Raw genomic sequence first — 144179 nt, 5'->3', positions numbered from 1 at the left:
CTGTTATCAGTTAGTAAACTGGGTTGACTTAACTTAAATCACACCATGCACAAAATAGGCAAATATAATAAATGAATAGATAGTTAAATAGTGGCAACTAAAATAGTAGAACAAATAGTGCACAAACTACTTTTAACATCAGTTGCACTGCCCCATAGGCTTAGGCCGTATAAAATTATGCTTTGAAAAAATGCAACATAGGCTATTGCAACTCGTCGGAGCCATTCTACATGTCCCTTTGTATTAGAAAATTTAATATTTAATTTACTTTGGATTTATATAAAGGTTTGAGATGGGCCAAATACGAATTTTACGAAATATGAGTATGAATGAAATCTAAGAATTTAATTAAAATACAAATATGTTTACAGTGTAAAAGCTATGGATTTGGTTTCGTAAAAGTTTAACTTAGTCATGTGTAACAAAGATGTTTTTTATGCAATTGTATTCTTCAGATATTGAGTACATAAAAAAACATTTTAGTCAGAAAAGCATCAATAAACATGCCTGTTAACAAGACAGTTTTTAGTATTTCCCAATAAATTTTTCACACAAATAATGTGAGATGTTTATAGGATAAAGTCCCTCGGATGCTGCGAACTTAGTTAGTTTGGTAGAGGATCCAAGAACACATCACACTTCCGCCTCTTTATCTTCTTACATTATTCATTGCAACTGGAGGTAAGTGAATCGACTTTCTTGTAGCGTTCAACTTAGTACGTGTTCTTCCGTTTTATGGACATAAATATTTGAAATATAACGTTTATCGTGACACAAATGCTTTGTATTTTCTTTGACGAAATTGCGGCATTTCATAAAGATTGTCTTGCATTGACGATTTGTGATTTGTGATGAAGATTAAATATTTTTGTGTATGACAAATGTGTGTTTGTTTTAGGGTGTTAATTTTCATGCATATTAATTATTTCTAAGACGGTAATTTTTATTTACATAGTTTTCTCATGAGAGAAACTTTGGGTGTTATGTTTTCACAGTTACATAATAATCGACAGATCATGTTTTAATTCATAATAACTTCTTAGAGTTAAGGATATTTCCTTAAATTTAAATATAACATATCATTTATATATAAATCTTACTTCTTTTTTACAATAAATATTTGTAATGTAGTTCGAGTTTAAATTATAATTCTTAAATTTTCTCTGTATTTAAATTCAAATAACATTTAATTTGACACTTATTAAACTATGGAATATACATTGTAATCTTATTAGACTTATATCTTCAGCGTGCGGCGTGCAAAATGTACCATAATAACTGTAAAATCATTCACTTAAGAAATTTTATCGTGCTATAGGCTATCAGTAGTCATACATAGTAATTACTAATTCATATATATTTATGTATAGGTTTCCGAGTTTGTGTTTGCAGGAATGATAGTTATAATCACCTGTATTTTTTTATAAAATTAGGATTGAACGCGTAACCCAACGTACCATTTTAATGAGCTCACGAACCACCATGGCCAACCAAGAGGGAAAAGAGGGTCCGAAAAAGTGTTGAATGACGAAATAAACTGTTTTGACTTTATTTTTAAATTTTATGTTAATTATTACAAACAAGTGACTAATGAATAAGTTGCAAGTAATGTAATAGCCCTAAACGTTTTCCGAACTTTTCAAAAACACATTTTTTGGCTGATTTTCAAAAGTATTCGACAAATTTTTAATATACATTACACAAATGTCGCAACGGAATGGAATGTAACAGTAAGCAACATCGAAAGTTTGTTTTTGGCCGAGTTGACTGGGATGAAAGTGTTGAAAAAGTTTTAAGGACTAGCTGACAGGCGGCGCGGAACCCGTCGTTGATGGCGTCAACTTATAGCAACTTTGTTGTTTATGACTTCGCCAATTAAAACTTGGCTAAATTAGAGCAAATGAATGCGGTATAGAATTACGAATTTACTTTACTAAATATGAATTTTAATTTTAAAACTTTGTGGTGAGGTTTTTCACCCCAAGTGTGTACTTAATTTAGTTTTTAAAAACTAGCTTGATTAGGCCTACGTAATTGATTAAATTATTGATTTGTTTTGTGACAAAACTATACAGTATATGGAAAATGGGGATGTAAATATAAAAAATAGCAACATGTAGTAGGTGGCTACGGCAAATGTTTATTACAATTCATTAATTGGCTTGTTTCATATCCATAAGGTATTTATTTGTACAGGTTGATTCAGTTAAGAGTTACAATTTTAAGTTGCTAGCATTGTTTCTATATGAAAAGTAAATACCTGTTGTTTTGTAATTGGACATTATTATGTAATGAGATCTATTATTATTGAGTAGTTTTGGATTGAGGATTCAGAGAGGTGGAAATTTGTCCAACTTAGCGAACGTAGCCCAATAGCCCAATGCATTCGCCTATTGGGTCTGATGATGATTGGAGTGTCCAATCGCTATTGTTCAGCATAAGAAAGTAGCTCAAAATGATGGGTCACAACCACCGAGTAGATAAGAGATTTGGGATAAAAAGCGCGCCGTTTCAGCAACCTTGCCCCACCACAAAGGGGGACTCGACGCAGATATGTCAGTTCCTTAAGCCGTGCACGCGGTTGTTAATTCGCTCCTGGTCGTGCATACAATAGGTTGACTGCAATGAAAGTTATATATTCGGAATCTGCATTAACTGCAGAATCTGACAGTATAAATATAATCTTATTTAAATCGTAATTCGAATTTTAACAACTAAAAATGTTAAACAAATATCACACCTTGACATGAAAAAGTTACTAAGCGAGGATTTTTTTTTATTTTTTGGTCAGAAGCAAACTTCAAGCGACAAAATTGTAGCTAATGAGATGATCTTCAACATGTAACCAAGCAATTTCATATAAAATTTTCTAGTCGTGTGTAATGGAGTAATTAGTAAGCAAAGAGGTTCTTTATAAATCGCGCAGCGGGCCGTTCTCCCTGGTTCCGCTGATCCTTTCGTTTACGGTACTCCCAGAAACGTTTTGAGTACAATCAATAGTTATACTAAATACATTTTTATTACAGGTAACACATAAGTACATATGTGTTACATCTGTGAACTGTGTTACAACTAAACTGTGTTAAAACTAAACTGTTTTACAACTAACCCCCTTTGTTTAGTTGTAACAAGGGATCTTTTAATATCTGCTTTGTTGGGTAATTAATGAGAAATTTCAAATATTAAGGTTCAGAGCAAGTAATAAATAAGGTCATAAATATTAAACCTAGAAAGTATTTAATGTAAAGGCAATAACAACTATTGAATAGTAAATTTACAAATCGATTTGTTGGCCTCGTTCCTTTGACATTAGGAGTATTTGTATAATATTGCAAAGACACGATTAGTAAAAAAAGCTTTTGCGTTATTGCTATTTTGTATATGTTTTAAAATTCATATCATCACACATAAGAGGAAAGGGGTTGGTTAATAATACTAAACGGAATTTCTAAGAATATGTATTAATGTCCACAACAGTGCTTAAATACATTACATGTTGTTAAAAAAAAACCAATTTCTTAAATTTCTGTCTTACACCTAATTTATTTTTACGATTTTTTATTATTATTAATTATTTACTTTTGCAATTATTATAAAATATAGGAATTAGTACACAATTGTAAATTGTATTACATTGAGTATTTCATTCAACGGAGTGGAAAACCCGGTTTCATAGGGTTTCTTCAACTCAGCGGCAGCCCATTACCGGTATTGATATTTATCTTCTGCAAGTAAATAAAATATATGATCACATCCATAGAATAGTTGTATTCTTTAACTTATATCAAATATTAATAAGGTTAACATTTATTTAGCTTTACAATGATCGAGTAGCAAAAACATAAAGAGTTGCTGGAGTGAGGCGGTTGGTGCGACATAAAATCGACCTCGTCGCGCTATTAATCACTATACTACAAACAAACTACACACTTAATTGAAAATTACTTGATCACATGTTAAAAATCATCTCTTAAACTACAACTTTGTCGCTTACAGTTTTCTTCTGGCTCAAAAATAAAATACTTCCTCGCATACTAACTTTTTCATGTCACAATGAAGAAATTTTTGACTCTTTTTAACCATAGTAATTATATTTCAAATTAAAAGTAAAAATACCATTACATTAATTATTTATACCATTACATTCTGCATTTGATGCAGATTACAAATATATAAACATCATTGTACTTAATCTTTGTTATTGAAGGCTAGGAGCGAGTTAACAACTCGCGCACTATTCGATGAATTGGCTAAAATCTGCTGGGTCCCCCATGGTGGTGCGGGAAGGCTGCTACAACGGCGCGCTTTCGTGAACACGTACCTAGCATTCCAGTTGTGTTATATAATTCGATGGTCACAACACCACCTTCATATTTAAAATATTTTATCACATTTCAAAATGGCCGATCCAAGATGGCAGCCGAAAAAATACATCAAGTGAAAATAGGTTGACAATGAATGGTGGTGTATATGGTATATCGTGGTAGTATATAGTTTATCTAGCACTATTTTCAGATCATGGTCTTAGTTTGTAATTGCACATTTGCACAATGTTAAAATGGGCTTAAAATATAGTCATAAAAAGTTCTCATAACTTTAGAATTGATCAAGGTTTTTTTAAACGGGTTGCAGCATCGTATTCAGCGTAAAAATCTAGTTTGCAACGATGGATCACAACCCTACCTTTACATTTGAAAAAAAACTTTGTGTCCAATATGGTGGATCCAAGATGGCGGCCAAATATTTATACCCAGTCAAAATTAAGTTCTTACTACTCTACAATGATCTGTCGTGGTCCGAAGTTTAAATCTCCAGAAAAATGTAGAAAAAAGTAGGGGGGGAACTAATTTAAAACTCACCCTGTATAGATCAGCAGTCACTAATTTTCTTTAAAGAACATCATTGAATTAAATTATATTTTCTACCTCTTTTTGTTACTAAAATAGTTGACGTGACTTAAAAGAGCTTACAGTAAGACGTACTATCTGTTTCACATAGTAAAATAGTCCACGTATTCGACGTAACACAAATTGTAGCTTACACCAGTGCAGTCTGTTGCTGACTCAATTCAACTACGTCCATTTTGAGAAAAAAAAACTGGTGCAACTCAACACGGGGAAGGAAGTTATCAATAAAATTCCAGAAGAATGGAAAAAGAAAGTGAATAATGGTTTTAACGAAAATGTGGAAGTACGCTTTGCTGACCATGGAGGTAATTTTACAGATATCATTATCATGTTTAATTTTAGTTTATAAATACAAATATATGCAAATACAATGCGTACTATTTAGTGTTTAAATTGTTTCATCTAATTAAATTACCCGATAAAAACTGCAATTTAATAATGGGTGTATACGGTATTTTTGGTTATATAAAATAGGTTCAAGACAACCATTATTTGTCTGTACAACCATTGTTACTGTAATGATAACTGATTGTATTAGACCTATAATCTACTAATGTTTAGCTTTAAATGTGATAAATCAATGTGAGTATTTTTTTTCAATTTTGTCGAAATATAAAATACCCCCGCCGCACCAAACCTGCAGACTAAGCGAATTTCCATTTGCCTGATTTGATTTACACTAAAATGTCCTCCTTAAAAATATCACATTTATTGCCTATTTAAATAGAATTAGTTTAAGGAGTACTTAGGTTTGCTGCGACAGCAAGGGTAAAAACGTGGTTTTTTATAAAATTTTAAAAGTTCAGTAAGAAATAAATGCATTTTCCAAATTTGATCAAGATATGTTCAAAAACAAGCAAACTACAACAGTTTACTTGTTCTCCATAAGAATAACTTGGAAATTTTAAATATACAATATTTTGGAATTTTCTCCGTAACCATTAGGCGCATAGTATCGCTTCAATATACTAAATTATTTGTTTCTTTAAGCTCTACAATATGGTTTGGAAAGAGTTTCCTAAATGTTTTGTTTTAAGGGTTAAAAATGGGAAAACCCAATTTTTACCCCATAAAACCCACCTTAAACACCCATTCCCATAGTCCGATCATGCTGGTTCACGAACTCGTTCGAATAAACGTAGGTTTACACGTTTGTACCAAATTCCATCAAAATCGGATCATTTTTGCTTGAGTTATCACGCTCACGGGGGAGCGAGCTGGTCTAGTGGTCTAGCGCGGGACTCCGGTTCCTGGGGTCCTGGGTTCAAACCCCACCAAATCACCAATGGAATTTATATAAGTGATATTGCTCTAACCCCTAGGTCTAGCCTGAAGTAATGTGAAAAACAATACCGGGCTCGTGCCTAGCGTCCTAGGACAAAAAAAAAAAAAATCACGCTAACGTACACATATGTATTTTATTGTATTTGTTAGATGTAAAAACAACATGACTATGGCATGATTGTCAAAACTTAGTCGTTGTTCAATAAAATGATTTTTCTAAAGGGTACTTAGTTTCAAATAATGTATTTTTATATCAAAATAGTAGTAGAATGGTGTTTTGGCCTCTAGGGACCTCAAAACGAAAAAGTAAATCCGTCCCGGGTCCAGGTCTTACCATGAGTACTACGGTAATAGCTTATTCCCTATGTGGGAAATTCGCTAAAAAAGGGAAGCAATATATAGAAAAGAGATGGATTCAATAAAATTAAGTGGAGGGTTGTGCGGAATGTCGATGGAGGTTGAGGAATTTGCAGATCATAACCTACCTGCGATCTAGCTCACATTAAACACATTGGAAATATTTAGCAAACGCTTGAATTTCTTGTTTTAAACTTTAAATATTCGCGATGGAATAGGTATATTCTTTGTCTATTAGTTTAATTATTTCACTTTAAAATTCTGTATATAACATGAGCTGTCATTATTACAAAGCGTAAATGTTTTTATACACCAGAGTGGTGTAAAATTAATAATACATCTTTTCGTACTTATTTATTTTTAGAAGAAAATGTGAATCACAAGCTTCGACCGTTACCGTACGACAAATCACACTAATAATGTTATTAAGTGCTGTTTGCACAAAGTGTTTGCAGAGTGTTATGCCAGAGTAGGTTCATCTCGACAACTCTGAGAGCCCATAACTCAGGGAGTAGTTTGAATATTATAGGACGGTACGGGCTGGGGCTGGCCTTTGCTGTCGCATCTATTATGGACGGATCTAAATTAGGGTTCATAACTCAGTGTTGTGTTGCTCTTATTCTATCTTAACCTCAATTGTGCCTTGCCTCGAGATCTTATAACAGACCAGTCAATGTTCTTGAAACACTGATTAGGCTATATAATATATATTATAATTATCCTGACTTGTTTTCACTAGATAGATCATTAAAACACCTTTCACTTAACAGTGTATATATTTTATAAACTACAGGAGGAAATAGTTGGGAGAAATCTAGACTAAATCTAGATTTAAAAGAGGTGAAGTTACCTATTTATGTACAAGAAATCATTGAGTCTTCTAAATGGCGGCCCGTTTCCACTCTTATGGTATTATTTTCAAGCAAGAGGACTTAAAGTTGTTCACTTGTAAGAGGTCGTCATAAATCTTAAAAAAAAAAAAAAAAAAAACCATGTAACACATCACATATAGTCACACACGAACACATACAAAACAAGTAAAATGCGTGGCTGTACAAAATGTAGGGTTACGTCACAGGGCGGATAAGGGTGAAGGGCTAGACTCGCCAACACAATATAAGATTATACCATGTTTACAAATTGTACTAGCAAATGCCGACCGAAAGTTCCACGCCGGCCAGGAATCCATAGAGAGCCAAGTTGCGTGCAGAGCTGACGAAGATCTAAAGGTGGAAAGGCTCACACTAAAATTATAAGATCACCATCTAGGCCGCGTTCGCACGTACTAAGTGCTCGAAAATGGTGTCGGTAATTTGACTTTTATTTCAGTTCCCTTGCAGTCAAAGGATCATTTAAAACAAATCTCTCATATCTTCACGTAGTTTCTACACAGTCCTGCAAGTACCTACCTGATACTAGGGTGGTCTTTGGGTGCTCCAAGGGTATTTTTAAAAAAGGCTATTCACAGACTGTCACTTTGTACACTTCCAAGAGCTTTCTCCGATGGACCAGATTAATTTATCCTAGTACTCTTATAAATTAAACAATGGAACTGTTGCGACTCTCTGACGCAACTGACTAACAACCAGCCAGATTTTGAATTGACCTTTCAGGAGAACGGGAAGTGCATCCATTCTACAAATCGATCTCTGGAACTATTTAATCAAGAACAGCGTCATACTCAGCTGCTAAGTACTGTACTGTACTATACTGTGGTGATGACTGTGAGTTTAGATAAAGGCTAGTGAAAATGGTATACACATAAATGAGGAGGGATACGTACTTATCAATGGCTATGCACATATATCTCACTTATGTGAAAACAAGGTCATATTATGTTGCGTAGTTCGAAATATACTTAAAAATATATGGTATATCAAAAACGTTTGAAATCTGATTCAATAAAACAAAATTATTTTTAACATATGTTCTCATTAGTTGTTAATAGGTTGACAAACGATCTTTTAGATAATAGAGTTGTAGCTCTATTATTTATAGAAGGGGGAATTAGGCCTAGTAGTGGCGAACTACCGGTTTAAAGGCACTTGGGGCACGTTTTCCCATAAGAAATAACATGGGATCATTTTTTGGCCACCAAATCCAAAAATCCTGATCTTTGCCTAAATATCCCTATATAATTGTTAAACCTTATTTCTTACTTATTCCCCATAAATATATTCGATATTAAGCTAAAAAAGCTATTTCTTATATTTATTGACCCTTACAAGTGTAAATGTAGAGTAGAGGCAATAGGGCAATATGACATCACTTTAGGCACGTTTTCCCCATAAGAATAATATGGTGAGCTTTTTTTGACCACTTTTTTAAAAATCCAGCTCTCGGCCTATACAAGCCTATATAAATGTTCAATACCATTGTACAACTTCATTACAATTTCAAATCCACATGCATTCACATGTATATTCTCAAAATCATCAACTTGACAGTGCGAGGTTTGTATGTGAACTCGGCTCATGGCGTGTGCGCGCTCCCGACCCATGGTCCTGCTCTCACTTCTTGTCTCTAGTGGTCTAGTCCTAGTTGGGAGACCTCATGTTGAAGTAATTTTTAGTTAAATTGTTTGAAATTTTATAATTTCTAGTAAAAAATTTAGAAAATTTCACAATTTCTGGTAAAAAATTTTGAAAATTTCAAAAAGTCTATAAATAGAGGTGGCATCGGCCCAAGACCTCATTCTCGTGCGTGATGCCGACCTGTCAACACTGCTCCGTGTCGCTCTCCACCAAAAGTAACCTGATTCGCCACTACAAGGTAATTCATCAAATGAAGGTGAAACTGTGCAAAGTTTGCAATTTAATCTGTGATAATAACGTGGCTCTAAAATCACATATATTACAAAGTCACAAGACTTGTAATTTATGTAAAATGAATGTTGTTGGACATTTTAGAAGACATGTCAATTCCTGTAACAAATGTCCATACACAATGATTAAATTTGTTGGTGAATCGATTAGAGCTGAACTTGAAAATACTCTTAAGTCTTGTCCTATGCCAATAAAATGGACTTTAGTTAGGAGAATTAAATTTATAAAATATTCAATGGATAAAAATGGAAAATTAGTTAATGAAAAAGAATGTATAGCGGATTTTAGAAGTCTTACTACCTTAACTATTGAGAAGCGAGATTTAAAGCCTCAAATTAAAAATGCACTTTTAAAGATTGATGCATCCATTCACAAATATCAAGCCCAAGGCAGTGGTTGGATATATGACCATACTAAGTATTGGCAGCTGCATGTTTACAAGTATAAGCCCCTAACTCCAAAGTCATATATCCCCACACCAAAAAGTATTCAATCAAAACATGCAGTTTTAAATATAAAAAATTCAGATAATAAATGCTTCCTTTGGTCAATTTTAGCAGCTTTATATCCAAGGAACTCTAATGAAAGTGCTAATAGGGTATCTAACTATACACCCTATGAAACACAGTTAAATATGACAAATATAAAATATCCCGTAAAAATATCTGATATAGATAAATTTGAAAGACAAAATAATATAAGTGTTAATGTTTTTGGAGTTGAAGACCAGAAATTAATATATCCATTAAGAACAACTAAACTGAATAGTAATACTCATGTAGATTTATTATTATTACAAGAAGGTCGTAAATCACATTATTGTTTAATTCGTGATTTTGATAAGTTAATGTTCCACTGTACAAAGGATGACCATAAGAAGCATTTTTGCAAGCTTTGTTTGCAACATTTTTACACTAATGATATATTAGAACGTCACACAACATATTGTAAAAACTTTGATGCTCAACGAGTGGAAATGTCTAAACAAGATATATTACAATTTAAAAATTTTAAATATCAAATTAAAGCCCCATATGTAATTTATGCTGATTTTGAATGCTTTATAAACTCCAATTTACATACTCCATCGGGTTTTGCATTTGTCGTAGTAAAAGATTCAAAAATTATTTCTGAAGAGTTGTACAGTGACACAAATGTTATGGATGTGTTTTTTGAAAGATTATTTCAGACTTATGATTATATTAAAAATCAAATGGCAATATATATTCCCCTGGTAATGACTCCTGAGCAAGAGGTATCTTTCAAAAACTCAACACATTGTCATATTTGTGAAAAGCCCCTATATTTTGATAGGGTGCGAGATCATTGTCATTCATCTGGCCGATACCGTGGAGCTGCCCACAATGATTGTAATTTAAACTATAAAGTAACAAAGAAAATCCCAGTATTCTTCCATAACTTGAAAAATTACGATGGACATTTAATAATGCAACATTTGGGAAAGTTTAATAAACGTAAATTAAATTGCATAGCTAAAGATATGGAAAAATATATATCATTCTCTGTAGATGATTTAGTATTTTTAGATTCATACAACTTTCTGTCCCTTCCATTATATAAATTAGCTTCCAATTTAAACACATTTAGATTTATACAAAATCCACTACTACAACGTAAAGGTGTATATCCCTATGAATATATGACGGGACCAGATAAGTTTGCAGAGTCTCTACCTCCAAAAGAAGCATTTTACAGTACTCTTACTAAAGAACACATCTCTTCCATTGAATACGAACATGCTAAAAATGTCTGGACCCATTTTAATATAAATAATTTACAAGAATATCATGATTTATATCTTAAAACAGATGTATTGCTACTGGCTGATGTCTTTGAGACATTTAGAGACCTGTGTTTAAAGGATTACAAACTTGACCCCGTACATATGTATTCACTCCCTGGACTAACATGGGAGGCCTGTCTTAAAATGACTGGTATAAAATTACAATTATTTCAAGATATTGACATGCATTTGTTCATAGAAAGTGCAATCAGAGGAGGAGTCAGTATGATTTCTACACGTTACGCTAAAGCCAATAATAGATATATGGGCAAACATTATGATCCCAATCAAGAGAGTGTGTATTTAATATATTTAGATTGTAACTCGCTATACTCCACAGCTATGTGCGAGCCACTGCCTGTGGATGAATTCCGTTGGACTAATGAGATAGACTACAAATATAATCAAAATGATGAGATTGGATACATTTTAGAAGTTGATTTAAAATATGATAAAAGCTTACATGATTTACATAATGACTATCCATTAGCACCTGAGAAAATGAATGGCAAATTAATACCTAATTTAAATGACAAAACTAAATATATTTTACATTATAAAGCATTACAAAAATATGAGGAATTAGGTTTGGTTGTTACAAAATACCATAGAATTTTAAAATTTAGACAATCAAAATGGCTTGCACCCTATATTAATTTTAATATTGAAAAACGAAAATGGGCTAAAAATGATTTTGAAAAAGACTTTTACAAATTGCTAAATAATAGTCTCTTTGGTCGAACAATTATGAATCAACGAAAGTTTCGTGATATATATCTCAAGGATGAGTCACTATTAACAAAATATGTCACTAATCCAAGGTTTGACTGTAGCAAAAAGTTCGATAACAATTTACATGCTATACATTTAAATAAATTAGTTGTAAAGTTTAATAAGCCAATATATTTGGGAATGACCATTTTGGATATTAGTAAAGTAATAATGTATGATTTCCACTATAATTATATGTCAAAATTTAAGAACAAAAGATTTCTTATGACTGATACAGATTCTTTAATGTATTCTATAGTTACAGAGGACTTTTACAAGGAAATAGAATGTGACTTGCACTATTTTGATACCTCTGGATATAGTAAAGACCATTTCTTATACTCTGATAAAAATAAAAAAGTCACAGGCAAGTTCAAAGACGAATTAGATGGTCATATTATGTATGAATATTGTGGTTTAAGACCAAAGTTATATTCTTATATTCCTCTAAAATGGTTATATGAAGAAGACAAGCAAGCTTTAGAGGTGAAGAAAGCTAAAGGAGCTGATGGTGCTACAGTTAAACATCTCCTTAGACATCAACATTATTTGAACTGTCTTGCAACTGGGCAAGATTACTATGAGAATGTGACAAGAATTAAATCTACAAATCATCATCTTCAAACCTTAACCATGAACAAGAAAGTACTATCATTTGACGATGACAAGAGGTTTATTCTAGAAGATGGCATCAATACGCTCGCACTTGGTCACTATAAAATTGATCAAACATGAATTGTATGTGTAGATATATAATAAATGTAAATGTTAAAAAAACTACAGTCTTTTATTTATTTACCCTTACCATCCTCTTGATAGAATTGGTCAAACATAAATCTATATTTACCATTATTCTTTGACCTTTCTTTGTCTATTACGAAAAAGCCATATTTAGTTTTATCCCAACATTGATGACAGAGATTTTTAAATTGGTCAAATGAAAAGTCATTACCAACATGATTGTGATATACATGTTTTAAATTTAAATCATCTTGTTTAAATAATATTAGGAAATTTACATTATCATGTAAATGTTTTTGTACTTTGCTGTAAGATTGACACAAGTAAAAACAGTTAATATTTTTATGTCGACCCATTGAGAAAAATTGTGTAATATTTGGACTATTTATATCATCAAATACAACAACTGACTGTGATTTTACATCATTTGGTGTGATTTCACAGTCAGTAAACGTGTGTAATTTCACTTCATCACACAAACTAAATATTTCAATTATTTTTTTATATTTTTCTTGTTCTAAAGATTTAGATATTAAATATAAGTTTGTAAATTTTAATCCTTCCTTTCTTACAATTAAGTTATAAATTACAACCGTCTTCCCACTTCCACTTGGACCACAAATAACGCATCGAATATTGGTAGGAAATAGACCCAACTTCTTTGGTATATTTTCCTTAGTATGTACTATTTTAAATTTGTGTTTTTGTTGAATAAAAGACATTTTTTATATAATAAAAATGGTAAAAAATGTTAATAAGAAAACATTTAAAAAGGGCAAAGGTTTATTCCTAAAGCCTTACAGGGGTCGAGGGTTATTGAATACTCTTATAAATAACCTTCCATTCCCACTTCACATACCATCATATCGGTACTGTGGACCTGGAACGAATATACGTGAGAATCTAGCCAAAAATGTACCTCCAAAAAATAAACTAGACTCTTATTGTAAAGAGCATGACATATTCTACATGAATAATCCTGATACTGCTGCTCGGAACAAAGCAGACATGAGATTAGCAGACTTAGCTTGGACTAGAGTAATGGCCAAGGACGCAAATCTTGCTGAAAGAGCAGCTGCTTATGCCGTGACAAATTTGATGAAGGCAAAAGCAAAAATGGGAATGGGATTAAAATTTAATAAAAAAGATGGACAACTACCAGCTGTTAGAGGCCGCAAAAGACGTGCCTCACTTCAGGGGGGTATACCTAAAAAGCGAGCTAAAAAATCTAACACCGAGAGTAAAAGAGTGCGGAATAGTTAATTTAGACAGTTCATCTGGCACACATTGGACAGCATATCGTAAAAATAAAGATATTGTAATTTATTTTGACCCATTTGGAATCCAACCTCCAAAAGAAGTAATTAAATATTTTGAGGGATATAAAATCTACTATACAACCGATCAAATACAAGATTTAAATAGTTCCATTTGTGGAATTTTATGTTTATCATTCATAAAAAATATTTCTTTATAAAAATGGATTCATTTACTATAACATTTTCGGGTACAGAGCCAGAGCTAAAGTCAGTATTCTTTCCTCCCATAGAATTAAATGATGATTATGTTATTGGATTGGTAGATTTTCAAAGTTATAATTCTATATTTAATGTTAAAAAAACCTCTAAATACTTTAACATATTACAAAGTAGAGAAAATGACATTACCAAAAGGAGAGATCTCAGTTGATGATTTAAACCAGTTATTAAATGGCAAACTTAAAGTTATAATAGATAAAAATGGAGAAGCATTAATTAATACTAAATCCAAACTTTTATTCAAAGGGCTTATTCCAAAATTAAATCAACTTAAAGGCAACAAATTAACCATTAGTGAAGGTGATGATGTTTTCTATTATGACCACAATGCTCCAGTTACAATAGAAATTTCTGAAGGAACATATGAGGTGGTTGAGCTTGCAAAGGAAATTCAAAAGCAAGTCCCAGACTTTTTCCTTACAGCTAATAATAAAACTATGAAAGCTACACTACTTTCTAGCCACGTGTTTGATTTTACAAAACCATGTTTAGGGTCTGTTTTATTGGGATTTAAAGGTGTTTCTACTCCTGGTGTTCAGTTTGAATCTACAAATAAAATAAACATTAATAATGTAAATGTGATTAGAGTAAAATGTAATATTGCAAACGGGTCCTATTTAAACGGCAACAAATCACACACCATTCATAGCTTTTATCCAGAAGCTCCTCCTGGCTACAAAATTATTGAAGTTCCAAGAAATATTATATATTTTCCTGTAAATAAGAGAAGTTTAGATGTTGTCAGTATTACATTTGCCGATCAGCATGACAAGGCAATTGACTTTAACAGAGAAGAAACTACAATTACTTGTCATATAAAAAAGATATGAGAATTTATAAGAATTTATCTATAAGTGTACAAAATGCTAGGTTCCTAAAATCAATAGGACTAAAGTTAAAATTTTCTATTAATAAAAATGGAAGATTTTCTAGACGTTACAGGGAAATCCCAATTCGACGATAGTGTGGTTAAAATTACAAATCACTCCTATGTTCCCCACAACACTTTAGCAATAAATAATTCTGATGAAATTCGAATATGTATTAATAATCAAGATTTGCTAACTCTCCCATGTAGAAGTTATCTGTATATTAAGGGAGAAATTGAGAATCATGATAAAGGTCATTTTATAAATAATGCATTTGCGTTCTTATTTGATGAAATTAGATACGAAGTCGCAGGTAAAGAAATAGACATTGTAAGAAACCCAGGAATTTCTAGTCTTATGAAAATATTGAGCTCTTACAATAAAACAACTAAATTGTCAAATGTAGCATTTGATTCTGACACAAATTTAAAAGAGTTCCATAAAGGTGGCAAGTTTAGTACATGTTTGCCATTAGAGCTGTTAATGGGTGTATTCGAGGATTTTAATAAGGTATTAGTAAATGTCAAACAAGAATTGGTATTGAAAAGATCCAAAAATGATTTAAATTGTATATTAACAACCACTAGTGCTCCAGCCAGTGGCACTGCTGATATGATTCCCAAAATTACACTTAACTCAATTCAATGGGTGATGCCACATGTAATACCATCAGATGGGGAGAAGTTACAATTACAAAAGATGTTATTGCAAAATAAAAATTTGCAAATTGCATTTAGAAGTTTAGAGCTGCATGAACTTCCATCATATCCCAATACCACAAGACATACATGGTCAGTAAAGACATCTTCAAGTTTAGAGAAGCCTAGGTATATTATATTTGGTTTCCAAACAGCTAGGGATAATAGTGCACGAAAAAGAACTGATGAATTTGATCACTGTAAATTAAAAAATCTCAAAGTATTTCTAAACTCTGAATATTATCCTTATAGTGATTTAAATCTCGACTTTGAAAATGGAGATGTCTCTAAAGCTTATGAGATGTTTATGAGGTTTAGAGAGACTTACTATAATACTATCCCAGATCCTATGATTAGTAGGGCTGAGTTTATGAAGAAATATCCACTAACTGTAATAGACTGTTCTAGACAGAACGAAACAGTGAAGGAAGGAATTGTTGATATTAAATTAGAGATTGAAACTGCAGAAAATGTACCAGCAAATACATCTGCATATTGTTTGATAATACATGATAAAGTGTTTGAGTACAATCCTTTGTCAAATGAGATAAATAAAATGTAAATAAAAGATGAAAAACATTCAACAAGAATTGGTTGACTCTGCAAATCAAATACGAGAGAAATATAGAGCTTTAAAACGTGGCAAGTTTCTAGAGGCTGAAGAGAGGTTCCAAACATTCCAACCTTTAATAGAGCCATTACAAGAATTAAAGAAAATCACATCTATTGGCAAAACAGAGAGTCCTCGAATGGAGATACTCCCAATGACTCCATCTAGAATATCAATGATACCAAGATTACAACCATTACAACCATCCACCCCACAGAAATTAGATTTTGGTCTTTTAGCATCAGACTATTTAGGAAATTACCTCAGTAAAAGTAGTATGACAGACACTACATATAGTATTAGACGAGAAGCAAATAAATTTTTTATTGGAAATAAGGAAGTTGATATTGCCAATGATGATGTTACAGTTGCAAATAAAACTTACAAGGGGACAAAAGGCTTGTGGCAGTTGTTAACTTTAAAAGAACCTGAGGATTATACTCCGGCTGATTTGCAAAATTATAAAGAAATTTTGGAAGCTACAAATGGGCATTTAAAGAGTTACAAAGACGGTGCACCAATTTCAAGTAATAGACATACTAAATATCTTAATATAATTAAACCTCTATTTAAATCTGTTGGTGAAGGTTTGAGACAAGTGACTGGTAATAAAATAGACTATATTTATTGGGATGATCCTAATGAGCTTGTAGATAGGTTAAGACTTCTTTGGCTAAGTCGCCAAGCCGGTAACTCAGGAGTGGATAATGAAATAGATTCCATTATTGAGGAATTGAGAGAAAGTGGAATTATTTATTAAATAAAAATATGTTTATAGATAAATTTTATCGTTTATATAATCCATATAATAAGCCTGCAGAACCCAGGGCTAGTAGTGAACCTACTTTAAATTTAAAAGACGATAGTTGGAATGATTTAAACCGTAAAATTGGTAATGTTAAAGATGGAGAGTTTGTAGATGATGTATCAACTTTGGGACAGACATTAACTAGAAAAGGTGATGTATTTTTACAAGGTAAAACTAAATATGAGTTTTTAGAATCTAAGAATAAAAATTGGAATGCTAAAAAACAGAAAATTAGTAATGTGGAAAAGGGTGAAAGTTTAGATGATGTGCCCACTTTACAACAGACTTTAATACGTAAAGATGGTGGTACATTTGTACAAGACAATAAAAATTATGAATTTTTAGAATCAGAAAATGGTGTTTGGAATGCTAAGAAACAGAAAATTACTAATGTGGAAAAGGGTGAAAGTTTAAATGATGTGCCCACTTTACAACAGACTTTAATACGAAAAGAAGATGGTAAATTTATACAAGACGATAATAATTATGAATTTTTAGAATCAGAGAATGGTGTTTGGAATGCTAAGAAACAGAAACTTAGCAATTTGATGGAAGGTACAGATAGTAAAGATGCTGTGAATGTTTCACAAGTTCCAAAAATGGAAGCAGGCTATTGGGATTTTAATAATAAAAGGTTAGTACGTGTTAAACCTGCCGTTGATGACACTGACTGTGTTACAAAAGAACAGACTATAACTTTTGATACAAAAGAAAAATGTTGGGATGCCAAAAAACAATATATAAGAAATCTACCAATGGGGGAATATTTAGATGATATTTGTTTAATGTCACAAGCTATGTATTATGATGGATCAAAATTTGTATATGCAGGAAGAAAATTTAATTTGATGGAATACAATCCTGATTTATTAGTTGCCGACCCTACATCTTTGAGTGGATTTAAGTATATAGATAATAGACCATATATACCAGAAAACTATGTATTTAAAAGAATGGAAGATAATCTATTGATTGGGGCTAATGGTAATATATTTACAGTACAAGGAAAGAATGATGTTATAAAAAATGAATGAAATTGCATACGAACTTCATAAGCCTGCAAGAAAGAATTTCATTAGAAGGTCTTTTAAAGTATTGGGTATAAACGAAACCATACAAATAGATTTAATTGATATGCAAAACTATGCTAGAGAAAATTCTGGCAATAAATATATTTTAACTTTAATAGATACATTTTCTAAAAAAGCTTATGCTGCCCCACTAAAGAATAAGACAGGGTTAGTGGTTACAGAAGCCATTAAAACCATTCTACCAAAGGGGGTTAAAAACATTCAATCTGACAATGGAAAAGAATTTTTTAATCAATATTTTAGCAAACTAATGAAAAACTTAAATATTAATCACTATCACACTTTTTCTACAACTAAGGCTGCAATTGTGGAGAGGTTTCAGAGAACTTTAAAAAATTGGTTATATAGGGAATTTAGTGCTCAGGGAAGTTATAAATGGTTGGATTTACTTCCAAAGTTAATTCGAAAATATAATAATAAGGTGCATAGATCTATAGGTATGAAGCCTAACCAAGTGAATATTAAGAATAGTAAATATGTGCATGAGAGGTTGACTTCTAAAGTAGTGCAAGTTAAAAAGCCAAGATATAAGGTAGGTGATAGTGTGAGGATTTCCAAGTATAAACATGTTTTTAGTAAAGGTTATACTCCGAATTGGACGGGGGAACTATTTACAATAGCAGAAGTAAAGAATACAAAGCCTGTGACTTATATCTTGAAAGATGAAAATGGTAATATAATCCGGGGAGGCTTCTATACAGAGGAGTTGTTAAAGACCAAGTATAAAGACATGTATTTGATAGAAAAGGTTATTAGGAGAAAAGGTGATTTATTATATGTCAAATGGCTTGGGTTCCCAAGTAGCCAGAATTCATGGATTTCCACTAAGGATGTCCAAGGGAGCGCGCCATGAGTCGGGAGCGCGCACGAGTTCGCGTGCAAACCTCACACTGTCAAGTTGATGATTTTGAGAATATACATGTGAATGCATGTGGATTTGAAATAGTAATGGAGTTGTACAATGGTATTGAACATTTATATAGGCTTGTATAGGCCGAGAGCTGGATTTTTAAAAAAGTGGTCAAAAAAAGCTCACCATGTTATTCTTATGGGGAAAACGTGCCTAAAGTGATGTCATATTGCCCTATTGCCTCTACTCTACATTTACACTTGTAAGGGTCAATAAATACAAGAAATAGCTTTTTTAGCTTAATATCGAATATATTTATGGGGAATAAGTAAGAAATAAGGTTTAACAATTATATAGGGATATTTAGGCAAAGATCAGGATTTTTGGATTTGGTGGCCAAAAAATGATCCCATGTTATTTCTTATGGGAAAACGTGCCCCAAGTGCCTTTAAACCGGTAGTTCGCCACTACTAGGCCTTTATTTCACTAAAAATACTCGTTTGGTTAATATAATTAATATGTTTTATTTATCAGCAAAATTTTGTTATTCTTCGGTCAATGTTTGTAAGACGACTCAGGTTGGAAGTTTTAACAAAAATATTGTATTCATTGTCTCTGTTCCTTGTAGAATGTTCATCAATATCAATAAGATGAAAGGATTGGAAAACCTACAAACAAATTATATAAATCCTGAATTCTGAAATAAAAAAATGTTAAATTTTGAAAGCTTATAAATAATTGCTTTTTTAAATAGGTAGTTTGTTCATAAACCGCTTAATGCACTTTTAGCGAATTTCCCTATAGGGAATAAGCTATTACCGTAGGTGGCACGGTAAGACCAAGACCCGGGACTGATTTACTTTTTCATGTTGATGTCCCCAGAGGCCAAAAACACCATTCGTTCAAATTTGTATATATATATATATATATATAGATTTATATATATATATATATATACGTCCGTGAACGCGATAACTTAAGTAATTTTTGTCCAATTTTGATGAAATTTGGTTTAAAGGTGTAAAGTGGGATAAACTTGAATTAATTCGCGAACCAGCACGATCGGACCATGGGAACGGGGCTTTACGGGTTGTTTTATGGGGTAAAAATTGGTTTTTCTCACTTTTGACCCTCAAAACACAAAATTTCCCAATTTCTCTTTAGACCTTTTTAAAGAGCTTAAAAAACCAATAATTTAGTATATAAAAGTATTCTTGTTCGATTATTAGTAACCGAGAAAATTAAAAAAATTGAAAATTTAAAATTCCCATGTTATTCTTATGGAGAATATTGTCAAATGTTGTAGTTTGCTTGTTTATGGATATATTTTGATCAAATTTAGCAAATTTATTTATTTTGTACTAAGCTTTCAATATTTTACTCAAAAACACACTTTATTAGTTTCCTTGTAGCAGCAAACCTAGGTACTCGTTAAACCTAATGTTATTAAAATAAAATATATTTAACAGGATTGCTGCGGCGGGGGTATTTTAAGATCTGAGCTCGAAAATGGGGTTCAAATTTTGTTGCTTAATCAAGCAAGATAAGCAATAAACAGACGAAAAATACCAGTTTTATAATATTATAACTTCTTTACTTAAGATTGAGACAACTTTAAAATTAAATTGAATAAACCTCTAATTTGATACCAAACTCGACCTATGCAATGGTGACATATAAATGGAGGGTCTTACCTAAAGAGAGAATGATGTACAGTACAATTAATTAGATTTTGGTTAAAGGATACAGAGATTTGATAAATATATGTATTCTCTGTGTAATCTTGATCCAAATTTTGATGATTTTATCCATCCAAATTATAGTTTTCCTTTATAAGTTTATTGATTATTGATTATAAGTTTATTTTATAAGTTTTTTGATAATTTATTAGTATCATTTGCTCATATAAAGGGACTAGTGTTTACTGTTGCTCACTGGAATGTTCAAGGTGTTACCGGCACTAGTAAAATTGATGAATTGATAAACTTGGATGAGAAATACAATTTAAGTGTTCTATGTATATGTGAACATTGGATTGGGAACCTTGATAACCTTTCTAACTTAATCATACCTGGTTTTTCACTTGCCAGTTCCTATGTTAGACCATTAGAAAATAGGGGTGGAACTGCTATTTTTGTTAAGTCGCATATTATTTCTGAAGAATTAACTTATGGTAGATGAGTTAACATCGTTGTAGAAAATTCTGTACTTCTGTTCTTCGTTGTAGAAAAATAGAAAATAATCTTGTGGACCTATCAATAAAAAATGTCTGTGAGGTTGCGGCAATTTTTATTAAGGATATGAACATTATCTGCATTGAGATCTACCGAGTACCTGATGCTGATGAGACGAACTTCGAAAGTTTCTTGGAATGTATGTACAGAATTTTAAGTCTTTTAAGTAGTAGAAATAAGTCCAATGCTTCAATAATTTTGTGTTCCGATTATAATGTAGATATATTGTCAAGTAGTGTTAAAAAATATGTTGTTGATAACCTCTTAATCAGTTTTAATTTGAGGAATACTATATTTGAGGTTACCAGACCAAGTTTTGGCGGTGAAATCGGGGAACTTGCATTGATAACATATCAGTATCGGTGCATCCTTAAAGGATTGATAAGGCTTTTGTTGAGCCTATGGTTGTGTCAGATCATCATGCTCTAATTCTTAGGGCTAAGTTGGATGTCACTGAAAGCAGTAATTTAGATAGAAAAGCACAATGTGCTCCCTCAATTACTAGACCTATACCTGATTTAAATGTATTTTATTTTAGTACCTTATTAAGTAAGGTTAATTGGTTATTTTTGTACAGTTTGAGTAGCTTAGATGAAAAGTTTGAATATTTTTTCGAGACATTTATGAACATTGTTATTGTTGATATAGCTTTCCCAGTCAAGCTTAAAAAGCTGTTAGTAAAAGGTCAAAAAATAAATTTAAGTGGTTCAATAATGATTTAGCTGTGTTAAAAGAAAAGTGTCTTTTGATGTATCACCGTTTTAAAACAACTGGGTGCATAGAGTATAGAGATAATTATAATAGGCTTAAGCGTGATTATAAAAAAGCAGTTAGAAAGGCAAAATTAGCCTATAATTCCAATAGAGTGCAAAATGCCTGAAATAAACCCAAGGAAATTTGGTCTATTGTAAATGAGGGCCTGAACAAAAATGAGAAACCAATAGCTGATGGTAACCATTTGAACTTAGATTGTTCAAAGTTTAATGACAATTTTATGAACTCCGTAAAAGCTACTGTCCTAAGTGTTCCTAAGTCAAATAAAGGTGTACAATTTTATCTGGATAAACTCAATATAAATGGGGTACAGAATAAGTTTACCTTTTGTAATGTGTCAGTTGAACATGTATATAGTGCAATTAACTCGTTAAGCGATAGTCTCTGTCTAGATGTATATTTTATTAATTCTTTAATTTTAAAACTTGCTGCACCATACATTGTAGAAGTGCTTTCATATTTGTTTAATTCATGTATTGATGAGGGTGTTGTTCCACAATGTTTAAAGTTTGTAAAAGTGATACCTGTGTTTAAGAAAGGCTGTAAAGAAAATTACGACAGCTACCGCCCTATATCAATTATCCCAGCTTTATCTAAGGTTTTTGAGTTCTTGTTAAATGTTCAAGTCAAAGCTTATTTTGAGGGTAATAAGTTATTTTCTGACATGCAGTATGGTTTTAGGGCGAAGAGAGGAAAAAGTAATGCTATCGTTAATTTTACGAAAGATTGTATATCTGGTTTAGATGCTAGAGAAATTGTGCGTGGACATTTCTATGACATGTCAAAAGCTTTTGACACCATAGACCATGATGTTATATTGAATAAGCTTTATTTTTATGGTTTTGACACTCTCTCTGTAAAATTGATACACTCATACTTGTCACAGCGATATCTTTCAGTCCTCTACAATGGCTGTTTTTCACCTTACCTGCCAGTCCCGACGGGTGTGCCACAAGGGTCTATTTTAGGCCCTACTATCTTCATTATTTATGTAAATGACTTACCTGCTGCTCTGTTAAATGATCATGTAACACCTTATATGTATGCAGATGACCTGGCCTTGCAAACTCAGTGTAAGGATAAAAATTTTGCTGATCAACTGTTTCTTAGTTCAAATAGGCTAATTGAAGATTGGGCTGCTGCAAATATGTTATGTTTAAATAAAGAGAAAACGCAGAGTCTTGAATTTTTTCTTGGAAATAGTAATGATGAATTGTCTGTTGTAAAGTTTTTAGATGTGTTTTTACAGTCTAATGTAAAATGGGACAATCACATAAGTTACCTGTGCAATAAAATTTCCAAAGCTACTTTTTTTATTAGAAGACTTAAGTCAATTGTTTGTTAGTTTAGATGTTTTATCTGCTATATATACTTTGCACATATACAGAGTCATTTGTCATATGGCATATTGGCTTGGGGCTGTGATAGTGACATAAGAAAGCTGTTATTGTTGCAGAAGAGAACATTAAGATTGATTTTAAATGTTAACCGTAGATCTCATTGTAAACCACTTTTTAGGAAACTTAAGATATTGACTGCTCCATCTTTGTATGTTTTTGAATGTTTAGTATATATTTTAATTAATTTAGATCAGTTTAAAACTAATAGTTCTGTTCATAACTATGAAACAAGACAAAAAAATCATTTAAGAATCAACCAATGTAATTTTCAAAGAACTATTAATTCAACTTTAGAGGTTAGTAAAAGAATGTTTAACAGATTGCCTGAACATGTAAAAAATCTCAACTTAACTAATTTTAGAAGGTTTTTAAAACAGTTTTTGATAGATTTGTCCATGTACAAAGTTTCAGAATTTAATGAATACTGGGATTCTGCAGGTAGACACCATCTTGACTAAAATATCATTTGTTTCATTTAGTATTGAATGAGTATTGTCTCTATGTGATAATTAAAAAAATATTGTATTGACGATGCACCTATTTAAGGTTACAATGTGTAATCATGTAAATGTTTTGTGCAAATAAAGATTTGATTTGACTTGATTTGATTTGTTAACTCATAAAGTTCAAAGTACATTGTTCTTGAATTGTTCTTATTGATTTTTGCTAATTCTCTTTGTTGTTAAAAGCGTTTTTGAATAAGAAGTTATTTAAAATTAATTTGATGTTATGGATAAAGAAAACAATTAAAATCTAAATATGACGCTTATTACAGGTCAATTTATATTTTGTAGAGTATTTTTCTATAAAATCAGCAATCAACTGGTCAATATATATTTTCTAGAGTATTTTTTTAAATAGAATTTTAACCTTTTACAACTAGTAAAATTACTATATTTCAGTTATGTTTTTGATTTTTTTTTTATATATTCTTTATGAATTTTACTTTCTAAATGTCTTGAATAGTTGTTAACCCATTTAATATTTCTTCCAAACTGTGGTTTTAAAAACATATTTTTTCCTTTTATTCATAGGTTTTCATAATGTTCACACAAAAGTGGCAAAATGTTCATAATGTGGTAAAAGTGGTGGGGTATTTTTACTTTCTGGCCATTCGGGGAAGTGATTGCTCTTTTCTTCTCTCTCTTCCTTTTTGGGCGGGCTGTAGCCGGGTTGTTTCGGTAGCTGGGGGGAGGTTTTCAGAAGTGGTTTCGCTTGTCGAGTACTCTATCAGAAGTTCCTCAGTGATAGTTTGCAGCCATTCTTCGTCTGCCTGCCACTAGGGAAAAGACTGGAGAAGGGCAGCTCTCCGATTCCATGGTGATCTCATTGTCGTTGGAGGGAATAGTTGGAAGAAGTTCGTCGACCCTGGGTATCCTTTCTGTCACCCCGTCATTGAGACAATCCAAAAGAGACGTTAACGAGATCGCAGATTCCATGACAGCATCCTGGCTGTTGGTAAAAAGAGTCGGAAGAAGTTCCTCGGAGGTGGGTATCTCCTCTGTCGCCGCATAATTAAGAAAATCCAAAAGAGAAGTTAATGATATAGCTGATTCCATCTTGGGTGCCTCCGGGAGCTCCAGGACCTTTTCAATAAGTTAAAACTCTTCGTCCAGGGTTAGCGGTGGGAGTTTGTTGACTGGAGGGTCGTGTTCGCTGTCTGCCCCCTCACGAAACAGGAGCCTGCTGTTTTCCAAGCTATGCATTAAGTGTTCTCGCCACCTTTGTAGAGAGAAAGAAGGGTCGATGTTTCAGATCTCGACGCCACGTGATCATCGCTTGGCGAACCACAGTATGTAGACTCCACAGTCTAAATTAATAATTATTTGCTTGTACTGGACAGTACTCTGGTGTGTCCACCAATTTCCATTGATCGGGTGTCCAATGGATCCTTCCTTTTGTGCCACGCGGCCCATTGCTGAAAATACTAATTTTATGTCGTCCATGTGCTTCAATCGCAGGGAATCATAAGAACACACTGATTTTTTACTAAGGTTCACTTCAATTAGTGTCCTGTGTCCAATCGGTGCCAGCTCCAGGTGTAGGGGTACCAAAATGGAATCAAAGTATATTTTTCTATTTATTATTCTGAACTGTCGAACTGCGATTCCAGGTCGATTTCTTTTAAGGTTTAGACAAAAGAAGATATCAAGACAGAGAATCTTCCTCAATCTAGGATTGCCTTCTTGACCCCTCCGCTCAATGAGTATCATGTAACTCTCAATGACAAGGTCGTTCAACAGTCCGTTGGACTTTCACCCCTAATGCTGTTTGGGAAGCTTCAAACAGCTTAATTCCTTCTAGGAAACTTTGATCAACGGCCTCATCTGGAACAGAAAGCATTCAACCGAGCCAACATGCAAAAAGAAAAGCGGAGAGCAAGCCTAGTGATTAGGGGATAATGGATATGCTGAGGAATTGGGGTTCAGCCTGTCTCCAAGGAAGTTGAGGTTCAGAGAGAAGAGTTCTAAGTTGGTTGGGAATAAGTATGCTTAGTGCTTAGTGGCGTGGTACAGTTTGAGGTCCTTGGCGTGCACACTACCTATAATCTGGCCTTTATTATCTTTGAGCCAGAACATATTGGCTCCAATACTATCGTCAATTTGGAATGGCCCCACAAATTTTGGTGCGAGCTTTGCAGCGACAAAGTCTGGTGCGGATGACAGTATGTGGTTACATTTTAGAACTACTTGACCCACTTAGAATGGATTATCTCTAGGGCACAAGTTATAGCTCGCAGTTGTTCCATGTCCATGACCTTAATCCAACTGAGGTGAGTGTCGGCAATCGGCATCAGAATCACCAATGTCTAGCTGGGGTTTATGATCCAGAGATGGGCCATATACCAGGTTGGGTGCTTTTAGCTCTCGGCAGAAATTTAGCATTGCAGGAGTAAACCCCGTAGACTCATGTTTTGCTGAGTGATGTGACAACAGGACTGAATTTTAAGCGAAAATAGGACTGAGGGAAACCTCCCTCGCAACGATGGTTTATTCCCGTTCTCCCGCGGCCAACTCCGGCCCTTCTTCCTATCTACATACATACAGGCAAGAGAACTGATCACCTAATGGAATCGTTCCCCGAATTGATGCGTCGTGTTTTTAAAGAGGTCAAACATAACTGTGTGGCATAGTTTTTTAAATCAAGACAGGAATGTCCTATCCTAACTATCCTAACCTAACCTAACCTCAACCCATTTTTTTTTTTTTTTTCAAGGGAGAGGAGGGAAAATGCTTTTACGCACACAGGTAGCCAGCCTGTAGTGTGAGACTCCTGAATCTATCACAGACTACTCACTAAAAAACCCCCTCAACTCTGTTGGACACAGACCTGGAATTGTTTGGAACCTCTACCCATAACAATATTTACTACAATATTATTATTATACAGGGTTAGGCAAAAGTCTGGAACCCCCCAGTTAACTTTTTAACGCGTTGCAGTAGGAAAACCAAACTTGGCACATATTTACAACATAAGAGATTGCACTTTTTCATCAAAGTGACAACTTTGCCCCAGCCCCCAAAATGGGGTATTTTGGGGTCAGCCCCAAATTTTCAAATGTAACACCTATCATGTGACCCCTCATTTTAAAGGGTTTATCAAGAGAAATTGAATGGTGCAAACTACAGGTTAATATCGCACCCCTAATCAAAATAGCAGCCATTTTAATTATTTCAGATGAGCAAGCAAGATAAAGTCTAGATATCCCCAGTAAACTTTAAAAAATTAATATTTTAATACTGACCAAAAGGTGAATTCTCCTTTTTTATAAAGGTATGCTAAGTTTAGTTTTCCTGCTATAACCTGTTAAAAAGTTAATAGGTGATATTTAAAAATGACTGCCATTTTGATTAGGGGTGCGATATAGACCTCTGGTTTGCGCCATTTAATTTGTCTTAAGAATCCCTTTAATATGAGGGGTCATATGATAGGTGTTGACTTTTGAAAATTTGGGGCTGCCCCCAAAATACCCCATTTTCGGGGCCGAGTACAAGATCTAACTTTAATGAAAAAGTGCATTTAAAAAAAAGTAAACATGTGCCGAGTTTGGTTTCCCACTGCCACACGTTAAAAAGTTAACTGGGGTTGTCAAGACTTTATCTTGCTTGCTCATCTTAAATTAAAGTGGCTGCCATTTTGATTAGGGATGCAATATTGACCTCTGGTTTGCGCCATTCAATTTCTCTTGATAAACCCTTTAAAATGAGGGGTCACATGATAGGTGATTACATTTGAAAATTTGGGGCTGCCCCCAAAATACCCCATTTTGGGGGCTGGGGCAAAGTTGTAACTTTGATGAATAAGTGACATTTCTTATGTTGTCAATATGTGCCGAGTTTCCTGGCCCCAGTAAGTTAACTGGGGCGTTCCAGACTTTTGCCTAACCCTGTATAAAAAGGCAATTTACATGTTTAAATTATTTTAATAAAGACAAATTTACACGGAGTAAATATTTTCGTGAACGATTCCATGAGCCGAACCCACTAGTTCATTATGTGTCCGGGGGTAGGGTGATGGGAATTAGGCAGGGAGAACAGGGAGATTCCATTCAGTCCTCATGTCGCACCCTCGGAAAATGCTGCATGACTGCCCCAGGGGGCTCAGGCTAGCCCAGGTCAGATTCAGTCCTGTTGTCGCTTTACCGTTTTGCGGTATTCATAGCAAATCTAAACTCATCTAATTTTAAGTCCCAATCATGGTGGTATTTTTTAACATACTGTGCTATGACAGTCTTAAGCACTCGGTTAGCCCGTTCTGTGGGATTGGCTTGTGGGCTGTATGGTGTGGTGAAAATATGTTTAATTTCCCACTCTTTAGTCAACTTCAAAAATGTTTTTGACGTGTACTGGGTTCCATTATCTGCCTCCCCTTAACCCATTAACAGAACCTCTGGTGCACCGTGTCTAAACAGAATTAAATCGGTGAACTTTTTTCTGACTTGTTGAGCAGTGGCATTTTTCAACGGGGCAATCTCGATCCACTTTGAAAACGTGTCCTGGAAAACCACTAGATATTTTTTGCCTTTCTTTGATTGTGGATCGTTATAGGCCCCTTATAATATCACTGGTAACTTGGTACCACATAACCACGGTCCTCTGATAGGTCTAAAATACATTTTACCAACGGTTTGTCGTTGCTCAACTTTGTATCGCTGACAAATTGTCAGTTTCGTACGTGTGATTTGACATCTCTTCTTCATCCTGACCAGTAATGTCTATCTCCCACTCTAGTGATGGTTTTGTTATTGCCTAAGTGCCCAGCGGTGCACTCATTATGACTTTCGGTTAAAACTTTGTTAATTTTGTTATCCGATACACACAGTTTCCACTCAAGATTTGGACATTTCTCAAGATTTGGGTCCTGAATACCTTGTTTTTTCGGAAACTTGCGAAAAAGTTTTCCATTCTCGATTCTATAGTTTTTTAACTTGCCTGGGTTTGCATTAGTTCGAGAGATTTTCTTTGTTACCCAGTCGATCTTTTTGTTTTCGTTGGTTTCTTGTACCGTTAGAATATTCTGGTTATCGTCTACGATATCCTTGGTTTCTGTCGTTTTATATTGGTTGGCCGCACTCAACCTCGTTTGTCAGTTGTCTTGATAGCACATCGGCTACTTTATTTAGCGAACCTTTCCGATATTGTATGTTTAAGTCAAATTGCTGTAAGAGTCCAGCATGCTAGACGGCCGGAAGGCTTTTCGAGACTCATTAGCCAGCGAAGGGTTTGATGATCGGTAATAGTGGTAAATTTGTATCCCTCCAGATACGGTCTAAACTTTCTGACAGCCCATACTTTTTTTGTCCTAGGACGCTAGGCACGAGCCCGGGATTGTTTTTCACATTACTTCAGGCTAGAGGGGTTTCGGCATTATCACTTAGATAAAATCCATTGGTGACTTGGCGGGATTTGCTCCCCCGCACTAGTGCAAGACATTCTTTCTCCGTAACAGTAAACTTCCTTTCACTGTCAGACAGTAACCGACTTGCAAACTGATTTTTTAAGGTGAAGGTGTGCGATTTTCGGAAAACTCTCCAGAGTGTTTTGTAGAAAATTTAATTTCTGACAATGAAAATTCTTCCAAATCTTTGCTAGCTCTTACAGTTTTCGAGCTACAGCCATTAAAAAAAGTGTTTTAATTAAAATTGGGGCGAAAAATTCAAATTTTGTACTGTGATAACTTTTGATAGGATTGACGTAGAGATCTTTAGTTTGCGCCTTTCTTTTTTCCTTTTTCATGCCTTCACATTTGATATGTCAAAAGGGGTACCTTGCAATTTAAAAATTTTAAGTTAAAGGTAGGGGGAGTAGGGGGGTGAATAGAAACTTCACATTAAATTCACAACAATTGTGGCCCCTACGTCAATAGACGATTCCTGCAAACTGCATATTTCTATCCATTGCAGTTTTTACATAAATAAAAAAGCAAGTTAAAAAAAAAAAAAACACCCTGTATATATGTAAACCTATATGCCACAAATTTAAATTTGACTGTATTTTGAATATGTCAAGAAACAAAATATTGTAGTTATTTGATTTATTCACTGGATACAAATTGGTTAACACGAAATATATTTTGTTGTTTTTTGTCCCTAAAATGTTATCCCTTAGAGCCATATACCATTTTGGAATAGTTCTCGAATGCATTTGAATGGGGCTCTAATCATTTTTTTGGAATCTACCTCTTGTACTTTCTTTTCTCATAATAGCGAATGAGTACCAAACGTGTGATATTCAAATATTTAACTTTTTTTAAAGTGAGGAAGATAATTATCCAGCATTAGAGTTGATCTTTGTTATTTCAAAACAAAAGATCATGCAGAATATTTGGGTAAGGCTTTGAACTGGTCATATGTTTTATATGGATTAATTTCTGTATAGAGTTTTTAAAATGTAATATCTACAGATAAACCTTTATAGCCCTTAGTTTCAAGAATGAAGCCACCTGTTACAGATTTTACACCATACAAAGGAAATCAAATAACACAGCTTTTTATAAAACTATTTTTTACTGTGCAACAAAGATTTGGAAGTAATAATATTATTGTACATTAATTTACATGTTAACAGTCATGTATAATGTGTTTAGGTTCCCAAAAATATACACATTACTTCCTAAAACTCCTCTAAGCAAATCACATTTACAAACCACTTAAGTGATATATAACACACAAAACTGTATAACAGTTAAACATTTTCAAGCAATGAGGCTTACGAGTGGTATTTGTAAGGCTCAATAAATACCAGGTACTAACGACTTGACTCAAACTTTCAGGTTTATCTGAGACCATTGCAATGGTTGACATGAATAAAATTGTTATAAATGAAAAACCTCGATAACAAGACTCTAAATGGAATGATAACACTATCATACTTGTTGAATAAGGTACACTTGTTATTTTTAAGTTAAGTATAATTTCATTCAGTATAGAGTATATTAGAAGGGGCTTTAACCTATTCCTGACTGAGTTATTTGTCAAGTATCATGCAGTTAGAACCGAGTAAAAAAGGGCCAATGTACAATGTTTTAGTAAAAAACTCATGAAAAATGTAATTTATCAAATAAATGCCTAACACTTGTGTTTAAATTGATCTACATGAAAGTTCCTTTCATATGACACAATTTTATATAAACAATATTTTATAGCAATTTTCAATACATATATGCATTTTTTATATATGCAAATATAATTTTTTTAAGCCAACCTTGAAAAATTAAAAAAAAAATTTTGAATGTATTTTTTGTCAAATTTATAAATAGTATTTCAATTCCCTACACAAAAAACTTTATTTGGTTTGTTTATGTATAAAATCCTTCATTTTATAACCGTTTTTGTAAAACTCTGCAAAACGACAAAATATGCCTAGTCCTAATGGCCTAATACAATTTTTGCACCGACATTTCATGTGTACTAAGTTATGGTGTTTTGAGTATTTAAATAAATGGGAAATAATATTCCAAGCATGATTATATTACTTTTGCAACTAATTGAAAAATTTTTAAAAATTAGGTAAGTCAATAATAATGGATAATAAGCCTAATAATAACGCATAATAATGCATTATGCGTGAGGACGGGGGCTGCCCTTCTTTAGTCTTTCGTAACCTGACGCGCTAGGACGGGCGCCGCCCGTATTAGGCGGGAATGGGTTAAAAAAGGTCTCATTGACGGAGCTCATACTACCCAGGGTGTTATTATTGAGGTTATACTTTATATTCAGAATTTGTGATTTGCAGAAGATTTTGGCTCTTAGATAATGTTTTAACATGATAACATCAGAATAAGTTGCAATTAAAGCAAGAAGTTTTACCCACCTGCAATTCACAATATTCTAAAAATAAATAAAGGAATTTCAAGCTTTTGATCTCAGATAAAGGTCATCACACTACACTTACTAAAAAAATTATGTGTAACTAAAAATTTATTTTGCTAAAAAATTTTAGGTATGTACACTATACAGGATTTTTTTTAATATTTTGTTACTTGATGGTTTACAATATTTTTCTTCTTTGAACATATACTAAGTACTAGTGTAAAGTACTTTCATAAAATAAATAGAAACATTAAATGTAATGAATATAACAGGTGGTGTTCTAAAATGTTGTTAATAAGAGTTAGTCTATAAATACTCATATTTTTTCAAACAAAACAATTCACCTGCATCAGAAAGCTTCCCTTCTCATTGTTGCATTGTCCCTACATTCAAAACTTATATTTCATAAGCATACTTATAAACAATTAAAGCAGTGTAATATGAATTAATATAGGCGAGAGAAGCATCAACACAGTATTTGAAAAGCAGGTAAATTCGAGAAGAAATAATCTTGATAGCTTCAAGTAGTATTATCTTCAACCAAGTATACTTTAGTCAATTTAAGTAGATTTACTGCTATTAAAACAAGGCAAGACATCAGCACATGTTTTAATGGTCTTGAAACAAAGTAGTTTTATAAGTAGAAAGCCTTCTCTCTTGCTAAGCAATTTAAGATTATTTACTATATTATGTTCATATTCATTTTACAATATACAAGATTAAAATATAAGTTAAACATTTTTTACTATCTATATTGTAGAAAGACTCTAAGTGTACTCCAGTTATTTTATTTTTAATTTGTATGGGTAATTTAGTTTAATTTGTCTAAGAATAAACTGATAGGTGGAAATAAAAAAAATATTTTTTGTTACCAGAAAATTTAAGTTTTTTTACTAGCTTACAGAACACCATGTATTTAAATATTTATGTACAACTAATGGAAAATGTTAAAAATTTCATTGTTACTGTCTCCATCTAGTTATGTCTTCGCTTACTTTATCATGTCACTATATAAGAGAGAAAAATGTTCAGTGGGAGTTTAAAACAACTATAAATTTCACCTTAACATAAATAAAGCACTATACCACGTGGTTTTCATAGTAGGAAAAGTAATTCGATAAAGCAATAGATACATGCAGTTTGGAAACTAAAGCTACAGCCCTGCACAAAGAATATTATTCATAAAATATTCAAATTAATAATTTAATATGATATACGAGTATTATTGTAACTCATTAATTATATTTTACATGTTGGTTTTCCCCGCCCATTTTTACATCAATTGAACACATATAAAGATATTATTAACCAGATTATTGTAAAAATTGTACACTACACAATATTGACTTTTTTTCTTTACACTGTAGGCAATTATTCCCCTACCTCTTTAACAGGGAAGATATACACATACACAGTTCTCTAGTAATAAAATGTTATATTTTTAAAATAAAACATTATATTGTTATATACAACTATGATTTGTTCCTTTATCTATGTACACTAAAAACTAATTTTATTCCCAGTGAAAATTTAAAATATTTAATAATAACTACAGGGCATATTAAAAAATCTAAGGTTACATCATCATTTGTTAAGTAACTTTGTGTTGGTCCTGTCTGTGGAAGTCCATTTTGAGAAAGGCTTAGTACATTATTCCTTTCTTAAAAATAAATTTTCTTTATGTTCACCAGCACTGAGACACTTAAGAGAACATTGAGCTTTCTTTGACTAGGTGATACAAGTTCCGATCGATAACAGCTAAAACGATTCAAAAAATAAAATGTAGCTAATTAAAAAATAAAAGAGATCACATCACTACAAATTAAGCATGTCAGATCATTTTTGCCGCAAAATAATTTTGGACACACCTTTGAAACTATATTAAGGAACGTATAATTACTGACTAGAAAGTAAAATGAAGTTAGATGAGTAAAATACTGGTATCTAAATTAAAGGGTCCTGTAGAAAAATATACACAAGGTGGGCGATCAGTCGAAAGTTTTGAGTTCCGTATAACCTCCGCAGAGCTTGGGAAAAAATGGCTGTCGATCACCGCCTGAGTACTGGTATCTCCGTTTGTATACAGTCATCCTGCAACATAAATAATATATTTGAAATGTTTCCAGAGATTATTGTAAATGTACAAGTGTAACCAGTGAACTGGACTGAGGTTCTCAGGACTATGTGTTACCAATCCCTGGTGGATAGCCCACTGTTTGTAAACATTGACTAATCATTGTGATTGGCAATATAAGCTGAAACTCAATTAATATAGGCAATAAACGTTTTTGAAAATACACCTTGAGATACCTTGGTAGAACTCAAACTAGAACTAGAATTTTTTTATTATATAAGGGTTCCCTGTACATTAACAAGTTTGCTGCGAGCCACTCACCGGTGAGTGCTCCAGTTCCTTTCAGCCACCCTGAACGCTCAACCGTGAGTGGTGACATCGCCTACATTCCATTCAATTTCTGCGCAGCAGCACACCGAAAAGAACAGGTATTTTTATGTCTGCTTTTAGCAAGGAATGGGTGCTTTATTGTGGTGTAGGTTGGTAGTAAATTTCCCCGTAAAATCTCCTTCTGGCAAGCTTAGAAGTCAAGTTGTCGTCCCGTCTTCCGTCTTTCACCCTCCAATTGGCAATGCAATGGGACCGGCTAGTTCCAGACAGTGCTGCTATCTGTGAGTGTTTCAGCAAACTACGTTGACTCTCCTCGTTATGCAGAACATTGCCGCACATCATTTGCTATTCGTCAGCCTGAAATATTTGAAAGCCAGACAGGTTTGCTCTACGCTGCGCCGCACCAAGGCTACGCCTGCCATTGATGCGGCTGCAGCGAACGTGTGTGCGTACCTCAAGCCATCTTCTGTTGCAGAAAAGCGAGCTAGTTGAAATCCAAAACCTGCAATGTGATCTTTACTTCATCCTCTAATTTTCTAAAACATCCGGCAAAGAGAGTGCCAAGTTCCATCATCTTTAACCACTGTCTTGATGGAAATTGATAATCAGTCTGCCTTATTGATAGAGATAGGGTGTACGACACGATCAGTGGTATAGTATTGATTGCATTTAATTTTTGTAATCAGTTCATACAACATTACAAAAAAATAGGGTATTCTCAGTAATCTCTTTCCAAGGAAATATGTTACACTTCAGTAATAGTATTATTATAACACATTACACATTACAACACCAACCGCAATTCATTGTGTGGGGGTGTACAGCGTTCTACAAACTACGTCCACAACACTTATTTTATATAAACATATGTCAATTGGCAACAGAATTTATTAGTGGTTGACCTTCTTCCTACAGAAACCTGATCACCGATAGCAATTAATTCTTAGCAGGGCGTAAATAAACACACTTTGTTTTTGACTATTATAAAGAGACTAAATATAACAAAGAAGGGGACTGGCTAATATAGTAGTGGATGAAGTAAAGACCACAGCACCATTTAAACTAGCACCCTTGGCCGTGACAATAGCTCAATGGAGAACTTAATTTATAGACAGTCCTCGTAATTTCCTGATTGTTCACATTAGAAATTTTAAAATGCTTACATTTTTATTAAGCTTACCAAACTAAATGGTCATCAGGCTTTAAGTTATAGATATTGCCAATTACATTTTTATATTTTAAATTTATTAATCTTTCCAAATTGATTCTTGTTTATAGAACCATTTATTCTATCGTTCATGAATAAACAATTGTCATAATCAACAGAGAGATTAATCTTTTGAACGACTGATTTTACCATTTTACTGTTAGAACAGATGGAAAGGATAAACCAATCAGAAGCTGCCAGTAAATAAGTCACTTCAGTATGTTATTGGTATTTCACAGGACTGTAGAAACACATGTAATTGCCCTATCCAAACAACACAGATTTCACCCCGGTTGAAATACTACATGTTCCCAGAAAGTGCTAAATGTTGAAATATACCTAAACTGAATTGCTAATTTTAAAATACAGAGTACAGTTAATACATAACAAATTTATATGTTTAATAAATTGCTTACTAACATACCACAGTGAAGATGAATAATTATGGAGACAAGCAAAAAAGCAAGCCAAAATCAAAAGACACGTCATAAAGTGCAATATACTTACAGAAAAACTGGTGACAGAATGCATGGATTTGTAAAAATATTTGTAACTGACTAAGGTTTTTCAAACAAATTAAAAACCATTGCATCACATAGATTGGGATGAAAATTTTAAATAATGCAATCAAATTTACAGTATACTTTTCTAACCAAACATTTTCTACAAAATTAAGATTGACTAAATATACACAGCTTTTGCAGAACTTGAGTTTGGCTATATAAGGTATACAATTATAAAAAAGGAAGAATAATAATCATAACTTACAGCATTTATTTAGTATTGCTGAGTTTTCACTGCATCCCCAGTTAGTCTGTTTATCTATTGTTATAATCATACGAGCGCTATTGCCATTGTGCAGATGCCGTCAAGATAGCGCTAAAAAAAGTCTATGTCATACATGGTCCTGCCAACGCCAGGTGCCTGTCATACGTAGCGTCTTCCGGGCGCATTTGCCGTCTTTATTTCCATGATGGATGTCTAGGTTGTGTATAAGCTTTTTGCACATTTTAGATATTATCAAAGAGTATTATCGGAGAATAATCCAAGACAATTGGGAACCCATCCTGGGCTTTCTTCACGTTTCTCGACAGGACAGTTTCATCTAATGTTACAGGAACACAGTAAGAATGAAGAGAAATTGATTCATTACTATCGAATGTCGGCTGATTCTTTTGACTAGCTCCTTGGTACCGTGCATGATAGAATAAGAATGACAGACACATCCGTATGACATGGTTCCGGCATCACTAGCGCCGCGTCGCTAACGCGACCATCCCCGTTGTCAGCGCTCAGCTTCCGGCTAATGCGGACTCGCCGACGGCATTAACGTCCGTATGATTAGCTCCATAAGAACCACATTGCCGGGTTGGAGGGGCATCAACGTGGTTGGCGGCAATAGCGCTCGTATGATATGGCACTTAGATGAGAGCAGGCTACTTCTGCCTTGCTTGGATTCAAGTTCAGATAGATGCCTTTTCTTAAAGTATATGTTTCCAAGTCAGGAAAGCCTCTGTTCTAGGAAGCCTTTATTTGCGTTAACAAAACCATGTCATCTTCATAATTTGTTTAAACTTTCCTGGAGTGTGCATAAGAAAGGTCAACAATATAAACACTAAATAATAGGGGAGAAAGTAACCATCCCTAACCATCTGTAAGCTTTTTGAAAGGGCTTTCATTGCAGTAAAAACTCAAAACATTCTACCACTTAATATTCCCTTAGGAAATTGCAGAAGTATAGGCTATGGAACAAGAATATCTAAAAAAGACCCTTCCACCAGACAGTATTGCTATGAGATCAAGGAGGGCTACCAACATCTTTATTTTCCTTCCAATGGATTTTAATTTTATGGGGATAACCGTTACAGTTACCAAGCCAGGACCTGAAACCTGCTTGAATTTATCCCAGCGGATGCTAGGATCAAATTATCTGACAACCCTGTGTACGACAGTATCTCTAGCAGATCATAGCACACCAGATTTCTGCAAATTATGGTTTCTTACCAGGATTTAATACTACTATTATATTTTATATCTTAAAAGCTTTGGACAGTATGTCAATGGTTAATAAGTTATACGAGGTGTGGCTAGAAAAAAACCGGACTAGTCCCGGTGCAACAATAAAACGAATGCAATAAGGCTGAAAGTCGCGTGGCCTGTCACGTGACTCTCACCCTGCCTACTGCTCGAGTTTCATCTGCCTTCTTTACTCAGTCTGCCCGTGGCGTCTGTTCTAAGTAGTTGTCGTTTTGTCTGTGCGTCGGAAAAATGTTGAGTGTACAAAAAGAACAGCGTGTTAACATCAAATTTCTTTTCAAACTTGGAAAATCTGCAAGTGAAACGTTTGCAATGTTACAACAAGTGTACGGCGATGATTGTTTATCGCGAACACAAGTGTTTGAGTGGTTTAGGCGATTTAAAGATGGCCGCAAAGACACAAGTGATGACACTCGTACTGGCAGACCATTGTCAGCAAAAACTGATGCAAACATTGAAAAAAATCGGTAAACTTGTTCGACAAGATCGCCGTTTAACAATCAGAGCAATGTCTGAGTTGACAGGAATTGACAAGGAAAGTGTTAGGCAGATTCTTCATGAAAGTTTCAACATGAACAAAGTGTGTTCAAAAATTGTTCCAAAGTGTCTCACAATTGAACAGAAAGAACGCCGAAGAATGATTTGTTCTGACATCCTAGAAAACATTGAAAGTGATCCCACCTTCTTACAAAATGTTATTACTTGTGATGAATCGTGGTTTTTTACTTACGATCCCGAAACCAAACGCCAATCGATGCATTGGAAATCTCCTGCTTCTCCACGACAAAAAAAGCACGAATGTCAAAATCAAAATTCAAGTCAATGATGATTGTTTTTTTTTTATATCAAAGGGATTGTGCACATTGATTGGTACCAGAGGGACAAACAGTGAATCAGCATTACTACATTAGTGTCCTGACTACCCTACGTGAGCGAGTACGGAGAAAACGGAACGATTTGTGGAAAACAAAGTCATGGATCCTGCACCAAGACAATGCCCCAGCTCACAATGCATTGTCAGTGAAGACGTTTTTAGCCAATCACAACATTCCCATCTTAGACCATCCACCCTACTCACCTGATTTGGCCCCCTGTGACTTCTTTCTTTTCCCTAAAGTCAAGTCAGCTTTGAAAGGAACTAGATTTGAGAGTGTTGAAGCAGTAAAAGAAAAAGCGACGGAAGTAATGTATGGACTTACCGAAAATGATCTGCAGCATTGCTATGAACAGTGGAAAATTCGTATGGAGCGGTGTAGAGACCAAGGAGGAGAGTACATTGAAGGAGATAACATCAAATTGTAAATAATTGTAAATAAATTTTTTTTCAGCATCAGTCCGGTTTTTTTCTAGCCTCACCTCGTATAAAGCCAGGATGCCGCTTCTAGCTCCCACATAGTCAACTCTTTTTCATGATTTGTTATGCCAACCAGAAAGATTTGTATTCAACCAAGTAAGATCTGTGCTTTAAATTGAAGAAGGAAACTTTTTGCCAATTATCAAAGGTTTAATGGTCGATTTGCTTAAATTGGAAAAGACTGCTTTCTCTCCCACCACAAAGTTATTCCAAGAACTGCTTGCTCAACCTGAAACTACTTTAACTAAACTGTTGTACTTACACTAATAAAGTCACTTTTACAAAGCCTGAACCAGTTTAAGGAATGCAAGACAGTTCCTTAACCAACTATTGTACTTTTCAATATACAATTTGTGTCTATGGAATAAAGATGATTTGATTTGAACAAATTATAGAGATTGATGAAATTCAAAGAGCCAGAGTTGGCTAATCATTTTTGTTAGGAACTACTTGGGAACTATAATCAGCACTATGGTCGAACTTATAACTGGCCACTGTAAACTAATGGAACACCTTAGAAGAACTTGTTGAATTGACAACAGATTTTGACAGGAGCTAGAGGAAACAGCTCATTTACTACCAGAGTGTGGTGCGGTTTTCCCAAGATGGTGAAATGCTTCGGCAGGTACCAACTAGGGGATACCCCTCATAGAACTCTATCAGCAAATAAATTTCGATTGGATACAGGTACTGGCAGAGGTTCTCTAGGAAACCCAAGACAGTCAAGATGCAGGGGCACAGTAGGTCTTGAAGATTGCAATATAGTCCTTTGTCTGTCATTCGTGACTCCTTTTATTCTTAAACTGTACAAGGGAAAATTTGAATCACACCCAGACAATATTCTATTACAAGTTCAAGTTTTTTATCACATTTATTCTTTGTCAAAAAGGATTGGAGAGCGACATTTAATTTGTTAATCGTTAAGTATGCCATAAAGGCAACCAATATAAACAATAAATTAGGATGAATAGACCTACCTGCAAACCTTTCCATCAGTTTATGCTCAGCTATTCTTTGTGACAGAAAATTATTTAGTAGTGATAGTTACAAACCCACAATAAAAGTATAAAAGCTAAAATATAAAAAGGACAAAAAGACAAATGTATGTTTACGTCTTGTATACAAACTGTAGGATATATTTTCCAATAGTACCGAAATGCCTACTTTACAGTGGATCCAACATAAAAAAAACTACCGTAAAATGTTTTAACTCACCCTACCCATGTGGGATTGCTGGCCACTTCTTAGCTACCGTTTTTCTTTTTCCTTTTCTTATGGGTTCTGTTAAAAACAAAGTGAGTTTCACTTTAGTGAACAAATTAAGAAACAAATAATCGATCATTTCACTACTCAAAAATCCAGCTTTCTGCGCCGAGACAGTAAACCCCTTTTAAACGCACCACAATACACCGAAACCACAGAAAAAAACAATGTAATGAAGCAGACAACGACACGGGTCCCATACCTTGATAGTTATAAAGTTATAAAACAATTGCCTATTAATTCAAGAAATGGATTATGCATATGTTTGTAGATTATAATATGACAGTGAAGGAAATACTGAAACAAATTACTAATATAGATCTTCAAACCGACACATCTTTAAATTCCAACCATAATTAATAAAAAAGTAGGTTCTTCAAAACTGCTTAGCTCTGTTTATTTTAATATAATCAGGGGTTTTTAAAAACTGTATTTACAAATCTACGAGTAGTAGCATCTGTTCTTTCTATATAGCAAGCTAAAATATAATCACGAGTTTGACAATTTTAAGTAAACTTTTTGTAGATGTAGGTTCTTTAGATAGAGCTGACACAATTATTATAAGTGAGAGTGAAGTGTACAAGACATAATTAAAAATTACAAACTTTATAAAAGGTTTTAGTTTTCTAATTTCTACATTTGGTTTTAGTTTAAATTTGTATAAAGCTCCCCATAAAATTGATGTATATAATGTACCTGTATGAGAGAACTGAAAGGAAAATACTAGGCTTATACTCATTTCCCTTTTTGCAAAAAACGTGGCATTTGTCAAACTCAGCACCCATACGGTCCACATTAGGCCAAGTTTTTGGGACTTCACCACAAAACGTCATGAAAAATTAAACTTGATGTCAAGCTTACAATTACAAATAACAGAAATCAACATTTATATTTCATTTCAATGTCCTTCGGTATAAGACATTTCAGAGGAGATGCTATTGACAAACTTACCTTATTGTTGAGCCATGTTTTTCCTGGACACCCTGTAGGTAAATTTAAAGAGCTTCACATGATTTCTACCTCGGCCTTTGGCCTCAGTTGACCTATCCATCAATGAAATATGTATCAAATATTTTGCTCACTGTATAACAACACAGTATGTAAGACAATAATTGTTAGTATGATAAGTTTATTATCAAATCCGTCTGTGACATACTCTCATAACTTCGGAGGCGTGCTTGAACCCTGAATCCACCAAACACCACCATACAACCATACAATGCAAACTCACATACAAACAGACACTTTTTGAGAGAATGTTGTAGTATACGGTAGTGTTTATTGAACAGAGTAGATGATGAAATAATCCCAATATAATGTGACTAAGACTGTTAAGATGAGTGGAAGTCATCTCTCGCTAACTCATAGTAGTGTAAGACTAAGCCATTGAGGTAATTGTTGATTCATTAGTTTAAATTTTTAGTTACAGAGGTAAATAATAGTGTACTTTATCCCCAAAAATCATTACCAAACTGTTTTTTAAACACGACTCCTATGTGAGAGTGTGTGTGTGTCCGTTAGCAAGAATACTCAAGCAAAAATGATCCGATTTCGATGAAATTTAACCTACATTTAATAAAACAAGTTCGCGAAACCAGCATGATCGAACAATGGGAAAGGGGTTTTATAGGGGGATTTATTGGGGGGAAATTGGTTTTTCTTGTTTTTGACCCTCAAAACATAAAATTTCCCAAATTTTCTCTAGACCATTTTGAAGAGTTTAAAAAGAAGAAGAAATTATTCAGTATATTTAGTATTTCTGTAAGATTATTGGTTACGGAGAAAATTGTAAATTAAAAATTCCCATGTTATTCTTATAGAGAATAAGTTAACTGTTGTAGTTTGCTTGTTTATGGATATTATATTTGGATCAAACCTGGCAAATCTATTTATTTCATACTAATCTATTAATATTTTACTAAAAAACACACTTTAATACCCTCCCTGTAGGCAGGGGACCTAGGTACTTGTTAAAAACCTAATTTTAATTGAAAATCAAATCAGGCAAATGGAAATTTGCTTAGTCTGCAGGTTTGTGTGGGGGTATTTTTAATATTTATTGTTTATGTTGTGTATATTTGTGTATTAAGGAAGACATCACTCAAATGTACATATAAGTAGTAATAGATTAAGTGAATCTCAAAACTGTTTTCCTTTCTGTTTTGTTTTGTGATCCACTAGGAAATCTAAGAGACTGAAGACGGAAAATAGTTATTTGTGCAACTAGTGAGAAAAGTGAGCAATTGACTCACCCGAGAGAAATCCTTACTCACGAGCCGTAGGCGAGTGAGGAATGGTTTCTGGAGTGAGGTAATTGTACTTTGAACTCGAGTTGCACATTATACTTTTCCTACAGTTACCATAAAAATAAAACAAATAAATTGGTGAAGAAACATAACCTATTTTTACACAGAAGTGAACTTTTAATATAACATTTAATGTGAAGTGACAAATACAACAGTACAACAGCTGACCAGCTGATTTACAGCCAGTGCTGCCAACGTATTTCGCGCACATATGACGTTGCCTGCATGTTACGCGCTCACTATTTCGTGCCTTCACGTTGCAAATCTGGAGTGAGACAAAGTAATTAGAGTGAGACAATGTTAACATTGTCTCACTGAGGAGCGAATTGGCCACTTTGCTTTCTCAAATCAGTGAGAGAACATGTACATTGTTAGGTAACTGTAGGAAAAGGTAATTAACCTTCATATATTCCAATCTATCAGTCTTTGTGACAAGAATGTTTAAATCATTTCACAGGACGGCTACGTCCAAATAATGTGTTCAAATTGTGAGGCCAATTACCTTTTGGCAGACCAAATGTATAGATGAAACTCCAGTGTTTCTAAGTGTAATTTAAATGTAGCCTTATTTGTACCATGTACTTTTGAGTGATTTGACAAAAAGCATTATATTTATTTATATCTCACTGTAAACAGTTTTAAACCATATTTTTGGCTCCTTTGGCACATGAAATCAGAAATCCTTTATTTTCTTTAAGCACAATAACCTTCCATGTATCACCAAATCCTCTGACCATTTCATATTTTTCTTACCTACTGGCTATGAGGGGTTTTATATGATGATGAAATATTGGTGACTTAAAAACAGTAATAGAATTGGTTGTTATTATAATAGGACGAAATTCCTTTTTGTGGCAACTCTATCCACAAAAATTCTTTCAGGTTTATGGTTTAGGACAGATTATACGCAAAGAATTTAATTGCTAAAGTGGAGAAAACTCGAGTTCCTTTGAGAAACATATATTTCTGTCAAATCTGTGTTTCCTACTAGTAAAGATATCTCTTGATATATAAGGTAGAGAGGTATTCTGCCTTAGTAGAAATTAGGGGTCTATTGTAAATTAGAGATTTGTAAAGTGACTATTAAGTCTGCCGCAGTCAGTAAAAAATCTGTTAGCAGCCCGTTTAATAGAAGATAAGCTTTTTACATGTGTTTTTTTTTACTTGGATAAAACTAATAGTGTAATTAAAGATAAAAATTCACACCAAACTTGCCGTACGTAAATGAAAATCAAATCAAACTCTTAGCTAAATTTCAAAGTCTAACTAGACAAATAATGTTGGTAAAGTCTTACTGTATTTCCATTTATACTTATCTTAAATGAAAAAGAAAATCCATTTTGTAACCAAACAAACAGAAGCAACACAATTTCAAGCCATGTAACACATAGCGTAAACTTCCTTTCTCAAGCTATCTTCCATTAGTGGTGCCTTTTTTGTTAAAATAGCAATAAAGGTTAGAAAAATTATGTATAAATATACACAAAATGAAAATGAAAAATATGTTTAACCCTGGATGGACAACCCTTCGTCTTATGTAGATACACAATACAATTGGAAAATTGTATGAACTTGAAGACTCTTATCTTACTCTCTTCCCATTGGCCATAAAGCAAAGAACTCGAGTATATCATCCATTAAAAAGAAGGTTTAGAGTTTTTAGGACTTAAAATACCATTTTGGTTTAAGGATATGCTTTCTTGTAAATTTTATAGGATCCATTATATTGTTAGTAGATAGACAGACAACATTTTTGCAGCCACAACAACACAAAAAACAAACCACAGATATTACGTAGTATGCATTTAAACACAGTAGCAAAATGCGTTTAATCATTTCTAAAATTAAAAAAAATCAAGCTCAAAGAAAAAATAACAAAATGGTGTTGTAAAACTCAAGAAAATTTTTCAATTATGTGTCCTAAAGGTTGTAAAAAGTTTAGGGCAACGTGTCAGCAATTAAATTTGTCATTTATTCTATAATTTGAAAAGTAACATTTAAAACATAAACATACTGAAGCATGTATGAAATTTTCAGAACAGTGACAAAAACTTGATGTGAAATAAGAATTAGTACTGCGAACATTGTTACAAGTTTATGTGCTCTACAAGTGTTACTCGTAATTCCATAACAAGGTTTAGGACATAGACATAACCATTTTGGTTACTTTTGAATGTGTAATATGAATGTTGTACATGTAACTGTTAAATTCCAGCTTTGAGAACTGCCTTCTGTATTTTCAACTGTGTCTTAGCTCTGCTTTAAACTCATAGTTGAGTGTGTCTACACGTTTTTTACTAGAAGAGTAATTGGTTAATTCAAAACTACAACACAACATTGGGTTCCTTGTATATTTTCATGGCCATTTTGTACAGTTATTACATATTTAAAAGATGGAATACAAAAACACACAACTAATGATAATTGATGTTAGCAAGGTTTGGGTGTTGAATGACAAAACATGGGGCGACAACAACAGGCAAGCAAACGTAACTAAAAACAGATCAAATAAATACTGTATTGTAAAGAACAGGACAACTAGTAAGAAATAACAAAGTACATTTTGTCATCTTCTATGTTAACAAATTTAATTTGAATATGTAACATGCATAACAACACAACACCCACATACTTAGGAGCTAATAATAAAGTTTTTTGTTCACTAAAATAAACTGTGAATAACAAAAAAATAAAAAGTGTAATTAATGCTTTACTGGTATACAATTGAAACCTTTAAGTTAACTTTAGGCTTTCAAAAAACTTTATTTTGAACAGTCAATTATTTAGAACCTAGGTAGCCTATATTTAGATTTTCAATATTATTTTAAATTTTTATCATAAATCACTCACGTTCATAAAAAAGCATGTTTAGGAACACATGAAATGTTTTTAGTTGATTTAGGCTTTTTTATATTGGTATATATAAATAGACATTTTTAGTTTGTTTCCTGTAGGGTACAACAAATTATTACTTATTCAAATTTGAAATATAATAGCTGCTACAAAACTTTGAAAAGAGCTTGGGACGTAATATGAGTTTTTTTAAAGAAAATTTGCTCACCATTCAACGTTGTATGAAATAAAATCAATTCTTCATCATAATTTGGCATTAAAGTAGTGCAATAGACATGGAAAACTCAATTTTACAAACTAGTATACACTTCTAATCTATGGCATTTCATTAAAATTAAGTTATTATACAGTTTGGGAAAACTTAGCTAGTTGTCATTTTCTGTTTCATCCATCACTACAACATTTTACTGACTTTGACTAAACAAATTATAAGAATAATTCAAAGCTAAGACAGTAAAGCTAATAAATAAAAACAAAATGCCAGAGTATGACAGTTTTTGTTGCATATTAAATTAGGTTAAGGTTCAGAAACATGATGAAAGCATCAAAAACTAAAATCACTCCGCAATACAATTGTCATCCCAATCTAGATTTAACATTTAACCTGACCAAGCAACCTCCAATATGAGGGTACTTTAATTTACAGTGGAAGTTAACTTAGAACAAACTTTTAAATCATAGTTTTAACATGATTTTAGTGGTTTGTTTGTTTAAGAGTAGTAGAATTGCTTTTTACAGTTGATCGATTGCTAGTAAGCTTTGCCGAAACTGTTCAAGTTTAAGAGTTAGTTTAAATTTTGACACATAATTTTATCATTGTAAGATTAGAAAATCAAGGCAATTACACAATAAATATGTAAGTGCAAATATTTGTTTATTTGACTTAGTTATAGTGGTGAATTATAGTGTTCAATTATTATCAATAAAATAGTGTGAAAACAACACATTGAAACTGGGTTGAATTACATTCAAATTGTTTCTGGATTGTTTTGTTTCTGAGTAAAATTTAGAGAACACATGGATATCAAACCACAAAAACTACTTCTAGTCCACACAGTTAGCTAGCTCAAATACATCTACAAACCCCAACTCACACTAAAATGTCTAGATAAATAAACTATGTTACCATCAGGTACTCAGTTGAAGCTTTGCCGCTTAAATTGCCATACAAAACAGAAAACACACTGAAAATCTCACTCCATCAACTGGATGTTAACATACTAGTTAAATATTTTATGAAAGCTATTATTGGGCCACATAAATTGTAAAATGTAATATTCAAATCTAAAAATAATAAATTATAAATAACTGAATACAATTAAACTAGTATATAAATAAAACAATATTAGATTTATTTTTCAATTGCAATATTGTCATAATTTCTTACAAAATAAATAAACCTAAGTCTGACACTGTTCTTTTAGGAATGACAAAATATTGAGTAAAACAACTAAAAATATCTTTTTGAATTAATGCAGGAATTTGAATAAGCACATGTCGCCTTATTAGAAGCATGCCTCATTAGGCATAAATTCTGTTTTCTTCCGTTTGTTTCTTGGTAAGGTATCAGATCTTGCTATGAGGGGTACACATGTTATGTGTTTGATTGTACTCAAGACAAGTCCCTCTCACCCTTTATGAATTATGAATTAAGGTCTTTATGGATTGAGAAAAGGTCATACATCATTTTGTGATTTCCAGGATACGCTTTCTTTATGTAATCATCATATATATCAGTCAATCCTCAGATCATCAAGCACTCAAAGTCACTGAATGGTTGGACCAGCACAATGTAATGGGTTCAATTGAAGAATGTAATGTTAACAATTCTACAGTAACTGCAAGCGCCCAGCAGTGAAGTCAACTAGGCAAGTCTCAAGTCGGAATCTCAGAAGAAATCGAGTTATTTGAACCAAATAAAAATAAACTAATATACAGGGTGTCCCGTAACCCTCTGGACACATGTATGTAGCGTTATTGCTTAAGTCAAGACAAACACATTTCACCATAGGAACATGGGTCTGCGGTGCCTAATTTACCGACTGTCGGTATTTACAAAAACATTAACTCCTAAACGGTTTGGAATACAGGGTTGAGATTTTGCAAAACTGTTTAAGACTTATCTTTGTTTAAAATTACACTAAAAAATCAATAACCTTTTCAAAATGGCAGCACTTTAAAATATTTGATGCCAAATTTCACAAAAACCGTAAACTTCACAAAAAAATTGCAAGAGACAAAAGATTTAGTAAATTTTATGTAGATTTCAATGATACCTTATTTGTTAAGAATGGATAAATAATAACAGAGAAATGCCTCCTTTTCCATATGCATGACCACTTTTCTTCATTTAAACAATGCTAAACAACGTAAAAGGAACATAATTTAGCATTTTTTAAATGAAGAAAAGTGGTCATATTCTTACAACCTTGGTTAAGAGCAGTTGGTAAAGCGATGGTAGGGGGGGGGGGGGAGTTATGCATGCTTTTAAAAAGGCGACATGTGCTTCTTAAAATCCCTGCATTAATTCAAAAAGATTTCTTTAGTTGTTTTACGCTAATTAACTTAATTTTAATGTGCTTGAAATCAAATGAATTAAGTAGTCATTGACTTATTATTACATAGCCTTGGTTAAGTGCAGTTATGAAAAGCGGTGCATGAAGTATGGGTGAAATTCAATATACAAGAGCTAAAAAGATCATGCAAAGTAATTGTTTTGGAAGAAGACAATAAGTGCTACTCTTATAATAATTAGCCATGAACCGTAATTTCCTATTGCAAAGGAAGTAGAATGTTAAAGCCCAATGTTTGATAATAGTTTAGTAAAATATTGATAATAGGTACTAAAAGATTAATATTCAATAATTAGAACTTTTTGATGGGTATCATTTTCGGAATTCAACTTTGCTAAATGTTGCACTTTTTGAAAATGTATCATAAAACCTTACTTTTTAAACCAAAATCGAAGGATGATAAAAAATGTCTCCTACTTTGAAACAAACTAAGATCTGTGTGTGTAAAGTGTAAATAAATGTGTGAGATATCAAAACAAATCAGGAGGATCACTTGAATGAAAGGCAAAAAGAAAGTACTATTTGATAAGGAAAACGAGTATTATTTTCTTTGGGGTGGGGGTCCTATAAACATGAATACCCTGAGTCTTGGATAGTTTAAAAACAAATATAGTTTTGTAAAAATGCATTAAAATTAATATTCCTTTATTTAAATAGAAAAAATCTTGCTGACAGGTACAAATATTTGTTTTATACTTAAAGTTTATATTCATACTTCACACAAACTGTGTTTGCCCAGATAAAAAGGGTGAAATGTATGTAATGTAAATAAGGGCTGAAACATGTTTTTTTTGTATCAAAATAATAACTACATTATCTTTGAATAGTTTCTTGACTAGTGAAAATTTAACATATTTATAACTTTAAAACTAAATTTGTACAGGTGTGTACAAAGTCACTTTAATAAACACATTTTTATCACTATAAAACTCTATTAATTACTAAAATATGAAATCGCGAGAAGGATAAATTTGAAATTAGCTTTTATGAGTAACTGTTTTGAAAAAATACAAGGAATAATTGTATCTAAAAAATAAATAGAAAAGTTGGAGGTGTAAAAAATACAAGTGGAATGTGAAGCTATGAGAGAACCGCAGTGTTAAGTGCTATCACAGACGGTAAAATATCACTAGCAAGAGTGTGCCAGCATAAGCTAACTAACAATACATAAACATTACAACGAGTGAAAGACTTTATCAACTTATCACACAACATACTAGTATCATTCAATGCACTCCTGTGCTAGGAAGCCAAGCCATACTTCTGTCTCATGACTAGACTACAGTAGACACATTATTTGAACATTTGTAAATTTAAAAATAAGATTTTACAAACAAAACTTAACAAATCCCTATTTGATTTTCCAAAGGTTGACAAAAAAGATTAATGAAAGGTGTATTTACGTAGCAATGGGGTCGGTCTGACATGATACAGAAATAAGGCTTACTATTTTCTTTTACTAAATAAGAACAGAAGATTAAGCTATTCGATTTAGTAAAAAACTCCATTCATCCATCCAATCTCTTCGTATTAGAACCAATGATTCAGCGAATTCTAACAATACTATGCATCGTTACAGGTTTTAATATTTTTTACTTCCCCGATTAATGACCAAACAAAGTTTGTACTCATATCCAAAAAGGATTTGAATACCACAAATAAATAGTGATAACTATCAACGAATCAGCGATAAAATTTTAAAGAAATAACTCGTTTGACTAGAAGTTGTGGTAACTAACAATATACATACAGTATATGAAGGACTAAAACCGAGGAAGAAATTGGATGGGACAAGAGAGATTTCACTACTCACTTGAATTAACTGGACACAAACAAAACCACTTAACATAACTTTTATATCTGACCTGCTTCTCAGCTACCGACCGGATCACTCTTACAAACTCTTAATATACAACAGTAAAAATCTGAAACATAACAAATATAAATTACTTTTATTATACATTAGTAAAACATATGAAAAATATACAGCTAAAATACTGAGGTGCGAGATAGAACACTAATTCATACAGTTAAATTATTCAAACCAGAGGGATGGATTGTATAAATGAGTTGACAAAAAGTTTGATATCTTTTATTTGATTAAAAAAAAAAAAATACAGTAGAGTCCCGAATGTCCTATCTTACCTGGCTATGGCAAGGCCGAATACTACAGAACATTAATCAAAAGTACAATTTGATAATGTTAAAATTTTTATGTATATTTTTAATTTTTATCACTTTCATTTACAATTAAGTAAATATTATGTGATAAGTAAATTACACTCAAAAGTTATATTTAAAGTTGAGTAAAAATGTTTTAGATTGCCTTTTTAAGCGTTCTGAAAAATTTACAAACTTACTGCAACAGAAAAACTATAAGATAAAACCATAGGTTTCTGTTAGCACTGAGACTAAGGCGTGAGGAGTAGCAGAGGCTGCAGGTTTGAGGAATTGACAAACTATGTGATATGTGGTGCGAAAACCAAGATAAACTAAAACAGTGGTTCCCAACCTAGGAGCGATCACCCCCTAGTTGGCGATTTGGGTTCTAAGGGGGGCAATAAATTTGTGGGGGGACAAAGGGGCAATGAGTATTAAAAGGCAGACAAAAATTTAACTGAACTGTAGGGTATAAACTTTACTGTCGCGGATACACAGTAGTGTTTTACAAACAAATAAACTCGTTTTGATATAGTTATGAGGAAAAAACTATGATCTGTATAAAATATGTGTGTGTGAGAGAGATGCGTAATTCTACAGGGATCTTTGATCATGCGCATATAAGGGAGGAATGGCGTGAGGTAGTTAAGTCACCAGCAATTTTCAGTCTTAGAATAACATACTCTATTATTTATATAACAAAACGTTACTTAAACTTAAATTAGGTGTACCCCTAAGAGAAGGGGACAACAGGTGTTAGTCATCTTCCACAAAGGGGCCTTGGCCCATAAATTAAAGCGTAAAACACACACGCCATTACACACTATTGCGTAAAGTGCCTTTAGGCATGGCGAGTATTTTCTGAGTATAGTCGGAGGTAGCAAATAATTGTTGTTCTAGGTTGTTCTTGACAAACATGCTATGTTATACACTTGTACAGTTATGTCACATGGAAATAGAAATCTCATAGTGCATGATCCTCCATAGAGAAGGCCGGATAACTGAAGGCTGGATAATTGGTACTATAGGCCTACTTTATTTCAAAATAGACTTGTCTCTATACAATCTTTCACAAAAAATCTAAATACATATTTTTTTAAAGCTCTTTTTTATTTGGTAAGTTAAAGGCTTATTTACTGACATTTTCTAACATTTAACAGGATTTTTTTTATCATATAAAAATCTCATCCTGTTCTCAGGTGACAACACAGGCACTAATGTTTGTCTTTGTTGTTTTTATTTTGTGGTTTGACAGCTTTGACAGGGTATGTGTCCTGATCTTGTCATGAAAAGTGACACAACTTTTTGAAACCTTTTATTCTCTATATGACACTCACCTCACCCTATACATCCTGCTGCTAGAGTTGCTACGAGGGCTAGTAGTGCAGTGACAACCCCTCCTAACACATTGGCCCCGCTGTCCACGGGCCCCTCTATACTGGCTGCACTGATGGCTGTGAACCTCTCCTCAGCTGTCAGTCTGCTGCCGTAGCGCTCTAGCAGCTCCATGATCACTCCGTTGGTCCAGCCGAACCCCACCTGGACGTCGTACTCCCCTCCACCTCCGTGACCTCCCGGCACTGTTGCATCGTACTGTACAAAATACATTAGGTAAACATACAGGTACAACAGTCATAGGGAGGACAAGTATTAACCCTATTTGAAACCCCCTCTTTAAAATAAAACTCACCCCCCCCCCCCTCAAGAAAGAAACTTGAGGTTGATAACAAGAAATGCCTTGCGGACGAAATAGTGCCGGTGAATCACTCGAAATACAAGTAAAAGTACCACATTTTTATATTCCTTTACTTTAAACTAAACATGTACTATTAAGAGCATTTTGAAAAGACTGATGTTTTCATTTAATGTCTGCTAGCTGTTCCAGGACAGTTTCTACTCAACGAACATACGTATTTTTTTGTGATGTGTGATATCAAATTAACACGTTCGCTACCGAGCGACGCACATTTGCGTCGGTCCGGTCACTCCTACAGACTAAAAGGAATGATCATGACTACTATTTAAATAAAGAAACTCCACTAAACACTAGCCAAAACTGCAAAGGTTATAACGTTTACATCTGTTCTGTGATGTCGCGGAATACACAATGTAAACAACAATGTTGCCAACTGTTGTGTGACGTAACCAATCATCATATTCACAGACCAAGCGACGCACATTTGCGGCAGATATCCCTCTAGACCGATACGATCAAATCCGGGCTTTAAAATAGACCGTTGCTAAGAAATACGCTGTTTAATAACATTAGAACACCGACGCAAATGTGCGTCGTTAGTCTATTTCAATGTGACCAGCTGACGCAAATATGCGTCGGTGGTCTATTGTGAGAAACGAGTCGACGCACAATTGCGTCGCTGGTCTATGCGAACGTAAATTCCATATAATTGTGGTAGCGAACGTGTTAAAAGTCTACAAACACCAATTGTATATTTTATATTTTTTTTTTGCAATATGTACCTTTGGTATCAAAGCATTTGAACACAACGATGAAATAAAAGTTTTCACCTCTCACGAGAAAACCAATTGTAGTATTAAAACCCTGACAATTGATGCTCCCCTTGCAACTGCCCTTTCCTCCACTTCTCAGATATTTAGGATTCTCATCACATTCCAAATCACAATACATTTACTTTATTTAGAGTATCTTACTCGTCTAGTGCTGTGCTACAGTATTTTTAGAGTTGTGAGGGGTGTTGAAGTACCATACTTCAAAGGCTACATGAAAGGAAACTGAACAAGATATACCAAACAGTTTACCTGAGGTTAGAAAGCGTCCATTCAACAAACAGAAGTTCAATAACGATGAGTCAAGAATATCAATATGTATTGCTAAGTTTTAGAGAATTCACTAAAACCATTGTATATTATTTATGAAAGGGTTATTTAAAAATACCTCTGTTGTAGTAAACTCACAGACCATGTTTAGTTGCTTTACTGAAGTTATATGAAAATAAGTTAAAAATAAAATGGACAAATTAAAAATATTAAAAAAAAAACATGTTTTGTATTAATTTTTGTCTATGCATGTATAATATTTTGACTAACTCAGCCAAAATATATACATAAGTGCATAACAGTCTAAGAGAAGATTAATATTCTGGAAAAGGATCCGAAGAAGGTGACATAGTCACCGAAACGATCATCATCCACCCTTAGAAGCGGTATAGAAATCACTAGATGAAATAAAGATGAATTAACCTCTTATGTATATGTTTAACTGATTCTATACTACTCAAAAAAGTAAAGTTATAGACAGTACCACACCAAATATAAATAATATTTAGATCAATAAGTGTTTAGATTTCCTGCTAAATACAATTAATAAAATTGTTTTGCTGTAAGGTTCAAAAATCTTACTGAATACCATAAGATAAATTTACCAAACTTTATAAAGATGGGAATCTACATTGATTAGTTCATTCTCCTGACAATGTACTGCATTTTATATCTTGTTAACCAACAGAGATGGAATTATAAAGTAATATTCTAAATTGATTCTATTTTCCTAAGGAATCGTATAACAAACTACACTAATAGTGTATTTGGATTTTGTAGGGTATGGTCATGTAGACTACGATTATAGCTACCTCCATTGAGGGAAATACAGTATGCATGCACACTTATTCCTAACATGCCTTCAGCCTTAAAAGTGACTATTGCTGTTGCTTGCTATTAACAGACTTGTTTTACAATTGTCAAAACAATAGATTATTTCATTGACTGTGTATAAGAATTAGCGATATTTTCTTCAACTTGTTATACTCTCTAAAAATGTTAACCCAGAAAATTTCACTCTAAACTGACCTTTTCATACATGCCATTAGTCTCATTGAAGGCCTTGTAGTTGGAACGGACCCACTTCTCAGTCATCTCGAAGGCCAGGTCTTGTGCCCAGGAGTCTCCGGTCTGTTCCAGGCCCATGATCATGATGTACTGCAGGGGAGGCCAAGCATTGGGGTAGTCCCATTGCTCTCCTGTGTGCTCTAGCGTTGTCGGAATCCCCCCAAGATTAACCATGATCTGTGTTTTCTCTAAATACTTCATCACTTTTGACACATAATGACTTGTGTTCTCCCGATTGTAACACATCGTCCAGAGGGGTGAAATGTTTGTGGGGTAAAAATAGTCTCTTTTGATATGGTTTAACGTGTCATAATCTAACCAAACACCGATCTCCTCGTGCCAAAGCACTTGTGTGACAGCTTCTAGCCAATCGGCTGCGATTGTTGAGAACTTCATAGATTTGTCGGCATCTCCAAGCTCCTTGTAGAATTCAGACATGATGACTGCGTCCCAGTACAGAATGGCATTGAGATCAACAGGAATGATGTAAGATGTCTTCAGGTTTGTCAGGTTACCTAGGAGGATAAAAGAATTTAAATAGGAAAGAATAAGTAAGATTACTATGAAAACTTGTATGGCAACAATAGGACTATAAGACCAAAGAATTTTAAGATTATCACATTGACCAACGACTACAAGCTCCATTTATCTGATACTCACTTGGTGCTAACTATAAAATTATTAATTGCATTAATGAAAATACTTCTCAGTTCTCTTTGGTATATTTACTTTCTAAAAAAGTGATTCTGAGTTGAACTTTAAACTTCATTCATATTGAAGCCTTCCGGAATTGGTAATCAATTATAACAGGTTACTTACCTTGATGTCCACAATTCCTCAGTCGAACTTCTGTTGACTATAGTTTCGACTACTAAGTAGTCATTTTCAAAACAGAACGTTAAAATATTTCATTCATTGAATGTCGTCAAATCTTCTTAAATACATTGAACACAAACACAACACGAACACGGTAGACATTTAACATAGTTGGCCGGCCGGCACACGTCACTGAACTGCACCGGCCGGCCAACTATGTTAAATGTCTACAGTGTTCGTGTTGTGTTTGTGTTAAATGTATTTAAGAAGATTTGCATTCAATGAATGAAATATTTTAACGTTCTGTTTTGAAAATGACTACTTAGTAGTCGAAACTATAGTCAACAAAAGTTCGACTGAGGAATTGTGGACGTCAAGGTTCGTAACCTGTTATAATTTAAACTTCAGCATAAATGATTTTAACAGAAACTGCTAATTAAATTACTCAATCATATTCTATAAGGAGTATTGAGTTTTGCACATATATGAGCTTCAGTTTTAATATATTTTTAATAAACCCTTGGGAAGTCCTATGCAATAATAAAATTAATGAACTAGTGTATGAAAATGCATTTATTTGGCAAGTGGTTTTCAGATACATCAGATTTTCAGAAAAACTGTTGGAAACTAGTCTAATACTACCAAACATCTGTTTACAAGTTACTTTGGAAAGGTTACTGGATGTAACTGATTTTAAGCTCTTGGGTGGTTCACTGTTGGTCCAAAATAAGAGTAACATTTTCTCCCAACCTCTGAAAATATCTTGAGAAATTAAGTCTCCCCCAAAGACATATCCTACACTGGGTAATCTCATCTGATATACAGAGTCACTCACAAAAATAGCCAGTTTCAGTCATTTTATGAGAATCTAGCATGGGTCAAGTATTGGGCTAAATACAATGGATGGATATAGCAGAAATGTTGTGGTTTTTAACTTCAAATCCGGAAGACTATAAAGAATAGGTTTTTAGATTACTGTGAAATGTAATTCCTGAACAGAACACAACCGTTACATTTCCAAGGATGTATACCTTTGTTGGTTCCATTCAGTATGAACCATCTACTGCTAAAGTCCCAGCCGGATTCAGCTGCCGTCTTCAGCTCTCGGTAATAACTCTCCTTCTCTTCGTCTGATTTGAAAATTTCTGCACTTAGAATATCTTCCCTGGAAGTACAAATGCAGATTTTAAATATTTATTTTTAGTTTTTTAGTTATCTGCCACTGAAAAATAGAGTGAATTTTATAAGTACAAATAATTACAAAAAAAAAAAAAATGGTTTTTTAGACTAGATGATTTTGTAAACTCAGATCTTAGACAAAGATATCCCAGATCAAAAAGCAAACCAGAAAGTGTAATGGAGTGATGAGTGATGAGTGAGCACACATACCTTCAACATATTTTTGCTTTTGTTGTAGCATTAAGCTATAAAAAATGTTGTAAGCGTTCTATTTATATTTTCATTTATATTATTACATCCACCTTTATCATGCTACATTAGGGCCAGCTTAAAAATAATACAAACACTCACTTGGATTATATTTCAAAATGACTACATGATCATGATTTATTTTCGTTTATAATAATAGAATTGAATAGTCCAAATAAAGATCAAAACAACAACGCATTACATCTAATTGTAAAGGAAAAGTAAAAAACAAAAACCTGGACACTGACCTGTAAGATTCTGGTCTAGGACCTTGTGAAGCATCTTTGTACCGGGCGAGAGTGTACATTCTCCCATCTTTTTCCACTTCAATGGTGTGATTATTCAGCCAAAATTGGAATTCTTTCTCAAGAATATGAATATTTGCTTTGAGGAAGTCATAATCATGTGTAACATCAACGTAACTTTTTACCATAGGGATGAGAAGAGGAGGTTGGGATCTCATCGCGTAGTAAACCCTACCTCCATTAGGAATAAACCCGTAAGTGTCAACTATTGATAGAAAATTGGACAGCATCCCCTTTACAGTTTGGTACATCTCCGACAGAAGAAGTCCTCTGACTATCCAATAAGAGTCCCAGTAGTAAAACTCTCTGAATCGGCCTCCCGGCACTATCACAGGGTGAGGAACATATATAATAGAATAATGGTCATGGTTAATTCGTACATCGTCTTTCATCTTACGGCCTAAAATAGTCCAGAGCACATTTAATTGACTGCCCCAGTGGCGAAGATCCGGGTCCAGAATCTTCTCTAGGAACCTGGGTTCTTGTATCCAGTCTGTTGGTGTCCACTCCTCGAACTCACTTCCTGCCGGGTCAAAGGTTTCGTTTACAAATATCTCCACATCAAGCTTCGTTGGCCTTTGGTCTGTCCTCTTCATCATCTCTTCAAATAGTCTTATGGTTTCGTTGGATTTGTATTTCATCTTCATGTCGACAAAGGTTTTAGAGTCGTGATAAATTGAAGCCATCTGAACGACATGTAGTAACGATCCGTAGCAGTATATGTCACTGAAAATAAAATAACAGTTAATGATATTATTAATTCAATTTTTATCAAATCAAAACAGTATACATATTTGCAGAGAATGAACGAATTGCTAGATGAAAGACAGCTTTGTTACCGACGTTGATCAGTTATTTCTTTAGCCAGGACCATTTCTAGTCCCATGATGAAGGACATCTGGGCCCAATTTCCAAACTTCTAAAAGCTTCTTATTTTTATGACGATCAAATTGGCAACCTCCTGATTACTAGGCGAGCTATCCCCTAGATTCCCTGATAAAGTTATATAATTAGTATCAAGCATTATGTCACATAAAAACAAAATTGCAGTTCTCAAAAAATCCATACCATATCTACACAGATTAAAAATTATTCGATAGTTCCAAAAATAATTCTCATCATTTAATTTATCTCTGCTTTCGTTCACAGGCAAATATAAACAATACTTTGAATTGCAAAGAAAGCATCGGTTATTAATTTGGTTAAAGTCTCAGTAGTAGTTGTGATGTTCCAGTCCAGTGAGCTGAAACCCTACTGGACTGAGTCTGTTTTAGGACTTTGTACTCTTCAGCCAAAAAAACTACCATTGACTTTGGGCTACTGAAGTAGGCATCCTATCAATATGGACCAGCTGTGGGACCATCATAGTTGAATGAACCATTTACAGTGTATGTTATAGGAGAAAATTATGCTTTCTCCTTTATTTTTTGTGACTGAGATAGTTAATGTGACATAAAAAATTATATCTATACAATAATTTTGGCTTTCAGTTTGCTATGTTAAAAAGTTTACTTATCGGTTCTTTTCTTTTAATTCACTACTACTCGGAGCATATTTTAAGGGATTTCCACTGGGCGACAGTGGCGCCGGACTTACCGGGGGGTCTGAGGGGAATACCCCATCAAAAAGGGGGGTCCGAGGGCTCCCCCTGGAATTTTTGCATAAATTAAAGTGAAAATCACACATTTCTACGTATATTTTAATGAATTTTACTATTATATTTGCTTGCAAATAGTCCATTTAATCTCACTTAAATATGTAGGTATTCTAGAACGTTGTAACAGGCCAAGGCTCACTTCACAACCTCTTGGGCCAAAATCATAGCTCAATACCCTACTCTAAAATATTTACATAGGCCTAATGTTCTTTTTAAATTCCGATAAATTTAAAATGTGGATCATTTTAAAAAAATATGCCGGCACCACCCATAGTCACTGGGTGATAAAATCTCAGGACTGGGTGACACTTGTGTCGCCCAGTTAACATGTTATTTTATGCCCTGCTACTACTATTTTTGTAATTGCAATTACGATATTCTTAACAGTTAGCCTAGTCTATGAATATATCAATTATAAAACTAAACTATTCTAAACAAACCCAACCAACCAAACTTGCTGATTATTAAAAAAATTCTGGTTGTGAATAAACGGAATTGCAATAAAATGTGGTGGCAGTAAATTAGGAAAAAGACCTATTTATTTAACAGAAATCAACAATATAGGCCCCTACATCAGCACATTCTGTGGCTCTATCTATCACCATAATTTATATTCTAAGAAATACTTTAACATGGGAATAGAATTTTCAGTTCTATCCATAGTCAAAATTAGTACATAAAAGTCTATAAGTACAACATATTTCCAGCGCCCAATGATAGAGACAAAGTAGCCTATAGTGGGAATATTGATGTGGCATTGGAAGGTGTTTGGCTGTGAAGTATAAAGTGTTCATTCATGACACTGGCAATGTCACTTGTGTTGGTCTAGAATAGCTCTCTGTCATTCTGTAGCTGTGACGTCTATCCCCCCTTCCCTCCCCCCTTTCAACTACTTTAGCACCTGCGATAACTGTTACCTGCTTGAAAATACTGCATGACAAGTACAGCGATTTAACATGACAATAACTTTTGACGCCAAACTGTTACAAAAACATTAAGTGTTCAACAACACTTTAAATGTGGGTGTTTAACATATTTGTATACATCCGTTTACTGTTTATTGGAAACCAGCTTTTTATTAGAAAAATAAAACACTAATTTACCTCAATTTTTGGAATGACTTTCAAACATGTGAAGTTGATTTTGTTTGCCAATGTTTAAAATGTCCCATGGGTAAAGTAGATACAGACTTTTAGTTTAACATCGACTATATAAATTTTTAGCAGTTCAGCCAACAAACAAAACATTACTGTATATCAACCTGTGTGAATAAAAATAATAATTGTGTAATGTATGAAAAGTGTAAACAATAATTGATTTTGGGCCCTGGTATAGTTTATAGCATTTTTTCAAGGTTAATAAATACAATCCTTCTGTTAGTAAAGCAACGAGTAAAAACACAAACAATTATAACAAATATCTGAAATATCCAAAGAGTAATAACTTTCAACGAAGAGCATTTTTAGAGGTAGATTATATTCATCACATTCGTTTTAGTTATTTCGTTTTAAACATTCAAGCCTAATGGTAGACTACTAATTCCTAGAAATCACAAACCAACCAGGAAGATAATAAAGCCTAAACCTCGTTTATATAATTACAGGTCTGGTAAATTCTAAAAACAACATTAAGAATTTAGAAAATGTGCTGTGTACTACGGAACAAATGTATGTGTCATGACATCATTGTGATTCTACAGATAACGTAATTCTTGCCAGTTCGCCGAATCCCTTGTCTGCTATATTACTGACCTAGGCGAAGAGTAAACTGACTCGGGCGTGCCGCAAAGACATCCTGTTCTCGCTAATTGTTTGTCAATTGTCGAATTCGCACCTAGAGTGTGAATTTGTGCGAAACACAAGAATCAATATGGACAAAACCTATCCGAACCCGCCGATCCTTAAGAGGACAAACTCTCAAATGCAAGATTCAAACTCCTCATGAAACGAAACGCACTTCCCTTGTTTACAAACTAGCTCTGGATCATGCAAAATTGTATCATTTTAATCAGACACTGCAATTTTACTTAATATAGCACTGTTTAATAAGATACGAGACACAACTAGCTGGTTGTGGACGAAAGTAAAACTTGTAGATCATGTTTAGGTTTTATTAAAAAATTTATCTAAAATACGAATAAAATACATTAACTGAGTCAACATATCTGTAATATGGTAGTAGCTTTAACCGTATGAGAATAAAAGACTTTAGGGACATTAGAAGACAAAATATGAAGATATGTAAGCCTAAACTATTTGATAATCTTGATGATATGACACTTTGCTCTAGGCAGAACTTGGTACATTGTAGGCATTGTTAGGACTATTATATTTGCCCATTGTTACAAATTCTATTATGAACATTGAGCAGCTCCAACATACAGTTCAAGGTCTCGTACTTGCCCAGTTTCGCAACGAACCCTAACTGGGGCTCCATAGTATACTATAGAGCCAAGTGAGTAAGCTTCAACTCTGGGTTTCATCGCTGAAATTTCACATCTATAATTCGCTCGCTGGATAATATGGGTACATTAATGAGAAATTCAATATCAAGTGAAGCTTTTGATTTTTATATCGATCGAGTTTTGGCTTGACCGCTGTATAGTTGGATTATTGATGTATGTGGATCTCTATATTTTTTCAAACAACAATGCAGTTTAGGATGATCTCAACTAGATTTCTTGACATTAGTATATGTATATAATTGAATTATTGCATCTCTATAAATGTATACACCACAATGCTGGTTGGATACCAGAATCGTTCAACTTAAATAATAAACCATACGTCAGATTATCATGCATTTGTTTTTTATTGGCAGTCACAATATCGATAAATTTTTATAAACTACAATATTAGTTACACATACGGGGGAAAATTGATAAACAATGTACACACTACTGAATATACATGAAACATTACTTCAGGCTGGTTTTAGGTCTCGCAACAGTTATATGGCACTCGTGATGTTTTCATGTTATGCCACACCTTCAGTTAAATCCCAAATTGCTTCTTTGCCAACAGAAACAACGTCGTGATTTCGAACTAATTCTGAAATCCATTAGTCTACTTATTGGTCAAGAAATAAATGATTAGCAAATTTCTTTATCAGGAAGTACGTGAACAAACTGCCTAAGAAGGTGCGAAACGCAACAGTCAACATGAAGAAAGGATGTTGGTCGTTGTTGCAAACTGCCAGTCATCATGAGTGTGCAAAATTTTGGCACAACGGAAGAAAGGTATGACGAAGTCACGCAGTCTCATTTAGTCAAATCAAAATATGGAATAATATGCTTTATTCATAAACTTAAATGGACGCAGAATTCGGTTGTACAATATCAGTACGTTAAATCACATTAGATGCTACAAGTGACGTTGGAGCATGTTTTGTGCGTTTCATATCCAGTTACCTTGAGTGTGCTCATGTTGACTAAATTTTTACATTATTATTATAGACGAGCCTAGAGGACGAGTTTAGGAATATATAGTTTTGTTAGGGCCAAGTAGTTTCAAAGTAGGTGAAATAATACAAAATAATAATCAAAACTGATTCTAAAATACCGGAGAGAATGTTCGTTTTAATTGTCTTCGGTATAATTAATTGTCTGTAAGGGAGTACTGTATGTTTAATGCATGGGAGAAGCCTACCAAAATGTTTCTTAATTTTTCAAGACTTCAGTTAGTTTTTCACCTAATAAGCTGATTTAGTAACTAAATGCTATTAGCTTATTACTAAAGCCATTGTTCTACTAAAGCAATTAGTTAATAAACTTTTGTAGCTAATTTTATTTAGTGGTTTCAGGTGATGTTGATGGATTTTTAAGTATTGATCGACACTAAACTATTGTAAAATACTTGATTATGCATGACCAAGTAACGACCGGAATCCCTTTAAAATACATTTACTTAATTTGAAAACCTAATTAAGAGGGAGAGAGAGAGAGAGAAAGTCAGGGATTTTCCAAATTTGTGGCAAGGCATCACATTCTCTGAGTGTTACGGAATAGCAATCACTTCAATTGACCATCAGTAATTTCCGTAGTCCAGTGCCCAAGGTTATGTGATAGGCTAGAAGGAAGATGCAAAATCTCAACGTTTAGAACTTTTTCATATCTACTAGTCACACGAACAATTCATTTTAAATAACTGAAACATGGAAAAACTATTTTTTAGCTTTTAGTGAGTGGAAAGCTTTAATAGAGAGATAGTTCTCAAAGAGCCATTTTTATTGTATTTTAGATGAGTAAATATATACCGTAATGTTTAGTACGAACAACCAGTTGATAGTGACGTTATTACAATAGGAAGATCTTTGTAAAAAGGTAGTTGGGGAGATTTGGAAACGAGTCTCTGGGACCCACACAAAGAAATATTTAAAAATACAAGAAATTCAGCTATTTTGAAGAAAAAGGTTTACAATAAAAAGAGAAAAGGATAATAGCCCAATTAAAACTGTTTTATTGAACTGTTTTAAATATATTAATTTACTACTGTAGCTCAAAAAATGTAATATGAATACAAATATGAAACAGATTTTGTCAAATATGTTTAAGAATTTAGATTTTAATGGTAAAATATAATGGCGAAATAACAGTCCCAATCAATATTTATACTAAGCACAAGGTAAAATTAAATGTTAGTGAATATTAAAACTACACCCAACACTAGAAATATTTGTGATGCCGAGTTGGGTGACACTAATGTATTGGAAACTTGGGTTTACATACACGTCACTCTTCCAAAACGAGTTTATGCATCCAAATAAATTACTAAATACATATTAATATTACAATTACATCAAATATTGTAGAATCAAAGCCGGTGGAAAGCCAGGCTATTTAGGCCTACATGTTTGTGGGTTTACTCCTATACCAGTCAATGACATGAGTAAGGGAAAGAGAAAATGTCACGTTCCAATCCACAACAGTTGCTTCGTTGTACAAAGTATCTAATATTACGTGGAAAAGCTTATACAGCATTGTACGTGACAGCTGAATAACTAAACAACTAGCTGACTAGCCTATTGCTTATCACATTGTAAACCAGGTTTGACGTAGCAGCTTGTGCCAGGAAAACGCATCGATAAATAAGACACTATACAAAATAATCAAGACATAGTTTCAAATATTTCTTACCAATTTTTAAATTTTAAAAGGAATGGAAAATATTTAAACAGATTGACAATAGTTTAAAGAATATGTTTCACCTAAGAGCAAAATTAATAGTTAGCATTCACAAGAAATCCAACAGCTTTGTACAAGAAACTTTGTACCAATACACTAATATGACGAAACCATTGGATTAAACTGGAAAAAGAGTTTATTTTCAGAGTAAATTCCTTTGCGGATGACACTGTTGAAATCACATGAGAAGAAATCCTTAAAGGAGAAAAATATCAAGGTATGGGATATGAATGTTTTGGGTCTAAAAATTGCATATTGATCTACCCTGGCTGTTTATACTCTTTATAAATTAATCTGGCTATTAATTATCTATAGTCTACATTGAAAATGCTGGGAGTGTAAGTATTGGATGTGATTACTTCAAAATTTTAGACGCTATATTATTAACATGAATTTACAATGTTGTACCCAATACTCGTATTAAACGCACTTTTATCATGGTAACCTGAATTTCACCAATGTAAAACCAAATAAATAAATAAATATCTGATGTTTTAAATGTTGAGCATCTTTGTGAACGTACCAATGAATCTGATGACTTAAACCATAGATGAAAGGAGTAGACACTATACCACTACATTACTCCTTTAATCTATGCTTAAACTAAACGCCTATGAGCAAATGACTAATTGTTTAAAGATTAAGAACACTATTCCCATTACAAAGACAAGCATTATATTCGTATTGTCGTAGTAGCTCTAGGCGTCCATGTGATTGTGAGTGTGCATATGAATGCCGTGGTTTGGTCAGTTGCCAAACCGATTTAAATCACCGGCACATGTAGCCAATTGGCCCCGAGGTCTAGTTGAGCATCTGTGCACGAAAACGACCCGATGTCATCGATAATCCGATTGAATAAACGAGCGTAAACGAATTGGCTGGTTCATTAGAGAAATCAGTCAACAGGAGAATTTAGTTACTCCTGAATTGGCTCTGAACTTGGCGAAAATCGCTCCATTGGCACTTTTATGTATATTACGGCCTTGTGAAGGTGCGGTCAGAAGTATGTCACTCACCTTTTAGTAGAAAATACAAAATTCTCGGTAGCAAACATTTTTGTGTTGTTCTTAAATAAAACTTCATTCATGAAATAGGAAATTTCTAATTTCTAATGAAAAGCCGTGTTCCAAATCATGAATACGAACTGAAAATCGCAAGGATGACACGTTAAAACAGGCGAAATAGAGAATGAAATAGAGATTTCAAATCAATACACAACAGTATATTACTTTCTAACATTAGATACTAAGTTTGTACATCAGTACTATTTAACTGGCATATTCTTCCGGTCTGTGAGTGAGGTAATGGCAGAGTTCTTTAATCACCACTAGAATTTTATTATTTATCCTATAATAATAATAACATACAGAGGGACGGAAAAGTAGATATACGGTTGTTATTAGTTGATTGTTACTTTTGCACATTAAATTGCTATTGTTGTTGTGGCCCTCCTGTCATTATAGTTGGTAATATAAGCAACAATCAGCAAAGGAGGGTTTAATTATTCGATATTGTTTATTTACTTTGACACTACTCAGTGAATACAAAATATAGGAGATCAAAATAAATTTGAACTAAAAACGTAGTTCACTGCATTCATTACTCATTGACATCAGCTGTAAGAGTGAACAGCTTAACACGAAATGTGATATCTATTAATAGCCTTGAGCTGAATCACTCGACAATTGCTATTATCTCTAACCATAACAAATTTCGTGCAGATAAACAGTGAGTGCCACGCACTGTCGGGATGGGGAGGTATTGTAGCCAAAAACTGTTGATAATGAGATGATCGCAGTACATTGAGTTATTTCCGTGATCAGGTTCAATGGATTTGTAAAACGTGATGAAAGTTGAGAAATATTGCATGATAGCTCAAAAGTCAATGATGCATTCGGTGAATCAATTATTTTTGTCGATATGGAATTGATAACGTTTTTGTTTGGTTGTGCAATGCTGTAGTAGTAGATAATTGTGCTAAAAACTTAAATTCAGATATTATTTATTTGCTACTATGGAATAATGAATGGTGGTAGTGAAATTGTAGTCACAACGATAATGGGAGTTTGTGTGCAGGAAGTGACAATTTATTGTGATATTTTGTTCTAAAAGGTTGACACAAATTCAAAAAAAAATGTATAAATGTTATGTACACGTTATTCCAATGTAACGAAGGATGGCAGCGAAATTGTGTTATCACAACGATAGTAAAGGCATGAGAGAATTAGTGTGTATTTTGTAAAAAATAATAAGTGACACTTAATAATAATATATTCTGATGAAATATAAAAATAAGTGCAGATAAATATTATTTATATGGTAAAACTGTGTTAACTAATTATGGTAGGAAAAATTGAGGATTCAACAATCAGACACAAGAGAACACTAGGACGAATAACGAGGTGTATAGTGTATAGGTACCCAACAACCTTAAGGAGTTGTTTAATCAAACCTATTGCAATTTATGCTTCACTTGTGTGGATTTACAGAACCTGTAGATCCACATCCCTCTATATATACGTCAATATCACAGTTTCAAGGTTATTACAATAAATTGTACTTTGGTATATACAGACTACACCTAACGACCACATAACTATAACGACCACATATCCTGGTTAGGTTAGGAAGATTGTGTTATTTAAACTAATCAAAATCTTGTTTGGAAGTCGATTAATCGGTGTGGTCTGTATAATACTTAAGTACAAATAAACTCTATGCCCTTAGTTGTCTCTGAAAGTCGTTACTCCCAAACGGTTCTATTAGTAATCATTCAGCAAAGTTTCGCTGAATTAATTCGTCAGGGTAGATTATTATACACGCTAGCTGAGCGTCAGTCCGTAACCTCCTAGGACCTAGGACAAGGGACAGCCTTGGGCAGCGAAGTGACAACTCGGCCGACCACATGGCCTCCACCTCCGACCTGGGCCCTGCCGTCCCTTGGATTGTACCGCGGGTCATTGGTCAGAACCCTCAGTGGCAATCCGAGGTGATTAGCGTTTCGGACACGTTTAGCTGAGTAACAGTAGTGATGTTTGCAATTGAGAACATTAACAATAAACAAATTTCAGAGAAAGTAGCCCAAACTCCTGGTAATAGTTGTACTCCACGGCCCCACCAAACTCCAAGTGTTAAAACTCATATGTTGAACACACTGTCAGAAAATCACTTCGTTCACTTAGTAGTATCCACTGGGGAGGAAATTAAACACCTCACATCATTTTGCAACACAAGGATTATGACACAAGGAAATGCGATTGAGGAAACTATAACTTGATCTGGAAATAGCAATAAGCATAGGTTGAGTATGTAAAAAAGATATTAAAGTTGGTTTAAACAAAAATGGAGTACATATACAATTCTCTGTGTGGTTTTTCTTTTGTGAATTTTCAGCTTCGGCTGGGTTAGTGCACTAATTTTGTTACGGTTTACTTAATGTCTCGCCCGAGGAGTCAGAAACTCGAAACGTTGTGAAAACGTTTTTGTTTTTACTGATTTTGATGGATAATTTCCGTGTTAATCGACTGAATAAATATGTAGAATTGAAGTAGTGAAAGCTCAACAAATTTAAAATACATTTTTGTTTCTATTAATTTCATTCAGAACTTGGTGACATTTTCTTTGCAACAGTTAGTTGCATGACTAACATATGTCTGTATTTCCACGTTCATATATTAAAAAAACAATAAAAATAACATTCTTAACTTTCTTTGCCTATAAAAGATTAATTGTTTTACTATTATAAAAAAATATTGAAATTAATTGATATTCCAGATGGATGGGTTTCAGTTAAAATGGAACTGTTGTAGGCGGGAGTTAGCAATGAGCCACGAGCGCGCCTGCGTATCAATCATGAGCCACGCGCGTGTCACGTGGTCCTCTGTTATTGTCACGTGACCTCCGCGTGCTCACTTCGCACGTCTTTGGTCTTTTGTTACTTTGCAGCCTTTGACCTGTTCAGGGTCCTAGGTATAGGGATGTACTTGAGGTTAGGCGCAACCAAAACTGACGTCCTTGTCTGGTCAAAAACATTAATTATCATAAGACATTAATAAAGGAGTATTCGCAAAGTATGGACGGATTACTATTTGAAACAGTTTGTGTAGTCCAAAGAGATAAAGGCAATTTGTCCCATACGTTATCAAAGGGGTCATTGTTACAATTCTCCGGTTTTCCTTGAATTTACGTTGGTTCATTGTTTTTTTTTTTTTTTTTTTTATATTTGTTTGACTCATTTATCACAAATAGGTCAACAAATTCGTCATGCACGTTCAAACTACTCCAATGTAAACATACAATTTTAATATTGCACTAATAATTTTTTTGCTGAACCTAAGCCGCAGGGGAACACAAAAGTAATGGGTACTGTTATTTTTTAACGCTCTTTTATAAGCAAAACGCTTTCTTTTTTTAGTTACGCATGGAAATAAAAGTGTATGATAGCATCAAACAATCATATAATACACTTATAATGTAATAAAATAGAAGAAAATTAGTCTATATTATAGACTATTCAAATTTTCCAAGAGGATTGATTTAAATACAAATTATTTTCAGATCCAATTTTGTAGTGGGATAAGGACTTCGCTCGCCCTATGAACAACATGTCTCGTGTTAACCATGTTGTATATGACTGATGAATATAATATCAATACGTTTACATTCACTATCATTCATAATTTTTTTCACCCCAATCAAGCATTATCAGAAAAATTAATCTTCATTTTTGGGGTTTTTATTACATACCTAAGAATGGATTTCTAATTGCATAGCTTAGTTGGTGTGTAATTTAAACCTCTAGCCTCACCCAAAATTAAACTTCCATGGCTCTTGGTTTAGACATTTAAATAGTTTGACGATCGCTTTTAAATGTACCAACAGTTGAAATGACTTCGTCTAGCAAAAACATTGTTTAACCAAAAACCAATCTCTTGCTAACCTATAACCACATTTAATACTGCGACTAGAGGTGTTATAAATAAACAGGTTGTTTACTCAAACAAATATTACAATACACGAGTTCAAACGACAACCTTGCGGGAATTGGGGCTGTTAAATATAGCTTGGCATCTAGAGGGCCAAGACATGTCGCGTCAAAGGCTACAGACGGACAGCAGTTAGGTTGAGATTATAGAGCTGAACTGGACATGAACTCACCGACGTTATCAGTCATCAGTGGTGATATTCTAATTCTGCTGTCTTTCAGCGAACAATCTTGTTCCCACAATCCTACTTCTACTGGTTATTGGTTTTAATAGCAGAGTTTACAAAATGTTAGTGTTTAAAAATGCCCAAGTACTTACAAGTAACCATAATTCCGTCTCATCGATTCCAAAAATTGTACATATTTTGTTCATATTGTATTAGTAAGGGAAATCTGGTCAATTTAAAGTAATTGGGCCTACATCGATATGGATCGACAACGACAGCATATTATTTCCATTGTATACACACACAACAACCTTTGAGGTGTGACGTCTTACATGGTTAAATACGAATTTCAAAGCACTCTACAAGAGATAGGGTACCTTTAAAGTAGTTAAAAGTTGGGAGTACAAAGAGTTTAAGAAGAATGAACATGACCCTCACGTTGTAGAACGGCGGGCGGAAATAAGGCGGTGAAAAGAGTTGTGCCCGAGGACATTGGAAATAAAACCGAGTTGACAGTCACGAGCCGAGAGGAGGAAGGATGGAAGGATGGCAGAAGGAGACGAGGTCAGTGGGAGGCCTTGGGAGGGGGAGGCGATCTCTTCCGGAGAGGGAAGGTTTGCAGAATCACGGAGAAGGGTTGATAGTCAACTCATAAAGTGATGAGCATTATCTTTCTTTCATGGTCGTTGGAAGAGCATCATAATGACTCTGTTCTCAACCGTCCACAATATGTAAATAAACGAAAATGGCTTCTAGCACTTGTTGACACATCTAGACTCAAACTGTTAACATTTACAGGGCGGCAAATAAATGTATAAGAAGTTACAATGGAGATCGATTTCGAACAGTCATCGTCAGGCCCAATCGGAGAGCGGTAGATGATAACAGTTATTATAATGGAAAAAAATACAATATGGTTGTAGATCTATAAAAAAATTTGAACGCATTTAATTATGGAATTGTATAGCACCAAAAAGTAAAATGGCAATGAAAAAGTTATTCGATATTTAAACACATAAACCCCCACCGCAAACCTGCAGACTAAGCGAATTTCATCTAGTCTGGTTGGATTTTAGCTCAAATATTTCCATTAAGAAGTAATATTTATTCCCCACTGAAATAACATTAGATTCGTCGAGTAGCCTACTTAGGTTTGCTATTACAGAGAAGGGAACAAGTGTTTAGGAATTAGGATGAAATGCATTTGCGAAATTTGATCAAAATAAATCTGTAAACAACTGTTTTCGTTTTTTCTTTAAGAATAACATGGGAATTTTAAATATTCAGTTTTTTGTAATTTTCTCTGTAACCATAAACCGTACAACAATGCTTTGATATACAAAATTAATTGTTTTAAGCTCTACACGATAACAGTTATGAAAATTGAACATTTCCATGTTTTAACATGGAATCCTATTCTTATGACCCGAACCAGCACCAGTTCGCAAGTTTATTCAGCTCTACACGTCCACGCCTAATTAAATCAAAATCGGGCCAAAATTACTTAAATTATTGAGTCCACGTATGTATATGTATACAATTTACATACTAATAAATAAAACACATTTTTAAACCTTAGAACCCTTTATTTTTTTGAAACAAACTAACATGTTTCAGTTCTTATGCGATTATCACAGTTAAATAATGATTAAGTAATAAATAAAGAGATTGCCAATAAACAATTAAATTATAGTATTTTGGGATTTTGTCTTTTAACAATTATTATGTGGATAATGTTTTAAAGTTTCTTTTGATTTTTTATACATTCGTTTTTTTAGGTTTATATTTTTAACAAGGTTATATTTGCATTGGGTTAAGAATATTTTCCGGATCTTTTTATGATGGTTATAATTGTGAAATTCTTCCTAAATATATCATATTTTTGTTTTGTTCTAGTTCAATTACAGCTAGTTTGGTTTGTAATAAATGGTCCGCGTAGTTAGACTTCATACTCGTTGAATTGTTGGAAATATATGCTTGTATATGTTCATGGAATCTACATGTATAACAATATTAACATATAGTGTTTTTGGCCTTTGAGGACATACAAGTTAAATAGCAAACCGGTCCCGGATATGGGTATCTCCGTGCCACCTACGAGAATGGCATTGTTCCCGATAGGGGTACTGTACATTTTATACAAGTAGGCTGCCAAAGAAATGTTTATCTCAAGTAGTTTATACCTATTACTAACATGGGTAACATTTTACGGTGAAATTAGTACAACTTTTAAGTTAAAACGGGAAATTATCCCTACTTTTACTTACGACTTGCATTTTACATACTATTTTGCGAACAGTTGCTGTATTTTCTAAATCAGTGACAACAGCTGTTTTGTGTGTTTAAGTTTGATCAAACAGAGATTCCTACGACAAGATGGGCTTTTTTCTCTTGGCTTGTCCCCAACGATGGTCCAGACGTTCTTTGGGTCGATTGGGTGTTTGTTGATAAGCTTATATAGAATGTTCCGATTGAGAGTGGGTGAAGTAAACGGGAAAGCTCAATTTTTATAATGCCAAAGTCGCCCAATTTCTCTGTGTTTTCTCGTGATCATCGTAGAAGTAATACATTATAGATAATTAAGACTAATATTTTTTCCCATATGTTTGAAGCCATGATTACCTCCCAGCACATGCCTCGGTAACTTATCGTCGGAGAAATGATTCTACGATAAAGCTTCAGTTTCTGTACAATTAGCTAAAGTTTACGTTTTTCTGGGGTAAACTGAGGTGAAAGCACATCATCATCGCTCACGTTAAACCCGAAAATAGTTTGCACGAACTAACTTAACGAAAAATTGCGAGAGACAAAAAAGTTAGTAAATTTTATGTAGATTTCAATGATACCTTATTTGTTCAGAATGGATAAATAATAACAGAGAAATGTCTTATTTTCCAAATGCATGACCACTTTTCTCCATTTAAACAATGATAATACTCCTTTTACGTTGTTAAGCATTAAATTGAGAAAAGTGGTCACGCATTTGGAAAAGAAGACATTTATCTGTTATTATTTATCCATTCTTAACAAATAAGGTATCATTGAAAACTACATAAAATTTACTAACTTTTTTGTCTCTCGCAATTTTTCCGTCAAGTTAACGGTTTTCGTGAAATTTGGCATAAAATATTTAAAATGGCTGCCATTTTGAAACGGTTAATGATCTTTTAGGATAATTTTAAACAAAGATAAGCCTTAATCAGATTAACATTTCTGCAAAATCTGAACGCTGTTTCTTAAACAGTTTAGGAGTTATTAATGTTTTTGTAAAAAAAAAAAACACATACATGCCGACAGTCGGTAAACTAGACACCACAGACCCATGTTCCTATGGTGAAATGTGTTTGTCTTGACCTAAGCAATAACGCTATATACACTATGTGCACTACGAATACCATTACTACCAGGCAACGGGATTGGTATATCCGATAGTAATGTCCCTAACAGAAAGTACAGTGTAAGTCATGATACACTAGTGAAAATACAGTACTCTGGCCATCTCCCGAACACAACGAATTACGCCCTTATCTCAGAACTCGTGTGTAATTACTGATAGTAAACCGCGTTGAACTAGATATTCTTTAGGATTTTACTAAGGAAAATATCAATAAAGATATAAAATTATATTTTAAAATAATTTCGAAGAGTTAACAATTAGATTGCATTTAAATTCCAGTCAAATTATGTCATAGCACCAGTATCACATTCGTCCCACCGGAGAAATTCATCTCCTTGGGAATTGGTTTTCTAAACTCAAAATACAAATTCACCATTAAGTGTCTACAACCATTGACCAGCATCAACGGATGGACTGCGGGCGGGCATTAATTGCGCCAACTGACCTGAGTCAGGTAGTCGGTTATTCCTGAATTGCTCCAACTACTCCAGGGAGTCACCTGATACTATAAATTCATTAACGGGGCCGCAATTGGCGACCCACTTTGACTGCATAATTGAGAATGTTAGGTTAATGTTAGCTTAGGTTAAGATAGGTTAGGATAGGTTAGGATGACACGTAAACAAGGTTATTCCTCTTGCCGGCAACTCACCCCTACCCTGGCTTGGGCTTGGCGCAACTAGGAACATTTTTGGGGACCCTTTAAGGGCTTGGCGCAATTAATGCACGAACTGGCATTTTTGTTTTCACTGCGTACATGTAATTTCACACGAAAGGGTCATATTTAAAACTGTTGTTTCAATCGTATGCACTGTCACTACACGATAGTTATACAAACGCTCAAAACCTCTTAGGTTACGGTACAGAATTACTAAAGACTACCTTGACTTTCAACAAGCAATCTCTATCGTCAAAACAAGTAGCCTAACAAATGTTACGCAGCCCAGGAAATATGGAAGTCACAAGTCTTGAGAGATTTGGCGAACGAAAGTAAAAGTAAGTCCGAGATGAGATGAGTGAAAGAGACAGAGAAGTTCTGAGTACAAGAGGTATAAATAGAGAGAGATGAAAGACGTAAGCAGTATCGCGCCATCACCTGGTAGCTAGGTGGTCATGTGGTCGTACTTGGCACTGCTGATGACCGGCTGATGACACTGCAACATGTAACCTACAGTTGCACAATATATAACAAACACACAGTCGAGCCCCCTGTGTGACCAATCACATTTGGACTCTTCTTCACAAGATCCCCGCGTTTCCCAAAAGTGCCATGTAAGCTCAGAAAGATGTACATTGTTGTTAAGTGTAAGCATAGTTACATAGTGACGGGATAGATATAGAGCTAATAGAGTCACGGCACCTCTATTAAAAAAATACATAAGTTCTTATGGGGGAGAAGGCACATTACATTACATAGAGATCTAGTGCGAAATATTTTGGAAACAAATAATGAGTTGTAATTGTATAAAAAACAAGGTATAGCGTATCCACAACCTAGCCTAACTAAAAAACGATAGAACGTAGCCAAATATTAGAGGCAACTTCACTTTTAGAAATATACAGACTATTTTTATATTATAAACGAGTCAATTGACAACTACAAATCACCGTACTACTTTATACTAGATTTTAAATCAACCTTAGTAACAATAACAGCTTTTACGGAGTTTAAAGGAAGTGCGAGTGTCTCCTGCAGAACAATTTCGTTAAAATAGGTCTAGCTTGTATGTTTAAAGTAGTGTATTCTAATGAATATATAAAGCACAATCAAGTGCGGGTTTACATTTTTGCCGTGTATACATTCGAATCGTTTATTTAAAATTAAATGTTGGTCTTTAAAGAAATAAATAGTAATGTATAATCTATTAATGAAATTTTTTTACCAAGGGAACTAGTTTAACCACTGTTTAAGGTTATTTCATAAAACAACCTTTAAACAAAATTCATTCTTGGTTTTTAATAAACTGATATATTGCAAGTTTAATGAACAGACCTGGCTATTTGAACATGTGTAACAGCCATATGTAGCAATGAAGTTTTTTTTTTTTATTAAGTAAATACAGAAATACGTTTGCAGAGCATGTAACCTGTACAGTATGTACAGTAACCAATTGGCGATGAGGTGAAACTCCTTAAACAAGTCATTCACGCTGAGAACTAAATCAAATTGGATACGGTAGAGAAATCGGTTGTATAATCTTGGGGTGTTTTACAGTTCTATGGAGTTGGAAAACCTCACTACATTGGTCGCCCACACCTTTCGAGAAATTATATATAGGATCGTAGTTTTTATCATTTTTACTTCGATAAGAGTAAATACTAGAATGCAATACCTTAGAAGCCACACTTTAAAGAAAAGTGTTGACCCAGGTCTGTGATAAAGTTTCTTAACAATTATTTACATTCTGGGAAATAGTGTTGGCATCATAGTATTGTTTGGATTGCTGAGTGCCTCGGTTGTTTTTTACTACAAAACTAGATTACAATATATGCCAAAATAAAATCTGCGAGCGCATTAGACACTAACAAATTCGTTGGATTTCCATTACCAATTAAATTACAATTAGACCACCGTTTTAAAGCAAAAGAAAAACTTTTGTTTTGGAATCTATTTTAAAACTCTTGACCCTCGTAACGAGGACTTGTGCGAATTTCGAGTTGATTGAGGCTGATTGCAGAACAACTTCCTTCGACGTGGTCAAGAATCATGATCACGTGGTAGAGCTGGTACTGGCCGGCGTGCGGGGCTGAGCCTCTATTGGATAATGGGTCCTACAGTCAGAACATAGCACTGATCTAATCTATAAATACTAATGAAAGGGTCTATAGCTCAGCTCTTTGCATGATTAGCCAGGATGCCAAAGTCATCTTGATTTACCCAATGGTGACATATTTTTGAATTCTTCAAACGCGGTATGAGAATGTCAGATGAGTAATTACAAATTATTTCTTCTGGATCTACGTTTAGAAGTTAAAATATGGTATAAAAAATAGTGAGGCTGTTGAAAGCATTATTTGCAGTAGAAACATTTAGAGTGGAATGGTTGACAACGATGTATGAGTCGTATCGCTTCCGATTACTAAGCACATTTCAGAAATGTAGTATTGACTCTTGGATACTGAAGTAAACATCCCATCTGTATTGACTAGCTGATCTATGTATGCAGTCCTTCCATTCAAATAGAGTGTGGTTAAATGAACAACTCGCAGAGTGTGGCTGTAAAAATTCTATGTTCTCTCTTAGTTTTACTCACTGCGATATTTGATATGTCAAAAATGATGCTATAGTCTGTAATAATGAGTCATAATTTCCGTTTGGATTGGTTAATAAGCTGTGTACTTTAGGAGAAATCCGCAATTGGCAACAGTATAATATGGTGATGGCTTAATTCTACCAAGTTTATTTTTATTGTAAACCTGGCTACAGTTAACATGTGGATGGGATGAACTTTTATCAATAATACAAACAGCAGAGAATGATTAAATAGTCAGTCATATTGTGGTTAGTGTAATAATTATAAAACATTTTTATAATATTCCGGAATTCAGTAAATAGAATTATAACAGAACGGATACAACTATGGTAGGCCTACTACTATGGTAGCTATGGAACTAAGGTAGATGTCGATGGCAGAGAACAAACAAACGTCAAATGTTCTACGTCAGAAAAGCACTGTAGTTCAGTGCGTCAACATGACTGCAAACATAGAAACAATATGTGTGTTATTAAGACCAACGCCAATGAATGAACATTCATTGATGATTACTTAATTCGATCATTAAATTGATCAATTATCTCATTCAGCAAGCTATTTAAGTCCAGTTGATTTATTAATTAACGAGTCAATTCAACTGTTGACAACCAGTCCACGTAGTCTGTTACATCTTAGACACAATAGATTCTTAGCACAATAGTTGAGGACATTAATCTTCGTAGACAGTTAAGTATCAAACTGTATATGAATTCGCAGGAGAGAGAATTGTTTTTTTTTCAAATCGAGTTTTGAAGGATGAAGAGAAAATAATTATATCTAACACCATACCCAATGAAGCCTAAGAAATAAAATCATACATCTAATAATGAAAATAAATACATATTCTGATACATTATCTTAATATCAAACATGTATAATTTAATATTTTAGAGCTCAACGTTTTGTTCTTGAAATGTGATAGTGAGATCGTCATGAGGTTTTCCTGTACTTCAGTAAAATATTTTGGAATTTTTAATGATTCCTAGATTTCACTATTTTTCTTTAACCAATTTGCGTATCATTGCAAAATTACGTTAGAGTAGAAAGATAAAAAACCGGCTATGCAGGTAGTACAAAATAACACAAAGTAAATTCTCAACTTTCGTGCAAACTCTCGAAACGGCAAGTAAGTGTGGTCAATATACTACAAACCCACAGTAAATAGCTCAGGTTATCACTTCAAGTCCATCTTACTCATCGTTCATCGGTTATAATAGCTGAATCCCACTTTAATTCCAGAATTGTGAGATTTTTATTGCGATAACATTGACAATATTATTCTTAAGCATTTACTTGAGTTTTCAAAGGACCACCAAATTTCTCAGCCGAAGAAGGAATTACCTGGCTTCTCTAAGGTGGGTCAGCTGGTAGAATCGTTCATTATAGCTTCCGAAAATTTTCTTGAGGCACAAAATTTCTCAATTAGAGAGAGAATCGCTTGGCTACTCTACTATATTGGCTGGTCACTGGATGATCAGGTGATCTTGCCAGCTGGTCAAATTAATCTTAAGAGTTTTCTGACATGTTCATGGGGCTCCAAAAACTAAATCAGCTGACAAGAGAACTATCCGGCTACGATCAGGTTCCACTGGATCAGCTGATCTGGTGGTCAGCTGGTCCACGCCGCGCCACAGTGACTATGAAGGGTACCGGATATTGGCTCAACAACCGCTGAGGCTCTCTCAATTGGCAACCCTATATATAGCTTGTTGAGTGGTCCACAATGACCACATGCCATCCTGAAATACCTCCGCATCTTTTAGTCAATCAAATATGTCCTTAATGAAGGAGATGTAACTGGTGTAGTAGAACTCAATAGGTCAATCAGGGCACTTCTTCAGGATCCGTTGCTGAAGCAGCGGTTGCCTTTTAATGATAAGTAAATGAGTTTAACCAATGAGGATTCATTAAAGATTTTTCAAAGCAATCAGAAATCTAAAAGATGCATCCGCAGTCCGTAAAGATAAGTCGTCGGTGAGCGCTCTGCGAAAGTTATTTTAGTTTGTAAATTATCAACGTCTACTCTTAATCCCACATTCTACATAAATGAAGAAATTTAGGCGACATCGACTATGCGGCAAAACTATATTGAGAGTGGAATTTAAGTTGAAAGAAGCCGACATGAGATGCAAAAGTCGATCAAAAAGGCCCTCATTCATTCTGCGATAAAAGAATCGATCAAAATTCGTGATGATACATAGCCTTTTCTAAAGGTTGGTAAAGTAGTAGCAAACTCGCTGTTTATAAAAATGCATTAATATAAAATATGTAAAAGGTCTCATTTAAAAATTACTGTTTTTAAAATATATATTTAATCTTGAAGTCTACGATTAATATACCACTAAAATCTTTGGAGAGTGCGAAAAGCTAATTACTGTAGTAACATTGCCTCAAAGGCAACCTAAGTTTGATGCAATGAAAATCACACAAATAATGTTTTCCGATCAAAATTTCAAAACCTACAATGTTAAGAAGAAATTAGCCAAGTTGAAAAATACTCAAAAATAATCAAGCAATTTTCGTTGAACACTTCGAAAACTCAATGAGCTGGAGAATGATTTCACAAAAAATATCAATGAATTTCAGACACGATTAATCTACAAAACACCTAACTTAGTTCCACTGTGGACCTTAACATTTCTTACGCATTGTGCAACTGCACAGGAAGCTGGCAAACTTACGCCCGAGTGAACAGAAGAAGAAGATTCCGGTGGAATGAATGGAGAATTAAAGCGAACCCACATGCTTACGTCATTCTCGGCCAATTGAAACCATTTCCAAAGACATCCTCCTCATTAAGCTAGGAGGCCAAATTAGCATTGACTTCTCGTGCGTAGCGTATAACGTGCCTACACTATTGAAGGTAGTGTTTAAAATACAGTAGTGAGACGTATGGTTTCGAACGTACAACTGATAGTACCTATCCCAAAGAGTCGAAAGCATTAACACATCCTGCACTAACGAAAGAAATCTGTGCTAAAGTATTCTGTGGCATACAATAGGTTGTCTTCAGCGCTATGAGATTCGTTTATTTAATTCGGTAATATGAAATTTTTTGTGATTTTATCCGGCACTATAGATTCAAAGACACGTATTTAAAACAATTAAAATACGTATTATTTCGTTACAAAAATAAAACAATAAATTAATGATTCGACGCTATGGCAATTGATGTGTAATTCGATGCTATGGCATCTTTCTTAGTTTAACTTTAATCCTATCCGAGATTGGAGAAGCATTGAGATACATTGCATAACCATTTACGTGTGATGTGGCTATCATGGCGAGTGTTCTGAACCGTAATTGCTGCTAATAGGTCTCCAACAGCCTGTTAATAGACGATCTCAACAAACAATTACCACCCAATGTCTTAGTCAAACAGATAAGTCATGCCGACACCGACACCCTTGCTTGTCTTGACAAATTAGCGGAATGTCATAAAATCGGCTTGTCTCATTTTAACTCTTTAGCCGTATGTAAGCAGGTTTATTTATTTATATTCATGCAGTAGCTTGTGTTTAATTCGATTTAGGACGATTTATCCAAATATAATTTATCCATTTAGGCTATTTATTTCACAATGGCCTTCTAGACTCATTCTAGGAATAAATGCAATCATGTTAGACAAGGTCTACTACAAGTTATTTGGATATGCAAACAAAATGAAGGCTAACGAAAATTAGTTAAAGCATATGGATTAAATCAATTTTACGCATATTTTAGTTCAGCTGTAAAAATCAGCTGAGTTTTTCGAATACCGACATAATGATGGTTTATAAACTAAAATACCAATCATAAAGCAATGTTCCGATTATTACCGATTATTCCGATTACGATACTTTTACCAAGGACCCATATTTCTGCACAAACTAAACTATACAAGCACAAAAGACGATATACATACAAAAGTTAATATATTATGAATTCCCATTCCACAATAATTGCGATGGAATAATGAATAAAAACGCCGGACTCAATACAAGGAAATCCACTTAATACTTTTTAAATTGAAACAATTATAAAACACATAGTACTACTTAACGTTTCAATATGATATATTAATAATTATAACGCAATTCAGTGATACTTAAGGCTGGACCTAGTACATGGAAATGCATTTGTAACAATTATAAAACCTGTTTCACTCATTGCTCAAAAGTTACATAAACAATAATGGTTGGTCGGTAACCGACATGACCTTGGTTTGATATACCTTACACTCGAACTGCAGGGCTGTCTACTATCTACTGTCTTATTTAGTGGCGTATTATGATTTGTTTAATATTACAATGTTACAATTCATTCGTTCAAGCGACTATAAAGTCGCTTTGCACTTTACATTCGCCTTCTTGAATAAATATGCTAGTGCTTTATCTCAGTTAAAATCTGTATGACAACAATCCAAAAACGAAAATAGCTAATCCAATTGTGCGACTTTCTACTTGATTTGTGACAAAATTTGTATTTCTAACTCTTCACGACGTTGGTAATCTCCCGCAAGCATTTCATTTTAATTAATATTTTTTATTTAATTCTTCTCTTTGTGAACATTAAACATGCATTATGATGCTACATTTTTCCTGTTAACATTTAGAATACGATAAATAAATATAAATAATGTTACAGTAGGTATAAATCTCGACCAGTCATCATGAGTGCCAATTATTGAATTGTATTATAATGCTCAACCTTAGATATGAGGGTGTAGAGGGTGTAGAGCGCTATTCCAGCTAAGTCCATTCCGGACCCAGATTTTAATTATCATTGGGCTATCGATTAATGCTTCATCTAATAAACTGTCGACGTTACATAGTGACAAGACCAGAGTTTGGACCGTTCCCTCACGAAAACGTAAAGTATTGGTCGTAACGAAACAAAAAAAAATCACCTATTCTTATTTAGGGTCAAATTATGATTTGTGTTTTAATTTATGTTATTGTTTATGATAATATCGTTTTATTTGGTTAACTGAAATAACAGATTATAAGGATGACAATCTACAAAGGGAGTATGTTTAATCTATGGTATCACTTACTATACGGATTTCATGGTTACAGTGGCAGCAATGGCCCAGCTTTGTTGCAGGAATGGTCTACGGGCCAGACACTTTGTTTCAGTCAAATAAACGTGAGCTAACTATGTAATAGATAAAATTGCTAAAGGACAGAACCAAGTAAATTCTTCAAACAACTTGCAATAGCCTAATAAAACTGCGTTTTAGAGTGGTGTTTAAGCAGTTATTAACATAGGCCTATATAATTTTTAGATATCATTTTCTTTTAGGTTTTTAGGAAAGTAACTTTAACCAGACTAGGGGGCGGAAACATTATTGGGCCCCTGACACCTATGTATGATCAACGTATTGGAAGGCGTATTTAGTTACATTTGCCAATATTTGCAAACATTGCGGGCCCCACTCCCGGTCTGCTCCAGTAAAAGCAGTAAAGGAGGTCGCATTCGCATATCCAGTTGCAACTTTCACCTTTTGTACCGCCCAACTCATCAGATAGCCACATCTGCAAACCAATTACAGTACTACAGGGGCGCACCAAGTCTGTTAAGTAAAGGAAAATTCATTATTTAAATATTTAAAACTTCTTCCATTAAAGAATTACAGCCCAAATTAAGTTACAGCGCGGTGTCCATACGAAGTAACATAAAAAAACCTTGCTACAACAATTTACATGGTTCAAGATACGAAATATTATTTACGCCACACTACATTATTTTGACGAACTTCCCACGCAAGGATTTAGTCCAGAAAACAGCTGTTTGCCGCCAGCTTATTCAAATGGGGTTTCATTGCGTACTACTGTGCTGCAATGAGTTTTGCCGGACACCAATCAGCTGATTATACTGTATTTAGGTGGCAGTGATTGGTTATAAACAAAAACATAACCTCTTTATGACTAGTGATTTTTAGTCCTTTAGTTGGTGGAAATATATGAGGATTTGTACGGATTTAGTAGTATGGCGTAAACTATCGTACGTAACTCGTCCAAAATGTGTGTACCGGACTCGTATGGTAATCCCGTACTCGACTTCGTCTCGCACGGGAACGACCACACTCGTCCGGTAAACACTTATTTTCAGGACTAGTAACGTAATATACTATTCCATTATTGCTATTATTATCATTATTTGTATATCAGTTTACAAAGTAATATTAATATAAAAGGATATAATCCTCACAATACTACTCTCGAATCAAATCAAATAAAAAATAATTTATTCCAATAAAAAAACAATGATTACTTCGTGGTATAAGGTTAAGTTCATTAAACACACATATTCCTTATGCACTTTATTTAAAAAGATAAATAATTAATGTAATGTGTTCCAAATTAGTTAAATTGCACTTGTAATTATATTTTTTAGTGTATATTTTTGAAAAAACCGCTAAGAAATCAGTCGAAACTTGAGAAAGCAAAGACTATTCATTAAGAATTCTTTTCGCTGTGGCAACTTATCCCTTCGCCTCACGGCAAACAAACAGGACTTTAATGGGGGTTACATTTAATTTAATGAACAGGCTTTGTACAGCGCAGTTCTAATTAATTGTGAACTTGATAACCAAGAAGTCAAACACTTAAAGTGACGGGATTATCATATTTTTCTGCAAGAAACTATCACAATTGAAGTAATAAAAGTGATATCGTTGCGCAGAGCGAGCGTGTGCAAACGTGAGCCTTTAGATAAATAAATAAAAATGTTGTCATTTGAACTTGATGACCCGATATCGCAAATTAACGAGGCAATTAATAGTTGGATAAACGTGTTTTTAGCGCTCACCAGTTGTTTACTGCTAGATAACATTTTTTGTTATTCTAAGAGCGCAGTATGCTAGATATCTGTTGGGTAAAACAATTATACAATAACCGTTTGTCGATGTTTTTGAAGCTTAATTTATGACAAATACTTGCATATAAATAATACCACCGCCGCAGCAAACCTGCAGACTAAGCGAATTTCAACTTGTCTGATTACATTTTTACTAAAATATTTCCATAAATAAGACATATTTATTCCCTATTTAAAAAACATTAGAATTAACGAGTGCTTAGGTTTGCTGCTACGGGGAATGTAAATAGTGTTTTTGACCATACGTCAATAGTATAGGATGAAATAAATAAATTTTCCAAATATTATCACTATATATCCAAAAACAAGTAAACTACAACAATTTTCATTTTCTCCATAAAAATAACATGGGGATTTTAAATTACACTATTTTTGAATTTTCTACGTGACCGTTAGGCATACAACAGCGCTTTAATATACTAAATTATTTCTTTTTTAAGCTCTATAAAACGGTTTGGAAAGAAATTGCAAATTTTTTTGTTTTTAGGGTCAAAAATGGGAAAACCCCATTTTTACCCCATGAAATCCCCCATAAACCCCCGTTCCCATGGTCCGATTATGCTGGGTCGCGAACTCGTTCGAATAAACATAGGTTTACACGTTTGTACCAAATTTAATCAAAATCGGATCATTTTTGCTCGAGTTATCGCGCTAACGGACACATAATATATTTGAACGGATGGTGTTTTTGGCCTCTAGGGACCTCAAAATGAAAAATTAAATCGGTCCCGGGTCCAGGTCTTACAATGAGTACTACGGTAATAGCTTATTCCCTATATGGGAAATTCGCTAAAACTATATCAAACTTATTACTTTATAATTACATACTTTCGACACAAATAAAGTATGAACATCCTCCGAAATTTCTCAATAAAATATATTAATTACTTTTACATGCCCATTGTTGAGTTCAAAAACTTATATTGGAAACAATTAAAACCCCCCTTTCATTTAACGTAATATTCTAAGGAAAATATGAAACATACAGAATAAGGTTAAGAAAACACAAGGGTGTCCCGTTAAGTGAAACAGTAGCTCGTATCATTATTATTTATAAGACTATGTTGAGGAAATCTCAGTATGACCTTCATCGAATTTAAAAGAAACAGATAAAATTAGAAAGCATTATTACTGTAAAATGTTTATACGGACGTGTCCTTGCAAAATGACTAGTTGCACTACATGATAACGAACTTTTTAAATCGGTCTGGTTTAGTGTTCAATAAGAAACATATTAACATGCGGATGCTGTGCCCGAATGTCCAATTTATACTGGATTTTTCAGATATTACCAGCTTATCTCTGGCCAATATTAAATGAGATTATTTTAAGACGTCGATGTGAAAAATTGGACTGCATAGAAGTTCTACTCGTACATTGAGTACACTAGTGTTTAACAGATGTCGAACATCAAAATAAAGCCTGGAACAAGGAATGGATTACACCGGAAATTATCATCACCTTCTCTCCAGCCTCGATGTATTCTATAGCCCCGTCTCTAGCGTTAGCGTACAACCCCTACTCTACAATAACAAATTGAACAGGTCACCTAAACAAGAGATGATTATACAGGAGTTATCAAGTTCATTCATAGAACTATATATGTACTACATTTTCGTGTTGCTACATTCATCCTATTCCTTGGCAAAAGAATGAATGAATGAATGAATGAAAATGATTTATTTAGTCAGGCAAAGTTAGGGCCACATGGCCCTCTCTTACACTTAACCTGTAAGACAGACTTTGGTCTATAGATTTATTTATAAAGTTGTAAAAACGCTTTTGGACACTAAGTTTTCCTCATTTAAAACCAAGAGAAATTTAGTGAAAATATAAAAGAGTGTCCAGGAAAGGAGGTCCTGTTGAAGTTATTCCTCAGGACGGTGGTTATGTTACCTACTTGTCAGACAGAGTTTATGATTGTGAGTATTGAGGTGAGGGACCCAGTGCCTATCTAGATGTACAGCCTCACACCGGTCAGGTGACCACGAGCAGTCCTCGTGTGACTGTCTTGGCAACCTCCCAACTACCAGCTGACAAACCTGGGTCTTTGGAATCGGTAGGCAAGTATGTCCAACCAAATGATCTGGTTAGCTTCTCTAACTTGAGTGCGAGAGGGACGAATTCGATCCCAGGTACATCCCGAGGAATAAAAGGGTATGTGACACTTTCTCCTACTGGTTTATTGTTTATTCTTACAATAACAAAGAGAACAAATTACTGTCACAACCACGCTTCATAAAGAAGAACACCAACTAACGTAAAGTACAGTATAGGGAATATCATATCAGTACATTATTTCACGACTTAACATTTTCTTTAATATTCATTACCATTGCTTAAGGTGTTTGTTAAAAGGTGTAAATTTCATAACCTTTGTAAACTCATTTATCGATGACAGTCCTTGATAGCTCAGCAAGGCTATGATGCAATAGTTTTTATTGGAACAACTCGTCTTATCTTTAAAGATAGTCTTTACCAGATTAAACTCAACTTGGAAGAGCGTGATCTGCTCCAATAAAATCGGATGATGAAGATAAAGTTCGTACATATGTATAATACTATACAAACAGCTACGATATTACTAAGAATCTATTTTACGTTGTTGATCTTAGAGATATGGGCAAATAAAAGTACTAAACATTCTTTAAACGTTGAAATAAAAGCTGGCGAGATACACCAGATATAATTGTTGGCTATTTGTTATTTAATTAATTCCATTTTACAAACTGCAACTCCATTATTATTTTGAAACAACGAACAACATCTCCTAGATCTAGTGGAACAGTTGAAATGTCATTGTATGAACTGCAAACCAGTGCCATGAGTAAGTATATAAGGCGTTTCAAATCAAAGCAACAAAATTCACAAAGTTCGCAATGAAATTTACCGGTTGCATTGTCAACTGTAGCTTAGTTTTCGTGGATTTTTAAATTTCAAAGTGTTTAACAAAATTAGGCTATACACTATATTGTTCAAATTTTAAACTTAAGACCTTATCACGTTTTCTACCATTCTACCAAACTTGGCTCCTTAATGCAATAGTCAACCTTTTTACTGTCAAAAACGTCAAATTGTGAGGTAATAGAGCGTTTATAATTTTTTTAAGTTTATTTAATCCACACAATATTTAAAACCAAGCTTACTTTTCTGGCCTATGTCGTATTTCCTACCGTACGTTTATTGCTACGGCACTGCTTTCTTTCAAACCGATATTTTCATTTTGAACCACTTCCTAAAAAAGTTCATTCATTCATTATATGTTTTGTGTGCGTGTCTTTACATTGATAGCTATGCATTTACGAAACTTATACTCTTGAGATTTCATAAAATACATGTTTGTGTCATCATTTAATTTTTCTGGAAATAAATTATATATTTCAAATTTGAATTACATCTCACAAAAATCTTGATCTAAAATGTGCGACTGTTTGTTGTGGGTGGTACATGAGCCAGCTAGACGGCGTGGCCCCACCCAACATATGCAAGTCTCAAGGTGATATGGACCGTTATGTGTCTGCGGATTTACCGGTCCGCATAATGTCAGCTGACACATAACATGGAACTGACAGATGTGACAATGGTCAAACAGAAGAGGCGCTCCACATAGGTAGATGCAATATTCTACTGTATCTACCGTTGGCCCACCTGTTCACGGGCCAATCAGTAAAAGGGTGTTGATTATGATGAATATTCTATTTCTTTTTCGTTTTTAGTGTTTCATATTGTTAAATATGTTCCGTTTAGGAGGAATAGGGCTCAATAAAAAGGCTATGTTTACAGCACGCAATAAGTAGACGGAAAACTATAGACTATAGACTTTACTGCGTCTTTCGAATCTCCAGCGTTCTTAAATCTTCAAGTCTTTCATTTTGAAAGGAGCATTGATGTGCTTTTTAAAAATGTATGTGAAAAACCACATTGTATTAAATAAGCGGTGAAACATGTTAAGATTTAATTTATGGTTAAACCATAGATTAAAGGATGGTTAAACTAAGTTCTATGTACGGAGTGGCTAAATGAGGGACACAACCCTCACAATGTGAAATAATGTAAACTTTTTCAATTAATTTATTTACAACAAATATGTTCAAAGTTGTTGGACAAAATCAATCGTTTGAATTCAGTGAATTCGATGAATATAAACACCTGTTCTATGTAGAAAGTGGCTTTAAAATTTGACAAGACCATCACAATATATTAAGTAGTTATAACGAAAACTAAAGCTTATCATGAGCTATGTACAGAGTGGCTGGATAAATTATCATGTTCTGCATATTCTTATAATACTTGTTGCACTTTTATATTCAACCAAATTGATACTATGCCTTATTTTAAAGGAGAAATCGAATTATTGAATATCATCGAATCAGCATCCTTTCTTTTCCGTCAAAGAATATTATTGTTTTGGTTAATTAATTGGGGTATCGATACATTTTTCAGCAAACATAATAAAAAAGTGCTCAAAGTATAACTATTGTGTTTCACAAAAGAAACTAGTTTATTATACAAAATCAAAGTACGTTTATAGTATCATAAAACACAGTTGGGTAACTTCACCAATAACTCGTTTAAATAACTTCATTCTCAATAATTGGAGTGGAAACTCAATAAATATGGACGGTTGCGCCTATTAACTGTGCACGTGTATAAACGCGTGGTAAAACTGTGCCTCCGTGCCAAAAGTAACTACCAACAAAATGGTAGTAATGGTATGTAGTATGGCAACAGTGCTACTCAAGAGATAGGCGATACAACTTTAATTTAATCACAACGATTTGCCATCATCGAAATAATTGATCATATAATCAGAAAGTTTTTTTTCAGTGTGTAGAACAGTTTGATGAAATTTTCACCATTTTAAATTGTGTGTAATTCAGGTAACTACCACAATTTACTATGAGGAAATTTTGTCTTCAAAAACTTGTTATTATTCGACTTTATAATAAAGCATATCTTTCTATACGCTATGTTTGAATAAACAAACTTCATTCACGATTTTGTTTCGTAATATGTACAAAGATAACACCCGGGAGATGAAACTGTCTAGATTGTATCGGTATTATAGCAAATATATAGGGAGAAAATTACATTGCGTTTTGTTGCAAGTACATCAGTACATCAGTGAGTGTGTGCCGCAATATAGTTTGGTTAATCATTATGTAAACCACCCTATAGTATACTATAATACCATAACATACAACACCCGCATACAGTATTACATGCGTGAATCCCAATCATCGTCAGTACACAACAATATGATACGTTAGACTGAAACGTAGCACCCCGGTAATGGTTGTTAGACTGTCTACTCCTTTAATCTATGCTACAATGAGAGAACCCGGCGCCCAGTGCACATGATATACAAGACAAATAAGTTTACGAACAAGGAATATTTCATATCTTTGAGGGAATACGATACCAGTCCAGTTAATATTAATAATATGAAACACAGCTGGTAACTTGGAAATAGTACTTGGACATTCTTGAAAACTAGCTGGCGACTTGGTCATACGACTTGTATATTCTTGAAAATCAGCTGACAACTGGATATTTAGAAGCAAAACCATACGTATTATGGTTGGAGACAGGTTTTGAAGAGAATAATGCTGTTGTAAACTTGATTGGAGGTTTGATTGGTATTAGACCTTCATCAATTGTCCCTAGATTTACTCTGTAATTATACCTTGTTATTAACAAGGTTCAATCACACTAATCTTAACTTTCTAGCTTTGTGAGTTTAAACTATGTGTAACGGATTTTTTTGGGAATTTCTACGACTTTCCTTTTGAGAAAACTTAGGTTTTACCATGATCGTATCTGACATTATCGATTGTGAAAAACTAAACTACTCGTATGGATTAAACTTTACAGACCACGTATAGAGAAGTAATACCCAGCATAATTTATCTCAATTCCCAACCCTTCAAATGAGTTAACTCATTATTCCTGTAGCCAAAGAAAACTGGTAATAGATATAATCAACATGACGATCGATTTCACTTTCACACCGTCGCGGAGCCGCGGCCGAGTGGTCGGTGTTTAGTACGGTCAGGATCAGACCACGGACCACGGAGCAGCCTATGACTACTGCCTACTGACGGCTGGCGAGTGCCCATAATGACAGGATCTGCAGGAAGCACTTCCTTCATCCAAGGACGAGCGATTCCCAGGCTCCATGGGCAGTTGGACAACAAAACTGTCCATGGTGAAGCGATTGGACTTGGACGGATAGCCAGCCAACTACAGTCGCAATGGTCGCAATATACTCAACTTTGTAGTCTTCGTGCATTATTTATTCAAAAGTTCAATATTCTGGAGATAAATGTCATCAGACAGTTAAATATCCATTTTTATCATTAGGTAGCTGTTATAGTGCTTACTTGGTAATCAAAAGGTCGCCGGTTCGATCCTAAGAAAATCCAGTAGCTTTTTGATGGTTCTCAGGACTCAGCTGTTGTTGATAGAACTTAAAATACAGTAAATGGTCCTGGCTGGAGAATCAGCTGATCTCATCTCTAATCTACAATCAGCCTTCACATAGAGCTTACAGTACGCGCCTTTATGACGTTTGCTAAAAATTAATTATGATAATAATACAGTACGGTAATAATAATGATGATTTAAACATACCCTAAGTCAAAGCAAAATCTATCGATGAACAATTCAACTTAATAAGGATTGGATTGGATCAAATTGATCAATTCCTTCTTAAATTACATGATCGATGGTATTTTTAGACATTATCTGACAAAAGCTTAATAGCCTTATTCCTGATATCACGGTTCCGTTTAGACGTACTCGAGTGTATGTTCCCTGTCTCATAGCGAGCCCAAGGTCTAAAATTTAGGTAAATTATTTTTGACAATTAAAATAAATCAAATTCATATTGAGTCTTAACAAATTTTGTTTATATATAAGAATTGATTCGTGTTTTTGAAATGACAGTATTTATGTATGTATTGATATATGATAGTTTATTGTGTACTATCGACTCCACCTTCCATGGGTGTTACAAGATATAACCAGGCTTGTTAGCGTAAACAGAGATGAAGAGCGACTTGTAGTTGGCGAAGATATTTTCATTCATTGCTTATTTAACAAGTTATGAGTTTTACACCTTAAAATTAAACTAAGTAATTCAATATTGTATTCATGTCTAAGCGATTAATTGAATAAGGCGAGTTTATTCTTTCATTTACAAATAACAATATTTTCCACTCAATACTTAGTACTTCACGAAGTTCAAAGTGTTAAATTACAATTTTGTATATAAAGAGTGTTTGATTATAAAAGATATATAATTTTACAAAACGTAACGGTTAGATAATAAATAGTTTTAGTAACGAATGATACATCGATTTAATTATAATATTAATGAAGGGGTATAAATACTAAATTCCTTAACATTGCAAAAATGTCCCTTAATTTAAGACTATCAATAATAATCATCTTTTTCTTCATTACATTCAGACCATATAAATCCTTCGATTTTCCGAAACTCATAACTGTATAGAAGTAATGAATTTATCTTAAATTGTAATATCCGTTAAAGGTATCAGTTGTTTTCGTTTGTATTTATCAGATCTTAAATATGCGGATTTGGTAAAAACTAACTTTTGAAATTGTCAGCATAAGATTGTTATCAGATCTCTTGGAGATTGACGTACGTCTCGTTATCTTTGTAGACAAACACAGTAAGCAGTGTTCGTAAAACTCACAATACTAACGGATTCATTCCATCGACGAGAAAACAATATTTGAGATACTGATGATTTTGCAAAAAGAGCTGTGCGAATAGTAATTTCAGAAACCCCTATTAAAGAGTAGTTACAAATATCGGAATTTTGACTGTGTATGTGAACAGTATTCAGTGCGTGTATAAAATACTAAGTGAGAAACGTTATTTTAAGGGTTTAGTTCGGAGTGTACAAATAACGACTGAATAAAGGCTTATAACAGAACAAAAGAAGTGCAGTGTTTTTTGCTGACTGTACAAGATTTGAAAGAAATCTACATATTATATAAATAACAGCCAAATTAATATAGTATTACTGAGAATAGAATGTTATTGTCAACATTACTCAATACCAAGTCAGCTTTAGTCATTGTAAAACTATCTGATTGCATTTCCTTTAATTCGTGCGAATTTAAGTATTAGCCAGTGTACCAACTGTAGACGAAAAATCGAATCACACTCAATTATTATTACAATTTAATAATAACAATTAATTTGCGGTGAATTGATATTGCAAGTGTCTTATGATTTACATGTGTTGTAAATTGAAATTGCTCTGATGTTAATTTTTAATATTTTTTTTATTTCAATTTTCTATGTACAGCTTAAGAATTGTTAAAGCTTCGTGCACAGCGTAGGGCCTAGATACTGGAAAGCAATTACGACTCTGCCGAAAGTTCTTGGTTGCGAAGGTTTTTTTATATAACCAAGCACGCGGCAGAGCTGACAAGCCTTTAAGTGTATACAAGTTTTATAAATAACTACGTTTATTAGTTACCAGAAAAAATTTTGATTTTTGGAAAATTATGTGCAATATACTTTATTGTCACACCGACAAAGGTTTTAAATTTAAGTTGCGAAATATTTTTATCGAGCAATAAACGCGAAAAAAGTTTCCTATGATTAGCCTTTATTGTTGGTAGGAACAGCAGGAAAATATAAATTATACACTAATACTTAGAGTGTTCACGTGTCTATAATAAGTTATTTTACAACCAAAACGTGCCACAGAACTAGATAGTTGAACTATGTTATATAGATAATTTTTATCAGCCTTATCGATAATTGTATCGATTAAAGTTTTCTTTTGCCATTTAGCTATTATTTTGTAGGCCTACAAGATTCGAAACACGTGATGCAAGTTACATACATTTATTAACGGAATAAAATTTTATACATATAAAAAACTTACACTAGATACCAGTGAATATATTAAAAGATTATCAATAGACACAGTACCAAGTACTTTCACCCACATTACAGTATAGCTAACGTAATGATTTGGTGATAACGTTAAGAAGTTAGGCTATATAATATGATGACGTTTAAATAAAAAACTAGTGCATTTTGAAGAAATTTAGGCTACTATTATATGTTTTTTTGGAATAATTATTACAATCAAGAAAACATCATAAATTTGAATGCGTTTAAATTTTAAAAATACAAAAACTTATTACTTTTACCCACTTTATTCATTGTTCTATGTATCTTTGAAATTACTTCCAAATATCTAATTTTTTATAATTCTATAAAATAAAAATTCTAAATTTTTAAATTTCAATCATACTAAACTAAACGTTTATGGATGCTCGTTGTAACAGGACGTAAATTTTAAATGTTCCAAAAGACAACTACCAATTTACAAAAAAAAAACCACCCTTAATAAAATGATAACATTTCTATCCAGTATCACAGTGAGATAACATAAGTTAAATTGTAAATGATACAATATTTGTTCATACAAGTAGTACAAACCCAAAACCAACCCTTATGATTTCACCTACCTTTGACATGTAGGGGGGAGTCTTTCGGATTCTGCGGGGGTTGCGGCCACGATAACGAGTGCGAGGAAGAGTGATACACGGAGCATCATCGCGAACACTAACGTACACTTACACTGCACAGTACCACAGTACGATGTGGAGGTTAGGTTAGACTGGTGTGTAGTGAAGTGCTAGTCTCGCCAGTACAGTGAGGCCATCCCTGCAACAGACAGACGTGTACTGGACTGGTGCTGGTGCTGGTAGAGTGGTACTGGTGTACTGGTGTGGTGCTGTGCTGGGTAGAGTGGTGGTGACGAGCCCTCCACTACTATTGGTGCTTGCCGACACACCTCCGCGACTCGCTCAACACACAACTGTGAGACCGTGTCACCGTCACACACACACACTCACTGCGTGCAACATACTTTGGCGGTCGCCACTTGAAGGGGCGAATCTCCTTGTAGAGTAATCGTATTAGTCGCAAAACAATTTGTTGGTTCCTGTAATGTATCAATTTATATATGTCAGTTGTATACTCCTTGGTGTTAACTATATTCACAAGGCCGTGATCCCCACCACTACTATTGTAACTAATGTAACTAACGATTAATAAATCCTTCTATGTTGAACCATCACAAGATGCACTTGTAATAATTATTTTATCTACCATGTTCAAGGTGATAATTATGTAAGGTATATAAAGGAAATATACAATCGTGTAGCCTATAAAAAAAAATAGGCATACTCCAAAATTAATTTAATAGGTTCCAAAATATACTAATTTATAATTCAGTTTTAAAAATCCTTGTACAACTAAATCAAGAGTTCTACTGGACCGATTTTATTAGCCTAATTAATGGGTCGTTGGGAAGTTTAATTTGTGTAGATTTGCAAATAATTATGAAAGTTGGTTTTTGTTATGATTTATGGTGGGAAAATTAAAAAAAAAATGTTTTCCTACAGTTACCTAACAATGTACCATTAGAAATACATTGAATACAGGGGTTTTCATATTTTTAATTTAAATGCAACTTTCGGCTACCTTTTTTGAGTATTTTCAAGACATGCATGGTATCAATTTGTAGGAAATTTTATTCTTTTTCATAATTTTACCTTCCACTTTATTCGATTCCTTGCCATTTTAAAGTTATTTGCAAGCTTCTAATGTATACAGCTGACAAAATATGAGTTAGAGATATTTTTGTTAAATTTTGTACAGCTCTTCTACTAGACCGATTTTGTTAATTAATGGGTCGTTATGGGTCGTTAGTATGGGAAAGCCTAATTCGTGTAGATTTGCAAATCATTATAAAACAGTAATTTTATTAAATATTTGAGGTAAAAATAACAAAAATTACATTAAAAACTGCTTCATTCAAGTTTCTATTTCAAGTTTCTATTTGTAGCCAACTTTTGGCTGCTTTTATTGAGTATTTTCCAGGAATTACATAGTAGTAATTTGTAGGACATTTTTATTTTCATTCAGAATATCACATCTACTTTGGTCACTTTCCTCACCAATTAAAAGTTATTTGCAATTAAGTAAAGCAACCTCCACATTTATAGTGGTTAGAAAATACTGAATTACAGATATTTTTGTTAATCTTTGTACAACTAAATCTACAGTTGGTACTGGACCGATTTTATTAATTAATAGGTTAATGGAAATCTTTATCCATGTAGATTTGAAATTAACGATGAAAGTTCAATTTTTTAATTACAGGCAGTAAAGGGTGAGCCGTTATGGATAATTTAATCATATGAAACATGTTTTAGTAATTTAACAGATGTTTGTTGTACAGTATTGTTATATCATTGATCTATCTTTGTTCACATCTATTTGTTCACAATTTGCATTTGTGGTTAAAGTTTTTTTTTCTTATGTTGTGTGTTTCGTGTTATTCTGTACCAATAATTATTAAAAAAACAATAATTAGTGAGTAAACTAGTGTATGCAAATTTCATAACCATAATTTCTTAAAGACCGTTGTATTTAACCACGACGGGCTATGTTGCTAGTATATGATAATACACAAGCCTATTAAATTTAACCGAAATATCTAGTACTGACCATTTACACCAAATAATTTTTTTTTATTATTATTATGGGTAGGCTACCGTGAAGTAAGCCTACTGAAATGTTTTTGTAATTACAAATTTTGGAATCAATACGAAACTTACAAATACGGGGTGTTTTTTAACAAACCCCCAAAATTTACAACTACCGTGAGACACCTTTTAACAACAAAACCAGCTCATACGATGGTATCCCTGTTTTCTTTACTTCATTGCCTATCAGCTAATATACATCGTTCCAGATATTTATGAGGTTTAGTTATTGATAATTGATTGTAAATAAGACGTAATATGGGGTTTTTGTATCCTCAAATAGAGCTTGCGAAAACGCCAAGTAGAGACTTATTAGCAATACTCACATACCTTATTAGTCTGGGCTTATTAGGCCTACGCACAGGCACCTGCCCATGTAGGCCTATCCCATAAGTACGGCAAATTTGAACTTACAAATGTTGTATTGTATTGTTGTATAACTACTCTCTGTTTTAGTTGAAATTTCTTGTGTTTTCTTGGGTTAAATACACGTTTTTCTTTTTTCATTTTTTTACTTAGATAACTATGCAACAATCATATCAACCAAAATGTGAGCTCGTTTTGTCGCTAAACAGTGCCTTATGGTATTTGTAATTTGGGTTGCGCAACACACCCTGTACAATGAAAAAAACACTTTATTTAACTACTGTTTGACACAGGGAAATTCGCCGACACCGACTACCAGTATGACACGAAAATGTTGAAAACATACGTTTATCTTGTAGTTAAATTCCCAAAAGTGTTCTCCCTCGTCGTTGATCTAAAGACCAGTACGAATTATTGATGAATGACAAAGTTTTACACAAAATACTCCATTCTTCATGAAAAAATCAAGTTCAAATCAAGTCGTAACATTCAATGCGCCTGTTTTAACAAGCCTATAAACACACGTTGGTTTTTTCTAAGAAAAGCTGTACGGATTATCGACACCCCAACGTGGTTATATTACATACTTTGAGAACTGAAGTAGAAGACATGGACTAGATGAAGAAGAACATTATCTAATGAACCCATCACATTTTGCCAAACACGTTGAATGTGGCACCGAAATTGGCTTTATCACTCATACTCATACGGCTAAAATATGAAAACTCAAATGAACTTCCCAAATGTCGTTTTGGATGATGATCTAGTGTTATTTCGTTAAAATTTTCAATTTTTGACGAGATATATGACGTCATCATTCGTGACAGAATACTCGTCATGCGCCGCACCTGTCCGGCTGCTATGTAGAACCATTGACTAACCGACGCAAAGTACCATACTCTTGTACTTGAATTCTATAATGGTTGGTTGGGAGATAACATATGCTTTACGATAAGCTGCCCTTTCGAATTAGCATTCAAAATGTTGTGTTAAAATAAATAGGAGTCATTCGGCATTGGTATTAGTAGCATTAGTAGTAGTGCAGGGGCTTAGTTGAACTAAGTTATTTTATTATTCTAAAACTGCAAACAGCTTAAAAAGCATTAAAATGGAATATCTAGAACAGCGTAATTATAGCTAATGGAATGAATTAGTCCATAAGCAAGATCACTTTCGTAAAAGAAGTAAGGTTGTTAAAGTGTACGGCATGCAAAAAAAAAAAAAAAAAAGTAGTTTCACCAAAACTACAAAACTATTTGATTACACATTTTTCTAAAAAAATTTCTTAAAATAATATCAGTTATAATATGTTTTTCGCCATACCAGTGATTGCCTAAATGCATAAACTTTGGTATATTTTATTATTTATTCATTCCCATTAATAAAATACAACGAAAACATACTGTATGCGCCTACATAAAATATGAACTTTATGTATGCGCCTACGAAAACATAAAGTTCAATACGCAGTACCCTATGCTATCTAGAACGTTTTACGCTCTGAGAATAAATTAAATTGCCGTTACACGCTAGTTTATTGTGGATTCATAGCAATGAGGAAATTATTATTAAGTAACTCACCGCATCAAAACTACATAATAAACCAATTTCTATTTACCTGATTTTTCCCAAAATATTTCATAAAAAATGTTAGGGGTTTTCCTTATTTAAATAACATTAGGTTTACGAGAACTCAGGTTTGATGCTACAGGGAGAGGGAAGAAAACGAGTTATTTTATATGTAAATTGTAGGCAGTAAGGAATAAAAAATCTGCTAAATTAGACAAAATATATATCCATAAACAAACAAAAACTATAACCATTTACTTTTTCACCATAAGAAAAACTTTAGGGAATTTTCCTACGTCGCATTTAATCGTACTACAACGCTTCAGGACACACATTTTATTATTTGTTTAGTTTCACGCGATGGCTGTAATGAAAATTGGGCAAGAGTAAAATGTTATAGCCCCAATTCTCATTAAATTACAAACCCTCATTACACCTGTTCTTATGACCTAATCTTGCTGGCTAGCTCGCTTTATACATGCTAAATTTAATCAAAATCGGACCGAAATCATCTGGTGACTTAAGAAAACTTACATCGGTTCAGGGTCAAGGTCTTAGAATGCCACCTACTGTAATAGCTCCTTCCTTATAGGAGAAATCCACTTAAATACCGCTAACAGAAACAGTCATTCATTTTTCCTGATACTATTTAGAGGGACAGAGAGATAGAGAGAAAATCTTAATCTAAATTGTACTATGATTATGAGGTTAGACCCACAAATTCAACTCAGAATCTTGCAGAAAAACTGCCAAAGTTGATTGTTTAAAGGCCCGTCCAAACCGAAGCGGGAAAGCGGCGGGAGCGGGAAGGTGGCGGGACGAATTCCCGCGCGGGATTTTAGAACACATGGTGTTGTGAGCGCCTACACTAGAGCGGTACCGCTCCCGCCGTCCCGCAGCGTTGTTAGATCGTCCCGCCGGTTTGAAACATGTTGGATTTTCCCGCTCGTCCCGCCGCGGGAAAACATGGTTACATAGCTCATTTGGTGCCAAGACGTTAAGATGCTGTTTTTGAATTTCCTCTTTTATGGAATCCAGCAGTCCATCAAAACATGCGATGGTCATCCTCAAATAAATATAAAACCACCTTTCGTCTTTCCTTAGATCCGGCATAAGGGTATGGTACTCGCCAAATATATGTATATTTAGATTTATTTCATGAACCCAAACAGATCCCCGTCTTGCAGCATCATCTTCATCCTCAGCTGTTGCTAGCAAGAGCAAAGCTTCTTCTTTTACATTATTACGATTCATGAAATGAACGCATAAAACACAAACATTCACTTAACACAACCACTCTGTAGCTAAAATGAAAATGAACTGAGAAGTCGTCCCGCTTCCCGCTGCCTGCAGCTTCGGTGTGGGCTACCTCTTTCCCGCCACGTATCGCTGCCGCTGGTTCCCGCCGGTCATTTACACCCTTCCCGCTCTTGCACCGCTCCCGCCACTTTCCCGCTTCGGTTTGGACGAGCCTTAAGGAAGTTTCTACATATACGAATTTGTAGCATAATTTTTTCATTGTATGCCTGTGTTTATGTATGTTTATTAGCGAACTGCTGTTGTGGATGTAAGATTCCTGTTAATGCCACGCCCTTGGTGGCTCTGGGCCCAAGCTGTAGATTCGCCAAAGTAGAAAACTAAATAATATGCAAGGAGGACTTGTTTTTAATTTAGAACCATCTCTAATAGAATGCATGGGAACCCCTCTGCGTCACTTGTAACGTCCGATCGGTTCATATTAGTCTGAAGGTAAACGACTAATATCCAATAAGACATTGCAAATCTAATCTTGATCAGCAGCTACGCAAATTCTGAAGAAGAGATTTGCGTTAAACGGAATACCTTCGCGAGAAAACACATGTGAAATCACCCAAGGAAAATCCCCTATCTGCATACTTAGTGTATTATAAAGAAGATGTGGTATACAAGTGCTTATTGTCTGTTGGTTCCAGGGAGGTGTCTCGGCCGACCCTATCACGAAGACGACTAACAAATTATTGTTCCAAGACTATTAAAGTACACTCAAGCTGCATCCCGTGGAAGTTTGTATTTTCGTGGTAGAGATTTTGTAAGTAAATTGATATGACTCCACTCTCCACAGCAACAAAAAGAAACCACATGACTTTGCACATGACCATTTGCACTAGACATTTACGTTGTTAACATTTCGATAAGTTTAAATACAATTTTACCCAGTTGCAGAGTTGATTTAAATAAAAGAAAGATGGTTTTACAAAACTAACTGGTACAATTGAGTTTTGTTTATATAATCAGTTGTATGTGTGTGATTACTTAATACTGTTTATCTAAAGGGGCACATTATTCTCTTTTGTGTCCTCGGCCCACACTTGTTTGTATTATACACATGGAGAGATGCTGTTCCGTCTGTGGGAGTAATTCCTAAGATACCAGGATTTTTTATATAATGTATTTAAAGCTGTAAATAACGTTTACGCCACACTACACTATTTTGACGAACTTCCCACGCAAGGATTTAGTCCAGAAAACAGCTGTTTGCCGCCAGCTTAATCAAATGGAGTTTCATTGCGTACTACTGTACTGCAATGAGTTTTACCGGACACCAATCAGCTGATTATACTGTATTTGGGTGGCAATGAGTAGTTATAAACAAAAACATAACCTCTCTTAGAGGTTATGACTAGTGATCGTTAGTCCTTTAGTTGGTAGTAATATGTGTGGAGTGGATTTAAACATCGTACGCCACTCGTCCAAAATGTGTTTACCGGAATCGTATGGTAATCCCGTGCGAGACGAAGTCGAGTCACGACAACACTCGTTCGGTTAACACTTATTTTCAGGACTAGTAACGTAATGGGTGATTGGTACTCAGTGTGACAAAAAAAGTTTTAGTTTAAGTACAAAGTAAATGCAGTGTGATGATGCATATAGAAGGTTCCAAGTCTAAAAATTAGCTTCCCAAAGAATAAACACAGCTATTTCTCAATTACCTGTAAATGGATTTGAGTAGATAATGACATTTTCGTGTTCTACATTAAATGTTGAATAAGAATAGAAAAATGACGGGGATCAGTTGTAAAAACTCCATTGTAAATAGATTCAAAGATAAAATTAAGATATTTGATAAAAATAAAAAAAACATTGGTCTATTGCATTTGTTCACACCCTGTATACAAGAAATGAAATGAATGAAATGAAAAATTCTTTATTTTACCAGGCAAAGTTAGGGCCACATGGCCCTCTCTTACACTTAACCTGACAAACTTAAATATAAATAAATAAAAATACAATGACATTTCTTAATCTAATATAAAAACACATATTTAACACATCAAGTACAAGTTAACAAAAATTCAATCTATTTAACTAATTAACTAATTAAAAAAATAGTAATTATTATAAATTAATAGAATATACAACAGAAAAAACTTTCACACTCTCACACGCATACGCACCAGTAATCGCGCAAAGACGCAGAAGCCCTAGGACACGCCAGCCGAGACCATTTGCTCAAAGTAGAGATTTTTTAGTGCCGCCACAAACTGGGAACGTTTATCAAGGGATTTAATGTGTAGGGGTAGGTTGTTCCAAAGACGGCAAGCGGTAACAACAAAAGCCCTGTCATAAGCGGTGGTCACATGATGAGGTATACGCAATGTGATCGAAGAAGAACGAGAAATTCGTGAACTACCCTGAGACACAAATTTAAAATCTGATGTAAAATATTTCGGGGAGCCTGATTTCAAAATTAAAAAGACTAATGACAAAATTTTGATGGATCTTTGATAATTTAGTTTCAAGATGTTTGCCTCAAGGTAGTATGGTGTGATATGCTCCATACGTCGCAGACCATAGACAAATCTCAAAGCGTAATTCTGAGACCGCTGGAGCATATCCGCCTGAATCACAGTCATGTCGTTGATCAATGAGTTGCAGTAACTGAAGTGGGGCAGTACAAGTGATTTGATCAAATGAAGTTTTGTGTGTTGTGGCAAAAAGTTCTGCAATCTTTTCAGTGAATGTATGGAGGCAAAAACCTTTTTTCGTGTGTCCGTAACTGCTGTGTCCCAAGTAAGTGAAGAGTTGAAAGATATGCCAAGATTCTTTACATTGTCAAAGTAGGGCAGTGCTTTGCCACCGACTGTGATTGGGTTTATTGAGTCTAAGTCAATTGAAGGGCGAAGTCGAGGGTGGCAGATTACAATCGGTTTTGTCTTTTCGTGATTTAGTCTCAGTCCATGATTCTCAGTCCAAGTAACTATTCGGTTAACGTCTTCATTGATCCTTCTGACACAGTCATTTTCGTTGTTTGCAGTAAAATAGTCATAGATTTGTAAGTCGTCAGCGTACATGTGGTGTTTACAGTTGGTCAAGGTCGAGTTTATGTCGTTGACGTACAGTACAAAGAGCAGTGGTCCAAGGATTGATCCTTGGGGCACACCGCATGTAACAGTCATCCAGTCTGATCTTGTGTCACCAACCTCCACACATTGCTGCCTATCTGACAGATAAGATCTCAGCCATTTAAGAGAATTCTGGGAAAACCCTATTGCCCTTAATTTCTGCACCAGCAAGTCATGATTAACACAGTCAAATGCTTTGGAAAAATCAAACAGAGTTAGAATCGTTCCCTGTCGACGCTCCATAGCAAGTCTAATGTCTTCAGTCACTCGAAGGAGTGCTGTTTCTGTACTGTGCGCTGATCTGAAACCAGATTGATAGTCAGATAGAATGTTATTTTCAGTGATGAATTCAGTGATTTGACAGTGAACGATCCTTTCTAGGCCTTTAGATAGAGCGGGCAAAATACTTATCGGCCTGAAATCCCCAACTAGAGTTGGTGCTGAGATCTTTTTTAGGGGACGGACAATGGCAGACTTCCAAAATGAAGGGAAAGAACAGTGCCTCAAAGATGCATTAAAAATGAACGTGATAGTAGGAAGGATTGCGTAGAGGATGTCTTTGATAAAGCGGATAGGTATCCCATCAGAACCGACAGCATTGCTTCGGATTCTGCGAATAGCCATCAAAACATCAGACTGAATAACTGGTTTGAAATTAAACTCGGGATATCCCAGGTGCGGGGTTGGAGAGTTGACTAATTCATTCAAGTAACTATTGACTTTGTGCTGATTGGTATTTTGACTGCTAGAAGAAAAGTAAACGTTTAACTCATTTAGAGGGATGTGTACTGGTTGAGAATCAAATTGTTTCCCAAGCCCAAGACTTTTAACTTTACGCCATAAAACTCTCGATGGCTGTTTTTGATTTTCAAAAAGTGCATGAATGTATCTGAGTTTGGAATTTCGCAAAAGCTGTTTAACTCGATTACGAAGATTACAATATTGTTGTTTTAGTTCGATACTGTTGGAGTGCCTAGCTCTTCTACCTAAGCTATCACGTTTAGCCATCAAACCTTTGATTTCAGGGGTCATCCATGGAACAGGCCTTCTTTTTGTCACGCGCTTTGTTAAGATGGGAGCATGTTTGTCAAAGAGATTTAATATGGAAGAATTTAACTCATGAACCATTTCATCGACGGAATTTAAATTTTGAATGAAGTGCCACGGAGTTTGTTGAACGTCTAACATGAATTGTGCAACATTCATATTTTTAAAATCCCGATATTTAATAAGCTTTGCTTTGGGCTTAGGAGATTTGATTGAGTACACACAGAAAATAAGGTCATGTTTGGATATTGAAGGGACTGGAAGCTGCCCATGGTGAATGATATCTTGATGATTGGACACTACGATTAGATCCAAGAGGGTATCAGAATTGGCAACATGATGTGTGGGATCGAGTGGAAGTACAGTTAGGTTACATGATTCAAACAAAGTAGTCAGCTGTCTGTGTTCAAAGTTATGAGTCGATGATAGTAAGTCAGTGTTGAAATCACCCATGATCAAAACATGACTGTATCTGAACATTTCATTAAGCAAGGCATTTTCAAAATTGAGCAGATGCCCTGATCTTGGTGGGCGGTAGCACACTCCTAGTAACAGCGCATCTGCTCCAGATAAACTAATCTCAATTAATAGGAATTCTGGCCCAGCCGAGTACTCCGATGGTGAAGAAAAAATAGTTTTGAACTTTAAATCCTCCCTGATATACACCGCAACGCCACCGCCCTGTTTACCAATCCTATCATTTCGCTGCAGCACATATCCAGGGAGAGACACCTCATTTGAATGAATACTCGGCTTAAGCCAGGATTCAGAAATGCTAATCAAGTCAAAGTTTCCAGGATAAAAGATTTCTCTAACCTCATCAATGTGAGCACGCAAAGACTGGGCATTGATGTGCGCCGCTTTCAGGTGTTTAGGATATGGAGATAAGGAGCGAGAGAGACAATCAGCGGTGGACAATGTAGGGTGTAGGATGGGGGAGGGGGGAGAGATAAGCGGGTCGCTGTGGCGAGCACTATGCGGCTGTGGACTCGCTATCCCGGGTCCACAGGTCGCGACGTCACGACAGGCGCCCCCAAAACCACTGCACAAGGCGCGATCACTGATACACACTCACACACACACACACATACATACATACTGAAATTAAAGAAAATCCCTGTACAAAACAAAACAACACGCTTGTGTGGCTCCGCTAAAAAATAAACAGAAAAATATGACTTTGTGCAAAAAATAATAGAATATACAGACTCAAAACTAAATAACAGATAATTCAAAAATGAAATTTAACTATACTTTGAATTCAATTTCCATATAAATCTAATATTCTCCAGTATAAGCACTAAATATGTATATAGTGTATATATTTTTAATTACTATTAAATGCATTTCCGTTTTTCTATAAGTTTATGGGAAAACAATACATTATTGATGGATACTTTAACCGTGCAAAATAATATCCTCATCACTAAAATAATAAATATAAATAAATTAGCAATAAATTACGAATATAAACCAAACATTGACTTTTAACTTTAGTTCATTTAACATAACAAATAAACTACATAGTACTAAATATTGTCAGACTCAGAATATTAAAAAAAGGAATAAAATATATATATACATTCATACCCATGTTTCAGTTAAACAAAAATCATGCAATTTCTACGGTGATTAAGGTATCCAATAATTAATTGTGTAAAATATTCTTGCATTTGAACATTGAGATAAAGTGATTGTACCTATACATTTAAAAATTACGGGAAAAATAATAATGATAAAAATATATTAGTGATTACATATAAATAGCTGTGGGAAAAAATAGGCATGACAAAAAATAAATGGTTTAAAAGAAAAATACTGGCAAATAAATCAAAATAAAACCTTAACTGTCACTTGAAGTAGAGTTTTGGACCACAGCTGGTAGATCGGCCAGACGTGTCGCCACCTTCTTCTCCCCGCTCTTGTCGACCCAGAGCACTCTGCCATCCTGGGTCCAGACGTTTCCCACGCCGAACCGTGCCACCGCCTGCTTATACACCTGCTGACGAACTTGTGTCAGGTCTTCCTTTATTGTGACTCCGGTCCCCTTTAGCCGCTTCTTCACGTCGAAGACAGTCCGTCGGGCCCTGTAGGTGCTGAACCGGACGATGATGGGCCGGTGCCGCTCCCTGCCGTCAGTTCCCGGCTCCTGTAGCTTGCCGACTCTGTGGGAACGGGAGATGGCGTCTTTTGAAAGCTCTACTCCAAGCTTGTCACGGCAAATCTTAACCACTAGGTTGTCAGTGCTCTCATCCTTCGTCTCCTTGACGCCAAATATTCGAATATTTTCCCTCCGCTGATACTGTTCCAGCTCATCTGTTCTTTCTGCCAGTCTGTTGTTTACTTCATCAATCTTCTTCTGTAGGCTCGTCACGTCGTCCTGTAGCTTGCAAATTTCTTGGTTGAACGAAGCCAAAGCTGCCTCAACGGCTGTCTTCACCGCCCTCTGCACGACCGCCTCAACCGCAGCAAGCAAGGCCGGGTCGATGTTGTCATTGTTGGAGGTAGTCTGCTTAGGCATTGTTGTGACAGACGAGGGCGGGCTGGCGCTGGTGGTTGGAGACGGTGCTGATAAGGAGCGTTGGACGTTCCGCTTCTCCACGGCAGATAGCAGCACTGACTTGCCCTTATGTCCTGACCGCAGGTTCGGAGGTGACCGAATCATGAAAGTCTTAAGTTAGGTTAAGTTCGTATATTGTGCTTTAAAACGCTAATAAAACACGTTATTCACAGTACTCACTATTAAATAGTTAGCGGCACTTTAAAAAAGTATAGTTGTTATAAAAAGTCAATAGTCACTCACGTAATAACTAAAATGTCGTCAAATATAGCGGAGCTGAAACGAACGCGTGTTCTACTCTGACAAGTTCATCCCCTCTCTCTCAAAAAAAAGAAAGTGTCGGAATATGTTAAAAACTGCACCATTTGATAAGCTTGCCAACCAAAATTTGAATTATTTGAATTATTGAAGTATTTGAATTCGTGACGAATTACAGCATCGTCGAACAATAAATAATATTTATACCTAACCACTTCAATCATTTAACAAAATCACATGAAATAATTATGTATATTAGTCAGTAATGTTGAAGTATTTATTCTATTACTAAATTGATTATCCATAGCATTGGTCACCAGAGCTGTTTGATATATTATGCATACTACACAAATGTTATTTAAATATTGCTTTCCAATTAAAATTTTGTTCATATTAAATGTTCAACAACGGAATGTAGTTATTCTGGTTAGCTACCAATGATGAGAAAGGTCTACAGTTTTAATGCTGATCCTACATATGAAGATATGTCAATATGTAGACATGTAGATATGTAGATTTACTTTTACATTTTTTAATGTAAACGCTTGAAAGTTGACACTAAGTTTTCGGTAGGAAATGATAAAGTTCACGGATAATTGAAATCTCTTCTTCACTGACTTACGTTCCAGATCTGTTTAGGGGGGAAAATAGCACAACCAAGTTCATTTATTCTTGACAAATCAAAATATGTCCATTAATTTGTTATGCAATCTTACTCATTTACATGTTGTCGACGCGGAAACAAAAACAATGAGATTTTAGTGATTGTGTTTACCACAAGGGGTGCTGTGGCTAGTATGGGTCCTAGACATACCATACCAATTACAGCGATAACGTTAAAAACTAGACATTGAATACGTTTTTAATTGTGCCCAGAATGGTATAACTAATGTGTTTTTAGAGTCCATAACTGCGAAGGATAACAATTTAAATTTTTGTTCATGGACTTTTCCAATATTTGATTTTTTTTACAAATTGATCAAGTAATCGATTTGTGGAAAAAACAAGGATTCGGGTTGGATAGGGTAGTTGTAGATTGATTGTTAGTCATTTGAAAACGGCAGGAGTTTCCTTAAGCCGGGTTTTCCTAGGCGCGGAATCGGCGAGCGTAGAGAGGAACGCGGAGAGCGGACTCCACTTGTCTTAGGCAATTTAATGTTACTGTTTTCCTAGAAGCGGAGCGGAATGCCATGTTAATTTCAATTCCGCTCTCCGCGTTCCTCTCTCCGCTCGCCGACTCCGCGCCTAGGAAAACCCGGCTTTACTTCTAGAAACGTAGAACGTAGTGTAGTGAAATACTAAGCGTAGGAATGGACAAAAAATCAAAATTAAATGTAACCACGACGACATTTCGGAATTACTGTAAATGATATATTATAAAAATGTTCAAATGATCAAAAGTGATACTAAGAAGTAATTTTTTGATCGAACCTAAAACATACAAGAATCCTTTCACAGGGAGCGTGATTTAAAGCTCATTATATACACAGTAGGCTGTCTGTTCGTCAATTGAAATTGCTGAAGTTTATCTTCAATTACTACGCAAACGCTAACAATTATGTTATATAATTCGGCACTAAATAGATGCATTGAACTTATTATAAATGTAAAAAATGTTTCGACCTACGCCGGATGATAAAAATCACCAATAGCCTATGTGTACAGTACTGTGTCCAATCAATTTTGCTAAATGGGTTTCTAGATCATTTTTTTATTATTTTTACCTCTGTGCATTTTGTATCATACGTGATTAGGTGTTTTCAGATCATGTGTAAATTTTGTGTTATTCTAGGTCTTGTTTGCCTCGATATTTTAGATCACGTGCATCATTTTGGCCAGATAATTATGTTTACAGTTCCGTATTTTAGATAATATGGAGTTTGGCGTTTTTGATATAATCATCACAATACCTGGTTTTATACATATGCGGTTCGGTGTATTTAAGATTATAACATGCGATATAATCCATAAAACAAGGTGATGTGAACATGATCTTAAAACCGCCAAACTAGGTTCATGTCCTCCTCCCAAAGTATCTTGTCACATTTGCAATAGATTAAACAATGTTAGATATACAAGCACCGCAGTAATGCTCTTTGTGTTTATCCACGCCATTAGAATTTTTTTACATTTTTCGTTAAGGAACGATCCAAATCCTTGTCTTGGCACTACATGTTACGTCGGAATTTGTTGGATAAGTCATTATTTGTTAGGCTAATCACAAATGGAATCTTAGTGCAGAATCTTATATGATATTGGCGGACATCAGATTTGAAGGCGAGCACGAATCACTCGGCTAATGGATGAAGGTATGTGGATGTGGATGTGGTATGTGGGATGCAGTGGCGAGTGGTGAGTGGTCATATACCGCAATACTGTACACTGATAGAGACGTTATCGTATCAGACGAACCATGGAGACAGCGGTCATCGCGCACCCCTGCAACTACCAGACATCGGCACTTTGATCCTCTATCTCGCGACCCACGAGACAAGACGCCTGTGTCTCGCGATACGCGATAACCTCTGTCCACAACGGCCATCTTGTCAACGCTATCATTTATTGCCAAACCGATACCCCCGTTGCAGCTTCGGATTGGAATTGTTACGCGGAAACACGGTTTTGAGATCTTGTTAAGAGTTTTAGTAAAAAATGGGTATATAGTATTTTGATTACAACATTTTGATACTCGCGAAAAAGTATACGGGGTGATATAAAACTACTTTATTGCATAATACAAAACAATAATTGCCAATGAAGAGGACTTCCATGATAATTACATATTCGAAATAAAAATAGTTTTAACACATTATCAAGATGCGTGTGTGTCAAGGTCCCTAAACAAGCAAGAGACGACCTTAAAAAATATGCTACTCAAAGCTTCAAGAACCATATTTGTTCAGCAAAATATCAAGTTTCATTTTGAAAACCACACATTATATTTCTTCTCCTACTTTGGCGTTGAGAATGATAATTGCACGGTAAAATATGCAAGCCGAATATTCCAAGATTTACAATTTCTGCCTGTTACTTAAACAAAGAATATGGTTTGTGTGACGTTTAACTGGCAACTGACTGCCTATTTAAAAACATTTTTAATGTGTAAATACCAGTAAAATGTAGGAGTGAATTATTCCTCTGTGCTGTTCTGTCTTTGGATTTCACGATACTTTCTCAGTGGTTACAAAATAATGTTCAAAGGTGGGATGCACATAGCCTAAGAAAATTAAACAACATTTTAGCAACATTCAACCTTGTTTCCAAAAAGGATTCTGTTTCTTCTTCTCTGTATAGCTGGATTGGTACACCAAACATTCATAAGGAGGTAAGAAACCTAACAGAAGCGACCAGATTATAAAAAGCTCTCCTAAGAGATGCACCAAATCTACTGGACTCTATCATAGGGCCTATGGGAGAATGGGGTAGTACAGAACATGTTTGGAAAAGACCCTGGGGATTCTTCCACACTCAATTCTTAGAGAACACACCACTAGATAGGGCAGCAGAAGGACATCTTACACCAAGGAAACCCCTGAAGGAAACAGAAGTTACGAGGAGACTCTTCAGCTGGCAAGCTGTTTAGGCTAAAGATTGTTAAGTGAGCATTCGGCTCATACAGCCCTTTCAAATCATCAAGAGGGAAAGGTGTATCCCGAGTTATTTGCAATAGACAGGACGTCTTCACGAACTATATGGTAGCGTTAAGGCATATGGTTAAGCAAATGGTTCTTGTTCAGAGGTGGTTCTGCCCTAGGCTACATCCAAACATGGGGAAGGAAAGCAAGGGTGGTAATCTTCTTGGAAAAAAAGAGAACCGTCCCAGGCAAAGTCCTACAGGCCAATAATATGCCTCTTCTTGTCTTTCAAGCTAAAGATTATGTAAAAGGTGGTAAACCGCCACATCAGTGATGACTATTTGAAGAGGAACCCCCTGAGTGCAAACCCGCATGCATTCATATTGGGCGGCAAGTCTACGGCAACTGCCTTGAAAGACTAGCTGCAAAGATCAAACACTTACCATAGGAGCACCAAAACATCATTGCAGAGTTCATTTGATAATGTAAGTTACCTCTCCAGAGAGGTAGAGGCTGCAGTCAGGGACATCGATATCCCCACATACATAAGGCTGGTATCAACAGTGATGCCGCTTTTTGCCGCCTCTCCTCATCTGCCTGTGGCTGTGGTTCTTGCGCTTTGCCTGCCTGATGTGTATGACTAACATTATGTGTGGCATATCCTCGGCTCTGGAAGTGGCCTCTTCCTGGGAGGTGAAAGACGGGCAAGTAAGCCCCCGAAGGGGAGGTAACTGTCCGGTGTTGGAATCGGCATTTCAAGTAGACAATAGTCATGGACGTCTGGTAAGCGCCAGCTCCTTAGGGGGAGCCTCCAGTGACACTCCTCCACCCAGTTTGGTGGGGTGTTTAGCTCTCGGAGAGGTGGAAGTGCGCCATTAATCTCCCATCTACCTGTGACTATGGTTCTTTTTGGGCTTCGGCCTGCTTGCTCTGTGCGACCAGCATTCTGTGGGGCAAATCCTCGACTTTGGAAGTAGCCTTTCCTGGAGGTGAAATCGGGCAAGTTTACCCATAAGCTCACAGGGACACTCTAGGGGAACGTAACTTTCCGCAGTGTGAGGGTAACGGCTGGGCGCACTCCATCAGCCAATCCCTGTCTCTGAGCCCGGACGGTATGGTTATCTAGAGTGTGGGGGGTTTTTCTCTGGAACCTCAATTGAGTTAAGGATGTCGCCACCTTTGGTGGATAGGTTCATCTGGGTGGGTCCCACTTCTTAACCCGCCTCCTTTTGGGAAACCCTGAGGGCCTGGCAGTGATGTTGGGCAAACGAAGTAGATCGGGTGCTGGGATCAAGCCCGCTAGAGGTATCTGGGGATCTATAGCCCTGGGTATCCCTGGTTTCCCAGCAATGGGATGGCCTCGATCGGGTAGTGGTGGAAATGGGGGGTTGGGGTTCCCCCGTCAGCTTGCTGGCAGTCCCCTTCCTCCTGGCTTTGATGGCGGGTTTTGGCCTGTCAGGGATTGGATAGGTCCCGAGTGTTGCTTGCACTAAATGCGTCAGGGCATTTCATTATGGGCCTTCAGGTTTTGTACCTGCTGGTTCCAGGTGGAGTGACGCTTAACCAAGTAGCCGGTATCCCTGGTTAGGATTGAGGAGCAACCCTCTTTCCGAAGGGTTGCTTCGGCAGCCGGTGAGCCTGATAACCTTAATTCATCCGCCCATGGTGTGCCAAGGTTGGTGCGTAAGCTCCGGCCTACACCATGGAACCCGGGTATGTTTAATTATAGGTACCGGGTTGCAGTTGAGGGGCTTCGGCTCTTTTGACAAAACAAAATGGAAAATGGAATGGAATGGAATGGTATCAACCAGTGCGAGGCTGCTCGGTGCGAATGCCTCGTGGCATCTGCCTCAGGGTGAGCTCTTTAGCTGGCAGCTAGTTTGTGGCCACGAATGCTCACTGCGAGCACGTGAACCACCCGATTTGCTTTCCATAACACTTCACTAAATCTCTCATCATGTCATGACTATCCATGATGACGCACAGCTCGGAGCGAGCGAAGCACCTTTGAGCACTGCTCTAAAACCGACAAGTACACGGCTCGCCAAGCGGTATCCAGAGTCTGAGGCAAAGCCAAGCATTCGCAATTAGGCATTCGCAGCGAGCTGCCTCGTACTTTGGATACTGACCTTAAGCCTGATGGATCATGGTCCATCTAAATAGCAGTGAAATAACAACAGAGATTGGCAGTCAGTCTGCAACAATCGGGGTCCTCCAGGGATGCTCTCAAGGAGGTGTCTTGTCGCTCTTGTTGTGGGCCTTGGAGATGGAGTACCTCCTGAGGGAGGCGGGACAAAGAGGCACAGACCTTCAAGCTTTTTCGGACAATCTAGTGCCTACTGTCAGAGGACCTCACCCAAACGGCAGTGATCTTTATAAAGGGCTGGTGCACTAAAGGAGCCTTACACCTGATCCGGACAAACCTCGTTTAATTAGCGAGAAGGAGAATAAAGCCCCTCCTCCCACGCCTGAAATAGGGGCATAAGAGTTCAGACTGCAAAGGAAATACCTAGGACAACTAAATCAGATATTTTCATGGAACAGGCACCTTGATATGTCCTTGCAAAAGACACAGGACCTTTCAGAGCGTGTAGAAGAATATTTAGCAAGAAAAGGGGTTGAGCCTTAGTTTAATTAATTCAACCAACGAGATAGCAATAAAGCCAATGGTAACATACATGGCCTTGGTGTGGTACTAAAGTCAGATCACACAGTGGCAGGTATTATAAAAGGGTAGCGGTTAGACTAGCGTGCACTATGAGGGGAGGGGATTTATGGGGCCATGAAATCTTGTCCCACAGTAGTATTTGAAGCGATTTGTCCTTTGGGCAGGAAGTTAGAAAATAGGTGGCAGAGGGGAGTTAAAGCCTTATCTCTTACATAAGTAGTTATCTTACATAAGTAGATATGTATAATCTCTTATTTAGATTTAGTTGTAAGTTCCAAGTATCACAATATTTTTCTAGATTATTGATCATAAACTGTAAACTTGTGGCAGTCGGTGCTAGCAGAACTACATCGTCTGCATACATTAAAATATTTACTTTCTTTCGCCCAAAAATTCAACCACCATTTATGCTACTAGACATATCATTTATAAATAAACAAAATAACAAAGGTGAACACACGCATCCTTTCCTCAGACCTACTTTAGTTTCAAAGGATTCTGTTACGTTTCCGTTGTACCACACACCTGATTCAGTACCGTCGTACAAAGCTCGGAGTGCTGTGCGCATGCGCGTTGATAAACCCAGAGCCGATAACTTATAGAATAGAGCGTTTCTGTCAACTGTATCGAACGCAGCGCTAAAATCTATAAAGAAACTATACAATTTGTTACCTTTAGAAGCTAGTCGTAGTTTTATCATACTTGTAAGATTAAACAAATTATCAATAGTGGAGTAATCCTTACGGAAACCTGCTTGCAACTCAGTTATGCTGAATGTAATTTTAATTTATAATATTTAGTTTGCCTTATTAGGGTGAGTATATGATTTTCTAAAATCTGTTCTTTTAGAATGGATTTTTTTAACTAAATATTTTTCTTGACTTTAAAGAATATTATCTATAAGCTTATACTAAGCTGACCCAGGTAAGTTTAAAATCCCTAAGAAGAGAAATGAAATGAAGAGGAATGATGTCCAACAGCTGTTAATCTTTGCCAAAAACCTAGGGCTGTCAGGTTGAGCAGAGGGGTGCCACAAAGTATTGACAGGTCAAAGTAGCTTATTCGTTTCATAAGAATAGACAACCAAGTAGCTTCTGAGTGTGACAGTGTTCAATGAATCTAAAAGTGTGCTCTAGAGCTTTTCTCCCTTACGGTTGAGTCTGTTCTATCTGTACAATTTTGTGTTATGTAAAAAATTGTATGTTATGTAAAAAAAGTATTTTAGGCCTATTGTACCATTGTTTCTGTGATGTGATTGTACTTATATTGTATTTATACTGCTTTTTCATGTATGTATTTTTATGGATATTTATAGGGATGCACTGTGGATGCGATGCTCCCTGGCGTGGATTAACGTCCGCACTAGTGAGTAGGCCTACTACGACTATCCGCAGTACTATCCTGATAATTAGACCAATTCGTAAATTACAAGGAAAAATATGGTTCGGATTCCACTATAAACTGTAGGTCCCTTAGTTGCCATTAGCTGTATGGGCTATTAATTAACAGCTGTGTCTAAGGAACATGTCGGCCTTAGTCACTAACAAGGCTACAAGATCGCGCCACTCATCCTACACTCATCCTTCACTCATATTTGGGTTAAAATACGCACATAGTGGCGTCCCCATCTTAACTAATTGATATTGATATTGATATTGATATGTATTTACTATTTATATTATATGAATCTGTTAATCTGTTATGATTTTCCCATTATAACACCACGTTCAGTCAGGATGTATTGATGTCAGTTTATATTTATATTATGAGACTCTTAGGTTTGAATAATATTTCAAGCTTGTACAAATTAAGATGTCTTGTTGTTAATTAGCCGCTTGCCGTTGAAACATATGAATAATGGCAGGACCCAGCTACACCGTCATTTCCTGGCAATGTGTACTGGTTCTATTAGCTGCAGGGACAAGAATGAGTTCAGCAGATGAGAATGTGAGGGAGGAGAAAACAAAGAGGGGGAAATGGTGCTTCGGGAAAAAAGAAGAGCTGGTTTGATTTATGGATTGAAAATGTTTTGGTTGACGCGACAAGAAAAGCTTGGACCATTGCTAGTAATCAAAACATTCATTGGAAGTCATGGAAGAGCTACTCCTGTATATTAAGTACTACCATTTTCCTTCTTTCAAAGCACGGACAAGAAGGAAGTTAAAATGATTATAAACAAACTAAAAGAAAAAAAAACTCGTCTGGAATCGATGAAGCCTCATCAAAAATACTTAAGCATTGCTGCAATGAACTAGCACTACCCTTGGCTGATTTTATAAATAATTCCCTAAAACAAGGCATTTTTCCTTCAGTACTTAAAATAACTAAAGTATACCCAAAATTCAATAAAACGTAGCACATTAGAAGCAAGCAACTACAGACCAATTTCCCTTGTTTCCACCTTCTCCAAAATAAATGAAAAAATTGTTTTAAAAAGACTTCTAGACCACTGCACAAATAACAACCTGCGACATGGATTTACAAAAGGGAAATCCACAACAACAGAAATAATTCAGATGGTTGAGTCACTGATTGACAGCCTAGATGAAGGAAATCTAACAACAGGAATCTTTCTTGATTTCAGTAAGGCATTTGACTGCCTTGACCACCAGCTAATCATTAAAAAGCTGAATTTCCTGGGGTATCAGGGATAGTAAGAGAATGGTTTCCAAGCTACCTTACAGGCAGGAGTCAGTTTGTAGAACTAAGGCACAGAGATAACAGCCTAATAAGAAAAGAAAGATCAACTTTTCAACCAATAAATCGAGGAGTTCCCCCCAAGGGTCAGTTATGGATCCTTTTTACCAACGATTTACCGCAACAAATAGGAGACGCCTAGGCCTTACTCTTATGTATGCTGATGACACAACCTTAGTGTTTGATGAACCACTAGCTGAAAATCTAGAAGTAAAATTCTATGTGTCACTCAGTATGGCCTACCAATACTGCCATGATCTCGCAGTAAACATGTCTAAAACAACTCAAATAGCTTTTGGCCGTAAATCTCATGAAGTGCCAAAACTTCCAGATGTAGAAGTGGAAAATGAAGCTAGGTTTTTGGGCATCACACTCGAAAAAAATTTAACCTGGCCCCCTCATGTGGACAATATATGTAAAAAATTTAGTTCAAGCATCTATGCTCTTTAACATATAAAAAATGCAACAGATGACATCACAACAAAAGTAGCATACTTTGCACTTTTTGAGTCGCACATGAGATATGGACTTGTAGCATGGGGTGGAACCTCTGCTATTAACATGCAAAGAGTTCTCACAAAACAAAAAAAGGCAGTCAGAATAACTGCAGGACTCCAAAGACTTGACAGCTGCAGGGAAGCATTCAGGTCACTTAAAGTACTTACCGTTGTAGCACTCTACATCCAAGAAGTTGTGTTATTTGCGGTAAGAAATAACCTTACAAGGCGTGGTGAAATGCATCACAACCTGAGAAACACCATGCAGTACAACCTTCCACAACATTGCACGGCACAGTTTGAAAAGAAACCTTCATACGCAGGAATGAAAATCTACAACAGGATACCTCTATATCTAAGAAACAAGACAGAAGATGACCTCAAACCAGCTTTGTATCAATGGCTCATTAATCGACCTTTCTACTCCTTAAAAGAATACCTACCATTAACAGATCTTCGACTAAACAACATCTGAACCACACATTTAGAAAAAATTGTAAATTGACGCTACTACTATTCTTAATGAATGTGTAAATAAAGATTAATTGTCCATCGTCTATTGCTAGTCTTACTCAGGCGATGTGATTCTAACAAGGCACAGAATCCTGATGCACTCTAACAGTAGGGTAATTGTTTTGCTGTTCCAGAGTTCATCAAAATAGTTCTGATGAATCCACATCCAGTAGGTGAAATGCTTTAGCCATCAAAAGCAGGGCCGGATTTCCCAATAGGCCTGGTAGGCCCGGGCCTATGGGCGCAAGGTCCCAGAGGGCGCACGACCGAGAGGATTTTTTTTATATCTAAAAATGAAAATAAATAGTCTTAGTTGATAAAACTGCCTGTTTAAGCGTTGTGATTCTGAGGTTCATAAGAAGAAAAAATTGTTAGGAAACTTGAACTATTTTTCAGAACTACGCATCAATTTCGTTACAAAATTGGTAGCGAACACCGGTTATGCGGGAGTAGGCTGTAGGGATGTTGACGTTGACGAGCGCCCTAGCGGTACGCATCGTATTGCCACTGCACTGCCACTATTCTGGCTCGGACTCGGCACTACTGATCAGAGTGATTAGGGGCGCATGCGTGGTAGACATTGTTACCACCCTCACTTCACAAAACAAAAGTTATTAACTAATAAAAATTACCTTTAAAATTTACAAAAAAATATTAATTTCAGTTTGCATTAGATTTTAGAAAAATTCATTACCCTCCAAAGCACCATCAATGCTGTAATTTTCTCCTCAGACCTAAGGATCGGTATTGTTGGCCGGAATATTGCACTGTTTTGCTTTGGAAATATAACCTAGATCATTGAATAGTCAAAGCCTAGATGCAGTACAACCATAGATTAAATATAACTCACTCAAGTCGACTTCTTATGACATTGTTAATTCAAAATTTGTCAATGTCTAGTTTATGTTGGTGACACTTGACGTTAGTTATCACGTAATTTTGTTTCTATTATTTTAGGGTTAGTTCTATGATGTGGGTTTTAATTTCTTTTAATATAAACAGGAGACGACCTATTTTTAATGATTCGATTGTTTTATTTTGGATAAACTAGGTTTAAATATAGATAAAACGTACTCCTTAAATAAAAAGAATTGTTTTCAGCTAGGCTAATCCAAAACAATGACAAATCTACTAAAGGAGTTTAATCTATCACGTACTGTATGGAGTTCATGTTTTTGACCCTGAATTGGAATTTTTTTTTGACTCCTGCTTCCCGCCGATCAAGTACGTGGTCTGTTACTAGTGAGGCTATTTTTCAATATAATTAGTGAAGTTCTGTTTTAAATATCTTATAAACTATTTTTATGAATTATTCATGTGTTATTATTTGTCTGCAATCATAATTTTGTGTGTGATCGCCGTGGAAACAGGTTTATATTTTAACTAATTTGACATAACCTTGTTTTGAGGTTATAAGCACATTTTGACATTTTTCTTACTTTTGGACTTATTACTTCTGCTATCTGACGTACCACTACCAACCTAGTGGAAGAAAATCATGATGACTCGCAGTCGTGGTATCCGTAAGGATGAAAATCCCGTTGTTCCCCCAGACGAGGAGGAACAATATCCTTGTGGTAAATGTAAAGATCCTGTCTGCAATGAAATGGCGATGGGTTGTGATGGTTTTTGTCAGTTATGGTACCATCCCGAGTGTGTCAATATTGACAATGAATTATATGCTGTGATTAATGACATTGCCGAAAAGGTAAAGTGGTTCTGTGCTGATTGTGAAGCAAAACTTGACATTCTCTTTCGAAAGTCAGTAAAAATTGACGATGGCTGTGATTGGCCTAGCGTAGTAAATATAGTTTTAACTGAGTTGGAAAGCCAGAGTAAGAACAACGTTGCACTGTGTGGTAGGATGGACGACTTGTCCTCCAACTATCAAAAACTAAGCTCAGAACTTATGGAAGTTAAAGCAAGTCATGCGGCTTTAAGTAATATGATTAGCAAGGATCGGGGTCTCAAAGTTATGGACAGTCAAATGCCGGTACATACACCCAACATTTCCTCCGACTATCCTCCTCTGATAAATAACCAAAGTAGTGATCAGTGTACAACCAACCCATCACTTCGTACTCTGTGTCAGCAACCAACTACAACCAGTGCTACTACAACTACATCTTCTGCTCTTCTTGATCAAAACAAAAACAACAATAGCCTAACCTATTCCAGAGTTATTCGGAACAGTAAACTTAACAGAAACAGTGAAGAAAATGCTAACGTTGTTGTTAACAATAGCGATAATGACAACAACTTTGAGGTGTATGTGTCAAAAAGAAGACGGTCTGCCACGAATCGGGTAAATCGGTTACCGGTTAGAAACAGCTCTAACAACCAAACCCGAAATGAAACATTGGCTCCTAGACCAATCTTTGGGAAAAAGACTGGGGGTGATTCGAAGATTAAAGCTGCAGGTAAGAGATCATGGGTGTTTATCTCTCGGTTAGACACTAGTGTGACCAAGGAAGATATTGAATCCTACTTAAAAGACTCAAAAGTTGAAGACTTTCTGTGCTACGAACTTGAAACTAAATATGACACTTACAAATCCTACAAAATTGGTGTTAATGACTCTGCAGTAGATCAAATCATGGATCCAGAATTTTGGGATGAAGGAATATTAGTTAAGGAATACATCCCACTACGTAAGCAAAATCGTGGACATTTTTTAGGCAATCGCAGGGGTTAGAGCTCTCTAACTCTAGCCTCTCAAACATAGATAGGCCTACAGGATTTTTGTTCCTCAATATTCAGGGTTTGAGAAATAAATGTAATATTTTAGAAGACTATATATCGGACAAAAAAATTGTTCCCGTGGATATCTCATTCATCTGTGTGACTGAACACTGGTTGTGTCAGGATGAACTTGTTAACTCACAACCGGATGGTTTTTATTGTGCGGCTCACTACTGTAGAACTAGTCACATCAGGGGCGGTGTTGGGATCTTCATTGCCAATAGTCTTGAAGCAAGAGTACTGGATGTCAGCTCATTTTCATCGGAGTTACATTTCGAAGTTGCGGCTGCTTTTGTGGACAAGCTCAAAATCATTGTGGTTTGCATCTACCATTCTCCAGCATCTGATCATGTGAAATTCCTCAGCTCATTAGAGACTCTACTGACCTACCTATCCAAATGGGAGAACTACACCATCATAGCCGGCGGTGACCTCAACGCAGATTTCGATGTTACTTCTACCAGGGCTACTGCCGGTGAGTTTCTCAATCTTCTTCGACAGTTTAACTGCTACTGTTTGAACTCTAATCCCACTAGAGGTAATAATTGCCTTGATAATGTTTTTGTTAATTGTAGTCGTGAAAAGGTAGTGTGTAATGTTAAGGATTTTCCTTTTTCGGATCATGCTGCTTTGGTCGTTGGTCTACAGACAATAGATCGATCCAACAGATTAGAAGAACAACCTATTTCTTCTGTCAGACAGTCATCTTTTAAATTAGTGATGCCCAAACAAAGCATTTGTAATCTGATTGAAAAATTGAATCTTGTCAACTGGTGTATGCTCTCACCTCAATATTTTTGCAATTCATCAACAATGTTTACATGTTTCTTTTCAATTTTAGTTAGTATATTTCAGTATTTTCAATGTTTAAAACCTTGTAGGCCTACTCCTAGGTTTAGATCTGCTAACACAAAATGTGTTTGGTACACACAAGAACTAGCTGCTATTAAGGAACAGCTCCTTTCTCTAGACTTTCTATTTAAAAGCACTAGCAGCCCTATTGTCAAAGGTCAGTTATTGGGTCTGAAAAAAGTATATAGAAATAAGATTTTGGATGCTAAAGTATCTTACAATAGTAAATTAATAGACTCCAGTAAAAACAAATGCAAGACAGCTTGGGCTATAGTTAAGAAAACCTGTAACTTATCGAGTGAAAATAAACCGTTGGTTGCACCAAATGTTTTTAATCAATTTTGTGTTGAAGTTGTCGAACAAACAAAAAGAGATATTGTACCACCTTTAGCTACAGCAGTAGAACTTGTTAAAAATGTGAGTTCAGGGCTTAGGCCTAATGGTAAATTGTTTGAGTGGAAACCTGTCACAAATAAAGATGTCCTAAAGGCAGTAGAGCATCTCAGTAACTCGAGCAGTAATGATTATTATAACATGTCAAATAATTTTTTAAAGCAAATAATTCCAAGTATTGTTACCCCTTTTGTAGTTTGCATCAATAGTATTTTACTAGATGGTCACTTTCCAGATGAACTTAAAATTTCTAGGGTTTGTCCTGTTTATAAGAAGGGGCCTAAAGATAAGCCAGAAAGCTATCGTCCTGTGTCTCTTGTGCCTGTGCTGTCAAAAATTATAGAAATAATAGTTTACAATCAGGTCATCTTGTTTTTAGAGGAAAATGAAATTTTGTACAGTTCTCAGTTTGGTTTTAGAAGGGGCAGGGCTACCCAGGATGCCATGGACGATCTCATTTCCCAAATCTTGCAGGCTTTTGAGGCGAGGTCCTATGCTCAAGTTACCTTCTGTGACTTGAGTAAGGCCTTCGATTGTGTTGATCACTCAGACCTTCTTTCAAAATTGCACTTCTATGGCATCCGGGGGGTTGCCTTGCAACTTTTCGAATCTTATCTAAAGGATAGGAGACAAGTTGTGTATATTGATGGTGTTCAGTCTCAAGAAGTTTATTTGAAATATGGTGTTCCCCAAGGATCAGTTTTGGGCCCTCTGTTATTTTTAATTAGTATTAATGATTTACCTCATAATGTGCAATGTAGAACCCTTCTTTACGCTGATGACACGACATTTGTTAACACTTCCAGTAACTTGCTGCATTTAAGTAATTTGGTAAATAACTCTATAGAAGAAGCTTCATCTTGGTTTAGAGCTAATGGCTATCTCTTAAATAAAAATAAAACTGAAAATATAGTATTCTCTTTGAGGCCTTATGACCATGAATCTTTAGCTATAGAAACAGCTGTCAGTACCAAGTTTTTAGGTGTATGTGTTGACCAACAGCTTACTTGGAATACTCATATTGATTGTGTTACTACTAGACTTTCTAGAGTTGTTTTCTTGTTGGGGCGTTTGAAATACTGTGTAACTCCAGAATATATTCGGATGGCTTATTTTGCTTTTTTTCAATCAATAATTAAGTACTGCTTGCTTGTCTGGGGCAATTGTTCAAGAATTGAAGAAGTATTAATATTACAAAAAAAAGCTGTTAGAATTATTGATGGTTCAGCTGATCTTGAACATTGTAGGCCTATTTTTATTAAATTAAAGATTTTTACTGTTATTAACCTTTATATTTTAGAACTTGTTATTTATTCTTTAAAAAAACTACCAGTCATGGTCCTGAATGAAGATGTACATCCCTACAATACTCGTGGTAGACATCAAATAAGTTACCAGCACCTCCGTTTGAGCAAATCTTTAAATAGCCATGTTGTTATGTGTAAGAAAGCTTATAATAAGGTAGTTATTAATGTAAATAAGTATCCACAAAAAATATTTTTAAAAAAATTCAGTGACTGGCTCTTAAGAAATCCTTTTTACAGTATTGAAGAGTTCCTAGAACAACCTGTGATAAGTCTGTAACTTTGTATCCAAATCTGTTAATTATTTCTATATAGTCTATTTTTGTTTTCTTCAACTTTGTTAATTGTTCATTTGTTAAATTGTTTTTAGTCTATTGTGATTGTTAACCCTGTAGTTAAAAGGAATTTGTACAACATAGACTCATACCCAAGTTACCTCTGATTATTTAGACAATGAACATTGAAATTTTATGTTCTGCTCCACTGACAATGTCAATGCATGTAAATGTCCATGATAATAAATGATTTGATTTGATTTGATTTGATTTGATTTGAATCAATGACCATGTTTTTTTTGCATGAATGCTCGGTGAGTTGAGTTGTTTTGTTTCAGTCCCACGGCGGCCACGGCCACAAACGTGAGCATTTAGTAAAGGCATAAATTTGCTAAAAGTGTTTAAGACGGCATTTTGTTAATGCTAAACAAGTCAATTCTTTAAAAAACTTGCAATGCAACGATTCCGACGAAGAGTGGTATTCAAGCAATTAACTTAAGCCTATATGGTCGTGATATAGCTTTAAATAAAGGTTTGAAGGAAAGTAACTGTGACCAGACTAGGGGCAGATTGTTTTGGGCCTAGGGGAGGGGCGCAAAAATGCTAAATCCGGCCCTGATCAAAAGTACTAAGAATGTGAGAATAAACAGCAAGCTATTTTCCTGGATCCTGCCCTGTTTATGAAGCTCTTCATTATCCTAGGGATCGACATTAAGTAAAATACAAGAATCACAAAGAAGATCATTTGGCTTATCTTCTGGTCACTTCAGTCCTCTAAGTGACGTACAACTACCATGTCTCCAAATTAGAAGGAAGTATTATTTTAAAATATTTTAAGGACTCCAAAAATCCAGACACTTACAGTGCTTCCGTTCTAAAAGACGTGGTATTTTTTTCTCCCCTGTCTTCAGCTAAAATCAGTTGTCTGAGATATGGTGTTTTCCGGAGCCCCCTCATGATAGCGAGGACTCGAGAGTTATAGGCTCATATCAGTGTTATAGGTTCTGTCTCAGGTCATCCGAAACTGCAATCAAGACTCAACTTTGTATCTACTTTGAGTTAAAAAATCTTTGAAAATAAAGCATAATATGGCTTTAGAAGAGGGCGTGCAACAACAACTGCAGTTATTTGACTTTGAGAATCACTGATGCCTTTGAATCTGGCAAATCACTGGCTCTCTCCCTCTGTAATCTGAGCCCCACATTCTATTGTGCCCTACATGGCAGTCTGCTCAGAAAACTTAAGTCAAATGAAATCAGAAGAATTGAGCTTCAGACGTCTTTTAGCAACCTTGCAAATTGTCAAGAAGGCAAATTGTCTTTGGGGATGGGGCAATCTTGAGGCCTCTACTGATCAATGACCAGTTGATTGATAGCTGCTGCTAACCGCAGACCACACCGGGAAGGAGACAAGAGGGGAGGGATGTTGATAAGGTGAAGAGAGTTATAAGCAACAGCACTGCTCGAGACTACAATGGAGTAGTTGGCTTCCACTAAAAATCAAGTAAATAATTAAAAGCTTGGCTGCAAACAGGCCAAAGGCTGAAAACACGCTTAAACACTAATCTGAAAGTTATAATACCGATTGAAATTTGTGTAGGTTTATATTATGTTCTTTTTATTATCAACAGTTGTTTTTCTTCTTTTTAGAAAGATGTAGTCACTGAACTAATGATTTCACCCATAGGCCTCTGTTCCAATGTCTTGGAATCTGATTGTAAATAAGCCTATGCGTTTAAAGAATCAAATGATGTGCCACTTTTCTAAATTCCCGCCATCTCTGTTCGAAAAATGCACAGTCTATCTGAGACTCCGGTTAGAGACCAAGCGCCCAAGTATTCAAGTACTATTTATTCTAAACTAAGTTATTGGCTAATCCTCATAACTCATATCAGCAAAATAAAAGATCTTTTAGTATGAATTTCATAAGTTTAAAAGGCTATGCTTTTCTATAAAAAAACTGAGTGTACCATAATTGGAAACTGGCCAAGTTCATTAGTGAATAAATGCATCCCTGTTATTTGACTAGTAGGCTAAGCTTATCCAGGTGGAGACAACAATCCAAAGACTCGTGGGGAATGTGGGGAAGAGCCTAAAAAAGAGACCCCTACCAAGTGACAGCAATCACGAGGTTTGAAAACACTCACTACAAGTGTTTTCTTCTTTGACGCTCCCTATTACTCGACAAATAAATTCCTAGACTGAATAACCAGCACACAAGATTCTTTGGTTGTCTATGGGTCGAGCCCATTTAATTTAAGTATACTGTATTGATTCTCATAAAATATATTTTACTTTACATGATGTTATAAAAACAGAAGAGGAAGTTTGTTTGATATTCCTTTAACAAAGCCACCACTTATAAATAACTTTAATCTATACCACTGAGTAACCAACAAACAATACTTCCCTCTATAATCATCCCATTGTTACACATTTATTCTTTCCACCATGAGATGTTTTAATTTTTGGGGTCACCCTTAAAAGGAAGGAATTTGATAATTGTGCCACTTTTGCAGAGGTAAATTCCAAAACAGTTGGGCAAGATAACAATTTTTTTTTTTTTTTACTTTGAAAAACATTGATTTGGATTATTCAATCTAAACTCATTTTCAATATAACACCAATTTTTCTAATACACTGACCAATATCATATTCTAATAAACTTATCTAACCAGATTTACTTCACTCAATACATAAGAACACGTAAACAGACTGTCTGCGCACGCGAAACAATAACATGAGAATGACGAATGACTCAGCCGGCCAGCATTGTAAACAACAGAAGTTACAAAATCAGTAATACCAACCCACCAATCAGAAGTTTACCACAAAAAATAAAAAAGGTTATCGCAACAATAATAATGATTAATGACCAAAGCTAACTGACAACCAAACAACTCTAAAATACCTAAATGATGTTTACATGTTTTGACGTGTATAAGCGTCGTACGCTTGTGACCTTCAGATTGAGTTGCGAATATATACGGCCAACGCTCGCAACTGAATAGTGTCGTTGACATATATATACACGAATTCGCCCAACGCTCGGGAAGGGTTAAGATAGGCTCCAAACGACTTAATCATGACGTCACATATCTAAAAGTCTTTGTGGGTTAGTTTATTTTCTCTTCCATCTTTGTTAACGGTACCACCATGATACCGAGTCAAATCACTAATCAGGCAGGTACTGGCTGGAATGGAATAGGGCAAAAAGGGAACACAGAGCTAGTGCACGATTACTAGCTTATTCGGTAGCAAAGGGACCTCGTTAAAGACCTACATTTAGGACAACCCTATACATTACCAACCCGACAAAGGATCAAAGAAATCAAAAGTTACTCACTCCAAGAATCTAATTTTTGTTAGTCGGGGTCGATCACTGGCTCACTAATTGAAGCTACCCTAAGGTAGACCTTGTTTAATTATTTTAGCATCAAAGCTTAACTTTTGACTAATTTTCATTCCAAATTAAAATTGAATGAAACTTAATGTGAGTCCAGAAGTCCAAACATGAATTGCCAAAATTATTTATCTTTGAAACGAAAAATAACTTGTAACAAAGACCTTAGCTTTACCATTTTAAGTGGAGTCTCTAGACGGTTTGATCAATTCATTTCACACATCACATTAGGTTGAGTTTGTGTACAAGGACCATAACAATCTATCTAGAACATCTCACAGGCAACAACTCTCTAGGCATTTACGATAAGCTAGAGGTAAAATAATTTAAAAAAAACCTTTATTTAAATTGTCAACTAGCATAGGCCTAAATATAAAAATTTTATCTATCTACAAAAAAATTTTAATACAGCTTTTAAAGTATAAATTAACCACTTACATGTCAAAGTGTTGTAATTTTTTGTTGGTGTGAGGCACCATATTTGACACAACCAAAGGGTAAGCAGGAGATTTGAGAATGTCGAGCTGCAGTGAAGTGTAAAAATTAAACTTCTCCCCAAAGCTCAGTCACGTGAAATGAACAATGGTGACTACAACTGCTCATTACACTTTGCCATTGATATCTGTAAACAAAGTTTATGATAAACTTTAAACTTATTAACGAGTAATTCTGAAATTAAGTGGAATTTCCACCCGAACAATATTTTTGTTTATTATTTTGTTATTAAAGACTATTTATTTCTAATATATATATTTTAAGACTAATAACAAACTAAGTACATATAAGTTACACCCTTTTTGAGGTCAAGAACAAATATAATATAATATATTATATACAGGGTGTTGAAAATGTCTGGAACCAACATTATATCTGGTGAGTGGTTAAAGAAAAATAAATGATATTTTGTATACGGATATACTATGGTTTTACCTATCTTTTGGTGCCTTATGAAATTTTTTACCACTTATAGGGAACGTCCCGTAGAGGATGCAGTAAAAAGTTTTAATGGAAGCCTATGGTAAATGATACATCATTTTAAAGGCCATTTTTTTCTGAGTAAGGAGCCACAAGTTTCATCTCAAAAGGACCACCCTAGCAAAAATGGCGACTGTTTGAAATTTAAAAACCCACTTATAGGGAACGTCCTGTGGAGGATGCAGTAAAACGTTTTAATGGAAGCCTATGGTAAATGATACATCATTTTAAAGGCCATTTTTTTCTGAGTAAGGAGCCACAAGTTTCATCTCAAAAGGACCACCCTAGCAAAAATGGCGACTGTTTGAAATTTAAAATTCAATTATTTTCAACAACTTCAAACAGTCACCATTTTCGCTAGGGTGGTCCTTTTGAGATGAAACTTGTGGCTCCTTACTCAGAAAAAAATGGCCTTTAAAATGATGTATCATTTACCATAGGCTTCCATTAAAACGTTTTACTGCATCCTCCACAGGACGTTCCCTATAAGTGGTAAAAAATTTCATAAGGCACCAAAAGATAGGTAAAACCATAGTATATCCGTATACAAAATATCATTTGTTTTTCTTTAACCACTCACCAGATATAATGTTGGTTCCAGACATTTTCAACACCCTGTATAGTGAGTTACCTCCATGAAGGTTACATTTTTTTGTTCAGTCACTTGTAAATCCTAACCTATAGACTCATATATCCAGAGCTTACGTTTTCTGAAAGATAACTGGCCCCGAATAAAAAGTTAATGTTAAAATTTTTGCATATGAAATGCATTATTTGTTGCATACATGGAGGCTAAAAGTATAAAAGGTGTATGCGAGAAAAGAAATCCTGTTTATCAATAGCAAGTAGTACACATGATCAGGATAAGGAAACAATAGACAGAAAACTCAATATGGCTAACACCTTCTTCCTCAATCCTCAATACTCCAACTCCACCAATGGACAGTGCTGCTCTCCAGTGAGCATTTTTAGAACCTTAATATATGGTCCATGGAGGTTACATCCAACCCCATGGACAACTTTTGCCTTTAAATGCTATTTAGATATTTTGTAAAAATTATTAAGATAGTGTTTAGTCTAGGTTATATCTTTTATTACTGTTATTGAGAATTTGCTATATAATATGGATGTACAAGCGTAAATAATATGTATACAATTCTTAAATATTAAAAAAAAGCGGTGAGGCGTATATTGAAACTTCCACGAAAAACACATGTAAAAGAATATTTTATTTCACTTAAAATAATGATATATCAACTATCATCCACTTCAAGGAAAGGGAACACACTCTAAAACCATTAGGAAGTACTCATGAATATAATACTAGAAATAGGAACAATATTGCAATACCCATACATAATTTGGAACTATTTAAAAAGAAACCTACTTATGCTGGACCATTATTTTTTTCCAAATTACCATTAACCTTAAGACAAGAGCCGAATCCAAGAATATTAAAAAGGAAACTTAAAGATTTCATAACGACTAAAGCATTGTATAATATACAAGAATTTCTTTACCCAGAGTTTAATTACCTTCTATCTTCCTTTAATACCTTCTGGGACTTGAAGGGCTTTTGGATGTTTGGAATATTTTACTGCTTTGTTATTTGATTTATGATTGTTATTTGTTTTGTTGAGAATCTCTATTGTAATAGTATAAATAGCCTTTTTTGTGGTAAAAAAATGGTAGAAATAAGTTAGAAAACAGTTTTAAGTTATAATAAAGATTCACTTTTCGACACTGTTCAATGTACTATAAATATGTACTATAAGAATAAAGATTGTTTGAAATGAAATTCAATGATTTTTCAGTTACATTCCAGATTTTCTCTCTTAAACGTAAAATTCTTTTATTAAAATAACATTGGGATCTCTTAAATAGGAATACACTCCTGCTTCAATTATAAAAATAAATATCAAGTTTATATAAATTAGTTTTTTTGGATAGAAAAGGTTGAGGGGAAAAATTCCACTTAATTTCAGAATGGCTCAACCGTAAAAAAATTCAAAAAGTAAGATTCAAGAAATCTTTGAATGGCTGACATTTTTGACTTGGTTGTCCATTTGAGTTCAAATTTACGACATTGTATTCTACTAGTTAAGACCTTTGTGGTGAATATCAACTATGCGTACATTAAGGGTTTTCTTCAGATTCCTATAGCAGGCCGTCCCCCTGAGGGGTAGCTTAACATTGAATAATGTGTTAAAATTAGTCTATTTTAATGTCCTGTAACTTTGTACTAAGTTTTGCAGCTCTATCTTCATTAACTTATTTTTTTTTATATTTAACCGTCCTGGGACATTTTTCCACCCCGTATAGATATGGATACTGCATATGGATGAAAAATTTCTTTCGGGACAATCCCTGTCCTTGTTCAAGAAATGAATTGAATCTGGTTTCAACTATTTGTTTTTAATTGACAACCAGGCAGAATACACCGTTCATTATAACTGGGTATAGTAAAATAACTTCCGGAAATGTAGTGCCGGTCGCACCTCCCCAGTACGGTTTTGATCCACTCAAAAATCTGTTTGTCTTAATTTTGGTGTTAAACAATAAACTTTGGTTGCTTATTATTGATCAAAACCACGTATCCTAACGTATAAACATGAGTATTACACCATAGATAATCAGTAAACTTATTTATAACACTTTAAAACTTTGTCTCCACACTGTTAAGTAGCACCGGTCGCAAGGTTCATAATTTAAGTTTCTAGCTGTTGTATGGTAGGTAGAGTGCCAGTTCCTTGTCAGTTGTGAATGGGATGTTAGTGAGGTCCATTGTGTGTGTGCTCTAAATTCAACTATTTACCGGTAAGTAATAATTTATAAAATACTTTAATAAACAGGTGTTTTATGTTTTTATAAACTGTAGCATCTGCCGTAAAAAGTAAAGCCACAATGATTAACAGTCAAATGTTGATATTGCTTCAATAAAATAAATAAATAAATAAGTTGTGACCAGCACTACTTTTGTAACTGATGTGACGGTAAGTAGTGCCGGTCGCAGTCACTATATATATATCATACATATACTCCATATGCGTCACAGTTGATCTTGCACATATGTATATTAATTTTTCTACCTGCATTAGCAATTAAATAAAATGTTTTGATAAAATATTTTACTTAAAATATTTTTTTATTTCAGTTTGCAAATCCTACCAAAAATATTCGTTCATTCATATATACACTATTTATGATTAATGAACCAAAATGAGAGGGCTATACAGGCTGCAATACCTAATATGCCAAGAAAACAATAAATCATTAAATTGAACTATTCATCACTGGATAACACAAAGAAATTCCATTTAAAACGTTTCCAATATAATCCAAGCACCATAAAATATAGGATCACACATTAAAATCTCAAACAGAGTAGGCTACCACACATTTGTGAAAATTTTTAGAATTTTAGTAATGTTCTTAGCTTGTACCCTATGCTTTCTATATAAAATTAAAATAATGAAAGTGTTGGTTTAGGTTGCAAAGAATGAAAGGTCAGCAAATTTTATGCAAAATGCATAAAGAAATTTCAACAAATTTCTAAATATTTTGCATGTGAAGTAAAGCAAGAAAAAAGACAAACAAAGACCCACAACTATCCTTGATAAGTAATCTGACTAGATGTGACTCTGGGCTAGATTCTTCAGACTCTTGTAGAACAATTTTTCCACTATTTAATATAATGACTCTTGCTTGTACCTTAAATCCACAGCAATCGTATTTTTGTAAAATCTAACTTAGAAACTTTTAATCAACAGTTATCAGTTCATGATCATGACACAAGAAATAGAGGTAATCTTGTTAAACCTAATATTAGACTGCACAAGTACTTTAAGAGCCATAAAAATACCAACAACTGTTGTTCTTCAATAAACTGCCAGAGATTGTGAGGCTGTTGCCTAATAAGAAATTTAATTGTGTAATTACAAAATGGTTAAAAAGTAAGGCTTTCTACACTGTAGAGGAATTTTTTAACGCTAAGACTGATTGTATTATAGACTGACTGTGATGTATTTTTGCACTGACGATGCCTATTGTAACGTTCTGTTATTTACTTACTTCTTACTTCTTGGTACGTGCATCCAGCTTCAGGTAATGCCGACCGCACGGTGTCTCTCATATACAAGGTTGGCCAGTCTCCAGTAGGTGGGATCAGTTAGGATTCGTCCAAGAGTACAGTCAGGTTGGAGTCTCTTCCTCAGCTCATCTCTGATATCCAACTTGCGAGTGCAATGAAGGAGGATGTGTTGCAACGTTTCTTCTTCAGTTTGACATACCAGACACAGGGGTGACTCAGCGAGTTGGAAGCGAAAGAGATATGATTGGGTTACAATATGCCCTGTTCTAGCTCTTGAGGCAAATGTTGACACAGATCTTGGCAAGTTTTTGTAAATGTCTGTATTGTTGGGTTGTTTGAGCAGGTCATACAGATGGCGACCAGTTGGTTCATCTTTCCACTTCTCTACCCATTTTTGCGTTAAGAGTCTTTGAGATGCGGCTATGCAGCTGGTAAGTGTTAGTTCCTTAGATGGTATAGGGTGCATGTTGGTGGCTGCCTTCGCAATCCTATCAGCTTTCTCATTTCCTTGCAGTCCGCAATGACCTGGTATCCATTGGAAACAAATCTCCTTGTCTGTGGACAAATTCAGGAGATGAAAGATTTCTTGAATTCTGTGGTAGTAGCTTGAGGGTTTATATTGCTTGAGTAGTTGCAATGCACTTTTAGAGTCGCTGAGTATGCAAATCTTTTGGCTTTCAATAACCATGCAGTGGGCAACCGCTGCGTTGATGGCAAGGAGCTCTGTGTCAGTGCTGGAACATGAATTCGCCGGAACAAAGAAGGACTCGTTGGAACGTTCCGCAAAGTAACCGGCTCCAGATTTGGATTCTGCAGGGTCTAATGATCCATCAGTGTAGATCTTATAATAATCTTCGTAGTTTGACTGGATGATCTCGAGGGCAGCAGCTTTTTGTATTTCTATTGAGTCTTTCTTGGATGTCATTTCAGGGAGGTCCAATTCAATCCTTGGTGGGCAAAAATTCCATGGCGGGATGGAGTTGACAGTTGGGTAGGGCACTGGTGTTACGTTTGGTGTATTAACAGTTATTAAAGTTGTTTGGTGATTGAAGGAAGATTTGTGATGGTCCTCTTGTAGGTTTGGTCTGAGAGCTGGATTTGATGTAGGGTCAGCAGATATATGAAGGAACTTGTGCCAGATCATTTTCTGGATGAATGTTTCCAAAGGTTCGATGTTTATTTCCATTTCCATTGCTCGCACTGAGGTTGTCTTAAGGCATCCTAAGCAAGTTCTTAGGGCTGAGTTCTGGATTGTGTTTAATTTACTTAAGTGTGTTCTTGCTGCAGAGCCCCATACTTCTACTCCGTACGTCATTTTTGATCTAATAAACGAGATAAACAACTGTCTTAGCATAAGAGTATCCGCTCCCCATGATCTGCTAGCAACAGCCTTAAGTAGGTTTAATCTTTTTGTGCACTGTCCTGCAACCTGTTGGATGTGGTCTTTCCACAAAAGTTTGGGATCTAGCGTTATTCCTAGAAGTGTAGGATGTGGGTTGTAGGGTATCGGTTTTCCCTTGCACTGTAGTTCTGGCCTGAAGTGTTTTAATGAGTATCTTCTCGTAAAAAAGGCACACTCCGTTTTAGTTGAAGAGATTGACATGTTCCACTTTTCTGTCCAATCATTTAGGGCGTTTAAGGCGACTTGCACTTGCTGTGTTGCTTGCATTGGGTCTTTGTTAGAGCTCCAAATTGTTATGTCGTCAGCGTAGATGCAGCTGTCTGTTGTGTCAGGTAGAGTCACCAACATATCATATAGTGCAATGTTGAAAAGGGTTGCGCTCAAAACGGAGCCTTGTGGAACTCCACTATAGATTGATAGTTCGTCTGAGAGTGTGTCGTTAACTTTGGTTTTGATTTTCCTGAATTTTAGAAAATGTTGGAGATACCTTAGCATTTTGCCTCTGATTCCAATGAGTAAACAGTGTAGTAAGATTGTGGAGTGGGGTATTTTATCAAAGGCTGCTTCCAGATCTACCATTGCGGCCACTGTTGTACTGTTGACTGAAAAGGATCTATAGATTGATTCCGTGAAGTGCAGAAGGGCGTCTGTTGTTCCTCTTCTTGGTCTGTATCCAAACTGTTTTGGGTGTAGTTTATTTTCACTTTCCAGTCTCCACACGAGTCTTTTGTTGACAATTCTTTCCATTAGTTTTCCCAGACATGATGTTAGGGAGATTGGTCTGTATGATTCAGGTAGGTCTGGTTCTTTTGCAGGTTTTAGAATGGGTATGATAGTTGCATGCTTCCATGTTTGTGGAATGTTACCTGTATTCCAAATGCTGTTGAACAGGGTGAGTATTTCATTGAGTGATTGTTGGGATAAGTTCATCAACATGGCGTTGTGTATGTTGTCTTCTCCTGGTGCACTATTTTTTATGTCTGCTATACACTCAAGAAGTTCATTTGTTGTAAAGGCGGTATCGGCTATGTCTTCATGCAATGTGAGAAGGTCCAGGTTGCATGATAGGTATTGTTCTTCAGGGGTCAGTGTTTTTGGGAAAGGAAACGCTTTTGCAGATTTTTTGGCGTATTCTGTATTTAGAAAGTTAGCTATGTCCTTTTCTTCTGTAAAGACCTTGTCGTCCTTAGTTTTGATGTGGTTGATTGTATTGGCATTTTTTCCCTCAATGTTTTTAAATCTTTTCCATGCAGCCGATGCAGGTGTGTTTGAGTTTATTGAAGAAACAAACTCTCTCCAGTTGGTTCTTTTTGCTTTTAAAACTTCTCTTCGAAAGACTGCATTGGTACGATTATATTCGGCTCTGCTATTAACATTTCTTCGTTTCATCCATCTTTTCCTTGCTTTTTGCCTGTTTCTTCTTAGTTCTGTAAGTTTAGGTGTCCACCAAATGTTCATTGGTTGTGACTTCCTGTTCCTGATTTTTGGTATACTAGCATCAGCAGCTAAACTTATAGCGTTTACAATGTCTGTTAGCTTATCGTCATGGGTGGAAAGGTGTTCATCCACATTTTGTTTGAAGGTATCCCAGTCAGCATTACTGATTTTGTACTTTGTTTGTGGTATTGGGTTTTTTTTGTTCACTTCTTTAGAAAGGCTCAGCGTGAAGTGGACTGGGAGATGATCACTCCCCAGATCAGATCCTACTCTCCGTTCTGTTATTTAATGGCAAATAAATATTCTTGATTCTTGATTCTTGACCTCCAGTACCCAAAGTCTGTCACTTAAACTCATCCCCCTAGCCAAGCCTTTTATAGTGTACGGTAACTGTATTAAAGCTGAGACAAAATTAAGCGATTTTGAGCAATAGTGCAATGAATTCTATTCACATGTACCTGATGAAATGAAAATAGCAACAATATATCCAAAGCATAATATATTTTCTCTTTTCTATGTACTGTAATATAAAATAACTAATTTGCTTTCAATTGTTTTGTATAAATTAATTATCTTTATAATATCTAGTATAGATAAACTAATCTACGTTTGTCTTAATTTTCTGTAACTGATTGTACATATTGTAAAGTCTTTGTTAAAAAGAGAAAATAAATTTATTATTTCATTACTGTATTGCATAAGAAAGGAGAAAAAATGCTAAAAACAAACTACAGGCCGATTTCTATACTGCCCCCCTTTCTCAAAATACATGGAAAAAATAATTTTTAACCAGATAATGAACCATTTAAATGAAAATAACTTTCTAGCTGAAAAATAACACGGATTTAAACCTCATCTATTGTTACGGCAGTATTCATGATTTTGCAACAGAAACTGGGAAGAAAATAACAATGTCATAGGAATCTACATGGACATAGAAAAAGCGTGCAACAGCCTAAATTGGAAAACCGTAATAAACAAATTAAATGCACTCAATATACAATATGATGCACAAAAATGGACGTTATCTCACAAACAGAAAACAACAAGTTGAAATAGGCTAATTACATAAAAAAAAAAAAACAATATTGAACATAACCAAATCAAAATTTCAAGATATGACCCAAGGAATCCCCCTAGGAAGTATCCTTGGACCCCTCCTCTTTATCATATATATGAGCAATTTTCCAAAAAACCTTTTAAAAGGAATGGACTGAATCATTTTTTCCGATGACACCACAGCAAATGAAGTTACAGCGATGAATCCCTCAAGATCACTACTTTATAAGCAACGGAGGAATAGAAAATATTCTAAAACATATAGAATAATTTTGCAAATAGATATCAAAATCAACAACACAAAAACTGTCACAATAGAATTTTCCTGAAGTCTAAAATAAATTTTTAAATATATTTATGCCTTCTTAAAACTATCTCATCAAATGCCCCTACTACTACGGCTTAAAAGAATTGCTTGCTGAACACACACACAACAAAAGACAATAAAACCAGAAACTCGTACACCAGAAAAACAAGAAAGTGAGAGAAAAAAGGAATAGATGACACCTCCCCCAATCTTGATGACTGCAGAGGAGAAGAACAGCAGTAAGTAAGTAAGTAATTCTCATAAACAAAACTTCTTAAACAATAGGTACCCATATCAGTACTGTACAGGTAACTTATAACTGAAAACATAAATAGTATTTTTGGTTTGTAGAGAGCATAACTTAAGCCCTAAACATGACACTGTAAAGAACTTGCACAGGCTAGCATGCTGGTGGAACAGTGGGATAGAAGCCCTGAGGAGGAAGGTTCGCAGACTGTATAGGCTAATGTAGCAAAGCGTACCGAAAACTGGAACAACTACTTGAATATGCTCACTGCTTATAATAGGACAATTAGAAGAGCTAAGAAAGAGTCATGGTGAGAATTCTGTCTGAAGTGTTTCTGAATATGCAAAGCTCCACCGAGTCTTGGCTCGAGGCCAAGCCAATCCTTTAGGAACAATGCTTAAGGAGGATGGCACATGTACGGTTGGCCCAGAACAAGTGATGGAGAGCCTTTTGAGCGCTCACATCCCAGGATCCTTGCAACCGCAGAACACATTCCAAGATAATATGGAAAGAGAGACTAGAGTGTGGACGACAGGGGAAGATTGGGTTTACGCTAGGGCTGTGATCACCTTTACGGGTATAATTAAAATATGGGCTCTTAGGGCATTTCAACCAATTAAAGCTCCTGGTACCGATGGCATCCATCCTATGTTCTTGCAGGAGGGTGGGGACCCTAGTTTGCTAAACTCTCCCGTGTGGTTTTTCTTCTATGGAAACTTAGGGGGGTCGCCACCGATAAATATTTAATAAATGTATATCACGCCCTATTTCAAAGCCATATTAGATATGGAATCCTGCTCTGGGGACATGCTCCTGGCTGTATAAAAGTGCTACGTCTGCAGAAGAAGGCAGTCAGAGTGCTGTCAGCCGCTGGTTATAGAGACCACTGCAAGCCCCTATTTGCCAACCTTACTTGTAAAAGATATGGTTATGGGCCTAGGCCTACCTAAAAAATATCTTGGCATTTTTTTTTTAACTTTCTTCTTATTAATCTAAAGCACATGATATTAAATTTTATTTTATTAGACGTCCTGACCTTACTTACTTACTCCTCCTTCGTCTTTTACCCAAAATAGAGATAGATTGTATCTCGACAGAAAAATAAAACATTTCTTTTACCCGCACAGAAAGAAAAAAGTACTTCACAACATGTACAACAGTTCAAGATATAAAACAATACATATACATATATACAAGTTAAAAATAACTTCCAGAAAGTTGGCTACCGTATGTTTGCAATCTCATTATCGGTCATGAACTCCGATATGCTATAGTAGGCTCTCTCTTTCATAATCGACATAAGCTTTTCTTTAAGATAACCCCTTCTCCAGCCCCTAATGGTCATCGGCAGATTGTTGTTAAAAAACTTTAGACCCTGAATTTGATAGGTAGCAGAGCTGTCTTAATTGACAGCTGGTCCTCAAGATCAGCATCAGGCATTTATAAATTCAACTGAACGTTGATTATGAACTACTTCAGTTCTTATTTAGACATGTAAGGTTGGTAGGTTGGGTGTTATGCGGATTCTTGACTGTATTAAGTCCTTTGAAAGTAGGTTAGATTAGGGAAGTTAAAGTTTAGGTTATAATGAATCGAGTTGTTGATTTATATTATCTCCAGATTGTTTTAGCACTTTGTAAAAAGTAACTTACTACAAACACAATAAATAATCATTTCAAAAATGCTGCGCAAAATTGTTTGCACCATTGTTTTCAGGTAAAAATCTAGTTTCTAATGATATATAAATTAACTACAGTACTCTTGGTCACCCTCATCACAATAATTACCATTAGGCCTAATTTATTTATCAACGGCAACACACCAATGTACAAAATATCATCCATGATAAGATAAGATCATGGTTTGTTAACTATTTATAAGATTTAAGATATCTATTGTTAGTCTACATCTGCTGAGGTTTTAGTTTTTAGTTTGTTGTTAAGTTATTCCAACAAAAAAAAAAGTAAGATGGCGCCAGATGAAGACAGCAATCTTTGTAGTGTCTGCAAAAATGAAGTTAAATCAAATGAAGCAGGTCTTAAATGTGAAGGAAAGTGTAGTATGTGGTTTCACACAAAATGTGTCAGTATTACAAAACTGAAATATGACAAAATCGTAAGTTTAGGTGAACTTGTATCTTGGTTTTGCCCTCCCTGCAAGAAGGTACTTGAGGATAGGCATTGCAATCAGGTAAATTCTTGTAAAGATCATGTCTCCTGTACTTCTTTAAAACGTCTTGAGGACAAAATCTCCAACATTGAATACGTAAATAGTAATTTTTTGATAATGCTTCAAGATCTCACTAAAGAACTTAGGAAAGTAAACCTAACCTTAAACCAAAATGTATCCCCAGTGACTCCTTGCTCAGACTCAGAAATCTGCACAAATAGGTCATTTTCAGATGCTCTTAAGTCCGTTGCGTCAAAGGAAAGGGATTTATTTGACCAGAAAAACAGTGTGCGCGGTTCCTCAGGTCTTTCGTCAAGTGTTGATGTTGTCTCTTGCCCCAAGCCTAAGCCTCAGGCTAATTCAAAAATAATCTGCAAAGATAACGTGCGTAAACCTAGGCCTGACTGTGATAGTGATGGTTTCACCAGTGTTGTTTACAATAGGACAAAATCTCCTAAGTCTGTCGCTAGAAAGTCTGTTAGGCCTACCCGAGGCAAACCAAATAATAAAACTATTCTTATTTCTGGAAGCTGCAATACCAACAGACTTTCAGCAGCGAGTAGGCAAACCTGGGTTTATGTAACCCGGTTTGAATCTTCAACTTCTGTTGACGACATTAAATCCCACCTGCTGTCTAGTTTCGCCAATAAAAACTTTGTCTGCGATAAGCTTGAGACTAGGCACAGCTCATACGCTTCTTTTAAAATAGGGGTCCCTTTTGAACTGGAAAGTGAGGTTATGAAAGCCGAACTGTGGCCTGTGGGTATTCTCATTGGTAAATACTTCCCCTCTCGTCCTCGTCAAAACGGGGATGGTGTCCGTAATGTTGAAACCAATGGTTTTTTAGTGGATCCAGTGACCCAAAAAATAGACAGTTAAATATGGACAGTACACCAATATACGTAAGTAAGCCTAGGCCTAAGCCTATTACAACCTACTGTGTGCTTTCTCTTCTTTTTTTAAACATACAGGGACTTGGTGATAAGCAACCTTTGTTGGAGGAATTCACATTATTCCAGCAGTGTGACTTGGTGTGCCTCTCGGAACACTGGGTCCCAACATCAGGTAATGAATTTTTAACCTTGAACGGCTACTACCTCGTAAGTAATTTTTCAAGGTCTACCAGTGCCAGAGGTGGAACTCTAATTTTTGCTCGTGCTAATTTGAATTGTAGAACTTTGGACATCTCAGAATTTTGCATTGAAAAATCTATTGAAGCATGTGCAACAATAATTGATTCCCATAAGCTAATAGTAATTTCTATTTATCGCACTCCTGACAGTAATGAGTGGATATTTCTTGAACAGCTGGAGAAAATTTTACTTTTAGTTTTTAAATGGGATAAACATAAAGTGGTCATTGGAGGTGATGTGAATGCGCAATTTGATGTGAATTCAGACAAGAGGTCAGTTACTGAGCTACTCAACTTGCTTAGACAATTCGACATCTACCACCATAATGAGCTTCCAACTCGTAACAACGCCTGTCTCGACAATGTTTTTTCTAATGTTAAGAAGGATGATGTGTTTTGTGCTGTGGAAAACTTTCACTTCTCCGACCACAGTGGCCTCCTTTTTCGAATTGTATCCAACAGTTCTGATGAGCCTAATAAGATTTCTAACACTTTCACCTCAAAAATAATTTTTTCTATAAACAACATGGAAATTTTTAAATTCAAACTTAGCACGATCAATTGGCAACACATATTTGAAACCTTGGATTGGCAACAACATGATTACACAGGTAACATTTTCACAATTTTCTTTGATAATTTATTGCATGTGTTTGATGAGTGCTTCCCTCTTCATAAGTCCCGTTCTAGGCCTAAACCACCTAAGAAAATCAACCACACCTGGTACACATCAGATCTTTCTAGGCTCAGAGAACAGGTAACATGTGCATACGATAGTTATAAGATATTTAATAATGATCTATGTAAATTAGTATATAAGAATATTAAGTCTGAGTATAGGAAAGCAGTCAGAGAAGCAAAACTCAAATACAATGCCAGTTTAATTGACAGTTCGGACAATAAATGCAAAGCCGCCTGGGCTCTTATCAAACAAAATTCTCAATCGAACTGTAAAACAAACAATGTCCCCATTGACCCAGATATCCTCAATAGTTTTTTTATTAATTCTGTAGCTGATATTAGAAACAGCATTAAGAAACCTACCAACTCTTATGACCAATTTTTAACCAACATGACTCGTAAGAATATCTCTTTCAGTTTCTCACCAGTTAGTTGTGTTGAAGTTGCTTCGATTATATCCAATATGAAGAACACCAAAACCCAAGACTATTATGGGTTTTCTAACTGGCTAATAAAAGAAGTTGCTGAACATATTGTAGTGCCTTTAACCCACTGTATAAACGTCTGTCTTTGGGAAGGGGTTTTTCCAGAGGGTTTAAAAATTTCCAAAATTTGTCAAATTTTCAAAAAAGGGGAAAGAGACAGTCCAAGCAGCTATCGGCCAATATGTCTAGTACCTGTACTGTCCAAGGTGCTAGAGCATGTAGTATACAATCAGCTGACTAACTTTTTTGAATTAAACTCACTTTTCAACAAACATCAATTTGGATTTAGAAGTGGACAGTCCACTATGGATGCAATAGGTTCCATGGTTCATGACATATTGAACGCTTTTGAACAAAAAGAATATGCCTGGGCGACCTTCATTGATCTCAGCAAAGCGTTTGACTGTGTCGACCATGATGTCCTGCTCCATAAGTTGGAATTTTATGGTGTTCAAATTAATGCTTTAAAACTGCTGAAGACATATCTTTGTAACCGAAGACAGATGGTTTGCAGTGGGGGTCGGTGGTCCGCAGTTGCCTTAAGCAACTGTGGGGTACCACAAGGCTCTGTCTTGGGCCCTCTGCTATTCTTAATCTCTATAAACGATCTTCCTTCCAGTCTCAAATGTAACACATACCTTTATGCTGATGACACAACTTTGCTTACACACAGCAGAGATTTAGAATCTCTTGAGCTTGAGGCAAAAAACTCAGTAAAGGTAGCAGCAGAATGGTTCTCTGCGAATAGCTTTCTGTTAAACGATGAGAAAACCCAAACTGTTGTCTTTGGACTTCGTAAAATTCCTGAAGCACAATGTGATAAGGTCAAAGTTGTAAAGTTTTTGGGTGTTTATGTGGATCAACTCCTGTCATGGTCATATCATGTTGAACATCTCTGTACTAGACTAAGTAGATTGACATTTCTTTTCAGAAAACTCAATGATGTTGTTCCTTTTGACTATATAAAAACTGCCTATTTTGCACTTTTCCAATCAGCTCTTAATTATGGAATAATCTTTTGGGGCAGCAGCCCTTACATCACTGATGTTCTTTTAATACAAAAAAAGGTGATCAGGATCATGGCAAATGCCAATCACAAGGAACACTGCAGACCAATTTTTGTAGATTTTAAGATTTTGACCGTTGTTAATTTATTTTTATATAACATTTTGTTGACTAGTTTTAAGAACCTGAAATCCCACACTCTTAGGGGTGATGTACACAAGTTTAATACTAGGAATAGAGGTAAAATTGACATCCCTTATGTAAGACTTGAAAAAATGAAATCTTATTATGAAGTACTGGGACTCAAATGCCTAAATAAACTCCCCAAGGAAATACTGTTATTGAACAACAAAGCCTTCAAAAATAAAATTCTTCTGTGGCTGACTGTACACCCTTTTTATGGGCTGGGAGAATTTTTTGAATGTTCAACCAAAGAAATCATAATCTAGTCACTGCCTTGTTCTAAGTATTTTTTTTTTTCACTAAATTATATCTTGTTATCTATTTTTTCTGTAAGTATACCGTAGTCCTCACTGTGCCATCTAAATGACCTTTGTATCTATTTGATTTTTTTGTTTATGCCTTATTTGTTATGTACTGTAATTTATCTTTGACTTGTGTTTTTGCAGCATGTATTCAACTTTTTTGACGTATCCTAATGCATGTACATGTCTAATGGAATAAAATATTGATTCTGATTCTGATTCCAATTAAGTTAGGCCTAAGTAATTAGTTTTAAGACAAAATTTCCATTGCATGTTCGTCTTGACACTTAACTTAGATATGATGGTCATCTTGAATATTAAGAATTGTAAATTGGTTTGTTTGGACCGAAAGTAGCGAAATAAATAAATGAATGATAAAAAAATAATTACCAACCGGTATATTGTGCTAGGCCTAGGCTAACTTACATTTGAAACACCAGATCATCCCTTGGCAACAAATTAAAAGTGACAAAGCCAGACCAATGAAAACTATTTAAAACGTAAAAATAAGATTTGAGCAGTAGGGAAAATGTTCAGCAGTGATAATTGCAATATTCAAGTTCATTTGTTATTCTAACCTACAATGACATGATAAATTCTAACCTCTCCTCAACAAGCTTTTGTATACTTATGCAGCTATTAGTGATAGTGAAACAATTAACCACTTAACTGGGTTTAAGTAATGCTTACCAGAGAGGGTACAATGTTATCGAGTTAATTATTTATCAATGGGTTATTGCATTTTTTCAGAAGATTTGACAATAATTTATTAGGCTACTGTACTGTGGTTAGGGTTCACTTACTCTACGAATCATTGACACAATGAGCCTCCAAATATGTAATTCTTAAAACACATGGCTCACTTACTCTACAAATCATAGTCTATACGAGCTTCGTAAATAATATTGAAGGTTCACTTGCACTACAGGCTCGTATACTATACGAGCCGATCAAAAATATCAAATAAATGAAGAGGGTTCACTTACTCTACAGATCATTGTGCCTATGAGCCAAGCGTATGAATTCTTGAATAATTCAGGAATAAGCTCGTATAGTATACGAGCCAAAATACTGAATTTAAATAAATTACAGGAGTAGGCTCGTATACTATACGAGCCTATTTCATGATAACTATTACACAAATAGAAGACGGCTCACTTACTCTACAGTTCATTGGCACAATGATCTGTAGAGTAAGTGAACCCTCTACAAATATTAGAAGGCTCACTTACTCTACGGTTCATTTAGCTACTCGTCGCGCGGTTTGCAGCGCATCGTTGCAGGCGTGTATGGTAAACCAATACCGCAGTTCTGCCGTTCTGCCTTACTTCTGCCGTTTACTAGTCTTGCAGCGTGAAAGAGAGCTTGTTATGTTACCTAATGCATTGTTGAATTTTTAACTTGTGTACTCGTTGCTAGAAATCAAGCAATTATCAAGTACCGGTATTACAGGAGCTATTTTAAGAGTTATTACAGACTTAATTTTCAATTAATTAAAAAGACTCACGTAAAAGCTTATGCAACTAATGGAATTACTTACTGTACTGTGTTATGAACATTTCTATATAATTAAAGTTGTAAATATTTTAAAATTGTTTAGAAGATTGCCTTTTTAGTGTTTTCTACAAACGTGTCTTAACTTATACACATAGCCGCATTAATGTTAATGTGCATGTGCATTTTCGCCAATGATAATGTACCAATGTCGACCGTACCAATGTCTAAACTTTACTTTCAAATGGATTTGTTGTTAAATTTTTTTATATTTATACATCATACAGAATTTAAATGTTTTTACGTGACAAAATAACGAAATATAACAAGCTACATTACATACAATATAATTTAGGCTTGAGCTAATGGAAAACTGTAGTTTTCGCATACTTGTCTTAACTTACAGATTCAATTACATGCTTTGTTTACCAAATAAGATATTTACATTTATTGAAAAAATAACACATAGACGAAGCGACATACGATATTGGACCTACCATTCAGATTCGGCTAAGTGTTATCAAAATTCTCTTTGTTAGCTAGTGTTGACGGTGGTCAATCACTAGCTCATGTTCTTCAAGTTATTTTTGTATTACTATTTATATCATTTGCTTATTGTTCAACTTGAACAGATTGTAAATTAAATAAAGTAAAAAAAAAAATTGTAAATTACGATGACAACTGCATTTACATAACAATCATTATACAAAGAAGTATGTTTTTGTGACAAAGAGGTCAAATAGAAATTTCTTTTAGAACTATATAATTTATAAAGACCGGCCTTTTACAGTAATATGGTTTACAGTACTTATTAATTGCGCAGTTGTTAAATGCCCTTATAAACATATGGAAATTAAAAATTTAAATTATTAAATCATTTTCTTTACAAACTCATGAACAATACAAAACGTTCGCTGACCCCTCATAGAAATAAAAAGTAAAGATGCGATATAAAACCTGCACATAGGAGAAATGCATTTATTTATTTTATTAGTCTTACGTTCATTAGTTACCTTTAGTTCACTGGCTACGTGAGTTATTCCTGGAACCGAGGGAGGCAGACCCTCCCTGCAAAAGATAAAGGATGTGCCCAGCCACGGTGTTTCAGTTGCCGCATGTGCCCAGTAAAGGCAAGCCCCTACAGAGGAGTAGAGGCTAGAGAGTTTTACACCCTCAAGAACTAACTGTGTAAATTTCTTTAGTGTGTTACGTTATATGAAAGATCCATGGTTTAAAAAGATCAAAATCACTCATAGAGAGGCTTACTGATGTGATGAGATGAGGGAATTTACTTAGCTAAATATATAGTAATCCTGGTAATTATATCTCAGTACAATTATATCTATTGTACCAACACGTACAATAGATATAAGATAATTCTATAAGAAATCATTTTAAGAGTTATTGTAGTATTCAAATTTTCCAAAGATTTCGTAATTGATCGTTATATTGCAAAACATCAGATGATGCAGAACAAAACATCATCATCATCATCATCTATATATATAATACGCTAAGCCGATTTTTGTAAACAGAACTCCTCTCTCATTTTTGGACCGATTTTAATGATTAAAGTGTAAAAAAAATTGGCCTGATCTGTAGTTTTGCAAAGTGTTTTTAAATTTTTGAAATCCTTATTAGTTTGGGCAGGATTATTCATCAAAGTTTGGTTTTCTCCCATAAGATTAACATGGAGGAATCTAAATATTTAATTGGAAACTTTGTGTCCACTAATTCGAGAGAACGGCTGGGCGTAGAAACTTGGTAGAGGTGTCCAAATAAAGGGCTTGGTCTGTAGATGAGTTATCAAAAGAAAAACTAAGTAAATTCCCTTAGGGCTCTGCCCCAGAAGCCTTTAAAGATCCCTCCACAGATTTGTTAACATTTTGGTAATGTGAATAATACTTTTTAATGAAACAGCTGTTAATTTTTAAACTGTATTTTAAACAACACACATTTATTAGGAGTTACTGAACTGTCCAAAAGAAGTATTTGCAATGTTATTTTCTGTTTGTAATAGTATATTACGTTACTAGTCCTGAAAGTAAGTGTTTACCGGACGAGTGTGGTCGTTCCCGTGCGAGACGAAGTCGAGTACGGGATTACCATACGAGTCCGGTACACACATTTTGGACGAGTTACGTACGATAGTTTACGCCATACTACTTAATCCGTACAAATCCTTATATATTTCCACCAACTAATGGACTAATAATCACTAGTCATAACCTCTGAGAGAGGTTATGTTTTTGTTTATAACCACTAATTGCCACGAAAATACAGGATAATCAGCTGATTGGTGTCCGGTAAAACTCATTGCAGAACAGTATTACGCAATGAAACCCCATTTGAATAAGCTGGCGGCAAACAGCTGTTTTCTGGACTAAATCCTTGCGTGGAAAGTTCATCAAAATAATGTAGTGTGGCGTAAACTTGTTTACATAAAAGTTTAAAGTAGGAATAAGATATTAATATTAATACAATATTAATCATTATCCATTTCACTCATCTTCTAACAGTAACGTTCATTTACAAACGAAAGCTAGGTTAGGAAAATTCTTCAAAACATAACAATAAAATTCAAGAGCACAGCTGATTTCTAGCGTTGAACGTCGTTGGCTCCATCTATATATATAATTCCGTAAGTCAAATTTTTGTAAAGAAATTGTGAGTGACTGGATGGCCGTAGAAGGATGGGAGGGGTCTTATTTTAAAGGTCTTGACGTGAATTTTGAGGGAAAACTATTCATTTTTCTTATTTTTTTACCATAAATTCGCAACAGAATAAAACTTTTCCCATTAAAACAACATGGGGTTTAATTTGTTTACATCTTTTGAAATTAAAACAGCTGTGCCACAGATTTGAAAACAGTGATCAATACACGCATTAGGTTTACTTTTAGCCAGTCAACTATGAAATGTATACTATAATAAAACTCAAATATTGAAGATTAGTCGGAAAAACGTCTGCATTCTTTGTTTATATTTAAATCATATACTCAAGTTTAATTTTTTCATGCTTTTACGTTATTGTCGTGTTAAAGGAATAAACGACATAGAATAAATATTCTGTATAAATAATCAAAGAGTCGAAATTAAATCTAACTTCTGTTTTGTTTTTATTTTTAAATCATATGTTCAAGTTTATTTTAAATGATGTTGTTTTCTTTATATTTCTACACATTTTAAGGTTAAGGTTGTGTGAATATATACAACTAAAATAACCTATAAATGTTATTGGTTCTAAAATGGTGTATTTGCATTCCTTCGTAAGTAATTTTTTTAGTGCAGTGAATATACAACGTAGAGTAATCATATTCGATCATACTTTTATAAAATCACCAGGGATTCAAGATGTTTTGGTATGTAGGCTGCTGGATATATATTCTTTTCATTATAAGTACTGTAATTAATATGAACGCCAGGGGAATACCACAAAGGCGGGGAACTGTTCATAGGAATGACAGTGCGCGTAGGAGAGCAAGAGTAGATAATGACGAACTTAATCAAGATATGGTACAACCCCTTTTTAGGAGACCCATGGTAGACGAGAGAAATGTAACGATCCATGATGCAGGATTATTGGACCAAGAGTGTAGAGTGCATTCAATGTAGTGCTCTTCATTTTAGAGAAGAACTAACGAATAATCATTTTATGACATGTTGCCATAACGGACTTATTAACCTTCCTCAGTCAAAAACTAATGTAGAACTTAAAAGTTTGTTTGAAGAGAGCCCACAACTGTATAAATTCATTCGACAATGCAACAGTGCGATGGCTTTTGCTTTTTTTTCAGCCAGTAAGAAAGATATTCCAGGAAAAGGACCATACTGTTTCAAAATTCAAGGACAGATTTATCGTTCAATCTCAGATTTGCTGCCTCAACATGATGTGTATATGGCCAATTGTACATTATTGACACATCAACAGCAACAGAAATTCGTCAAAGGCGTCGAGAAAATAGTGACTTAAAACCTGAAATATTGTCAAAACTAGCTGAAACTCTATTAGAAAATCCATTTGCACAAATTTACAAAAGAGCTTCGGAAGAAATGGTTGTACAAGGTGACAGTGAATTAGAACTTAGGTTTGTAGACAGGATAGCCTAAATATGGATCGTCGTAGGTATAATAAGCCTACTGCAGATGAAATTGCAGGCGTCTTCAATTCATCTGAAGGCGAACCTCCAATGAATTTTTAAAATTCCAAACAGGGAAGCTTTTATTTATCCTCATTAACCACAAGACCAAAGCTACCTTAGTAAACCAGTATTTATTCACAAACAATGATATGTTTGCTGCCTTTTCATGTTAAACCACTGGAGTGATTCAAATTATTTATTGAAAATGACATCAACAAAAGCAAACAAAGAAGAACAACAAACTGGTTTTTACACAAAAGATATGGTGTAGGGATGCCTATTCTGACACATAGATAATGTTATTCTGAGTTTGTTTAAATACCGGTATTGCAAAAAGTTGTTTTACATTTGAGCTTTTTAGGGACTTATGTCCCTACAAGCCACTAGTAGAGGTATATTTTTTAAGTTAATCACT

At 34.9% G+C, this 144179-nt stretch overlaps 1 protein-coding gene across 5 annotated transcripts; it reads right to left on the bottom strand.

The window, feature by feature from the left end:
* Positions 1–30571: 30571 nt before the first annotated feature.
* LOC128998235 (trehalase) lies at positions 30572–138899 on the bottom strand. Of its 5 annotated transcripts, XM_054424278.1 has the most exons (8): positions 138819–138899; positions 123093–123276; positions 91467–91665; positions 56386–57168; positions 55741–55874; positions 53855–54408; positions 51372–51622; positions 30572–33963 (listed from the first exon to the last, which is right to left on the bottom strand). In XM_054424278.1, exons 3-8 carry the CDS (start codon positions 91553–91555, stop codon positions 33861–33863), a joined length of 1914 nt encoding a protein of 637 aa, XP_054280253.1. In that variant the 5' UTR covers positions 91556–91665; positions 123093–123276; positions 138819–138899; the 3' UTR covers positions 30572–33860. The 5 variants fall into 5 exon arrangements, with proteins under 5 accessions (XP_054280253.1, XP_054280252.1, XP_054280255.1 ...); XM_054424280.1 differs by lacking the exons at positions 123093–123276; positions 138819–138899 and adding an exon at positions 40090–40155 and having other exon boundaries at positions 33866–33963; positions 91467–91795; XM_054424279.1 differs by lacking the exons at positions 123093–123276; positions 138819–138899 and adding an exon at positions 40095–40155 and having other exon boundaries at positions 33917–33963; positions 91467–91795.
* Between the last annotated feature and the right edge of the window lie 5280 nt (positions 138900–144179).

Source organism: Macrosteles quadrilineatus, unplaced genomic scaffold (genome assembly GCF_028750875.1).
Source record: "Macrosteles quadrilineatus isolate MER2022 unplaced genomic scaffold, UCM_ALF_1.0 Scaffold_7__1_contigs__length_78375512, whole genome shotgun sequence".
Taxonomy (NCBI): domain Eukaryota; kingdom Metazoa; phylum Arthropoda; class Insecta; order Hemiptera; family Cicadellidae; genus Macrosteles; species Macrosteles quadrilineatus.
The sequence above is the reverse complement of the archived record's forward strand: the minus strand, read 5'-3'. Positions and strand labels throughout refer to the sequence as shown.

Excerpts from the sequence above, each read along its gene's own strand:
- LOC128998235 (XM_054424278.1), bottom strand. The coding sequence starts at position 91,555 with ATGATGCTCCGTGTATCACTCTTCCTCGCACTCGTTATCGTGGCCGCA. Across the intron at positions 55,875-56,385 it reads CCTAGACCAGAATCTTACAG|GGAAGATATTCTAAGTGCAG; the intron begins GTCAGTGTCCAG and ends TTGTACTTCCAG. Across the intron at positions 54,409-55,740 it reads ACTGAATGGAACCAACAAAG|GTAACCTGACAAACCTGAAG; the intron begins GTATACATCCTT and ends TTATCCTCCTAG.